We start from the raw sequence: 102,500 nt of genomic DNA, 5'->3' as shown, positions 1-102,500 counted from the left end.
GGGCCCCAAGGGCCGAGGATGGACGGCCTGGCCGGCGGGCAGGGCCTGGGCCCCGAGGGCCGAGGATGGACGGCCTGGCCGGCGGGCAGGGCCTGGGCCCCGAGGGCCGAGGATGGACGGCCTGGCCGGCGGGCAGGGCCTGGGCCTCAAGGGCCGAGGATGGACGGCCTGGCCGGCGGGCAGGGCCTGGGCCCCGAGGGCCGAGGATGGACGGCCTGGCCGGCAGGCGGCCCAGCAGCCTCTCAGGAAGGAGGAAGGAAGGTTCGGCCAGAACATGGATTCCTTTCCTCCTCCTCACACCTCAGGTCCTGGCGCGGCCGGGAGCAGAGCCAGGGACTTTTTGGGGAGGCGCGTGGGGGACGCTGGCAGCCCTCGGCCCCAGGGGGTGGGGGAGGAAGGCAGTTTCAGAACCTCCTGGTTCCCACACGGACGGCCCGGCCGTGCTGAGTCACTCCCAGTCGGGTTTCACAACCACCCGGAACCACTTCTGGGCAAAGGCGCTGTCCAGAGGGTTCCCCCCGCCCCTCCCCCCAGCAGCCACAGCAGGAGGGACCGGACGGCCCGGTGTCCCGCAGCCTCACGCGCAGCCCGCGAGTCTGAAGGTGCAGACCGGCCCAGCCCCAGCTCTCACTGCAGCCCTGGCCACGCACGGATCCCCGTCCCCGAACGGCGAGAAGTCGCCACCGCGTCAGCTCCTCGGGAGGCAGGGTGACATCAGTGGGGGGGTCAGGGTCCCGCTTGTGGGGCCACCCCTCTCTCTGTGTCCCCCGCCAGCACCAGGAGGGCCAGACAGACACACCCCCCGGGGTCCCGGGCTAACGGTCAAGGTCCTCACGGGAACACGGCGGGTCCCGATAAAGCCGGAGCTCCGAGTGCAGCTCCCTCCTGGGACCTCCCACCCGTGGCGGCCGCCGCAGGGGGCTCAGGGCCGCCCGATGCTGCCCGGGGCCGGCTCCCGCCTGAAGCTCCCCGGCCGGTGCCCCATACGCGGCTCTCTGCACTCTGGCCATTAAAACTGTCTTGGCCGTGGCCGGGTTGGCTCAGTGGATAGAGCATCAGCCTGCAGACCGAAGGGTTCCGGGTTCGATTCCGGTCAAGGGCACGTACCTCAGTGGCAGGCTCCTCCCCACCCAGCTCCTGGTTGGGGCTCGTGCAGGAGGCGACCCGTGGATGTGTGTCTCTCACATCGATGTCTCTGTCTCTCCCTCTCCCTCCCACCCTCCCTAAAATCAATGGGAAAACACCCCCGGGTGAGGAGTAACAACAAAACTGTCCTGTCCGGCTCCCCACACCCCAGGCCACGCTGGGCGGCCAGCGGACTGAACGTGACTTGGCCTCGTGGTCGCGGTTTGTCGGAAAGGCCGTGCGTGACCGGCTCGGTGGACGGCGGGCTGAGGCCGAGGGCGGGTCACGGGGGAGGAAGCGGATTCGCTGTGGCCACTGCCTCTCTCCTCTGTCTGTCGTGTCGTCCGTCCCGGGAAACAGGGCTGGGCCTCCACGGGGCCATTCCCCTCGGAATGACACACGAGCGCGGGCCCGGCGCCCTGCCTGCCACGTCCATTCTGGGAGGGCGGGGCCCTTGGCGCCGGAGAAGGGGCCGTCCCCGGGCGTCAGGCCAGCAGGCGGGTCTCCGAGGTTCTCCAGCTGTAAACCTGGTTCGTGACTCAGGCCGATTCTTTCTGCAAGAACCTGTGCCCACGTCCCGACGGGGGGTCCGTCCGGGAGGGGGTCCGTCCGGGAGGGGGTCCGTTGGGACTCAGTGCAATGAGCTGGGAAGGCACGAAAGACACGCGGACCCGAAGGGCACGTGACCAAGTGCAAGGCGCCTGAGGGGCCCCATGCGTGCGGTTCCAGCCACGAGACCAGGAAAGGCTAAGCCACGCAGACGTGGGAGGGTCGGGGACCAGGGCTGAGGGAGGGGGAGGGCCCATCGGTGAGCGCAGGATGTTTAGGGCAATGAGCCTGTTCTGTGTGATACTCTAACGGTGGACACACGGCAGCATACGTTGTTTTTTAATATATTTTTATTGATCTCAGAGAGGAAGGGAGAGGGAGAGAGAGAGAGATCAGTGATGAGAGAGAATCACTGATCGGCTGCCTCCTGCACGCCCCACACTGGGGATGGAGCCCGCAACCGGGCCTGTGCCCTGACCGGGAATCGAACCCTGACCTCCTGGTTCATAGGTCGACGCTCAACCACTGAGCCACGCGGCCGGGCTGGGACACTCACGTAGGTGACATCAACGGGAGTAGTGGGTCTCCTCCATGACGGCTCCTCCCTCTTGGCCTTTCACACCCCAAAGGCCCCCCCTCCTCACACCGTCACCTTTGGGGGTTCCGGTTTTAAAACACGAATGGGGGGGCACCAGCCCTCAGACCCGGCACGGGGCCCCCCACCTGGGTTCCTCGGCTGGTCCACCGAGATGCTCTCACCAAACCACCACCAGCACAGCGTTCCGTGGACGGTGCCTCTGGGCCACGGGTCCCGCCCGCTGGTGGACAATGCTTTCCTTCTGGAGCCCCTGGGCAGCTCCCACGCTGTGGCTGTGGGCAAAGACCTGCTCCCGAGGGGGGGCAGAGGGCAGGCTGTTAGGAAACCCGTCCTCGAGCCTGAACGGCCGGGAAACGCTCCGTTGACCGTGTCCAACTGGGGGGGGGGGGGACCCGCCATCAGCTCCGTGGCTCAGGGGCCTCGATGCGGCTGGCGTTTAACTCAAGATACTTTCTTTCCTGGCGAAACCCACACCCACCCACCCCCCCCCCCCCCGACTACCTGTCAGTAGAAACTTGTGCAGCCACAGCCACGGCTAGAACTTAGCTCCAAGCACTGTCCTGGAGGCACATCTTAGAGTCCACATAAAGGCGTGTAGGGTTCCCTTCTTAAAAAATGTATTTTTATTGACTTCAGAGAGGAAGGGAGAGGGAGAGAGAGGTAGAAGCATCCATGATGAGAGAGAATCATGGATTGGCTGCCTCCTGCAAGCCCCCTTCTGGGGATCGAGCCCGCAACCCAGGCGTGTGCCCTTGACCAGAATCGAACCCAGGACCCTTCAGTCCACAGGCCGAGACTCTATCCACTGAGCCACCCCGGCTGGGGCCAGGTGTCCTTTTCTTGAAGGCAGATGAGGACTCTGGGAAACAGACCCCTAAGAATGGCCAGGTGTCCTTTTCTGTCCTCAGACACGGGACGCGATTCCGGGTCACCACCCGTCACACGGACGGGAAAACCCATTGCTACAAGCAGCGCCCGTGGCCAGGGCACGGCCGGTGCCGAAGGCCGACCTCCCGATAACCGAGGTCTAAGGAGTCACTCTGCTGAGAAGAGGCCCTCGGCTGACCTTCTCCCTCTTCCTCCTCCGAGGCCAGAACCCCACACAGGCCGCGGCCCGGCCGCTGCGCAGAGGGACCCCACTGCGCGGCCCACGCCCCTGCTGGGGCCCCGAACCTCGGCCATTTCACAACGACTTCTGGGAAGAGAGTGGAATCCAGTCCATTGTCCTCGCCGCCCCCTTTGGAGAAATAACACAGTGCCCCCCCCCCCCCATTAATGCTCAGGTAAGAGGCCACTCCCTTTGTGCACAAACTCGCCAGCTGTTGCTACATGTTCCAGGTTCTTTTCCAGAAAAGGGTGTTTTTTCTTCTGTGCTTGTGAGTGTTTAGAGAACTGGCAAGAGCGGGGAGGGGGCCGCCCACACGTCGAGAGCGGTGAGTCAGTGTTGTGTGTGGGGAGGGTGTCAGGACCCCCCCACAGCAGATAAAGGGCTGGTGGCTGGGCCCCCCCACTCGGGAGCATTGAAAGTGAGCTCAGACCTCAGAGGAAGCCCTTTCTCTCAGCCCAGGTTTGGCACCATGAACCTGGAGCCCTGACCCGTTTGGATAGAGCGTCGGCCTGCGGACTCAAGGGTCCCGGGTTCGATTCCGGTCAAGGGCATGTACCTTGGTTGCGGGCACATCCCCGGTAGGGGGTGTGCAGGAGGCAGCTGGTCGATGTTTCTCTCTCATCAATGTTTCTAGCTCTCTATCCCTCTCCCTTCCTCTCTGTAAAAAATCAATAAAATATATTTTTTTAAAAATTTGAACCTGGAGGTTGACTGATTGGAGTGACAGCCACCAGCCTGTTTCTCAGATACTTTGGGGACCACATGGTGGGCGACCAAGGGGAGCGATCACCGCTCCGAAGTGACGCCTCAGGTCCTGGTCCCGGACCCACCGAGGACCCGAGAGTCTCCACGGGGTGGACACGCGTGTTTCTCCGGGAGCCCTGGGAGGAGCGTGTGGACACACGTGTTCCTCCGGGAGCCCTGGGAGGAGCGCGGGCTCGGCCCCCTTGCAGTACAGGGACCGCGGAAAGCCTGGCCGGCGGAAAGAGGGCCGAGGTCTGACCCGAGCGCCCCGGTGACGCTCCCCTCCCCCTCTCCCCGTCTGCTGCCCCGTGGGGAAGACACAGGGACAAGGACAGAGTCTGGGGATGCAGACGGTGACTGAGGCACAAGATGGAAGGAACCTGGGTCCCTGAGTGACAGCACGGAGTGCAGCCTCCCCTCTTCCAATGAGGCCAGATGGAGGCACGAGCAGGAGATAACCCTTTATCCCGTCATTCCTCCGGGGCGTGGGAGTGTTGGTTTCGGCAGTGGCCGACCTGGCCACGTGCGGCAGCAGGTTCCCGTGCTGAGCGGGAGGCGGGCCGGACTCGGCGGCGCACCAAAGGCCCACCACACACATCTCGCTGGTGTGTGGTGGGGGAGGTGGCATCACCTCATGCCTCCTTCGCGCCTCCTTCGCGCCTCCCTGGGGGAATCACTGCGTTAAGACATTGCTACTGAAGAGCTGTGATTGAAGTGAGTTCAATTACTAAGGAGATTAAAGGGATTAGGGAACTCCTTAATTAGCCCCCCCTTCCCCCCCGACTTTAAAAACTGCATCAGGGCAAGTGGAAGGCAGAGGCGGGTGGGCCCTGATGGGATGGCCCTCACGGGCGGCAGCTCCCGCTCACGGGCGAGTGTGGGGGAGGGGGTGGGACGGGGCGGCTGGGGTGGCTCGCGGGAGGTGCTGGCCCAGGATCAAAAGCGTCCGAGCACGCGGTGGCCGCCGGCTGTGACGTAGGGAACCCAGGCTCTGGAACCCCTCGGATCGGATGCGTGTTTGGACACGTTGAGTACAACCTCTTTGGACCTCAGTTTTCTCACCTGTGAAACGGGAGCCTCGGGCCTGCTTTACAGGGTTGATGGGCAGGAGGTAAGAAATAGCCTAATTGAACTCACTTCAATTACAGCTTCTTAATAGGGCACCTGGTCTGGGGGCAGGGCGGTCAAGTTCACTGCCGAGGAGAGCAGGGGAGGAGGAGAAGGAAGTGACGGGAGCCCCAACCTTGGAAGAAGGGCCCGGAAGAGGGCGAGGACCTGCTTCTCCTGGTTTGGCCTGAGGACAGGCGGCCGGCGAAACCGTGGGTGACGTTTGCTTTCACATCCCACAGCTGCCCCAGGAGAGGGCGCACCTCCGTGCTGGCGTGACGCCCCGTATCACGTGTCCCGGGTCCGAGGGCGCGCAGAAGCATTTTCACAGGAACGAGCGAGATGCCGTCTGCAGGGACCCGCCAGGGCCGCTCTGGACAGGGCTGCGGGCTCCTGGCACCCGCTCTCCAGCCCACAGACCCCCGGATCCCAGCGTCCGACCGATGGTTCTCAAGGAACTCGGCTCTTCTCTTTGACAGTCAAACTCCTTGGTTTTCTTCAAGGTTATGAACACCATTCCCAAGGGCGTTCCACAAAACCCACATGTCCACGCCCGCCGTTGTCTCAGGAGCGGGCGAAGGAAGCCCCGTGCCCAGCGGTAACATTCCTCGTCCACGTGGAGAAAGTGGCCCTGGACGTGGCTGCGGACCCTGGCGAGTGCTCACAGCCCGGCTCTGTGACTTCGGCCGGAGAGACGGGCGTTTGCCCTCGCCACCAGTGCTCACGGAGCTCTCTACAGGACTGTACTGCCCAGGTTTTATATTTTTATTTTTATTGATTTCAGAGAGCAAGGGAGAGGGAGAGAGAGAGATAGAAACATCAACGATGAGAGAGAATCACTGATCGGCTGCCTCCTGCACGCCCCACACTGGGGATGGAGCCCACACCCCGGGCCTGGGCCCTGACCGGGATGGAACCGTGACCTCCTGGTTCAGAGGTCGATGCTCAGCCCTGAGCCTTGCCGGCCGGCCAGGCTGTCTTGTCCACTTTTAAGATTTCCTGATGCCTCAACATCCCCACCACCAGGCTGTGAGCCGTGACCAGGGGGGCAGGGGGATGAGGGGGTCCCTGTGGCGAGGCCCCTTCCTGGGTTCCCCCGACTGTGACCCGGGGCCTCCAAAGGCACCGTCACCGTCTCATGCCTTTTGCTTGTGTAGGACCCCTGACCCCAAAACGGCACTGCCCAGGGTCCCCTCGCCCTGGAGGATAAACCCTTGCATCTCTGACGCCTCTCCAAGCGGCATTTCCGTGGCCACATGAGAGTGGAGCTTAAAGACCCCATGAAGAGGACTTACTCCTCCATTTACAACACGTGTAAACATACATGTGTGTATACACACATACACAGAGAGATCGATTAACGGATTAAAGACTAAACACTCTGTGTTGGACCCCAATGGCAATTTTTTTTTTATCCTCGCCCAAGGATATTTTTCCATTGATTTTTTTTGAATATATTTTATTGATTTTTTACCCCACCCCCACCCCCTTACTGGGGATCAAGCCTGCAACCCAGCACATGCCCTGACTGGGAATCGAACCGTGACCTCCCGGTTCCTAGGTCGGCGCTCAACCACGGAGCCACCCGGCCGGGCAGGTGTGCCTTGTTCCCTGAGCAGCTGACGGAGCAGGAATCTCTAAAGCGGGATCAGGCGAACAGCGGACCCAGAGGCCGGCTGGGAAACGGGCCGGTGACCCCATCTCCCTTCGGCCTCCTCGCGGGCTCAACGGAGGGTTTTGGGTGGAGGATCTGAGCGAAGCCTCGTTGGTTTCACTTTAAGAGCTGACAGCGTTCCCTCACAGGTGTGTGTGTGTTGGGGGCGGGGGGAGCGTAAAGCAATAATCACGGGCAATTAGGCTGGCCTGCCCCGTCTTCAATTCACCCTTCACTGAGCCCCTGGCCAGCGCTGCCCCAGGGCCTGGGTGGCCTCCCAGCGGGCTCGGCCTCACCCAGGCCCACCCTCCTCGCTCTGCTGTGGGCCCGTGTTCACCCCCACAGGTGAGCCTCGCCTGCCCTCACAGGCCTGCCTCTCCATCTGCTCCGTGTTCTCCCCGCCAGGTGCCAGGAGTGAGTCCCTCTCCCCCGGGCCCAGTGTGTCTCCTTTAACAGCCACCCCACACCGGGGCCGCTCCCTGGCTCCCGGCTCCGGCCCCGCTGGGCGGTGAAGCCAGGACAGCGTGACCTGGCGCCCTGGGAGGACAGCTGACCTCCTCCTGTTGGTTTGTTGTTGTTAATCCTCGCCAAGGGTGTTTTCCCGTGGATTTTTAGCGAGTGGGAGGGAGAGGGAGAGACCGAGAGAAACATCGATGTGAGAGAGACCGGGACCCGGGCCGGGGAGGAGCCTGCAACCCAGGAACGTGCCCTTGACAGGAATCGAACCCAGGACCCTTCACTCCGCAGGCTGATGCTCTGTCCACTGAGCCACACCGGCCAGGGCTGCAGCCGCACCTCTTTGAGCGCAGACTCCGTGTCTGCAGACTCGCCTGCTCGCTCACGTGTGATCCCCGAAAGCAAGCCGTGTGGGGCTGTCCTGGCCGTTCTGGACGGGCTCGGAGCGGAACATGAGCGCTCAGGGTCCCCGCTGGGGTCAGGAGGTGACCTCTGCCCCTCGTCCCGGCTCACCTGCCACGTGTCCTTTCCGTGGCCGATTTCACGGGCCACGTTTTCCACACGCCTGTGCTTCGTGGCAGTGACGGTGTCGTGCACAGCGTCCCATGTGGTGCGGAGGTGCCGTGGGGGCCCCGGAGCGCCAGGAGGCGGGCCCTGGAGCAAGTGCGGGCTAGGGCAGCTGGCGCGGGTGGTGATGGCGCTGCCGGCCTCGCTCCGGGCTAAGGTCAGCACTGCCTCGTCCACAGGGGCCTCCAGACCGGAACACGGAACCAGGTCTGCATTCCCGGGGCCGACGGGCGTATCCGGCCATTCGGAGCTGGAGAGCAGCGACCACGGAAACTCGTCCCCAGCAACCTGGACGGGGCTTCCCACGTGCGACAGAGCGGGACGCGCCCACACCGGGCGGCCTCCCTCAGGCCCTCCGTGTCACTGGGGCGGCAGCAGCGCCTCCTGGGCCTGCGGAGGCCCCGATGGGGCGGACTGTCTCCGACCTCACTGTGCGTGCGTGTGCGTGCGTGTGCGCTCGCTCCAGCCTCACAACAGGCCTCCCCCGCTCCTCCCCCCGCAGGGCTGCGGGCCAGGGAGACGTCCCAGGCAGCAAACAGCGCGGCGGGGAGGGGGCGGGAGCGCGGTGGGACGTGCGGGCGGCCAGCAGGTCGCCTGGCTGTGAAACACGCGCTGGAGCTGGCTCAGCGCAGCCCGAAGAGGAGCGGCAAGGCAACCCCCACTCCGCACGCGATGTGCGTGATTGTCTGAGATGCTGGCGAGCCGCCGGAGCACGCTCACCCGCTGTCACTGGGAAATGAAACTGAAAAGGAGGAGAGACCCTCCACCGGAACCTGTATGACCGGTTAACCGGAGTCACCCCATCCCTTTAACGGACAAGAGGGAGTCACGGGTGTGAGGGTCTAGTAACGCAGGAACCCGGGGCAGTGGGATCTGGGGGCTGAAAGGGCTTCCGAGCGGCAGCAGCAAAGCTCGCGCGTCTGAGACGGGGAGGCCCCTCCGATCTGAGATGAACAACCGGTCACAACAGCCTGGCTCCAAGCGGGTCGGGCTGGGCATCGTCCTACAGACACTGTCGGGGTGCCTTGGAAGTCAGCACCCCCTCCTCTTCCCCCAAAAAGGTGACGGGCTGCCAGGTGGCCAGCGTTTAGGGGAGCGCGGCCCTGTCCAGGGCGGAGGACTGGAGAGCACACTTGGAGGACCCGCCCTGCAGGCGACACAGCCCAGCCAAGCCACAGGCGACCATGCCCGCCGCCCTCCGGCCCGAACGCCGCTCCCGAGCTGTGCTGGCTCCATCCTGATCCCGCAGCGGGTCCCCAGCCAAAGCTCCGGCTCCAGACCCTCGTCCTCCCTCCTCTGCCCGAAGACCTGCTTCTCCGGCGCCCACGACCCTGACAGCTTCGCCAGGTAAGCTGCTCATTGAAGGGACCAGGTAAGCCGAAACCGGTGTGGCTCAGTGGATAGAGCGTCGGCCTGCAGACTGAAGGGTCCCGGGTTCGATTCCGGTCAAGGGCATGTACCTTGGTTGCGGGCACATCCCCAGTAGGGGATGTGCAGGAGGCAGCTGATCGATGTTTCTCTCTCATCGATGTTTCTAGCTCTCTATCCCTCTCCCTTCCTCTCCGTAAAAAATCAATAAAATACATTTTAAAAAATAAATAAAAATAAAAAATAAATGAAGTGACCAGTTAATCTGGGCGTGCGTGGCTGACGGCCACGCCTGTGACCTAAGAGCCTGCAGCCCTGGCCCGCGGCTCAGTGGTTAGAGCACCGGCCTTCCTACCGGAGGGTCTCGGGTTCCATTCCTGGTCCGGGGCACGTACCTCGGTTGCAGGTTTGACCCCCAGCCCTGGTCGGGGCACATGCGGGAGGCAGCCAATCGGTGTGTCCCTGTCACATCAATGTTTCTCTCTCTCCCCACTCCCTCCCTTCCACTCTTCTCGAAATCAGTGGGGGAATGTCCTCACTCCTGGGGTGAGGATTAAAATAAATAAATAGATAAACAAGCCAACAGCATCGGCGAGGCTCCCGAGTATAACGGGGCGAAGTGGCCTCAGTCCTCCCGGCTCCCAGGGCTCCCGGGGCGCCACGCGCACAGGGCACAGCGGGTCCTGCGCCAACGCCTAAGAACAGAACCGGGAGGAGCCCCCCAAACCCCAGCCGCGGGGCAGTCGGAGAAAGGACCGTCGGGCCGCCTTCAGACGGGCCGGGTCACGGAGGACAGACCCCGGAGCTGGTCCCGGTCTCGGACGGAGACCTGAGGACGGAGAACGGCGTGGGGCGCGGGGCAGGGCAGCCCGGGACCCGGTGACCCGGAGCGGGGTCCGTGGCTCAGAACACGGCATGTGCCGGGTAGCCTCGGATTTTGACGCTGCTCAGGGCGGTGTCAGCGTGTCCGTGTTCTTCGGGTCAGGACTGGAGGGCCGTTTGCAACTCAGAGGACACTGAAGCCGCGGCAGTGAAGGGAGCATCCGGGGAACCCGGGGGAGGGTGCAGGAGAAGTCTCTGTACCCTCCCTGCCCGGCCCGTGTCTGGGAAAACGGTAAATATTTACGAAGCACGCGGCGGGCGGAGGGGGTGCCATTTCCCAGCAGGCCTCCACCTGGCTGCCCGGTCCGTGCCCAGGCCCCGCCCGGAGGCTCCCCTCCGTCCACCGGCCCCGGGGGAGCGCAGACGTGGGCGCCCGGGAGGTTCCCGCCGGAGCCGGGGGGGGGGGGGGGGGCGGTGAGCAGCCAGGCAGCCCGGCTTGTCAGGCAAAGGACAGTTCTGGCCGGGCTCTCTGCCCTCCCACTGTCTCCTTTTTTAAATGTATTTTTATTGATTTCAGAGAGGAAGGGGGAGAGAGACAGAAACATCAGTGATGAGAGAGAACCATGGATCGGCTGCCTCCCGCACGCCCCACCCTGGGGATCGAGCCCACACCCCGGGCCTGTGCCCTGACCGGGAATCGAACCCTGACCTCCTGGTTCACAGGTCGACGCTCAGCCCCTGAGCCACGCCGCCGGGCGGCGTTTTTGGCGGCGGTGGGCCGCCTTCCCTGCCTTGAAGTCAGAAAGAAACACAGAAGTCTGCGGCACAGGCAGACCTTTCACCTCAAAACGCGGGTTTATGGCTTTCGGGAGCCATAAAGCTATTTTTAAATAATCCTGGGAAAATGCTGGGCACCTCGCTCAAAAACACAAGAAAAGGGACGTCAGGACTTGAGCTTGGGGTTTCAAGAGGCAAAACGGACCCCAGGTGTGCTCTGTGGCACTCTGCACCGCGTGCGGCCACCCATTCCCACGGGGTCCCGCAGCCCCGGCCCTGGGCCCCCCCTCCACCCCCCCTCCATCCCCCCATGCCGAGGCCGCGGGTGGCGGTGACCTGCCAGAGCGCCGGGCCTGTTGGCTCTGGAAGGTGTGTTCAGTCCCTCGGGCCTCCGAGAGGCAGGTGTTTCAAAAGGACCGTCGCGTCCCTCCCCTCGCGGCCGTATTGACAGAAAGGGGTGTGCCGGCCCGGCCTGGGGTCGGGCGCGGTGTTTCTCAGGGAACAGGGACTGGAGCGCCGTGCGCGTGCCTTACAGCCCAGCCTCACATGGGATCGGGCTTCCCGCTCCCCCGTCCCCCCGCAGGCGGAGAGGGAAGGGCTCGGGGCCGGTCCCCGCTCCTGGCTCTACGGGACGGTGATTTATGATCGCTGAGCCCGAGACCCTCGGGAGCTGCTTAGCATGAGAAGAGTGAAAAGTCCTCCACGTCGGGAGAAAGCGAGACGGAGGGGCGCACCGGCCCGTCTGGGACTGGAGGCTGCCGGGAGGCTGGGAGGCCTTGCAGACAGAGGGCTCCCCCCGATGATGCCCCACATGGCAGGGGAAGGCCCGTCTGTAGTCATCACAGGAATGCTGGCGGACTTGAAACGGGATCACCCTCTATTATGCTCCTCTGGACTCGAGATCAGTCTCACAGATTCTCCTTGGGTTTCTTCCTCCCTCTTCCCGCCCCGAACGAGGCGATTTGTATTCAGGGGACATCTGAGGCCGACGGGAAGTCAGACAGTTTGCAAACACCCGTGTCAGAGGCCGCGGCCTGCGTGGTGCGTCTCCGTGTGGCCTGGTTCTCGGTGCGCGGAGAACGTGGCCCTCCGCGCACTTGTGGTGCACCTGACACCAGGGTCCGGAACGCAGGTGCGGGGAGGTGACGCCCGGGCCTGGCACTGCCGCCTCGGAGGCCTGCGGACACACTCCCACCGCTCGGTGCGAAGCTCTGCGGTCCGGGCACACCCGCAGACGGGGCCTCCCAGGCGACCGGTCACGCCTCAAACCCTGGTTACCTGTGTGGCCACGAACCCACGGAGAAGGAAGTTCGCCCAGGACAGGGCTGGCTCTCAGAGGAGCCTCGGCTCACAGGGAGCACAGCCTCTGGTTCCCGACGCCTTGGCACGTCCCGCTCTTTCATACGATTCCCCACCGCGCCGTCCCCTGGGCACGGGGCCCAGCTGGGGGGGCGACAGGTGTCTCCGCGGGAGCTCGTCCGTCCGCGGAAGAGCGCCACGGAGCCAACCAACTGGCTCTTGCCCTGGCCGGTGTGGCTCAGTGGATAGAGCGACCGCCCACAGAGTGAAGGGTCTCGGGTTCGATTCCGGTCAAGGGCACATACCTGTTGCAGCCCCGTGCAGAAGGCAACCCATCGATGTGTCTCTCTCACATGTCTCTCTCTGTCTCTCCCCCTCCCTCCCACGCTCTCTAAAAATCAATGGGAAAATATCCTCGGGTGAGGGCTAACCAGAAAAAGGAACACAACCACACACACACACACATACACACACACATACACACACACACGCACACATACACACACACACACACACACACACACACACACACACACACACACACACCTGTCTCCGGGCTGTAGCTGCTGGAAGGACTGGACACCTTAGGGCGGCTCTCCAGGCCAGGAGGTGCAGAGGCGCTGGGGGAGGGGGGGGGCAGCAAGGACGTGGGTGCAGAGCACCCGAATTTGTACCATTTCTTTGCTCACATTTCTCTCCTTTGAGCCTCAGTCTTTCCTTCTAGACTCCGTGTCCTTCCTCATGAAGCGCACCCGTCAGCTCTCAGTGAGGGTCCGTCGTTGGTCAGCGCATCCCCTGCACACCCTCCCAACGAGCGTTTGCTGAGGGCCGTGGTCGGCAAACCGCGGCTCGCAAGCCACAGGTGGCTCTTTGGCCCCTTGAGTGTGGCTCTTCCACAAAATACCACGGCCTGGGCGAGTCTATGTTGAAGAAGTGGCGTTAGAAGTTTAAGTTTAAAAAACTTGGCTCTCAAAAGAAATGTCAATCGTTGTCCTGTTGATATTTGGCTCTGTGGACTGATGGGTTTGCCGACCACTGGGCTAGGGGTACAGCTCGGCATTGGTTGTTTTTTTGTTTTTTTCAGAACCTGGAAAATATTTCACTGGCTCCTGCGCTCGCTGCTGTTGCAAAGTCTTTATAGTCATATATTGTCCCCGCTCCTCAACTGTCTCAAGGCCACCACTTCGTTTTCAGGTTTTGTAGTATCGCTGTTACAGGCGTAAATGTCCTTACTTGCTCGGGATGCTGGAATCCAAACCCTTCGTTCGTTCTTGAGAACTGAGTCCCGGATCGTGTGCTCTGGGCGCTGCCCCGCCCTGGCTTCCCCTCATCCCGCGTCCTAGGATCGGGAGGACGCGGAGCGTTCCCTCCGTCCTCCACGTCTTATAAGCGTGGGCCATGTCTTCGCCTCTTCTGCTGCGTTCTGGGTACTGTTTCCCGCTTTATCCTCCAGTTCGCCATCTCTCTCTTCAGCCCAGTCTAACCCAGTGGTCGGCAAACCGCGGCTCGCGAGCCACATGCGGCTCTTTGGCCCCTTGAGTGTTCTAACGCCACTTCTTCAAAAGACTCGCCCAGGCCGAAAACCGACTTCTGCGCATGGGCCACGAAGTTTCCGTCGCACTGGACGTGCGCTCCCACACGTGGTATTTTGTGGAAGAGCCACACTCAAGGGGCCGAAGAGCCGCATGTGGCTCGCGAGGCGCGGTTTGCCCACCACGGGTCTAATCCATTGAGCTTTCAGCTCCACCACCGTCTTCACGAACACAGCGGTTTTAGTCAAGTCAGTAGATCTATTTGGCTTTTCCCAACATGCCCACTCTGTAGCCCTTCATCCCGTCTTCGTGCTTTAAACTCCCTCCGTCACGTGAGGACGCTGCTGATTTGACGCGACCGTTGCCCACAGGCTGTGGTTTGGACTGTGTGTTCCACGTCTCAGAGCCTCGTGGGGTTTGCGTTGCTGGTGTTGCTATGCGGGGAGTGTTCCAGGGTCTGGTTTTGCCAAGTGCCCCGGGCACCACCAGCCCGGGACAACGTGGCCCGTGTCTCAGCTCGGGCTTCCTGGCGAAGGTGACGTGGACGCAAAGCCCAGACTGAAAAGGCAGGCCTGTGGCCACGTGCTCCAGGGACCTTACCTGTCCTCCAGCCCCGGCCCAGGCCGAGCAGTGGTGACGGAGGGAGTGAAGGAAGGAGCCGGAAAAGGTCAGCCTGCTCCGTGGGTAGCTGACCCAGGGCTGGGCACCCCATGAACTTCCTAGAAAGGTCAGGCAGCTGTCCCTGCACTCAGCACCCACAAGGCCAAGGTCCAGCCTGGCCCCACATGGCCGTTTCCCTGCTGGGCTGTCCCGGGGGGTCGGGAACCTCTCCGTGGACCTGTGTCTGGTCACAGGCATCACTTCCTGCAGGGGCTGCGCCGGAGGCAGGAGGGCGCCGCTGAGTCCCGCCACCACGCACGGTCTTTCTCCGAGGCCTGGGGACCATCTGCACAGGGAGGGTCCCGCAGCCCCGGCCCCCCCCCCCGCCCCTTGGTCCTTGGTTCTCATCTGCTTCCCTCTTCTTCCCACACTCCTGGCTGCGCCCCAGGATCACGCCAAGTGTGTAAACATGCGGCCCGACCGCTCTGTCTGAAGGCAGGCGTTTCTGAGGAATCCACGTGGGAACGAGCACGGCTTCCCACCCTCTCCCGCTCCCCCACCCTCTCCACTAGCCCGTCCATCGCTCAGGCCTCGTGAGAAGGAGAAAGGACAGGAGAGTGAGCAGAAGCCGGGAGGGAGGACCCACCTGCCCTCAGCAGAGACGACGAGATTAAAACCATCAAAAAAAAAAAAATCCACCAAAAAACCCAGAACACAAACCGAACGGAGGACGCGAGCAGGGTGCAGACGCGCTGAAACATCGCCCTGGACGGCAAGACGCAGAGGCTCCCATGCTCCCTCCCCTCAGCCCTCCCGCCTCCATCTTGGAGCACAGATGCGGCTGATGGACGTTTCTGTGTTTTCTTTTCATCGGTGGGCAATGCCAACCTCACAGGCCGAGCCCGCAACTGAGGCACGCGGTCCAAGGAGCAGAACGCCGCCCGCAGGGGAGCGTGGCTGGGCGCCGGCGTCCACGTGTGGGCCCAGGGTCAGGGCCCTGATTCTGCAGGAGCCGCTCGGCCCCCCGGGATGGTGTCTAAGCTGGCGGCATCGCGTACCCTCGGGGCGAGGAGCAGGGGCTGGGAGGCCTTGCCCAGCATCGGGGCGGCGAGCAGGACTCACAAGGCACCGATGGCTCATTACAGGGAGATCCTGGCTGCGGTCCCCGGGGCCAAGGGGAAACCAGTGACCCGGACGCTGCCCCACTGACAGCCGGGCACAGGCTGCAGGAGGAGGTGCGGAGACGAGAGAGGCCTGAGGAACCCCGGACCCCGCACTGCTCCCCTCCTGTGCAGACACCGGCCGGACCCGGATGTCTCCCACGCGGACACACCGTCCTTCCTGCACCCCCTTCTTCGCACGGCGAGGGGTCCCCAGCTCCCTCCAGCCTCCCTGGGTTGGTTTCCGACGTTTCCCTCCGTTAGGAAAGCTGGTGCCTGCCTGTCCCAAGCCGCTCCCCGGTCCGTCTCCCAGGGGGCGGGCCGCCTTCCTAGCGCCCCCCAAGTTCCTACACGGGGACAGGGCTGCCCGTCCCCAGGAAAGCAGGCCTGGGGGGGAGGAGGGCTCTGAGGCCACGGGAGTGGCATGGGGGCATGGGCAGGTGGGGATTACACCGTCTGGACCCACTGCTTTGACTAAAATACTCCACTGCACACTCAGCCCGCCGCCTTCGGGGCTTAGGGAGTCTGCTCTACGCTGCCCATCACGTGGTTCGGGGTCCCTGGAGGTTCATCACGTTTCAAGTCAAATGAACCCACTTCGGAGGAGTCCCTGTTCTTGGGTCCGTGACGCCACAGCCTATAGGACTCAGACAGAAACCTGAGTGTGCCTGTGGTTTGGGGTGGGGGGAGGGATGTTTGTTTTATTTTCTTCTCCACAAAAGGCCCCCGACACTTTCTCCCTAGTCTTGGGATCCCCCCCGCCCCCCCCCCGACACTTTCTCCCTAGTCTTGGGATCCCCCCCCCTGACACTTTCTCCCTAGTCTTGGGATCCCACCCCCCCCAACACTTTCTCCCTAGTCTTGGGATCTCGGGAGGCCAGGCTGATGGGTGAGGCTGGCGGCCTCCCCGCGCTGGCTCGGGGCGTGTTCACCCCGACGCAGGCTCCCGCCCGGAGCAGGAAATGGCTTTTCTCACGCAGGCGGGCCGTTTAGAAGGACGGGCATCCCAGCGTGCACGCCCTCGGGGTACAGCCTCCTGTTGGGGCTCGGGTTCACCCTCTGGACAGTGGCCACACATGGACCAAGCCTGGGTGGTGACCCAGGCGGCTACAGTGTCCCTGACCCGCTCCATCTCCTGGTGACGCCGCCCCCCCCTCCCCCCCCCCCCCCCACAGCGGCTGCCTGGTGCCGCCGGGCCTGTGGCTCTCAGTCCCCCCAGCACAGGCGGCGCTGGGGCGGAGAGCTGCTCTCCCGCTGAACTCTGCTCGGCCAGGACCTTCCGAGCAGCCGGGAGTCCTTCCCAAAAAAGTCCATGGCGCTCCGAGAGCCTCGCCCCGCGCACCGCCTCACCCGGCTCGGGTTTTAAGGAGCGAGGTCTGCTTGCCAAATGGGCATATCTTGGCTTCCTCTGCCAGGTGGAAACCCGGCCCTGATATTAAATATTCAGAGAAAAGCACCTCTGACCGCGGGCTCTGGGCTAACAATGACCCGCTCTGTGAGGGACCAGAAACCCAACGCGCCTCTGGTTTCCAGGGCTCCCGCCGGCCTGGTCCTGGGCTCTCCCCTCGCCTGGATTTAACCACAGAAGCCCCTGCGGGCAGGCCCTCCAGGACCCAGACCTGGGCTTGCGGGAGATGCTGGAAAGGGGCGGGGCTCGGAGCTGCTTCCCGGCTGGGAGAGGGAGACCACACCGGCAGGAGGGTGGTTGCTCCAGGAAAGGACCGGGGCGCCAGTCCCTCCTCCACCCAGAAACTGCTCTCCCTGGGGTGCCAACCTCCAGCCCGGGAGGGGGCGGGGGGCGGGGGGGGGGGTCCTGCGAGCTCCTGGTCCCAGTCCCCGGATGGAGGAAGTCCTTATGTTCGAAGGAGACTGGGGAGGGAGGGGGTGCTGGTACCTTTAGGAGGTAGTCAGGCCCCGCCCCCACCCCACCCCCAGTCTCCTCTCTGTTCTGTAAGCTTCTGCTCGCCGCCCCGACCTTCCGATCCCTGGATCCCTGCGGTCCCCGCGCCCCTGGCGGGCAGACTTCGGGTCTCCCTGGATGCGCCCGGCCGGGCAGGTGGCGAGCCCAGTGCACGGGGCCCCGCACCTGCCTTTCCCGCGCTGGGAGTGAGGCTGAGTCCCGGGAGCCTCAGGCCCGCGCACCTCGGAGGGGTCGCCCACAGCGCGGCCCGCTCCACACGGTGACCCACCCTTCATGGGGGGCGCTCCCCGCCTCCGCCTCACCCGCAGCCACGACGAGCTGAAGGCTCCCCACAGGCAGGAACACTGGCAGTGAGCGCACCCCAACTTTCACCCAACTCCGCCGGCCGAGGGCTCACCTGGGCACCCGCCGGGGGCGCACGGGGCAGGGGGGGGGGCGCACGGGCGCGTCTTACCGGAGAAGTCGGCGAGCGCCGCGATCTCCCCGGAGCAGACCAGGACGGCGCAGAAGAGGCGCAGGAGCTGGCCCGGCGGCTCCACCTGCCTGCGGGGCCCGGGGTGCGGCGCGGGCGGGGGCGCGGGCGGGCGCGCGGGGCCCGGCGGGAGCATGGTGCGCGGCGGCGCGGGGCGCGGGGCGCTGCTGGGCGGAGGCCGGCGTCACATGGCGGGCGAGTGGGTGGCAGCGCTCCGGGGCCCCGGCCTCTCCCCCGGCACCGGCGGCCCAGCAGGGAGGGGGCGGAGGCCGGGGCGGAGGGCCGGGCGGGGCGGGGCGGGCCCCGGGAAGGAGCCGCGCAGCTTCCCCGGAGGAAATCTCGCCCGCCGCGCGGAGGAAGCGAGGGGGGCCGGGGAAGGGTCGCCTTCGCGCGCCCCGCGGCGGGGGGGCCGGAGCCTGGCGCGCTGCCCCAGCGAGGGTGCCCCCGCCGCGCGCCGAGGGCCGGGCCGCGGGAGCGTCTTCCCCGCCCGGTCCCCGCCCCGAGCCGGCCCGGCACCCCTGGCCCGGCGCCAGCCTCGCCCTGGCCTCCGAGGAGCCGGCCGGTGCCGTGACGCACTTCGGAGCCAGCGCCGCGCTGCGAGCCGGGGCGCCCGGGGCGGGGGGCGGGCCGAGGCGGGGGCCACGGAAGGCGGGGGCCTGGAGGTGCGACGCGGCCGCCCGGGACCCGCCCCTCTCCACGTGCAGGGCCCCCCGCACGCAGTTTCCCGGGTTCAGAGAGGAGACCCCGCCGCGCCCAGGTCCCCGCAGCCCGGACCGAGTGCGCCGCTGGGGGTGCGGGTCTCCAAACGGGCGCCCCCAGAGCTGGCTTCTTGGGGCTCCGACTCGCTCGCACTCCTCGGGCTGCGGGCCGTGCGCGGCGCCAGGACCCGCCGGACCCCCGCGCGCAGCGGGCCCTGAGGAGTGGGCTCGGCCCCTCCGGCCTCTGGGCTCCGCGGGCGAGGGGCGCGCTGAGGGGCCGGGCGGGGGGGGGGGGGACCAGGGACAAGTGAGGGGCTCGCGGCTGCGGGTACCTGGGCCCCAGGGACCAAGCCCGCGGGCGGGCGGCGCGGGGGAGGGCGGAGGCCCGTGGGCGGGGGCGGCACAGAGCGTTCCGGACGCCGCGGGAGGCCGGCCAGGCGCGGGGCCGACGCGGAAACGCAGATAATGAGCCGAGGGCGGCCCGGCGCTGCCTGAGACACCGGAGCGGGAACCGGGGAGACGCCCCCCCACCCCCCCCCCCGTGCGGCCTCCGCGAGGGGCGCGAGGACCGGGGCGGCGGTGGGTCCCGCCGGGAGGACGTGTCTGGAGGCGCAGGGGCGGTTAAACTCCACACTAAGTGCTGGGCCTTCTATTTACTTGTTTATCTATTGTTTTTTATCATTTACCTTTTGCTGTTAGTCCTCACCCGAGGGCATTTTTTCCATTGATTTTTTTCCCCACTTTTAAATATATTTTTATTGATTTTAGAGAAGAAGAGAGAGAATCGTCGGTCGGCTGCCTCCTGCACGCCCCCCACTGGGGATGGAGCCCACAACCCGGGATGGAACCCGGACCCGCAGGCCGAGCTCTACCCGCTGAGCCACACCGGCCAGGGCTGGACCCCGCAGTGCCCTCGGACCTGAGTCATTGGGGAAACTGAGGCTGGGTGGTGGGTAAGGGTGCCTAGCACCTGCCCCAAACTCAGGTCCTCGTGGGCCGTCCTCCACCCGTCCACTCACCACCCGGTTGAGATAGGAACCGGTGCCTCTGAGCGAGATCCTTGGCCCGGAAAGGGGCCACGCCCCTCCGTCCCGTGGGCACCCAGGCTCCCAGAGGCGCTGGGCACATCGCTCTTGGGCGGGCAGCCCGCTTCCTCCTGTGAGGCCCCAGTGAGCTGATCCAGGCGCCGGGCAGGAGGCCTGGCCCTTACCAGGGCCCGGTCAGTACCAGCCCCCTTACAGTGAGGGGGACAGACCCTGGACAGGCAATGCCAGGTGAGCCAGCGTCATCAATACAGGGGCCCCAGGGGCAGAAGAGGGGGCGCTGAGCCCGAGGGAGGGAGGGGTGAGGGACCTTTTCCAGGACGAGATGGATGGGAAGGATGGGAAGAAGGGGTCAAGCAGAAGCTAGGTGCTGGGGAAGGGTGACCATTTTAGGAAAAGGGGCCAGCATGCGGGAAATCCACAAGAGCGTGGCTCCCGAGAAGGATGGAGGGCCCGGCCGGCGTGGCTCAGTGGTTGAGCCTCGACCTATGAACCAGGAGGGCACGGTTCGATTCCTGGTCAGGGCACAGGCCTGGGGTGAGGGCTCCACCCCCAGTGTGGGGTGTGCAGGAGGCAGCGGATCCATGATTCTCTCTCATCATTGATGATTCTCATCATTGATGTTTCTCTCTCCCTCCTTCTCCCTTCCTCTCTGAAATCAATAAAAATATATATTAAAAAATCAAACCATAACAAGGACAGCGGGGGCCCAGGGAGGTGACTGAGTCCGAGTGGAGCCAGGAGGCTGTGGCTGTGTGTCCGGCTGGGGCTCTGCAGGCCCAGGGCGGACAGGAAGGTGCCAAGCGGGGGAGGTGTTTGTGGGGGGGGGGGTGTGGACAGCGCAGCGCGGTCGGTGGTAGAGGAGGCCTGGCTTCCCTCTGCCTTGCCCCCACCCCCTCCGCTGCTCTCCGTTAAACCAGGCTTTAGTCCTAATCTGATCTCTCAGGATTTCTAAACCACGTGAGAAAGTGAAGTAATTCCATTTATCTTCCTCTGGAGCCCTCCTTCCCCAGGGCCTGGTGCCTCCAGCCGAATGGAAACCAATTACCGCCCTCCCACTCTGTCTCTGATTATGATGCAACCAAATGCCCGGCCCCCGGCACCATAATCACCCAGGAGGGCGGGGTGGGGAGGGAGCCCACTTCAAAGCGGGAGGAACCCTGTGAACCCATCGGGCAGGGGGCAGCCTCCTCCGCAGGCGCTTCCCCTCGCGGTGGGACTCACCGCCGGTGGTGGTTCGGCACAGTTACCGGAGCTGGAACCTCAGCCGAATAAGGAAGTGCCCCCCAAACACCAACACCCCCCACAGCCCTTTGACCTGCGGGGTGCTGACGGGACCAGCCCCACCGTTGACTGCAGCTTGGCCGGAGCCCCTCGTTCACACGTGACGAGCAGTTCTGAGCTCCTGCGCCGGCCACATGCCCGGGAGGCTGGCGCCACCCCGGCTCCGTCCCCGACGGGACTGAGGCACAGAGACACGGACCACCTGCGTCAGGACTCCACACCCCCACAGCCGGCAAAAACACCGAAATTAGGGAGGGCCCCCGGGTGGGGTCACGTCACCGCGTTCCCTTCCGTGCGGTGGCCCCGCTGGGTGGCCCCGCCCCTCCTGCTCTGAGTTGGAGGCGCCTCTGTCCCCACTCCGTCCACTCCGTGTGCGCGAGGCGGGCTGCCTGCGGGAAGCCCAAAGGACAGTCCTTCGCGTATTTGAAGTTTTCTTTTCCGGTCTCCGGTCTCTGTTACCTGTGATCAATGGCAGTCTGACAAGATTGCATGGAAAAGTCCAGAAATAAACAATTAACAATTCATGAGTTCCCAGTTGTGTGCTGTTCTGAGTAGCATTGCGATGACATCGTGTGCCATCTGCTCCGTCCTCGGAGCTCGGCTGTGAGTCAGCTCTGCCCGGGTCTGCACGCCACGTGCCGATAAGCGAGACCACACTCACGTAACCTTCACTCCAGTGCATGCTCACGTTAGTTACTAGTAGCCCTGCCCACGAATCCATGTGCCAGTAGCTCACTGCCGCCCTCCAGTAGCTCTCTGCCCACTGCCCCGCCCTCCTGTAGCTCCCTCCACCCCTCCCCCCCTCATAGCTTGCTGCCCTGCGCCCTCCTGCAGCTCTCCGCCACCCGCTTGTAACTCACTGCCCCACCCTCCTGCTGATCTGTGATCTGGTTGTTATGTGGTGGGTCGTTACGCTTCATGGCATAACAACCATTTGCGTATCACATCTTTATTAGATAGGACTAGAGGCCCGGTGCATGAAATTCGTGCATGGTGGTGGAAGTGTGTGTCCCTCAGCCCAGCCTGCACCCTCTCCAATCTGAGACCCCTCGAGGGATGTCCAACTGCCTGTTTAGGCCCCTCGAGGGATCCTGGTAGGATCGGGCCTAAACGGGCAGTTGGACATCCCTCTCACAATCCAGGACTGTTGGCTCCCAACTGCTCACCTGCCTGCCTTCCTAATTGCCCCTAACCGCTTCTGCCTGCCAGCCTGATCACCTGCTAACCACTCCCCTGCCAGCCTGATTGATGCCTAACTGCTCCCCTGCCAGCCCAATTGCCCCTAACTGCCCTCTCCTGAAGGCCTGGTCACCCCTAACTGCCCTCCCCTGAAGGCCTGGTCACCCCTAACTGCTCTCCCCTGCAGGCCTGGGTCTCCCCAACTGCCCTTCCCTGCAGGCCCGGTCGTCCCCAACTTCCCTCCTCTGCCAGCCTAGTCACCCCCAACTGCCCTCCCTTGCAGGCCTGGTCCCTCCCAACTACCCTCCCCTGCTGGCCATCTTGTGTCCACATGGGGGCAGCTATCTTGTGTGTTGGAGTGATGGTCAATTTGAATTTGCATATTACTCTTTTATTAGATAGGATTGGTGTTCGTCTCATACTATGCCTAACTTATTAGTTAAGCTTTATTGTAGATGTATGTGTATAGGAAAGAACATCGTATGTATAGGGGCAGGTATTGTCTGTTGTTTTAGGCATCCATTGGGGTCTGGGAACTAATCCGTCACAGATAAGGAGGGATGACTATACATTTCCTATTTTCACGTCCTAATTCCTGCCTTTGGTTAATTTTTTAAAGATATTTTTATTGATTTCAGAGAGGAAGGGAGAGGAGAGAGAGAGAGAAACTTCAATGATGAGAGAGAATCACTGATTGGCTGCCTCCTGCACGCCGCCACTGGATCGAGCCCTAACCCTGCGCATGTGCCCTGACCAAGAATTGAACCCTGACCTCCTGGTTCATAGGTCAACGCTCAACCACGGAGCCAGGCCAGCGGGCTTCCTGCCTTTGTGTTTTCCTTCTGGAACAGCCCCGTGCCGTCCTCCCAGCTCTGCTCCCCCGGCCTCCTTCCAAGCCTCTCTGGGAGGTGCTGGACTGTGTGCGCCCTGACTCCCACCCGAGCCGCTCCCGCACCTGCCCTCCAGGTGGGCTGGCCGCGAGGAGGGCTGCGGCCCTTCTGGGGAGATAAAAACCTCCGCTTGTCAGCCGCCAAGAAGCCAACCTTTCAGCGGGGAGAGCGAGCTGAATGCGGTCCAGCGCTGGAAAGGCTTATTTTTAGAGGCAACAAACGGGGGTTTGTTTGTGGAGCTGGCACCGGGGCCGCGCAGCCAAGGGCCTGCTCGCTGCGCAGCAAGCTGGGCGGCTGGAGAGGCTGACTTCAAACGCCGCGGGGGGGCCTTCCAGGAATGCGAGGGGAACGGTGTCTGTCTGCGTGCGGTCCACCCAAGGTCAAAGGCCGCGAGTGCAGGAGACTGCGTTCTGCCGCGGCCGCCAGCTGCCCCCAGAGGCCTCCGAGCCCAGCCTCTCGCTTTGCGCGTCTGCAGAGTGAAGGGCCAGGCTCTGAAGTCCCTGTGGGCTCCCGAAGCCCCGTAACTGTTAAACCAGATGTGGGTTCAGAACATGGGTGACACCTGTGCTGATGCCTTGACATCCCTTCACTTTTTCTTACATGCACTTTTTCACTTGTTTATATATATATATATATATATTTTTTATTAAATATATTTTATTGATTTTTTACAGAGAGGAAGGGAGAGGGATAGAGAGTCAGGAACATCGATGAGAGAGAATCATCGATCAGCTGCCTCCTGCACACCCCCCACTGGGGATGTGCCCGCAACAAAGGCACATGCCCTTGACCGGAATCGAACCCGGGACCCTTCAGTCTGCAGGCCGACGCTCTATCCACGGAGCCAAACCGGTCAGGGATTAATATATATTTTTATTGATTTAATATATATTGATTTCAGAGAGGAAGGGAGGGGGAGAGAGAGGTAGAAACATCAGTGATGAGAGAGAATCGTGGATCGGCTGCCTCCTGCACGCCCCACACTGGGGATGGAGTCCACAGTCCGGGCCTGTGCCCTGACCGGGAACCGAACTGTGACCTCCTTGTTCATAGGTCGATGTTCAACCCCTGAGCCACCCCGGCCCGGCTCATTTTTTTTTAATATGCTCAGTTTGTTCCTATGATACTGACATTTTTCTCTGTGCAGAAGAAGAACGTGGCGCGCCGAAACCGGTTTGGCTCAGTGGATAGAGCGTCGGCCTGCGGACTGAAGGGTCCCGGGTTCGATTCTGGTCAAGGGCATGTACCTTGGTTGTGGGCACATCCCCAGTGGGGGGTGTGCAGGAGGCAGCTGATCGATGTTTCTCTCTCATCGATGTTTCTAGCTCTCTATCCCTCTCCCTTCCTCTCTGTAAAAAAATCAATAAAATATATTTTTAAAAAAGAACAAGAAGAAGAAGAACGTGGCGCAAACACACTCGGAGGTTCTGGGAGCACCGTGAGGGGCCGGGTTCTGACCCAGGGGACGCGCAGTTGGACTGTCCCCGCTGCACCCCTGTTCCGCGCTGTCTGCCGAGCTGGAGGACGGCAGGTGCCTCGTCGAGGGGCAGCCCACAGGCTGTCCTGCTGTGACTGGCTCTTCACCGGGCAGTGCCCTCAGGCTTCGCCCGGGGTCAGGACTTCCTCTTCTGAGCTGAGTGGCCCTCTGTGTGGAGAGCACATGGGGCGCCAGCGAGCGTCTCCCGGGAGGGAGGCAAGAGCAGGTGCTCCGTGGTGTGCAGTGGTCCTTCTTGGTGAACAACGTGAAACCCTCTGGCAGAGCCTCAGAGGCGAGGGCAGAGGCTGGAGGCCCCGGATGCTGCCCAGGTGCGGCGAGGGGAGACACCTGGGATTCAGGAGGTCAGCGTCCCCACAGCCAACCCGAATGCCGCTAGCCGCTGTCAATGGCGCCCTCTGTAGGTGAGAATCTGAACTTATGTCTTAGAAATGGTGATAGTACCCCATGACTCCCCCCCCCCCCCGCAAAACTTTTTTTTTTTTAAATATATTTTATTGATTTTTTACAGAGAGGAAGAGAGAGGGATAGAGAGTTAGAAACATCGATGAGAGAGAAACATCGATCAGCTGCCTCTTGCACAACCCCTACTGGGGATGTGCCCGCAACCAAGGTACATGCCCTTGACCGGAATCGAACCTGGGACCTTTGAGTCCGCAGGCCGACGCTCTATCCACTGAGCCAAACCAGTCAGGGCCCCGCAAAACTTTTTAAGGTGGTAAAATATATGTAACATAAAATTTACCATTTTAACCATTTTAGTGTTCAATTCACTGGCCATAAGGACATTCACAGTGTCGTGTGACCATGGCCACCACCCAAACAGAACTTTTTCATCTGGGAGAACTGAATTCTACCCCTGAGACCCTGGTCTCCCCCCCCCCCCCCCCGGGTCCCTGGCAGCCGCTGTCCCGTCTTCAGGACCTTGACCGCTCTGGGTGCCCCATACAAGTGGAACCATGCAGTCTGTGTCCTTCTGGGACCGGCTGTGCTCACTGACAGTGTCCTCACGTGTCACCCACATTGTGGCCGTTGTCAGCGTGTCCTCGCTTTTCACGGCTGGATAATATTCCACTGTGTGGACACGCTGCGCTTCGTTCCCCGTCCATCAGCCGACGGACACCGGGCTGCTCCGCCTCTTGGCTGTTGTGAATACACGCTGCCATGAACCCGGGCGCACAAAAATATTTAACATTTTTCATGATAATTTCCGAGGGAAAGCTTAAAGCTGCCACAAGGAAAACAAATCAACGTCCATTGGAAGGAATTCGGCATCAACAAAAGTGGGTTCTGGTGAAGGGTACAGAGCAGAGAGGCCAAGCTTTCTCAGCTCAGGGTGTCCTTGGTGTCCAGTGATTTTTACGGTGCCCTGGGCAAAAAGAAAACAAGACAGAAAAACAAAAAGCTGGAACTGTTATGTCCATTAAATAGTTAGATCCAAACAACTTAACAAGTACTGATGTTCTAACAATGAAACAGCTGTTTGACGTAAAACACATATACCTAGAGAGGAAAAGGATTTTATTTTATTCCTTAATAACCCAATTATTTACTAAGGGGGCGGTGAGCCCTGTTGGGCATGTTGCAATTTCTGCAACCGTAAATCAGATCGGCCAGCGCCACCTGCCTTTCCACAGCCGCCACCGAGAGCCCGGCTGTGTGACGCCGTGGCCTCATCGGAGAAAAGCAGCACCATCTGCTGCTGAGAGAGAAGGGGAGACTGGCAGTGCCCAGCGTGGTCACAGGGTCGACCAGCAGGCCAGCAGACGTCAGGCGAGGGAAGATAACAGCATCCTGGCACTGGGCACAGCGGCCTGTCCCAGGCCCACGGAGGAATCGCGCCCCGCCCAACTCGAGGACCCACAAAGTCACGGAGCTAACCCCCAGGCTGGAGGGGTTTATGGCCATACTGTGCCATCGGCCAAGCACCATCCATTTCCTATTGATTTTTGGCACCACTTTATTTTTTAATACATTTTTATTGATTTCAGAGAGGAAGGGAGAGGGAGGGAGAGAAACATCAGCGATGAGAGAGAATCATGGATCGGCTGCCTCCTGCACGCCCCCCACTGGGAATTGAGCCCACAACCCAGGCATGTGCCCTGACCGGGAATTGAACTGTGACCTCCTGCTTCATACGTCGACCCTCAACCACTGAGCCACACTGGCCGAGCAGTGCCATTTTATTTCCTCCTCATTAAACTTTGTTTCAATGGGCCTCAAAATTCCGCAACAGATTTTTTAAAAGTCAAGATGTTTCCATTAAATAGTATTCATTTTAAAAACTAACAACTTAAAACCTCTCTCTCTCTCTCTCTCACACTCTCACACACACACACACACACACACACACACAGGAATAGTCCATACAGTAGTCCGCAGACCACTGGTGGTCTGTGAGGTCCGAAAGGTTGGTGACCATTGGCAGAAAGCATTCTCCCTTCCTTCTGGAAGTTTTACGATGCATTATTGCCCGTAACCAGTCTTTTACTATCATACTTAAACTAGTGGCCCGTGCACATTGAAAGGAAATTAATTAGAAGACATATTTTAATATCACTATTCGCCTTTCTCTATAATAGAAGTGTCAACCAAATTCACGACAAAGACAAATCGAAACACACGTGTGCGATTGGCGCCAGTGAGAACTTTATATGTATCGTGCATGCGTGACTCAACGTTTATTTTTAAATTGCCAGTGCGCCTCATATGTACCGGCCGGTTGATCGGACGGCCGGTCACTTAGCCTTGTATGGATAGAGATGCCCACTTGAGACGAGCAGTTCTGAGACCTTTCTTCCACCGCTGGTAACACTTTATTTTGTGTTGTGTCCCAAATAACCAATTGTTTACTAAGGGGGGTGAGCCCTGTTGGGGGTTATGAGATTTTAAAAAGCCACGTATATCCTCTCATTATCGAGGTGTAACTTGCTGCGGGTCAGAGAACGAGGCCCAGAGTTCTGTGGGCCTTTCCCCAAACCAGAGGACAGCCCGGGAGAACTCGGAACCAAACTGCTCACCAAGGAGCAGGTGCATGATGCACCGGAACACGTGACCACGTGCTGGTGAACCGTTAGAAAGCGCCCGGGCCTGGCTTTCTGGTTCTTCAGCCTCCGTGTCATTCCAGAGCATTTAATGCGGCTTCAAAAGCACGTGCCTTTCTCCCGGTCCACGGGCCGGCTTCCTGTCCCACGGGAAGGGCGGGAACTTGACCTGGAGCCACCGCGCTGCCCGGGGACACTTCCCCAGACCTGCCGCCGGCTCCGCTCCTCCCTCCCGCACGCCCTGCCGCCTCCGTGCGGGGCACCGGGCGGAGGTCAGTCTGGTTCTGGCTGAGAGCAGCGCTAGGGTCAGGGTGAGGCCCTGGCACCGCCCTCCGCCCGCCTGGCACCCTCCGGCCAGCCCGCAGGGCCTCCCGCCGGCCCGGCGTCCGCTGCGGCCAGCAAGTTGCCCCAGGGCGCGTTCGCCGCGCTGACGGCTGGTGCCCCGTGGGAGCGGGGGATCCGGGTCCTTTCCCCCCTCCGCGCCCCCCGGACTCCAGAGAGCCTGGGCGGGGGTGTCGCGCAGGGTCCGCTCGCCCCGGCCGGGCCGCCCGCGAGCCAGCGGGGACGGCAGCGACTGCGGGACCGGCCAGCAGCCCGCCCTCCGCGCGCCCGCCCTTCCTTCCCACAGGCCCCGCCCCTCGACTGCCCCGCCCTCCAAGACTCCGCCCAATCTCCCCGCCCTCAGGCCCCGCCCCTCGACTGTCACGCCCCTCACGCCCCACCTCTAGTCCCGCCTCTTCCGCCTGTCCCGACCTAGGCCCGCCTCTTCCGCCGGCCTTGCTCCCTGAGGCCCCGCCCCTTCCGGCGCACGTGTAGACCGCTGTCTGCTGTTCCTGTCAGAGCATCCTGGAGCCTCGTCCGTAGGTGTGGGACCCGCTCGACCCCGCCCTCGCGGCATGGGGGTCCCCAAGAGGAAGGCCCGCGGCGGCCGGGACGGCGCGGCTTCCCCCGCGGGCGCGGCCAAGCGGGCCCGCACGGAAGAGCTCACGGGCGTGCGCTTCAAGGCTCAGCTGCGGGACCCGCAGGGCGCGGGGCCGGGTGAGTGCGGGGCGGCGCGGAGCACGTGCGTGCGGGGCGGCCTCGGGCCGGGTGTGGGGATGTCGCCGTGCACGCAGCCCCCCGTCCTTTCTGCGGCTTTGCCGTCACCGCGGGCCAACCTCCCTCCCTCCCCGCCGTTTGCAGAAGGGAAACCGAGGCCGGCGGCTGGGCTCCAGGGCCCGGGCGGCCCCAGCTCCGGCGCAGCGCTTCCTGGCCGGGCCGTCAGCGCCCCCGGAGGCCCGGCTGGTTGGCTGTGACAGCTCGGGGGGCAGCACCCTCCTGCCCGGGCAGCGAACTCTAAGTCGCTGCAGTTGCCAGGGGAGTAAACACGTGCAGACGTTCTCACAAGTCCCGGTCCGTCCCCACTGCGAGTCCGCTCGCCACTGCCCGCCGTCCCGGTGCGGTAGTCCTGCGTCCTCACCCAGCGCCGCCTCAGGGACTGGGGTGACGAAGATGGAACTGGAGACCGAGAGGGAGCCATTCTGTCATTTCACGTTTTTAGAAGCGTGATGCCCTTCACAGCGCCACGTAACCCGTGAGAATGTAGGTTATGGGGGAGGCACAGGTGCATGTGCTACTTGCGGAAACACCGGAACTGTGTCAGAATAAAACCGTGACGTTGTTTCTCCCAGTAAAGCAGTTACTAACCTCATAACTTAGGAGTATTCATTATTGCAGAACAGCCCCCGTTTCCAGTTTGTCTCCCACAGATTGTGTTTTTGCGTGGCTAGGCAGCCCTGGGAGATGATGCCTGCTTTAGCACAGTGATCCATGTCGTCCGTTCATCCCTTGCTCATTACTTACGAGTGGCTGTTACGTGCTAGGGTAGAGAGAAGATGGTGAGTGGAAGTCAGACCGGGCCCTGCCATTGTGAGCTGGCACATAGTCCAATGCAGGAGGCCGGTACCCATCAATAAAATCACACGGAACAGTTCTGGGGGATCCAGGAAGGCTCCCGGAGGAAGTGGCTTTCAGCGAGTGGTAGGATGGGGCCGGGCAGGAGCCGGGTGGCAGGAGAAAGCATGTTTGTTTAAAAGGTTGCATCCACGTATGCAGTCATGGTTTTGCTCAGAGAGCATCATGACAGTCAGGTGCAGCACGGAAACAGGTTTCGGATGGAACCCGGGTTGACAGGGTGGGTGCAGGTGAAATCGCTGGCAGGCGTGGCAGTGAGCGAAAGTGTGTATTTCCTGTGATGTGTGCCGGATTTGTGTTTGAATCTGGCCTCTGTCTCGGATTCTGTCTCCCTTTCCGTGTGTTCCCATAGCTTCCTGCGATCGGATCGCCTCACGGAGCGGCATGGGTAGATGTCAGGGAGCTTTGTTCTCACCCAGGCTCTGGGGAAGGCGTTGCTTCCGGCTTTACTGAGGCAGTGTTGACATACGTGTAAGCCTGAGGTGTACAGGGTGATGACTTGCTACATGCATGTTGTGTGAAATGACCACTTCAGGTGAGTGAACACTGCCGTGCCTTCACATCATCCCCTTTTTTGTGGGGATAATGTTTACAATCCACTCTCGTAACAGCTTTCAGTACATGACACAGTGCTGTTACTGCAGTCGCCACGCTGTACCCTACATCCGCAGAAAGTACTCATCTTACAGCTGCACATTTGTACCCCAACCAACATCTCCCCACGTCCTCCCACCCCCACCCCAGCAGCCTCCATTCTGTTTCTGTGAGTTCAGCTGTTCTGGGTTCCACATGAGTGAGATCTCACATCACTTGTCTTTCTGTGTCTGCCTGATGTCACTGAGTACCCTCGCGTCTATCCATGTTGCAAGAGGCAGGATTTCCTTGTTAAGGCTGAATAATACGCCATCGTGTGTGTGTGTGTGTGTGTGTGTGTGTGTGTGTATAGCTGTATGTAGGTAAACATAGGCATACCACATTTCCTATATTCGTTCTCTGATTGCACCCCCATCTTGTGGGGGTGGGAGGAAGAGCGCTGTGGGGTTGGGTGGGTAAAGACCAGGGTGCTCAGGATGGATCGGCGTGCGATCAGCGAGGACCCTGAGGGAGAAGGGTCTGCTGGGTGGACAGCCCCCAGGCCTCCCTGGCGACAGAGAGGAGGCCGTGCCATTACTGATCCCGCCTCCACGTGGCTGCTCTGCCCACCTCGCTCCAGCCGCCGGTGCTCCTGCCAGAACCCCCTCCGCCCCAGTCGCTGCTGCGATGGTTCCTGGGGGACCGTCCTTGTTGACGAGCACATGCCCCTTTCAGCCTTGGAAGCGTTCGTCGCTGCCGCCAAGCAGCTGCCGCGGGAGGGCGCGCACGACGTGGTGGAAGGCTACGTCACCATCTCCGTGGAGTGCGCGGAGCTGTTCCAGCTGCTGAGTGGGGAGCGGCCGCCCGAGAGCGAGGTACGTCTCCTGACGCCCGTGCAGCTGCTGTCGAGGGAGCGGGCTGCGGTTGGGGTTTCCCAGGCGCGCCCCGCTCTGCAGAGGGGCCTGGCCCGTGCTGGGGTCGCGTTCGCTTTCGCGTCATGACCTTAGGAAGCATTTAGGGGAAGCACGGCTGCTTGTGGGTGAATAGCAGCAGGAGGGGTCACAGGTTCTTCATCCAGGCGTGCTGGGTTTCGGGGGTTTGTTTTAACAGAAGGGAGATCGGTAGGAATTGTCTTCTGGTTCCCGGGGGCTCAGAACTGGGTGTTGAGGAACCCGCTGCGATCTTGGGGTGAGGGGGGAGGGCTTAGACCCAGCCTGCCCGATGCAGCGAGGCCCAGGCGTGGCTAGAAACTTCTCTCCTCCTGTCACCGGTGTGGTTGTAAGCAAGCAGTTCTCTGTGCAGCTCCACCGTGGGAATAGGGCTGACTCTGGGGCCTGGGAGGCCTCGTCCTGCGATGGCTGAGACGGACCTCCGTGGGGGAGAAGCGAGAAGGTTCAGGCGTGTCTCGCCCTCCTCGCAGGTGCTGTTGATATTTCAAGCTCTCGAGGCCATCTTGCTGCGGACAGCGAGCGACCTTTCCCATTTGCACGTCGTGGGGACCAACATCGTGAAGAAGCTGCTGAATAACCACATGAAGCTCATCTGCGAGGCCCTGTACGCCTCGGGGTACAGGTGAGGGGCCTCAGGGTACAGGTGGGGGGCCTCGGGGTACAGGTGAGGGCGCCTCGGGGTACAGGTGAGGGGCCTCGGGGCACAGGTGGGAGGCCTCGGGGTACAGGTGAGGGCGCCTCGGGGTACAGGTGAGGGGCCTCGGGGCACAGGTGGGGGGCCTCGGGGTACAGGTGGGGGGCCTCGGGGTACAGGTGAGGGGCCTCGGGGTACAGGTGGGGGGCCTCGGGGTACAGGTGGGGGGCCATGGGGTACAGGTGAGGGGCCTCGGGGCACAGGTGGGAGGCCTCGGGGTACAGGTGAGGGCGCCTCGGGGTACAGGTGGGGGGCCATGGGGTACAGGTGAGGGGCCTCGGGGTACAGGTGGGGGGCCTCGGGGTACAGGTGGGGGGCCTCGGGGAACAGGTGTGGGCCTCGGGGTACAGGTGGGGGGCCTCGGGGCACAGGTGGGGGGCCTCGGGGTACAGGTGGGGGGCCTCGGGGCACAGGTGGGGGGCCTCGGGGTACAGGTGGGGGGCCTCGGGGCACAGGTGAGGGGCCTCGGGGCACAGGTGGGGGGCCTCGGGGTACAGGTGTGGGCCTCGGGGTACAGGTGGGGGGCCTCGGGGTACAGGTGAGGGCGCCTCGGGGTACAGGTGAGGGGCCTCGGGGTACAGGTGAGGGGCCTCGGGGCACAGGTGGGGGGCCTCGGGGTACAGGTGAGGGGCCTCCGAGTGGCAGGACCAGCTCAGGCTGGCACTGTCCAGCTCCCCAGCAGGGCTCGTGGCCTTTTCTCCTCATGACGTGGAGCCTGTGGCCGAGGCTCTGCCCCTCCTGCTGGTGGCCGCCCCCCCCCCCCCCTCGACTCCTCCGACCGCGGTCCCTCTCACTCCCGCCTGCTCTCCTTGTGGCCCCGGGACGCTGACTTCCTCACGTGGCCTGGTCACGGGCTCCCTGCCTGTGCCTCGGGCTCTGCAGAGGCTCTCGGAGCCTTGGTGCCGTCCGCGTCCCTGTCGCCGTCTCCCTCCAGCCACGGAGCAAATTCCACTTGTGCGCGTATTTGCACAGCGGTGCCTCCACGCCTGTTCCCATCACTCTCTCTCCCGCCACCCGAGCGCAGGCTGCAGGCGGCGGGGCCTCGCTGCCTCACCCGTGCGTCTCCCCAGCACCCGCGTGGCCTGGTGCATGGTGGGTGCTCGGTAAACAGGCCCGGGCGCCTGTGCAGGGGCGATGGCACTGCGGGGGGTCCCCTGTGCCCGGGGAGGCCCTCTGCCCACGGAGGCAGGTGGGTGGCTCGCCCACCGTGAGGCCTCACTGCACAGAGAGGGGCTGTCCTTCTGGCTCACGTCGCGTATTCCTGGGTCCTCCTCAGACTCAGTTTTTTTCTTTTATTTGAAATGTTTGTTACGCTCTTTTTTTTAAAAAAAGAAATAAAGCACGTCCGCATATCTGCTTTTCCCCTCTCCTGGTTTGGGGGCAGCCACAGCCGGTGTGGGTGCTCCGTGCGTCTGATTTCCCCGGTGTCCCCGTGCAGGGTGGCCCGAGCCTGCCTCAGCCTGATGGCCGCCATGGTGACCCAGGGCCCCGAGGCCGCCAGGGACGTCTGCAGCCTTTTCGATCTGAACAAGAAGAGCTTGTACGCCCTGGTGACCAAGAGGGACTCCAAGGTGAGCCCTGCGTCTCCCGCCTCCCGCCTCCCGCGTGAGTCCTTTCCCCTCGGAGAGAGGGCGGGCGGTTTGTCCATCCCTCTCCGGTCTCCGTCCTCACGCACCTGGAGTCAGGCCTCTGTGTGGAGGGTCGTGCGCCTTGGCAGCCACTGGGCCCTGGGGGACGGGCAGGCCTGGCTCCTGGCTGCAGGGGGGCATGGGGGGCGGGCAGGCCTGGCTCCTGGCTGCAGGGGGGCATGGGGGGCGGGCAGGCCTGGCTGCAGGGGGGCATGGGGGGCGGGCAGGCCTGGATCCTGGCTGCAGGGAGGCATGGGGGGCGGGCAGGCCTGGCTGCAGGGGGATATGGGGGGCGGGCAGGCCTGGATCCTGGCTGCAGGGGGGGCATGGGGGATGGGCAGGCCTGGCTCCTGGCTGCAGGGGGGCATGGGGGGCGGGCAGGCCTGGCTCCTGGCTGCAGGGGGGCATGGGGGGCGGGCAGGCCTGGCTCCTGGCTGCAGGGGGGCATGGGGGGCAGGCAGGCCTGGCTCCTGGCCGCAGCGGGGCTTGCCACCTGCAGAGCAGAACGACGGGGCCTCTGAGGGCAGCTGCTGTGGGTGGAGCGTCATGGTCCTTCCTTCCGTGGGGTGACTTAGCTCGTGAGCAAATGACATCACCTCCGTGGCCTCGAGGCGTGGACCCTGTGGGACACTCCACTTGGGAGAAAGCCCTTGGAAGGTGAAGCAGTGAGGTTCTCAGAGACACGTCTGGCTTTTTTACGTTTCTGTGCCTCCCAAGTGCGTCTCGTAGCGAGAAGGGGCTGGATTCTTCCAGAGAGAATGGGAGCGCGGCTGGTGGGTGTCGGGGCTGTTGGTAGGCAGTCCCGGGAGGCCCCGCAGTGTCACCTGGGCTTGGGCGGTTCCGGAGGAGAAGGCACAGGTCTGCGGGCTCGGTGCGGAGGCGTCCTCCCGAGGCCTGTGCCCGCCGCAGGTCCGTCCCTCGAGTGACAGGTCCATGCTCCCTGCTGGCGCTCCAGAGCCTGGCAGCCAGGAGCGGGTTCCGCACCCCGTCCTGTGTGGGGAGCAGCCAGGAGCGGGTTCAGCACCCCGTCCTGTGTGGGGAGCAGCCAGGAGCGGGTTCTGCACCCCGTTCTGTGTGGGGAGCAGCCAGGAGCGGGTTCCGCACCCCGTCCTGTGTGGGGAGCAGCCAGGAGCGGGTTCCGCACCCCGTCCTGTGTGGGGAGCAGCCAGGAGCGGGTTCCGCACCCCGTCCTGTGTGGGGAGCAGCCAGGAGCGGGTTCCGCACCCCGTCCTGTGTGGGGAGCAGCCAGGAGCGGGTTCTGCACCCCGTTCTGTGTGGGGAGCAGCCAGGAGTGGGTTCTGCACCCCGTCCTGGTGGGGAGATGCCCAGGAGTTTCAGATGTGACCTTGGGCGGGAGGGGTGCGGGCGCTGCTTCCGGGGGTGTGGATGCTCACGTGACCTGTCCCCTGTCCCAGGGCGTGCACGACGTCCGGCTGGCCTACATCCAGTTCGCCCTGTCCTTCCTCATCGCCGGCGACGACAGCACCGTGGTGCAGGTGCTGGAGCTGAAAGGTGGGTGTGCCCTGCGCAGCGGCCCCTCTGCCCGGGAGGTTCCCCGCGAAGCACTGCTCCCGGGTTAGCGGGAGTCTGCGGCCCCGGCCCGCGGGACACGAGAGGAAGGTTGCGGTTTCCTGGCGGGGTCAGCGCGAACCCGGTGCTCCTGCTGCGCGGGCTGCGGGGTCACCACAGCGTCGGTGCTGGAGCTCCCGGGAGCCCCGCTGGCCGGTGGCTTCTCCCTCCGGGAGGCGGCGGCGTGTGGCTGTGTGAGGCCCTGCCTCAGAGGGGACTCAGCGGGACAGTGAGCGCAGCGCCTGGACCCACGGTCCTGGGCATGCTCAGTGCGGCCCCCGGGTGCAGCCCTGTCGGCGGTAGGCCATGCCTGTAGGGACGGTGCTGGGGTCCCATCAGTGCTGCGGGGTGCGGGTGCGGCAGGCATGCGCTCCAGTTCCTGCGGGCATTGGGCCGGGCGCAGCGCAGCCCTTAGCGTGTTCGGTGCAGCCCGGCCAGGGCCGCTCGCTTTCCTAAGGAGTAACGGGTGCGAGTGGAGGTGTGTTAGGAGCCGTCCTCCGTTAGCTGAGAGTTAGCCCTCGCCACCGGCAGGCGTTGGGGAGCACGGAGGACGGCGTGGGGGGAGCCGCTGCTGCAGTGAGGGGACATGACTCACATCAGGCTTCCTGACCGCCCGTGATGGGGACACGTTCCGTCATGAAACGGTACGTGTGACCCCATTTACTAAAAGTTAAACACACAGCCTGGACACGCCAGGAGGTTAGCAGGCAGCTGGGAGCCCCGAGGTCAGTAGAGTTGACCTTAACCTCTGGCTGCGGGGTTAACGCTGGATTCCATCTCTCATTCCTGCAGTGTGTCCGGTGTTTTCCCGGCTTTTCTTTCTCTGAGAAGAAGGGATCCGCTCTCACAGAACTGTGTGCCGGGAGGCATGTGCAGAGCGAGCGAGGCTGTAAATGCTCCGTGCCTGGCTGGCCCAGTCCCTGGGTCACAGGCACCCCAGCCTGTGCTGGCCCAGTCCCGGGGTCACAGGCACCCCAGGCTGTGCTGGCTGAGTCCCTGGGGGCACAGGCACCCCAAATTCTACCACCACTCGGTGAAATGACCACCATCACTCTAAAGACATCTCTGAGCAAGTCTAAGCACAGAGAATTGTGGGAAGCAGAGTCATAGCGTATATTGCCTTTGGAGAGGTGAATGAAGTTCATTTGCTGCAGTTAACGTGAGAAACGGGAAGCAGACAGGACTGGGCGCCGCCGAGGCTCTCGTGGTTCTGTCGGCAGAAGGGACCCTGCGGCACGGAGCGGCTGCTGCCTAACGAAAGGGCAGAACTTTCCAGAAGAAAGGGAGGCCTGGCTGCGGTGCCTTGAGGAGGTGCTGTCCTCTGGGGCCTGTCAGATGCAGGCTCAGTGCTCGCACTTTGCTTTCAGAGTTCCTCCCCTGCATCTTCGCCTCGGGCGTCAAGGAGGATCGGATCTCCACGGTCGAGATGCTGTTGTCCACGCTGCAGACGAAGGTGCGCGCCTGGTACCCACGCGTCTGCCCTGGGCGTCCGGTGTTTCACGGGCCTCGGGGGCCAGCCTCAGCTACCGAGGTGGCCGCGAGGGGGCGGGAGCTGTTTCCTAGGCAGAGCGTGTGGGGACGCAGCCCTGAGGGTCGGGCTGAGGGCGCGTAGACGGCGGAGCCGAGCGCGGGCACCGTGCCGGGAAGCAGGTCGCTGTGAGCCGTGACGGCACGGTGTTGCTTTGCGCCGTCTTGCATGTCTGTCTTTTGCAAGCATCTTGGGGGGATTGTAAAACCTGCCGCACGGACCCCTGTGACCCAGCAGCCCCTGAACGGTCCGTTAGAAAAGCCCTCTGACCCTCCCCACGTCGAAGTTGTCGGAGGCCGTGGACGGGGAGTCGGGGTAGAAACGGCGATTGGCACAGTGTGAACCCAGCACAGCGACCTCCCCTGACCTCCCCGGGCATCCGGCGTGTCTGAGGCGTGGTTGTCAGCACTGGGAACTGCAGCTGCGACCCGCGGTCGAGCGGGGGTGCTGCTCTTCACCCCCCGTCAGGCCGGGACGCCCGCGGCCGGCGTCGGGCCCCAGTGCCAGGTGCTGCGGTTGGGGTTCCTGGTTTAAAGCCGTGCGAGTGGAGCTGCCGGGGTCTCACCTGCTGGCTGAAGGCAAGCACACCAGATGCTGACGCTGGGTAGCGAGGGGTGGGGGTATTGGCGACTTCCGTTTTTTCTTCATATTTTTCTCTTTTAAAAAAAAATATATTTTTATTGATTTCAGAGAGGGAGGGCGGGAGAGGGAGACATCAATGATTCAATGATGAGAGAGAATCATAGATCAGCTGCCTTCTGCACGCCCCCGACTGGGGATTGAGCCTGCAAACTCTGACCTATGACCTGCTGCATGCGCACACCGGCCAGGCTTGGTCCCTTTCTTTTGGCCAAATATTTTGTCGTAGCCTACGTTCTTTTTATAACGACAAAAACAACGAACGCTCTTAAAACGGAATTCCTTGACGTTGCTTTGCTTCACTGTTTTCAGGTGGTTCACAATAAAAATGTCACAAAAACCCAGAAGGTTCGTTTCTTCACCGGGCAGCTGCTGACCCACATAGCGTCTCTCTACGGCTGGAACGGGGTTGTCGACGTGGACCTGGGGCCCACCGAGGTGCGTCGCTGCCGGTGGCCTCGCGGTCAGTGCGAGAGCCTCACGGCCCAGACACTGACGACGGAACACACACCTCCTTTATAACGTCTTTCCATCGGGCCGGTTCCTTTTGGCTTTTGCTTATATTAGTTTTCCACTTAGATTCAACATGATTTTTAAAGTTTTATTTTTACAGTAAGATTTTTTTTTCCTACTCTGTGGTATCATGATATTAAATTTTTTAAAAAAGACTTTTAGCCCTAGCCAATTTGGCTCAGTGGATAGAGCGTCGGCCTGCAGACTGAAGAGTCCCAGGTTTGATTCCGGTCAAGGGCACATGCCTGGGTTGTGGGCTGGATCCCCAGTAGGGGGCGTGCAGGAGGCAGCCGATCAATGATTCTCTCTCATCATTGATGTTTCTCTCTCTCTCCCTCTCCCTTCCTCTCTGAAATAAAAAATATATTTAAAAACATTTATTACTATTATTTTTAGAGAGAGTGAAAGGGAGAGAGAAACATCAGTGATGAGAGAGAATCATGGATCACCTGCCTCCTGCACGCCCCCCACTGGGGATGGAGCCCGCAACCCGGGCCTGTGCCCTGACCGGAATCGAACCCTGGCCTCCTGGTGCCTGGGACGATGTCCAACCACTGAGCCCCGCCGGCCGGGGCTGAACTTCATTTTTCTAACGAGAAAACTCCCCTCAGCTGAGTGGCACCTGAATGTCCCCGAGGCGCTTGCCCAGTAGAATTGTAGGGACGCACTGGCTCTGCCTCGGCTCTGCCTCCTCGCCTGCCTCTTCGTTCCCTTCCATTGTTTTCAAATCGGCTTTTGGAGCTCCAAGGCCGCTGCTGTGACTCAGACCCTCAGCGCCAGGGGAGCGCCGCCCTCTCCCCATGAGCACTTTGTTTGACGCGTCACCAACGGAGGCCAGTGTCTCTCGGGTCTCACCTGAAATCCCCGGGGGTGCTTGTGAACATGGACTTGGCCGAGTCACGAAGGCTGCGACTTCCTGGTGACTTAGTAATTACCCCAGAGCCCGGTTTCCTGCCTTTCATCTCCGACCCCCAGGGCCTCTGGCTGGGAGGTGTGTGCGCCTTCACGGAGCCTCAGCGCCATCCACACACTCCCAAGGGTGGAATTCTATTGAAAGGAGCAGGAGAAATGAAGTCATTCTGCAGTTTGTTTAAACACAGGTTTAAACGTGCCCTCTAGGAGTGTTTTTTCACGTTGATTGGTGTTTGTTTTCCATTATTTTTTTAATGGTGCAGAGTGTTTACTTTGAAGTGTTTTCTGAGCTGCCCTGGGCCTGGGCCCTGTCCTTCCCTCTGTAACTGTCCCTAAGCCTCTCCTGCGTTCTCGCCTCCCAGGCTCCTGCCGAGGACGCGGGGCGGGGCCTGGTGCGGGAGCGCGTCCACCGCTTCCTGACGGACCTCTGCTGCTCGCTCAGGCACGGCATCAACTTCCATGACGCGTCCTTGGGAACCTCTGGCAGGTGAGTGTCCCCCGGGGGCCCGTGTGTCCTCGGGCCACCACCAGGGACTGCGCAGCGCTGGGGGGCAGTCGTGCTGGGGGGGCTGGAAGGGAACCCTGCCTGACCCGGCTCCCCGTGAGCGTGAGAGCCCCGAGGCTTCCAGCCGGTGCCTCTGGGAACGGGTCTTGGGTCAGCAGGGAGCCTGCACCCCGAGAGGCACCTGTCACCTGCTTTCTTGGGGGCGGGGCCTGGGGTCAGGCGTGATTCGGCCTCCCACAGGCTGCCCCGGAGTGGTCCTCACCGCCCTCCCGAGGGTGGCATTGCTGCTCAGCTTAGCCGAGGGGCCAGGTGGTCCCGCTGTGAGTGGCAGGGCTCAGGTTTGACCCCGGATGTCGGTTCCACGGTCACCTTCATCGCCGCTCCCCAAAGACGGCCGCTGACCAGCTAGGGTTTCCTCCACTTCGCTCATGTTTCCTGATGGCAGCGTTTCACACCACAGGCCACAGCGGGCAGTTCCTTAGACTCTAGCTCTGTCGCTGCCAGGCAGCTCGTGTGGCTACTTCGTAGCAGCAAGTGGCCGCTGTTAGACACGCTGTCCTCCGCGGGCCCTCTGCTCGTTGACGGGAGTATCGGACACGTGGTCGCTGTGAAGGCTCCTGTCTCTCAGCCCCTGGGCGATCCTCACAGGGAGGAGGCTTGTGTGGTTTTGTTTACCCCTCAGGATGGGGTGACACGGTGGGGATTCCTTCCTGCTGTCCCTCGGGCCTCGTTTTGATTCTGAGATTGTTCGGATCGAACTTGCCACCGCGTTTCTTTCTCATCAGTCAGGACAGCTCGGTCTCCTCCCGTGTTGGAGGAAGGCTCATAGTCTGATGTAACACAGTCCGTGCTTACGTCACGCACGTGTCCCTGAGCAGATCCATAAGCTAGATCAGCGGTCGCCAACCCCTGGTGCGCAGACCACTGGTGGCCCGTGAGGTCCGGAGGTTGGCGACGGCTGGGCTGGGTGGCCCTTAAAGGAGCACGCTGAGTCAGCGTGTGGGCCGGTTCAGTAAGGGCTGGTTCACATGCGTTTAGAAGCCACGGCAAAAGGCTTGCCCTTCGGGAGCGGCAGGGAGTGTGGCGTGTGGGGGCCTTGTGGGAGCTTGAGGAGAGCTAAAGTGAGGAACCCACCAGCCCTCGGTTCCTGGGGTCTCCACGCCGGCGCCCCCCTCAGAGAGGCCTTCTCGGCTCCACCCCTGTCCTTCCCGGCTCTGCTCCTGGCCGGGACGGCCCGCCCGTGTGTTGGTTGACCGCTTGTCTGTTACCCGGTGGGTGAGGGTGAGGACAGGCCGCTCTGCAGAGCGGGGCGCGTAGCGGTGCCTGGAGACAGCGAGGGCCGCGGCGTGGGCAGGCCGGCAGGCTTGCGCTCTGGGGCCCGAGGGCCCGTGCTTTGGGTCTGGAGGGCCACACAGTCTGTGGGACCCGACCGCCCCGCTGAGCCCTTGCAACAGGGCAGCAGCAGGACGTGCGCACACGTTTACCTCGTCTCGTCTGTGGATCTCATTCCTTCATGTGACAGCACAGCACGCACTGTTTTCCTTAGGAAATTTGCATGGGTCAGTGGTCGCCGACCGGTGGTGCGCAGACCACTGGTGGCCCGTGAGGTCCGAAGGTTGGTGACGGCTGAGCTGGGTGGTTGAAGGTTTTAAGCCTTTACAAGGCTGGCTTTCTGATCAGCATCACATATTTTTACTGAATTTTTGGGAAACGTTCACTGCGTGCAAAGCTGCCCTGTGGCGTCTTAGGCGTGGTGGGTTCTTGAGGGACACCAGACAGGGCGGACACCTCCCGCTGACCCCTCCTCCGCTGCAGAGGAGGGAACCTGACGCTCCTGCACTTCCTGTTGGGCTTGAAAACGGCCCCAGACGACGAGCTGGTGGCCGAGCTGGTGGCGAGCATCCTCCGAGTGTGCCCGGACCTGCTGCACAAGTACTTCAAGGAGGTCACGCTCTCCTTCCTGCCCCGCGCCAAGGCCACGTGGGCCAACAACATCAAGCTGCTGCACAAGGTGAGGATGGGCCGGTCTCGGGTCGGCGGCGGGAGAGGGTGACCGTGACCCACTGAGTGGGATGTAGGTCACCCGGCGGCGGCCCTTCTCCGCGGGCTCAGCCTTGGAGGCCGGGGAGCCGGTTTCATCCTTTCCCCGGTTTTCACGCAGCGAGAGCCCGGGAGCTGGGGCCTGCTTCTCCCACGTGGGCTGGGGCTGCTCTGGAGCCTGGGGCCTGGGTCGCGTGCACTGTCACTGGCCCGGCTGCCCCGCCTCAGGAGTGACGCTGACCTCCGCCCCCACCTTTCTCCTGTCACAGATCTACGAGGCCCAGCCGGACGTCTCCCGGGCGTTTCAGACCCGAGAGTTCATCCCCCTGCCCCGGCTGCTGGCCATGGTGATGGTGACCACCGTGCCCCCGGTGTGCAACAAGATCATGTTCACCCAGGCACTGAATGTGAGTGCTTGCCTCGCTTCTAGAATGTTCTCCTGCTCTTCCGCTGGCCCTACAGGACGCGCTGGACTCTGACTCGTCAGGGAGCCTCAGAGGCTTTCCGTGTGTCCACCCCCCGGGGAGGGGCATTCCTGCCAGGGCCAGGCGATGGCTGCCCAGCCCCTGCTCGAGCGGAAGTCTGCCCAGTGCAGCCCCGGCTGGGAGGCCTGTGCCCGGTGCAGCCCGGGCTGGGAGGCCTGTGCCCGGTGCAGCCCGGGCTTGGGGGTCAGTGCCCGGAGCAGCCCCGGCTGGGAGGTCTGTGCCCGGTGCAGCCCCGGCTGGGAGGTCTGTGCCCGCCATGCCGCCCCCGGCTGGGAGGCCTGTGCCCGCCATGTAGCCCCCGGCTGGGAGGTCTGTGCCCGGTGCAGCCCGGGCTGGGAGGCCTGTGCCCGGTGCAGCCCGGGCTGGGAGGCCTGTGCCCGGTGCAGCCCGGACTGGGAGGCCTGTGCCCGGTGCAGCCCGGACTGGGAGGCCTGTGCCCGGTGCAGCCTAAGGACCTTGTGGGTTTGACTCCTTCCCAGTTGGACAGCAAGTCGGTGCGGCACACGGCCCTGGCCCTGCTCCTGTTCATTCTGAAGCGAGCTCTGAAGACCATCGACTTCTGCCTGAGCAGCGAGGCCTGGCAGGGGCCCGGCGTGTACACGGCCGCGATGATGGAGGACTTTGCGCGGCTCTTCCGCGAGGCCCTGAGCAAGGTACGCCTGCGGCCGGCGTGGACGGCATGTCCGGGCCTTCTGTGGGATGCCCAGGTTAGCGCCCACTGCGAGGCCGTCTCGGGAGCTCAGGTGGGTGTGAGGCGCAGGGGTCCGTGGCCCTCGGGCCCGAGTTCCTCCAGGAGCCGGCGTGCCCGCCCTCCCCCAGGCTGCGTGCACACGGGGCCGGGGCTGCACGCACACGGGGCCGGGCTGCGGGGCTGCACGCACACGGGTCGGGGCCCCTCTCGCTCCCTCCTCCCCGCGGGTCAGGAAGGACGTGGCCGGAGCCTGGCCGCTGCCTGAGCCGAGGTCGCCCTGGGCAGGTCCCCGAGGTCACGGACATGTGTGTTCCCAGGGCCTCGCTCGGGAAACTGAGCCGTAAGGGGCTGCGGGGCCAGTACTTGTGTTTCACCGAGTCCTGGTGCGCGGTTCGGGCGTCGTGCCTCAGGGCGGGGCGGCCGAGGCGGCCGAGGCTGGGGTGCGATGGCTCCCACCCCGTTTTGTGCGTCTCGTCGGACTCAGTCCACGCGTCTCTCTCAGGGCCCCCCTCTCCGTTCCCCTTCTAGGTCTTCCCCGACCTGAACACCGTCGTGTGGGTCTGGCAGTCCCTCAGGAAGCAGGACACCGGAGAGGGGGCCGAGCAGGGACCGAAGCGGGACAGCGGGGCTCCGGCCGGCGAGGCGGCCCCGGGCGGTGAGGGCTCGCAGGGTCGCTGCCTGCAAACGGACGGCGGGGAGGGCTCGTGTCCTCGCTCAGAGGGCAGGGTTAGAGGGCATCATGCGTGGACTCTGACGTGTGTCACGCTGTGCCCTCTACACGCTCGGTCTGAGGACCTGGGCACGGGGGCGGTGGCCGGGGCTGGGCTGTCCGTGGGGGCGGCGCCTCGTGCTGTGCAGGGGAGGTGGCCGCGTGGACCGGGGGTGAGGTTGTTTGACTCGGCCTGTTAGCCGGGCGCTGGGCTCTGCGTCTCACGTCTGTCCTGTGAACCCAGGGCGGCCCCACTGCTGTGTCCCCGCCCCCCCTCCCCCCATGCACAAGGCACCGGAGCTCAGACACAGCGCTCTGACCTGTCCAGGGAAATGGGGGTAAACCCGGCTGTTTGAGCAGCTTGACCTTTACCACGGGGTCCTTCAGTCGCATCTGTGGGTCTGTCCGCCGCGGGCTCAGTGCTCAGCCCGCAGTTGACGGAGGTGGGTCGATGGTGTCTCCTAACGAAGCTTTCGTTCTGCTCAGACGACGCGGAGACCATCCTTCTGAAGGCCGTCCTGCTGCAGGTCATCTGCCTCTACCAGAGGGTGGTCCCGCACGTGGTCACCCAGTACAACTTCGACTTCAGCAAGCTCCTGAGGGGTGCGTCTCACACCCCTCCCCCCCGCCCATCCCCCCCCCCCCCCGTGCCTGCCAGTCTCACACCCCGCCCCCCACTGTGTCTGCCAGTCTCACACACACACACACACCCCCCGCTGTGCCTGCCAGTCTCACACACACACCCCCGCCCCCCACTGTGTCTGCCAGTCTCACACACACACACACACACACACCCCGCTGTGCCTGCCAGTCTCTCACACACACACACACACACCCGCCCCCCGCTGTGTCTGCCAGTCTCACACACACACACCCGCCCCCCGCTGTGCCTGCCAGTCTCTCACACACACACACACACCCCCCGCTGTGCCTGCCAGCCTCACACATACACACACACACACACACACACACACGCCCCCCGCTGTGCCTGCCAGCCTCACACCCCTCCCCTGTCCCCACTGTGTCTGCGCACACGGGGGCTCGGGTAAAACAAGCGGGGCCAGAGCAGGGAAGGCCGGGCCGGCGCGTGTGAGGGTGTGACTCCCGGGGCTGCTGCTCTCACCGGATAACACTGCTCCGTGGCCGGGGTCCTCGGGTCAGTGCTTGGTGAGCAGCCGCAGCGAGAGGCGGGGAGACGCAGCCTGCGTGGCCATGGGGCGCTCACGACAGCCTCTTGGAGGGGGCGGGCCCTGGGAGGGCGCCTTCCCGCCCGGCCTCTGACATCATTGCTCGCCCCCCACCGGTGCGGCGGCGCACACCACCCGTGAGCGGGACTCACCGTCGGGTCGCGTTTCCTCGAGGGGAAGTGTGAAATCGCCGTGTCAGGAGCCTCTAGGACGAGCGTGTCGAACGCGCTCTGGGAAGGCTCGGGAGCAGCGTCCTGGGTGTGAGCGGTGGGGCGCCTGCCGTGGTGGGAGGGAGAGGTTCCCGTTGATGGGAGCACAGAACAGGCTCGGAACGTGGCCGTCAGTGTAGTGGCTGTGTCCTTCCTGGGAACCAGTCAGGGGCCGGGAGCAGTCTCGGTGGCCGCCGTCTGCTCACAAAATGCTTGCAGCCGGGAGCAAGGCCTGTGCCCACGCCCGGGCTGGCATTAGCGGAGGCCCCTGGAGGGCGGCGTGGCGGCAGCACTGAGCCGCCGGAGGCCTCAGCGGCCCAGGCAGCGTGTTGAGGGTTTGGGCCTCGGGCGGGGACGTCAGGTGAGGTGTGGCCGAGCAGGGCACAGCCTGTGTGAGGGCGACCCCAGGTCGGGGCGGAACCCTGCGTCCGCCCTTTCATCTGGACACGGCGCCTTCGTCCGGTCCCTGGGCCAGGACAGCAGCCGCTGGGCGCAGCCCCCGCGTGACGCGACTTCTCTCCGCCAGGTGTCATCTCGGAGCAGGCCCTGCGGGAGCAGGTGCCCCCCGTCCTGCAGCACCACCTCCTGCAGGTGGCCCTGGAGCTGCCCGCCTGCAAGTTCTCCTGGCTGAAGGCTCAGGTAGGAGCGGGCGCCCTCCGCCCTCGCACGCCTGCGGGCTCGCTGGGGACTTCCAGCCGGGCAGGACCCGGCAGGCGGGGCCCGGAGGGCGACAGGCAGGTCCCGTGGTCCCGTCTGAGGGAGACGTGGAGCCGGGAAGCCTGCACTCTCGGTTGGAAATAAGGGGCTTACCTGAGAGCCTCGCCTGCTGGGCCCTGGAGCTTCTGCACTTTTTACCTGGACTGTTTGCTCTTTTGTTTAAAGCCTTTGGGAAGTAGCCCCAGCCGGCTGAGCTCAGTGGGGAGAGTGTCAGCCTGCAGAATAAAGGGAGCCAGGGGGAGCGCTGGCGTTCTCTGACCAGCGTGGCTGCTGGGGCTCCCTGAAGACGCCATGTGAAGTCGTGAGGGGCTCACGATGCAGCAGGTCCTGTGCTGACACACGGGCCTTATCGTGTCTGTCGGGAAGGGGGAAACCAGGCAGTTAGCGTCGTCTGCGTGTTTCTCAGTAGCTCAGGTGACTTCTGTTTTTTTAAATATATTTCTTTATCGATTTCAGAGAGGAACGGAGAGGGGGAGAGAGAGAGAGAAACATCAATAATGAGAGAGAATCATCGCTTGGCTGCCTCCTGCACGCCCCCTACTGGGGATTGAGCCCACAACCCGGGCCTGTGCCCCTGGCCAGAATCGAACCCGGGACCCTTCAGTAAGACTTGAAACTTAACTTAAGATCTCGTGGGATCTGTAGCGTGCAAGCGGGTGTTTACATCTTTACACGTGGCATTTCCAGAAAGGGGTGGGACGCTGTGGCCCTGGGGTCACTGTATTTCTCCCCCTTTTCACCCCCAAGTCCTCTCTCTCAGGTTCCCCTGCATCTTGGTTGGGGTGTTCCGCTGGAGGACTTCCTGTGTGCCAGCTTCCACCCATGTGCTCTGGACGGCTCGCTGGCCGCTCCACACGTGTGCTCTGGACGGCTCGCTGGCCGCTCCACACGTGTGCTCTGGACGGCTCGCTGGCCGCTCCACACGTGTGCTCTGGACGGCTCGCTGGCCGCTCCACACGTGTGCTCTGTCGCGGCTCGCTGGCCGCTCCACACGTGTGCTCTGTCACGGCTCACTGGCCGCTCCACACGTGTGCTCTGTCACGGCTCGCTGGCCGCTCCACACGTGTGCTCTGTCGCGGCTCGCTGGCCGCTCCACACGTGTGCTCTGTCGCGGCTCGCTGGCCGCTCCACACGTGTGCTCTGTCGCGGCTCGCTGGCCGCTCCACACGTGTGCTCTGTCGCGGCTCGCTGGCCGCTCCACACGTGTGCTCTGTCGCGGCTCGCTGGACACATCTTGGAGACGAGGTGCTGGGCACGAGGTCACAGCCACGAGTGGCGGGCCCAGTCCTGGAGGCGGGGAGCCCGTTGACGCCGCGGTCCCCCTCCAGGAGGGCCCGGAGGCGGAGCTCCTCGGCGGTGAGCGGTCCGTGTTCTACCTGCTGATGAAGATGTTCGTGGCCAGCACCCACTCCCAGCTCAAGTCGTCCACCAAGCGCCTCATCATGAAGGTGAGCGCGCCCACGCCCTCTCTCGGCTCCGCGGCGCTGAGCAGTCCGCACAGTAGGTGCTTTGTCAGGCTTGCTGAATCGAGGTTCTCAATCTCATCATTTAAGCCTGGAGGCCCTGTGGCCGTTCCAGGGGCGGCGTCTTAGACGTGCCGTGTCCGAGAGGCGGCGTGCCGTGGGGCGTGTGAGCTCCTCGGTTTGGGTCCTGGTCCTGCTTCCTGGCGGCCTTGTCACTGACTCGCCCCAGGTTCACCTCAAACCGTCCTCGTGGACATGGGGGTGCACCTCGCCCGCCGGAGTCCCCAGGGCCCGAGAGGCTCGGGCATCGGGCAGGCTGGGGGTGCGCAGCTGTGAGGGCCGTGTCGCACACGTGTGCCTGGGACTGTGCGGGTCTGGGGGAGTCCGGGCCGCCTAGAGCCGGGCGTTTCCTGTGGGGGGAGGAGCTGAGGGAAGGCGAGCAGCAGCGGGACAGTCCTCCCTGCCGGGCACACGTGCTCTCTCCTGTCCCCTCCGTGGGGGCAGAGAGCACAGCATGTAGTGAGACTGTAGGGGAATCCCGGGCCCTTGGGCTCCCTGGGCTCCGCGTCCCGTGGGGCCCGCCACCCGGCCAGGCCCACAGAGCCAGGTCCTGCTGACGTGCCGGCCGTCTGCTCGCACAGATCCTGCGGGACACGGGCGTGTTCGAGCACACGTGGAGGGAGCTGGAGCTGTGGCTGGAGCACCTGCACGACCCCGCGGAGCGCCGCCGGGAGGCCGTCCTCCAGTTTCTGGAACGCGTGAGCGCTGCCCGTGTACAGAGCGTGCCTGGGGGGTCCCACCGAGGGGTCGGGGCCACGGCAGGCGTTTCCGATGCCCCAGCCCAGAGGCCGCCTGGCTCCCCTCCTGCTTCCTGCCGCCGCTCCGTCTGAGACAGGAGGAGACTCGGTGCTGCTGACTGTCCTTTAAGGACCTGCTTTTGCACAGAACGGGGGTAACTAAGTGACGGTAAAAGCAACGACAGACACACGGAGAGGAGATCTTTAAAATCCTGCAAAACGCTTTAAAACTGCAGAAAAGCTCTCGTTCTCGTGGAGCCCGTGAGCGCTGTTGCCCGCCCTGTTCTACCGGGATGTCTGGGACACTTTCCCCGTTTCCTTTGCGACCTTCCGACGGCTTTCCTCTCGGCCTCTCGTGCCAGGTGTTGCTGACGTTGGTGGCAAACCCCTACGTGTACACAGACAAGGCCTCCGACTTCGTCCAGGAAGCCAGCACGCTGCAGGCCGCGGCCAGGCAGGACGCCGACGACGCCAGCATCCCCATCTCCCACATCGACGGTCAGTACGCTCCCTGACCCTGGTTCTGGGCTCAGCCGCCGTGGCCCGTTAGACACAGAACGGGAATCGCGTTCAAGGTTGTGGAGCGCAAACCTGGTCGAAGCCCAGCCCACGTGGACACGAAACCGCCCTGTCCTCTTACGTGGCGGAGGAGCGTGCTGGCTGTGCTGGTGGCTGCGCAGCACCTGCCTCACGCAGGGCTGATCTGAGCTCACAGGCCCCACGTCCCAACCTCACAGTTCGTGGGCCGCTGTCAGCCTCGCGCCGGCACTCCGTCGGGATGGGCACCGGTGCCGCCCGCTCTGTGCTCTGGTGCTGCCGGGGGTGGCGGGGGGGCCTCAGTGTCCAGGGGAAGCTTCCCCTGAGGGGACTCTCGCCCGTTGTCCCTGAGCGGGCGGGTCCTCCTCTGCTTAGAGTCAGACTGTGTGTTAGGCCTTTCCCCCGGGAAGCGGAGTGCTTACTCTCCTTTCGCCCACATTCTCCTGCTCCCCTGCCCCCGGCTCACCCTGCGCAACCCCCCCCCCCCCCAGACGTGCTGGACATGGTGGACGTGCTGGTGGAGGGCAGCGAGGGCCTGGACGAGGAGATCGGGTGCTCGCTGAGCGAAGACACGGCCCTGCTCACGTTCCCGTTCAGCCCCGTGGCCCCCGCCGCCCTGGAGGCCAGGAACAAGCTGCTCCTCGGGACGGAGCGTGAAGCAGGTGCCTGCGTGGGCGGACATGGGGCGTCACGCCAGCTGGGTTCGTGTGGGGTGGGAGGCGGGGCTCCAGGGGCCTGGGAGTAATCGCTGAAAACCCACCAAAGTGAGAGCTGCCAGCGGCGGGGCTCGGCGGGCGGGGCTCGGCGGGCGGGGTAGGGGCTAGAGGCCGCCGGGCCGCTGGGGAGGGGCCATGGGAGGATGAATCTGACGTCCTGTGTGTGCATGCCTGCACAGACCCTGCTGTAACACCCATCTTTCCACTGCTTTTTTTTCTTTTTAAATGTATTTTTATTGGTTTCTGAGAGGAAGGGAGAGGGAGAGAGAGATAGTAACATCAAATAATGAGAAGTAATCATTGATTGGCTGCCTCCTGCACGCCCCCCACTGGGGCACACAACCCGGGCATGTGCCCTTGACCAGAATCGAACCTGGGACCCTTTAGTCCGCAGGCCGACGCTCTATCCACTGAGCCAAACTGGCTAAGGCGTGTTTCTCGATTGCTTGACGCTAAAGCACGGGTTCTTCGTATTTGCCGGGTGTTCAGGCAGCTTAGACTCAAGGAAGTGCCCCAGATCACAGTGTGATGGGTGAGGTCGCTCAGACGTTGCCGCAGTAACCAACAAGCCCCAGCGAGTCACTGGCTTAGCCAGTCAGGGTCTGTTTCTTGACCTGGTGATGGGCCCGGCCCGGCCAGGCCATTCTAGTGGCCGTCCCCCAGGGGCGAGGGCAGCTGACGCCCAGGAGGTGGGCCACGCCTCTCCCATGCCGGGTGCCCTCTGGCCTCAGGACCTGGAGCCTCTGGGGCCTGTGCCAGTGGCATCTGCCCCCAGCGTGGTCATGTGACCCTGGTGGAGTTGGCGTGGATTTCCCTGCTCTGAACACTGAGTGGGTGTGTGGATGGGTCACCGGCGGCCAGTCCCTGAGCCCTGCCGCCCGCCTCCTTCTCCGCAGGGGACAGCGTCGTGGCGTACCTGACGGCCGTGCTCACAGACCTCCTGCACAGCCAGCGGGACCCGCTGGCGCTGTGTCTGCTGCTCCAGGCCTACGACACGCTGGCGCCTCCGCTCCCACAGGGCTGCCTGCCGCCGGGCTGTTTCAGCAGCTACTACCGCCTCTGGATCCCGGAGCCCGCCCGGGAGGCCGCGGTGAGTGGGTGCCCCGCCCCAGCGCTCCCCCGGGGACCAGCCTGTCCCGGGAAACCGAGCGTTCTTCCCGCGGCCCAGCTGTGTCACTTTGCAGGGCGACATTTCCTAACCTCGCTTCCCTGCGTCGGAGGGCGCTGAAGGGACGGACACGGCTGGTGGGGAGCCATGCGCCCCTCTGGCTGCTGGGTAACTAGGCAGCTGCTGGGGTCGGCTTTGGGGGGTGCCTTTTCCTCCCCCTGAGCAAGCTGCACTCTTGCTGTGCCGTCCTCCAGGGTCCTCCATGGCCCTTGGCACCCAGGGCTTCTTGAGCTCAGTTGTCAGACTCCACCCCCCCCCCCCAATCCCCCACGCTCTTCACCAGCGGCCCCGTGCCCACCCACGCAACAGGCCGGGCTAGGCCTTGGTGATGGCCGGGCTAGGCCTGTGTGGAGTGAGGCCGCTTCGGGCTGCACTCCTGGGTGGGTGCTTGGAGCATGAGCATCTGCCCTGCAGAGGGCACAGGGCTTCTCCCCTTTGAGGGCCTCGGAACCCCTGCAGCTGCACCCCAGGGAGGAGGGCCCCCCCTTTCGCTGCTGGGAGCATGGCTTCCCTGCCCGGGGGCGTGGTTTCCCTGCCTGGGGTAGTGGCTTTCCTGGGGGGTGGGCGGAGAGATACAGCCACATGGGGTCGAGGCGGCAGCTGGGAGTGAGAGACTGAGTGACTCCGGGGCTGTGCTTTGCACCTGCCCTCTCTCCTGACGAGCTTCTCTAAGGGGTGGGCAGGGGTGGCTGTGGAAGGCTCGCCCTCGAGGAGCCGGTGCCCTGCCTACGGGTGACTGCCTGTCCCAGAGGTCATCACAGCGGCTGCGGGTGCAGGCGTCTGTCCTCAGGCTGTGAGACACCTGCCAGCTCAGGCCTCGCGATCGTGCGCTGTGAGGGAGGCTGTGCCTGACAGCCAGGAGCGCGCTTACCTAACGTGCCGCGTGGTCACGTGTTTCCCCGTGGGCGTCCGGGTTGCTATGGGACGTCCCCTGTTGGGGGTGTGGCCTGGACCTGCCTCCCAGGCTGTGCGCCTTCCTCTGGGGTGACTGTCCTCTTCCTCAGCCTCCGCAGGTGCCGCCCAGCCCTGCCCCCCAGGACCCCCCGGCCCGCTCCTTCGGTGCCCTGCTGCAGGCGGCCTTCCGGAGCGAGGGCGAGGCCGCGCTGCTGGACGAGGCGGTGCAGGCGCAGCTGCGAGATGCCGTCCCACATCTGCCCATGCACCGCGTCCTGCTGTCCGTGAAGCACGTGCTGCTGTACTTGCGGACCACCGTGGAGCGCTTCCGCCAGGTGAGCGCCTTCTCCGCACGGGCCACACGCCACCCGGCAGCTAATTCGGTGCCCTGTGCCCGCGGCCTCCTCCCTGGGACAGGCACCCAGGGGGTGGGCACCGTGTTCTCCAGGCCTCACTCGCCAGCCCAGGGAGCCCCTCGCTGCACACGGGCCACGTGCTGCTGGGCCTGGTCGCTGGGCAGCTGCTGGCGGGACGGGGCCCTCCCCCGCGGTGGCACCGAGGCACGGCCAGGTCCCTCCTTGGTGCGTTGTCAGGCGGTGGCTCAGCAGTGAGCGCTCTGTCCGTCCGGTGTGGCTCACGGAGCGTGGGGGCAGGGCTGGAGCTGGGCCTGCTCTCGTCTGGTCAGAACAGCCTGTGCATTGGGTGCAGGAGGCCACGTCCTACTGGGAGACGACTCTGAGGCTAACGGCATTTTCCAGGCACTTGCCAGCCTGGCCTCGGGCCTTGTTACAGGTGGCTCGCACCCGGTCAGGGAGGGACCGCACTGCCTGGGACTGGCAGCCCGCCCTGGCCTGAGGTTGCCTGGCTCTCCCCACAGCTGGGCAGGGGCGCGGGGCCCCCCCTCCTGCAGCTGCTCCTGGACCTGCTCCGGCGCCTGGTCCTGCACTGCGCGCAGCTGGACGCCCAGAACCGGGAGAAGTGCGAGGCCGCGCGGGCCGAGGCCGACCTCTTCCTGGACGCGGAGTCCGCGGCCTCGCTGGAGCTGGCCGGCGACACGGTACCGGGGCTCTGCGTGGCCGTCCTCACTGAGGGACGGGCGGTTTGCTGCAGTGAATTCAGGCTGAATCCTGGGACCTGCAGGCTGAGGGGCACTGCCCAGGTCACGGTCCAGCCCTCGGGGTCGTGCTGGGAGATGCGTGACCGGAAGGCGGGTCTAGCTTTGCCCAGGCCCCGGGGGGTGCTGGGCTCCCCTGAGAGGGGCTTCCATCCTATTCCGCACGGTGAAGACTGGCACAGCGGCTGCCGGCCCCCCGCTGGCCCCGGGCCCCTGAGCGTGTGCCGTCTCTGTCTTCCAGACGCTGGAGGAGGTGCTGGTGGCCACACTCCGCCACCCCACGCTGGAGGGCTGGTTCCTGGCCCTGGAGCGGCAGGCCCTGCCCCCGCACACGCTCAGCCCCGTCCTCGCGAAGCTCCTGGGCGCCCACCTCAGTGCGGGGGTCCTGCCGCTGCTGACGGCGAGCGCCCCGATTCTCCACAGCCGCGGGCAGCTGGGCCTCCTGGCCAGGTACTCGGAGGCCGTCGCCCAGAGCGTGCTGAGGGAGCTGCGGGACCGGAAGGCGGGCCCGGCCACCGCGCCCAAGGCCCTCCCGCAGCTCGAGGCCCTGCAGGCGCTGCACGCGTACATGGAGGGCGCCCAGCTCCGGGAGGTCACGCTGGCCCTGCTGAGCCTGCCCGAGGCCCACCTGGTGGCCCAGCGGCCCGCGACGTCGGCCGGGAAGGAGCGGCGCCTGAGCGCGCTCGGCAAGACCCTGGTCCAGCTGCTGACCGGCGGCCCCCAGGGCCAGCTGCCGAGCGGCGAGCTGCTGTGGGCCGCGGAGTACGTGAGAGGCCTGGGGGCGCTGCTGCCCACGCTGGCCGTGGACGAGCTGGACGCCGTGTTCCTGCGCTCCCTGCAGAGGGAGCCCGAGCTGGCCGCCGCGGTGGGGGTCGGCCTGCTGGACTACTGCCTGGCACGGCGCACGCCGGCGGCCCTGGGCATCGCCACGCTCCTGGTGCAGCGGAGCTGGCCCCACCTGCTGCGGTTCGAGCTGTGGTGCCGGCGGCCGGGCGCGGGGCCCCGCCTGCAGGAGGGCCTGGAGGACGTCCTGCCCCTGGTGCACGGCTACCTCCAGCGCCGGACCCAGGGGCGCCGCACGCGCCCCGCAGCAGGTACGGGGCGGCGGCGAGAAGTCGGGCGGCGGGTCACTTGTTAGCTCTGGGTCTCCGTGGGCTGGGGGTGGTCAGCTCCCTTCTCCAGCGTCTGCCCAGCTCTGGATGGAGGAAGATGAGAAATTCTCACTCAGCAGCCCCCCCCCCGCCGACCTTAAGGCCTGAGGGGTCACCCCTACACACCTCCCATCAACTCTCGAGTTACCCCGTGAAGCAGGGCCACCGAGGAGGACCAGTGCCAGGCCCCCGTGTGGCCGCCGCCTCCCGAGAGCCCTAGAACTCCACGGGCTCCGTGAGCTCGTCCGCGCGGCTCCCGCCCTCGCGTGTGACCGCCTCCCCGTGTCCCCCAGCGCCCTCCGCTGTCGTCCCGGTCCTGAGGAAGGCCCTGTGGCGGCGGCTGCAGACCCGGCTCCTCGGTGCTGACGGGCCCCCGGAGGCGGGGCTGCACGCCGAGATCCTGGCCCAGCTGGTCCCGTTCGCAAGAGCCAAGGACCTGGGTGTCCTCAAGGACCGTTTGCCCAGCGCGCTTCAGACTCCGGACGGCCACCAGAGGTGCGAAGGCTGGGGGGCTGCTCCTGGGGCAGCGCGAGCCGGTGAGACCCGCGGTGCTGGTGCCGTTCCGGGAAGCCCTTTCCTGACGAACCTTCCGGCCATCCTGCTGGCGGCTCTGACCCCTCCGCACCGGCTCTCCACCCGGGACGGGCGACGTCTGACGTGTCATCACAACACGGGGGGGGCGGGGGAGCCAGAGGGTGGAAGCCATGGGTGCTGCTGAATGTCCCATGATGCCTAGGACGGCCCCGCGCCCCCCGCCCTCCGTCCCCCGCAACAAGGAATGACCTGGCTGGAAGCTCCGGTGCCGGGAGGTCGGACAGCCTGCCTTGGACCAAGTCGGGACAGGGTGCCCTCTGGTTGCCCTGCGGCTCCCTCTGTGCAGGCGCTGGCCGTCCTCCATGGCAGAGGAGGGGGGAGCGGCTGCGGTCCCTGAGCCTGGGTAGCACAGGGCGCGGGACTCCGGGTTGTACTTAAAGCTGGAGGGTGTAGGCGCCGCCTCTGACCCTGAGACCTTGCCTTCTGCTGCAGTTGGATCGTGGCCGACGCTGTCTCGGCCGCCCTGGAGGGGGCGGCGGCAGAGCTGCGCGCCTGGAGAGAGAGCCTGCTGGCGTCCTGTGTGACGTGGCTGGTCGGGGCGTTCGGCGGCCGGGAGCAAGGCCGAGACGGAGCCCGGGGGCAGGAGGCGCAGATGCTGCTGAGGTTCAACCAGCTGCTGGTAGGTGCCCTGCTTTCCTGAGCATCCCGGTCGGATTCCAGGGACAGGAAGGTCGGCCAGGGGTCACAGCACACACCACGCCGGGCATGAACGGGGCTGGTGAGGGTGAGGGGCCCTGTCTGGGAGGCCAGGTGGCAGGTGCAGCCCCTGACGTGAGGAGCCGGCGGGGGGGGGTGACTTCAGCAGGCATCGGTGCATCTTCTGAGATGACCTGGCTCTTCCTCTGCGTAGTCTGTCAGAAAGTGGGTCCTGTTGACCTTGGAGTATGAAACCAGCCTTGGCCTCCGGGCTGTGGGCAGCACTGTTTTAGACACGGGTTCGCTGCGCTCGTGTTTTAGAAGAACTTCTGCATCTGTGTGCGTGCGGGTGGCTGTGACTCTGACTTCACGCCGTGTCCTTGTTTGGCTTTGGGATCAGGTAGCACGCCCTCAGCCTGGGCTGAGAAGAGTCTCGATGGGTGTAAAACCCTAGGTTTTCTGTTTTCCTTAAACATTTAACGGGGTTGCTGTGCTGTCCTCTGCGTGCGTTGTCTCCGAGGAGATGGCTGTCAATCTTGTTTTTGTTCCTCGTAAAGTGCACCCCTTTTCTCTGGCTGCTTTTAGGCTTTTAGGTTTTTCTTCACGTCAGTCAAAGCAACCGGATTATGATGTGCCTTAGAGTAGGTCTCTTCCGGTTTCCTGTGCTTTGGGTTCAGTGCGCTTGTCTCTATAAAATTTGGAAATATTCAGCTATTTTTGGCCATTATGCTTTCTGTTGAAGTGTGGTTTTTTTTAACGTTTTTATACACAGAGATAATGAGCATTCTGAAAGCTGATGTGAGTTATTCCTCAGGGCACAGTGGAAGTTCTTTTAAACTTTAGTCCCACAGACGCTGTGACTTGTGTTGATAAACATGAAGGCTAAGTGAGTGGTAACACTCGGAGGTCACAGACCGAGCAGTGTGTCTGCGTCTCGGGCCTGGGACTCACCACCTGCATGTCAGCCTTGATCGTGTGTGATGGCTGTGGGCGTCGGGCCGGCTCACAGGCCCCGATGGCAGGACCAGGGGAGAGGAGGAGCGTCTCGCGAGTCAGGGAGATGGAGTGCGAGGAGCGGGCGGGCCACGGCCGCGGCCACCGTGGGCGTCCCTGCGCGGCCACCGTCCGCCCAGCAGGCTGGCTTGGTGACTGAGTGACAGGCTCTGCTCTCAGGGATTTGAGCCCTCAAGGCCTGCTTCCTCCTCCTTTGTAATAGACCTTTGTACTTCCCAGAGCAGTTTTAGATTCACAGTGAGACTGAGTGAGAAGTACAGAGGTCCCCTCGGCCCCCCAACACACACAGCCTCCCCCACCGTCAACACCCATCCGAGCCCTTTTCTTGTAATTGAAACGCATTTTCTTCGTTTAAAATCGGTTTTGGAGAGACAGGCAGACGTCGGTTTGTTGTCCCACTTACACACACACTCACTGGTTCTCGTGTGCGCCCTGACGGGACCCAACACGCACCGTGGCGGATTGGACGACGCTCTGACCAGCGGCACCACCCGTGGGGCCTGGAGCACGTTCTCGTGTCGTGAGACGGAAGCTCTGAGGCGCACAGTCGTGTCGACACACACGTCCCTGTGCCCACACTCCCGCCTGATCCCGTCCTCCCCGGAAGTCCGTCTGTGCTGCCGGGCCCCTCCCGCAGAGCAGCCACCCCTCTGGTGTTTCCTCCACGCGGTGGCTGGGACCCGCCCCGGCCCTGCGGGTGGAGGCGTGGTCCTCCGGGCGGGTGCTGTCACGTGTGTAAACAGGACGCGGTTCCCGGGTGCTTCCTGTCTGTCTCTCCCGCAGGACGCGGTTGGGGACGTGGACCCCGGAGATTGGCAGCGGTTCGTGAAGACGGGACTCAGGTAAGGGGAGGGCTGTTTTCTTCTCATCCTCACCCGCGGAGTTCTCATTGATTTTGGAGAGGGAGGGAGGGACAGGGAGAGAGAAGCATCAGTGGTTGCTTTCCGGGCGGGCAGTCGAACCTCTGGCCCTTCGGCGCTTGAGACGACGCTCCGCCCGCTGAGCCGCCCCGGCGGGTGGCTCGTGTCTCGGTGTGGTGTCTGGTGGTGCCGGCAGCCGCTGGTCCGGCTCAGGGACACGGTGTGGAGCCAGGTCGCAGCCTGCCCCGCAGCGAGCTGTGCGATGGCGAGAGCAGCCTCCGGACCGGGGATGCTGTAGAGGCAGAAGCGGGCGAGACCCGCACAGCGCGCCACGCGGCACCGCTGACCGGTCCGTGCTTCTCTCCCCGCCCTGGCCAAGGGCGGTGTCCGCTGAGGCTGAGCCTGGCGTGGCCACGCGTGTGTTCATACTTGGCATGTCACTGTGTCCCTAAACGATAGTGCCCGTGTGCGTGTCCTTCCTGTTAACTCGATGTCCGAGTCACCCGTGTGGACACGGGCTCTCACCCACCCACGGCTCCTGCTGGGGTCCCCGTGTCTCGGTGCGCCAGTTACTGTTCGAGGTGGACAGCACCTCCCGCCCTCCCCGCGTGGGTGCTGCTGCCTCTCGTGCCCACGCGCCAGCTTTCCCCGGGGACGGGCGCGCCGGCGGCCGGTGTGGGCACCGCTTCAGCCCGTGCCCAGGGCTGGGCTGGCTGAACGGGGGTGGGGAGCTCACCCTTCCCCACATCCACGTCCTCGCTGCACGTGACCGACGGGCTCTGGTCCTGGCCACCGGGCGCCCGGAGCCGTGCCGTTCGGCTGCAGCCCTCGCCTCCCTGGCTGTTCCCCTTGACGCGGACACGCCTTCCCACGGGCAGAGGAGCGCGGGGCCGGTCACGGCAAGAGACCTCCGGGCGCCAGCACGCACTGGCGGCGTCTCTGTCCGGCTGTGGTTGGCGTGTTTCTAGAACGCCCACTGCGTGTCACGTGACTCGGTGTTCCCGTGAGCAGACCTCCCTCTCCCGGAGCAGGAGGCCTCGGGTGTGGGAGACTCAGTGGAAGGCCGAGGAAGGGTGTCTTCACTGCCTCCTGTGAAGTAAGATCCCCTCAGGAAGCTGTTCCCTCGATGCTCCCCTCCTAGGTCTCGGTATCAGGACCCCGCGTTTCTGAGGGCGCTCCACGCCGCCACGCAGCTCCTGTACCGGCCCGAGAGCCCCGTGCGCGCGAGGCTGGTCCCGCTCCCCGTGGTGCACGTGATGCTGGCCCAGCACTCCCTGTTCCTGCCCACCCTGCTGGCGTCCGGGGAGGAGGGCGCCCCCGACGGCCAGGTGAAAGGTGAGGAGACGTCCCCCTCCTCCCGAGGCAGGTCCCCGACTCACCTGCTGCTGGGCTCTGCGGAGGGAGAGGGCGCTTGTCAGGTCCAGGCCCACGCGAGGTGACGCCAGGCAGCGGCAGGCCCTCCCCACAGCCCGGAGCCGCTCCGCCCACGGAGTTGAGTCCTGGTCTTGGGGCTGTGCCGTGGGCACCGAGGTCAGACCTGGGACAGGGAGTCGCCGAGAGGAACTGTGTGGCTGCATGAAACGTCCGATGGGAGGACGGGAGCCTCGGTGAGGGCCGGGCCCTGCGGGGACTCAGAGAGCCAGGCTCAGCGCCATCCGTCCGGGCCAGTGTGTTCACCTTAGCGCCCGAGAGCCCACCTGGTGCGGGCCGGGGACACGCAGGGAGATGCCTGAGGGCCTGCCCTCCCGCAGCCACACAGTCGACACCCCCAAACCGTTAGGAGTCCCCGAGGTCGCACACGGCACAGTGCAGAGAGCCTCACCGCGTCAGTGGGCAGGAAGCAGGCAGGCTGCGCCCTCTGCTCGGGCGGGGGAGGAGCGCAGGGCTGGTGACGGGCGGGGGGAGTTGGGGGTCGTGGGCTGAGATCGGCCTGTCAGAGCCAGGGGAGAGGGGGCGGTGAGCTGCACCCCAAGCCCAGGCTCGCTCGGAGGAGGTTTCATGCTCTCAGTTTCCCTGGGATGCGTCCTCCTCTCATTCCAACCGTGCGTGCCCGTGCGTGCGCACACACATGCACTCACACACACTCACGCACACACACACTCACACACACACCTACACTCACACACACACGCAACTCACACACGCAACTCACACACATACGCGCACACTCATGCACATGCACACACGCGCACACGCACACAACTCAGTCACGCGTGCACACATACTCACACATGCACACACACTCACACATGCACGCACACACACTCACACATGCACACACACGCACACATGCACACACACACTCACACATGCACACACACACTCACACATGCACACACACGCACACTCACACTCACGCTGCTGCTTCTCCCAGAGGCGCTGGTGGACCTGCTGGCGGGGCTCGTGCGGCTGTGCCCGTCCGTCTGCGAGAGCAGCCACTTCGCCGTGCTCCTCGGGGCCTACGGCGCCTCCCTCAGCGTCCTGGGTGAGGGGGACCGTCCTGGGGGAGGGGGCGGGGAGGGGGACAAGGATTCGCCTCTCTAACTTGACCTTCAACTGCCCTCCAGACCAGAAGATCCTACTCCTCCTCCGGGCGTACGAACAGAACAGCCTCAGCCTCGTCAGCTTCAGGTGAGCGCGGGCTGAGGGGCGAGTGGCAGGCCCCGAGGGCGCCACCCGAGACGGGCTCAGTGGGCCCAGCAGCCCAGATCTCCTCGTTCCTGTGTGGTTCTCGGGAGGGGGTGGTGTGGCTCCCCGGCTCCCCTGCTGGCGGAGGCCGCCTGCTGGCTGAGCTGTGGGGATCCGGGGAACTAGGACAGCGCGAGGGCTCAGAACAGTGCCTGGCGCATCGCGCGCTCCAGTTAGGTGTCCTCTGTCGTCATCGCCGACACCGTCCCACCCTCCTCACGCCAGCATCACTCTCACCCCACCGTCCCCCCAAGTTATGTTGGGGATGAAGTGATAGGACCCGTGTGCTGTGCTCAGAACGGCCAGCTGCTCCACACAGCTGCTGCGATGGTCCTTCCATCGTCCGTTCTGCTCCCGCGGGGCCCCTGACCCCGTGCTCTCCTCCCCCCCCCCCCCCCGCCCAGGGTGCTGCTGTGGGGCCCTGACCCCGTGCTCTCCTCCCCCCACCCCCCTCCCCCCCCCCCCCCCCCCCCCCGCCCAGGGTGCTGCTGTGGGGCCCTGACCCCGTGCTCTCCTCCCCCCCCCCGCCCAGGGTGCTGCTGTGGGGCCCGGCGGCCGTGGAGCACCACAAGACGAGCCGCAGCCTGGGCAAGTCCCTGTGGCAGCAGCCGAGCGTCGGGGACACCCTCCGCCTGCTGGACCGCGACCAGATGATGAAGACCATCCTCCACTTCCCCCAGAACCGGAGGCTGCTGCCCCCTGAGGTGCGGGAGGCCGGGGGGGGGCACCCCTCCGAGGGCTCCACTGTACCCTCAGCTGGACAGGCTGTTTCCTGCTAACTTCTTACTGGGTCACACGTCAGCCACATACACAGGCCGCCTAAACCCACCGGGGCCCCTTATACCCACACAGGACCCCCTATATCCACCCGAGGCCCCTTATGCCCACACAGGACCCCCTATATCCACCCGGAGCCCCTTATACCCACACAGGACCCCCTATATCCATCTGAGGCCCCTTATGCCCACACAGGACCCCCTATATCCACCCGGGGCCCCTTATATCCACACAGGACCCCCTATAACCATCTGAGGCCCCTTATGCCCACACAGGACCCCCTGTAATCACCCAGAGCCCCTTATACCCACACAGGACCCCCTATATCCACCCGGGGCCCCTTATACCCACACAGGACCCCCTATAACCATCTGAGGCCCCTTATGCCCACACAGGACCCCCTATAACCACCCGGGGCCCCTTATACCCACACAGGACCCCCTATAACCACCCGGGGCCCCTTATACCCACACAGGACCCCCTATAACCATCTGAGGCCCCTTATGCCCACACAGGACCCCCTATAACCACCCGAGGCCCCTTATACCCACACAGGACCCCCTATATCCACCCAGAGCCCCTTATACCCACACAGAACCCCCTATAACCATCTGAGGCCCCTTATGCCCACACAGGACCCCCTATAACCATCTGAGGCCCCTTATTACCCACACAGGACCCCCTATAACCACCCGGGGCCCCTTATACCCACACAGGACCCTCTATAACCACCCAGAGTCCCTTATTACCCACACAGGACCCCCTATATCCACGGAGCCCCTTATGCTCACACAGGGCCTGTATACCCACCACAGTTACCAGCACTTGTTTCGTTTATAACTTGTCCCCCAAAGATCATATTATTCCGGATACAAGCACTAGTTTGTACAGAATCATTTTTAATGCCCTCGGATATTCCAGGCTCTTTGGACTCTCGATAGTGGGTGAGCATCCCCGCTGTTACAGGTGGGAGGTGGGCAGGATGCACACCTGTTTTGGGCTCTCACAGGACACACAGGACCCGATATTCAGAGACGGGAGCCCCGCGGACCTCGATGGCCTGTACGACCCCTGCTTTCTTCTGCACCTCTTCAGCGAGCTGACCAGGCCAGGTAACCACAGCTGGGGTGGGGGGGCCTGGGGGCCCAGGGGCTGGGGTGGGGGGGCCTGGGGGCCCAGGTGAGGGTTCTCACCGCAGCTGTCCCTGTACAGCTGGTTAGGAAGCTCTCCGGCGCCTTCTCACCTTTCTCCCGCTGAGTTTCAGCAAAGCGACAGCTGGTGTTTCAGATACACAGGGACTTTATTTCAGAGAGGAAGGGAAGGGAGAGGGAGAGGGAGAGAGAAACATTAATGAGCGAGAATCAGTGATCAGCTGCCTCCTGCATGCCCCCCATTGGGATGGAGCCCGCAATCCAGGCATGTGCCCTGACCAGGAATCGAGCTGTGACCTCCTGGTTCATAGATGGACGCCCAACCACTAGTCCACGCTGGCTGGGCTACAGTGATTTGAAAAACAAAAAAACACAGCCCTAGCTGGTGTGGCTCAGTGGATAGAGCATCGGCCTGCGGGCTGAAAGGTCCCGGGTTCGATTCTGGCCAAGGGCACATGCCTGGGTTGCGGGCTCGTTCCCTAGTGGGGGGCGTGCAGGAGGCAGCTAATCAATGATTCTCTCATCATGGAAACAGTGAGATCAGGCATGTTTTTCTCAGAGTCGTGCCTGTTGCCTTTTCTGGGCCGGGGACAGGGCCCGGGGCCTTCTGGGGGTGGTGACCGGTGAGTGGTCTCGATGGGAATCTTCGTACAGCCCTGCAGGGGGCGCTGCAGAGCATCTGCGGAGGGGTTCGCAGCGGCTTAAGGTGCCAGCCCCACGCACCCTCTCACGCTGGAGGGGAGACTTGTCACAGCACGGAGGTGGATAGACAGAAGCAGAAATATAAAAACTTTAAAAGGAAAAGGAAACTACGCTTGTTAAGTGTTGCTGTGGGCTACCTGTCGTCCGGAACGAAGATGGGAGCTCGGTGTGGTGAAGAAAGGCCTGGTGGGAGGAAGCAGGCTGCCGGGGAGGGAAACAGCAGGGAGATGTGACGCTGGACAGACAGACGCCGGCACAGCACAGTGGCCAGGCCGGCGCGGCTCACGTGGCGGCGGGAAGGCCTGGCCTGTTCTCACGTGAAGAGCGCGCTGCCCCTTGGGGGTCGCCCTGGTGAAGAAGGCAGCATGGGCAGGTGTGAGCGAGTGTTCATGGAGCGAGGCGCTGGAATCTTCCATGGCTCGTGTGTGTGTGTGTGTCTGTGTGTGTGTGTGTGTGTGTGTCTGTGTCTCTGTGTGTGTGTGTGTCTGTGTGTGTGTGTGTGGCTAGCGTCAGGGTGGAAACACCGCTGGACCCAGGACGTACGTGCTCTCGGCCCCCGGGCTTCCTGGGCGTCCCTCCCAGCAGAGACCCGCGCCTGGAGCTGAGCCCGCGCCCACCCCGTTTCCCCATCGCGTGCGAGGCTCGGCCGGCCGGTGCACCCGCCACTCCCCCGTGCGCCGGTTAGTGTTTGCGCTCTGTCCGTCTTCAGAGGAACAGTCAGCCGCACCCGCCTCCACCGAAGGCGGCACCCACTCTCTCATCGCCCCCCTTGGCGGCCGTGGCTGCGGAGCGGGCAGCCGGCTGTTGGCGTGGCAGGGACAGAGGCTTTTCCACGGCCAGTGCTGCCCCCACGGAGCGGGCCGGAACCTTCAGCTCGATTCACACGGAGCGGCCTGGACGCCGTGCCAGCCTGGCCGCAGCCTCGCCGCCAGGCCGCCGCCCAGGAGACGGTCAGAGGCGTGAGGAGCGGTCTTCCCGCCGCAGCCAAAGCCCATACAGCGGTGCTGCTGATTGGATCGCGGCGCGTCCTGGCTGAGCCTGTCATCTGAGCATCGGGGACCAGGCCCGAACGCTGTGTGCGAGCGAGACCCCTGGAGCGGCGCCGTCACTGCTGCGGACGGACGGACGGACGGACGGCCTGTGGGCTCAGCAGCCAGGGCCCCTCCTTGGCACACAGCCCCGGCTTCAGGGACAGGGACGAGCACAGAGCGCGGCACCGCCTCCCTCACGGGCACGTGGGACCACCGCCTCCCTCACGGGCACGTGGGACCACCACCTCCCTCACGGGCACGTGGGACCACCACCTCCCTCACGGGCACGTGGGACCACCACCTCCCTCACGGGCACGTGGGACCACCGCCTCCCTCACGGGCACGTGGGACCACCGCCTTGGGAAGGTCGTGACCCCCGAAGAGCCCGCCGGCTGGCATTGTTTCTGTGACCGTGGCGTGAAGTGCCCCGGCTGTTCCTTCCCGAGGGGCTCCATCCGCGTGTCGGCGGCCGAGGTCGTCGTGCACCTTGGACGCTCCCCGAGCACCGCCACCCACTCCAGCCGGTGCTTCGTGGGCTTTGGGTTTGTCGTCCTCCCCCTCCCCCCCCGCCCCCCTCGCGAGAAGAGGCGCTTGTTACGGGAGAACGCACGTCCGTGCCCTGCCCGCTGGAGCCAGGGGCTCTGCGCGTCCTTCGTCCTTTCGCTCTCCACCTGCTCCTCGGCGTTGGCGTGGTCCCTGTGGACGGACAGACGCACTTGGCTTTGCTTGTTTATCTCATCTGCCTCTTACTGGAACGTACACGTCACTGACACTTAACGTGATTGTTGACACGATTGTGTTTTCTTCGGCTTTTAGCTACAGCGTGTGCGTGTGTGCGTGCGTGTGTGTGCGTGCGTGTGTGTGTGTGTGTGTTGCTTTAGGGTTTATACGACTAATCAGTTTATGGCAGTTTATGGCACACGTACTGATGTTGGTGAAATGCAAAGGAACTTCACTTCGCCGTGGCACAGCATCGTGGGGTCGTGTGCCTGCGGTTGTGGTTAACGCCACGTTTCACCTCCCACAGAACTCGTGGTGGATTGTCGGAAGTTTGTGGATTCCAACGCTCTGGGCCTGACCGCCGCGGCCCTCAGCAGCTACGACCCCCAGATGCGAGCCGCCGCCTACTCCGTGCTGGCGGCCTACTACTCGCACGTGGAGGGCGCCCGGTTCCGAGAGCAGCCCCAGGTGAGGGCCCAGGCTGCGCTCCGCCGGTCTGCAGGCTGAGTTGCCGGGAGACCTCGTCCCTCCTGGGGGCACGCGGGGGCGGTGGAGCGGGGTCGCCTCTCGTGTCGGGGGGGGGGCAACGCGGTTCCGTTTCCTCTGGCTCTTTCTTTGGTCTAAGCTCAGAGCTTAAGGCGCTGCTGTCCGGCCTCGGTGCCCGGGAGCAGGTCGGATCGTCCGGCCTGGAGGCAGGGCTCTCTGCCCTCGGCCGCACGCGACCCTGGGGCGTGGGGAGCAGGCGCCCACCCCGCTGGGCTGTGCGGAGGCTGAGTGGGGCGAGGCCGGTCACAGGCCCGAAGATGCTCTCCTGCTCTCAGGTCCTTTACCTGCTGGACGTCGTCCGGAACGGGGTCCGCACGCAGAACATGAGGCTCACCTTCACCTTGGCGCTCTTCGTGGCCAAAGCCGCCCTGCAGATTCTGAAACCAGGTGCCACTGACGGGGGAGGGTGTGGGGGAGGGGGAGGGTGCGGGGGAGGGTGGGGGTGAAGGGGAGGGTGTGGGTGGGGGTGCGGGGGAGGGGGTGGGGGTGGAGGTATGGGGGTGTGGGGGAGGGTGCGGGTGGGGGTGGGGGTGCGGTGGGACCGGAATGCGGAGGCTGAGCAGGCGGGGTCCGCCACGAGGGAGGGAGGACGGGCTAGAGCACCCGGGGGCCTCGGGGCCGACAGGAAGAGCTGGTGGCTGCGAGGAGGCGCGTTAGGGCCCCCGTGGGACCTGATCCGGGAAGGCTGAGGGAGAGGCCGGGGCAGGGTGCCCACATCAGACCTCCCGCGGTCACTGGGTCGCTGCGGGCGAGTCTGCCCCGAGGGAGGGAAGTGGCAGGGAGGAGGCGTCTGCCCGCATCGCCGCTGCCTCTGGACCAGTGGCCCCTTCACTGGGAGCCGGTGGGTGCTGGCCCCGCACTGATGGGACCGGGTCGCTCCGCCCAGGCTGGGGGCATTTCTGCGGGAACTGCGGGCGGCGGGGGTAAGGCCCCTGCAGTGGTTTCTGAGCCCCGAGGAGCTGTGTGCGGGGTAGACCCAGCGTCTGCTGCACTCGGTGCTCGAGGGAGAGCCAGTCGCCTGGATGCGAGGGCAGCGCCCGCAGGGGGTCCGTGTCTGCCCACCTGCGTGCCCGCTGTGAGCGCCTCCGCCCTGTCCCAGAGGAGCACATGTACCTGAGGATCAGCCAGTTCCTGCTGTCGCACGAGGACCTGAACATGAGCAAGGTGCCCGGCTTCTTCCAGTTCTTCTACAGCGCGGGCTTCCAGGTGAGCCGCCTCCCGCCGCGCCCGGCCGTGTGCCGTCTCCGTGGGCCGGGGCGGCGCGGTCACGTGGGCCTGCGTGTGGGAGGGCGGCGTCCGTGGCTCATCTCTGGGAGCCTGTCTGCGCCTCGTGGCGCTCCCGTCACTGTGCCTTCCCGTGTCTCGGGGTAAAGGTCACGCGCGTTCACGGGGCCCCCGCCTGAGCCAGCGCCGCTCAGCGCTGGGCGGGACCTGCCCCGTCCTCCGAGGCGAAGGTGATGGGAGGGTCCAGTCAGGAGCGGAGGCCGCTGCCGGGGTGCCGGGTGCCGCCTGTCCACGCAAGTGGAGGTGCCGCCGCGGCTCTGACCGGCTCTGTCTCCGGCCGCAGCACAGCGCCGAGCGGGAGTGGCTGTTCGGGCTCCTGCGGGAGGGCATGCGCGACAAGCACTGCTACGACCTGTACGCCCGGCGCGGCGTCTTCCCCGTGGTGCTCTCCTTCTTCAGCAGCCCGCTGTGCGGCCCCGCGGCCCAGGTGGGCGCCCGCCGACCGCGCATCTGCCCCCAGGCCCATGCGCCCGCCCCGCCCCCCATGCGCCCGCCCCGCCCCCCGGTCCACGGACCCTGGAAGGTCTCGGCTCTTCCTCTGGTTTTTCCTGGAAGGAAGCCCTGTAAATCCTCACCCGGGTGGGCCTGGCCTCACCCTGGCGCTCGAGGAGGGTCCACAGTGGGTGTGGCTGCGTGGGGCGGGGGGCGGGGTGCAGGTCGACACTCAGCTGCTGGGAGTTAGAAACACGTCACCCGCCGGCGAGGCGGTCTCAGGCCGCGCCCGGAGCCCGGGTCCACGGGGCGGCCCTCAGCGCCGGCTGGCTCTGTCCGGTTCCAGGGCTGGGTTCTGGAGATCCTGCAGAAGGCCGCCCGCGACGCCCGGGCCGCCCACGCGCTCCTGCGGGACTGCAGCCTCCTGACGTGGGTCCTGCACGCGCTGGAGGGCAGGTGAGCCGGCGCGGGCGGCTCTGGGGAGACTCTGTTCTGGGCTTGCAGAGGGCGTGGGGGCTCAGCAGTCTCCTCCTGTCAGCCGGGCACGAACCCCCCCGCGGGCCCCACCCCACGACTCATCTGAGCCCACCCGCCTCCCGGCCCCGCGTGGGGCTAGGGCTTCCACAGGAATGGGGGGAGGACTCTGTCAGTCCGAGCTGATCGGATTCCTGGCGTCTCCTGGATTGGAGGCCGGCAGCCGTCTCAGACAGCACTTCCTGCGAGGAAGTCCGGCACACCGTGCCCGAATAGACGCGCCCGGCGGCCGCCCTGTGGTCCTCGGAGCATCTTCACTCTGAGAGGAGGGTGCCGGCCTCTGGGTGCGTCCGGGCGCCGGGGCTGCTGGCTGCCGGGAAAGGAGTTCTCATGAAGCCGGCAGCGGCCGCGGGGCTGCTCTGCTGGGCGGGTGGTCGTGGGTGAGGAGGCGGCCGCGCTGTGTGACGTCGGGGTGTGGCCGGCACCGCTCCTCCTTGGACCCCGTGCCCGTGCGGAGCTGAGCCGCCCGGAGGGACTGCCGCCGCCTCGCAGGTGCCGGGAGGGGGGTGACAGCGGGTGTGTTCGTCCAGGTTCCTGGAGACGCCGCTGCTGTCCAGCATCATCGACCTGCTGCACACTCTGTGGGTGACCAACCTGGGGGGCCGGGGGGCGGAGGCGGGCAGCCCGCCGCCAGGCCAGCCCGGAACCCAGGAGCCCCCGAAGCTGCCGGCCCTGCACCTGGTCAGCGAGTTCCTGTACGTCCTGCTTGCGCTGGCGAAGCACCTGAGGTACGTACGCCCGCCGCCCGGCCACGGCCGCCCCTCACTGCCGCGGACGCCAGGAAACCCCTGTCCTCGCTGTCCCTCTCCCACGTCAGCCCCGCGGGCTCCTCGCGGGCCTGGGAACTAACCCTGCTGTCCAGGTCCCTGGGCAGGAGCCGTCCCCCCCGACATCCGCGTCCGGCCTCGGTGTTCTGAAGGAAGAACGTGACCTGTGACCTTGACCTAAGAAAGTGCAGGTCTTCCCGACCTGCCTCCGCCGCCCGCTGCCCAGGCTCCTTGTCCAGGCACCTCCTTGGGAGCGGCAGCATTTCACACACCCCCACCCCGCCCCCCGCCCCGGGTCGGGGAGAGCTCCATCCTCGGGTCCTGGGCGGGACATCGCTCTGCGCACGCGCCCTGAGCGGGGACAGGTGCTGGGTGGGCCCAGAAGGTCAGCCGCGAGCCGACTGTGGCCTCAGCACCGAGACGTGCTGGTCACGAGCAGGCCTTCGGCTTATGTCTGAGCCCGTGAGGCAGTGCAGGTCGCACGCCTCTGCCCGGGGCCGCAGGGCGCACCGGTCTCCAGGGCAGTGAGCGTGCCCGGGGGACCCCTGACCCTCGGGCTCTCTGCCCAGCTGTCCATCAGCCGTGGTTTCCGCAGACGTTGCGGCCCTTCCTGCCCCCACCCGCCCCCAGCCGCCCCCCGTGCGGTCCGGTGTCTGCTGTAAAGGGCGCGGCTGGTGGGCGGCCCGTGCGCACCTCGCTCGGGGGCGGGGACCGGCCACCGTCCGGGCCGCGGACGAGGCAGCGGTGCTCAGCGCGTCCTCCCCACAGGCCCTCCCTGGCCTCCGCGCAGCTGACCAGCTTCTTCGGGGCCCTGGACGCGGTGCTGCGGTGCCGGGCCTCCGTGCTGCGGGCCTTCCGGGCCGCGGGCCGCCTCACCGTGAACGAGACGGTGCTGTCCACCGCGGACGCGCTGCTCCTGCTGCACAAGTGGAGCCTCATCGCGCGGGACGGCGAGCTGCAGGGGGCGCTGCGGGCCGCCGCCGAGAAGCTCCGCGCCCGGGACCTGCTGAGTGCGTGCGGCCGTGCCGTCTCGTCCCCCACCCCCACCCCGAGCAGCCCCATCCCCACTCTGAGCAGCTTTCCCTTAGCGGGTGAGGCGTAGAGACCCGGGTCCTCGTGGTCGCCCAGAGGGGACACAGGGTTTTGTGCTCCACCAGGGAGCCCCGACCACAGCAGCGGTGCCCACCCCAGTCCAGGGCCAGGCGCTCGCTGTGCCCGGGCCGCGTGGCCTCTGAGCGGCCCCTCTGCCCGCCCCTCCACTGCGCCAGCCCGGCCTGCAGGGGCGTCTCACCGTCCTCTCTCTCTGACAGAAATGCTCAAGGACGGGAGCAAGCCCACGGCGCCCGCCCGCGCCCGAGGCCCTCGGGGCCGGAGGAGGCGGCCTGGGGAGGCGGAGGAGGCGGCCAGCCCCGAGCTGCAGCCGTCCAGCTTGGAGACGTGCAGGGGCCTCCTGCGGTCCATTCTGACCCACTGGGGGCCTGTGTTCCCCGGCCCGGCGCCCACTCGGGGGCCCTCGGACCCGGCCACCCCCCACAGCCCCGGGTGCACCGTCGCCGCCCTGGTGGTCAGCTGGGTGCTGCGCACGGCGACCGAGTGCCCGCTCGGCGGGGCTGAGGCTGCGGGCCTCCTGCGCTGGCTGCGGGCCCACGTGGAGCGGCAGCCGGAGGCCGTGGCCCAGCTCCTCGGGGACGGCGCGGCGAGGAGCGGCCTGTTCCGGCTGTACAGCCGGCTCTGCGCGGAGGGGCTGGCGGGCCCCGAGCTCAACGCGCTGATGCTGCCGCTGGCGGCGGCCCTGAGCCCCTCGGGGACCCCCCACCCCCCCGCTGTGGAGACCCTCCACCTGGCTTCCCTGGACGACAAGGAGGAAGCCACGCGAGGTGATTCTGGGGGTGCCGTGGCGGGTGGGGAGTGGGAGCAGCCTCAGCACGGGCTGGGGACCGTGGGGGGCTGGGCCTTTGCCTGCGGGAAAGCCTTTGGTGACGCTCACCACAGCGGGGGTGCTCGCCCAGAACCTCCATTCCCCCGGGACCGTCCCTCCCCTCCCTGCAGGCCAGGGACTTTCCTAAGTGTCCGCCGTTTCCCAAACGGAACTACATTCCACATGGTGGCCAGGTGCGTGTGTGTGCGCACACGCATGTACATGCATGCACACAAGTACAGACACACACAGTTGCCATGTTTGGCGTTCGGCAGCTGCCTAGGAGAGGTTTGCACGTGCGAGTGAGGGAATGGAGGCGTTGAAGCCGGGAGGAGGGCACGCGGGGCCGTGGCACCTGCACGTGGTCCCTCTGCCTGGAGGCTGGGCCCCTTCCCAGGACGCGGGGAGCAGGGAGGGATGGGCAGCCCGCGGGTGGGCTCACCTGGGAGCGGTGACGGTCCTCGTCCGGCCGCAGTTGGGGACGGAGCTCTGCTTGTCTGGGCCGGGGGGCGGGGGAGGCGGGGAGACCATCACCGAAGACAGACAGACAGACAGACAGACGGGTTCCTCGGGGAGCAGGGACGATGAGCCAGCGGTTAAGCAAAGGCAGGATGGGTTTGCTTTATAACTTGCCCACTCGGTGGCCGCAGGCGGGGCCCGGTCCATCGGGCTCTCGGGAGGCCGTGCCCGCGAGGGTGGGTGACGGGCTCTCTGCTGCGTAGATCCGCGTCCTGACGGCCCCGTGTCCTCCTCCCCAGCCTCCGCCGCCTTCCTGCTGTCCCTGTACATCCAGGACGTCTGGCTGGGGGCCCAGCGGCCAGACACCCTCCTCGCCCACGTCCAGATGGTCCGCGAGGCCGCGGAGGACGCGCCCGGCGCTGCCCAGGAGCCCATCGTCGGGCTCTGCGAGGACATCGCCGCCCTGGCCCCGGACGCGTGACGCCCTCGCAGGCTCCGGGAGTCCAGGGGGCGGGCGGGGCTGTGTGCAGTGACGGGCTCCTGGAGGAAAAGCTCGCTTTATTTATTGGACCGGTGAACAGACGAGGGACTGCGAGGGGGGCCCTTTTCTCGTTCCTCACTCTTAGAGGAAATTCCTCGCAGCGAGTGGCACTGAGCACGCGAGGGTTCCCGTGTAAAGTTAAAGCTACACGTGCGCAGACGTGTCACATACAGTAAAAGGCACGAACGGAGATGGCAGGGCTGTCTGTAGGCACCGGACACGGGTCAGCTCCTGCCGCAGGTTAACGTTCGTTAAACGCACGGGGGCTCTCAGACCCTATGGGTGCAGTCGCCTTGGCCTCTGCTCAGGGAAGACAGCCTGTATTTTAACTGATAATAAATGTCTATTTTTGTTAAGTTTCTGTGTTTTGCTTAATGGACGTTAAAAGCTGTTTTTAGTCCACAGAGACCTGCAGGTTTGAGGTCAGGGTCTGACTTCTAAGACCCTCATTGATGGGTGACTCACGTGGAATGTGGACAAGGCAGCTTCCCGTGTAGGAGTTTAGCCTGTCCCTCAGCTCCGCGTGCCCCGCACCCCGCACCCCCCACGCCAGGGCTCCCGGCTCTCGGCCTCGTCCCGTCAGCCGTGGCCTCCCTGCCCATCCCCTGGGAGCTGCTGCCGTTTGCCGTGTGACACCCCGAGAGGCTCGGCTGCCGCTCTGGTTCCCACGCCCAGGGTCCCTGAGCCGCCTGCTTCTCCAGAACAAGGTTTAGCCCAGACGGGAGCGAGCTGGTCGGCACAGTCCCCTCACCGCAAAGCAGGCTCCTCTCCCCCGCAGCCCCGCAGCGGGTCCTCCCCCCGCAGTCCATCCTGCACGCAGGGTCCTCGCCCCCGTCTGCATCCCTGGAGCTCTGGCCCCTCGCCTTCCCTCCGCCCCACGGCCCCAGTCTGGGGAGGCCCCGCCCTGGGAACGTGAAAGCTACAGGTCATCCGGGAACTCGAGGTCGATACAGCGTTGCCGCAGTGATAGTGGAGCCTAGGAAGTGGCCGGAAAGACCAGTGAGTGGCTATTTTAATCTTTATTTCTGTGTGTTCTGTTCCTACGCTTCCCAAGTGAGCACAGGAGTGAGTGAGCGGCTGCCATGTGGGGTGCTCCCGCCAGGCGGCTGGTGCGGCGGGACCCGTGCGGGTCACACGCCCACGTCGGCGCTCCTTGTGGTCGTCCTTGGCGGGCTGCGCTCCTGCTTTCGGGAGGCACGGTCCGGTTTGAGTCCCTCGGGGTGGCCGTCGCTCGCTGGTGCAGAGCCGTCTCCAGTGGGAGGCCGGCTGGGGTGTGGCCGACATCAGCTGATGCCGTGGGGGTCCCCATCCAGGGCCTGTTCCCACAGGAGAGCAGGGTGGGCCTGGGGGGTGGTGGGGGGCGAGGCGGAGAGCCCGGATGCCCCGCTGCCTGGCTCCCTGGCTGAGCTGGGCGGGGCCCCCTGGGGGGCGCTGTGGAGCAGCGGGTGTCTCCGGATGCAGAAGGGGAGGCTGACGTGGAGGCTCCAGGGGCACGCAGGGCGGTGCGGGGCGTGGCTCCTGTGGACAGAGACGGGAGGCGGGCGTCAGGGCTGCGAGGACAGGCCCTGCCCTGCTCTGTCGGGTTAACGGCTTAAGTGAGATACATTTACAACGTAAACCCATGAGCTATAGCATAGTCATTGAATTTTGCAGCCATCACCACACTCTATTTTCTTATTTTTAAATATTTTTGTATTGATTTCAGAGAGGAAGAGAGAGGGGAGAGGGAGAGAAACATCAATGATGAGAGAGAACCATTGACCGGCTGCCCCTTGCACGCCCCACACTGGGGAGTGAGTCCACAACCTGGGCCTGTGCCCTCACCGGGACTCGAACCCTGACCTCCTGGTTCATAGGTCGATGCTCATCCACTGAGCCACGCCAGCCGGGCACCAGCTCTCGGCCTCTGAAAATAGTCTGTTTCAGAATATTTTTATCCCCAAAGATGGGACCGTTAGCAACAGCCAGTCTTTCTGCCCCTAGAGCTGCCTCTTCTGGAAACTCCCCACCAGTGGCATCCCTGAGCCTCAGGTCCTCGGCTCACCCACGGGGCGGGCGTCAGGGCCTCGTTCCTCCCGCGGCAGTGCCACTTGTGACGTGCAGCTCTTCACCACCCAGCCCTGAGACCCCCTCGCTGCCGCCCGCACCCACCCGGCCCGCACCCACCCGGCCCGCACACACCCACCCGGCCCGCACCCACCCGGCCCGCACACACCCACCCGGCCTGCACACACCCACCCGGCCCGCACACACCCACCCGGCCCGCACACACCCACCCGGCCGCACACACCCACCGGGCCCGCACGCACCCGGCCCGCACACACCAGGCCCGCACACACCCGGCCCGCACACACCCGGCCCGCACGCACCCGGCCCGCACACACCCACCCGGCCCGCACGCACCCGGCCCGCACACACCAGGCCCGCACGCACCCGGCCCGCACACACCCGGCCCACACGCACCCGGCCCACACGCACCCACCCAGCCTGCACACACCCACCCGGCCCGCACACACCCGGCCCGCACCCACCCGGCCCGCACACACCCACCCAGCCTGCACACATCCACCCGGCCCGCACACACCCACCCGGCCCGCACACACACACCCGGCCCGCACACACCCACCCGGCCCGCACACATCCACCCGGCCGCACACACCCACCGGGCCCGCACGCACCCGGCCCGCACACACCAGGCCCGCACACACCCGGCCCGCACACACCCGGCCCGCACCCACCCGGCCCGCACACACCCACCCGGCCCGCACCCACCAGGCCCGCACACACCCGGCCCGCACACACCCAGCCGCACACACCCGGCCCGCACACACCCGGCCCGCACACACCCAGCCGCACACACCCGGCCCGCACACACCCGGCCCGCACACACCCACCCGGCCCGCACGCACCCGGCCCGCACACACCCGGCCCGCACACACCCGGCCCGCACGCACCCGGCCCGCACACACCCGGCCCGCACACATCCACCCGGCCCGCACCCACCCGGCCCGCACACACCCGGCCCGCACACACCCACCCGGCCCGCACCCACCCGGCCCGCACACACCCACCCGGCCCGCACCCACCCGGCCCGCACACACCCACCCGGCCCGCACACACCCGGCCCGCACACACCAGGCCCGCACGCACCCGGCCCGCACACACCCGGCCCGCACCCACCCGGCCCGCACACACCCACCCGGCCGCACACACCCGGCCCGCACACACCCAGCCGCACACACCAGGCCCGCACACACCCACCCGGCCCGCACACACCAGGCCTGCACACACCCACCCGGCCCGCACACACCCGGCCCACACCCACCAGGGCCGCACACACCCGGCCGCACACACCTGGCCGCGGGAGCCGGGCGGGACATGGAGAGCAGGACGAGGAAGAGGAGCACCACGAAGGCGGCCAGGCTCGCCCAGAAGGCGATCACCACCGAGTCTGCGGGAGAGACAGGTGCGGGTGTGACCCACGGACACTGCCCGGCAGGGGGTAGGGAGGCGGGGCTGGGGAACGGCGAGGGCGGACGTCCATTCTCTGCTGGCCTCTGGGCTGTGGGCCGTGAGGGCGGGAAGTGGCTTCGCCCAGAGCCCTGGCCACTGGGTGGTGCAGGGCCGTCTGTCGAGGGGAAGCGGAATGAATCAGCAGTGCGGATGGATGCACTCTCTTAGCTGCTGCTGCTGCTCAGAAGGTGGGTCTCTCACCCGCCAAGGTGGCTCGGTGGTTGAGCATCGACCTGTGAACCAGGAGGTCAGGGTTCGATTCCCGGTCAGGGCACAGGCCCGGGGTGTGGGCTCGATCCCCAGTGTGGGGCGTGCAGGAGGCAGCCGGTCGATATTTCTCTCTCCCTCTCCTCTCCCCTCTCACTAAAATCAATAAAAACACATTTTTAAAAAAGAAGAAGCCGGGTTTCCCCTGCTCCCTTGCTCCTTGGGAGGGAGAAGAAAGGGCCGGCAGCTCCTGTGACAGGCGGCCTCCCCTCCCACGAGGCCAGCGGGGCCTGGTGAGCACCGAGCCCAGGAGACGGCGCCGAGCACCTGCCGGGCAGAGCGCTCCTTCCCCGCGGCCTCCCTGGCCACCTGCTCCGGGAGGGACCGGAGAGGGAAGCAGAGACGAGAGAGGGGCCCTCCCTGTCGGCTGGGCAGAGAGCGGGGCAACAGCAGGAGGAAAAGGCCCGTGTGCAGTGACACCGGCTGTGTTTGTGGCCGAGGCTAAAGCGGGGACACCCAGGAGACGCCCTGGACCCGCCTGGGAGAACCGGCAGGTCGGGTGCCGTCCACCAGCTCAGGGACCTCAGCCCGTGGAAGGGAGCCGCTGCGAGGTGGCGGGGCCGCTGGGCGTCTTCGGTTAAATGGCCACAGGGGAGAGCCCGGCCGGCGGGCTCAGGGGCTGAGCATCGACCCAGGAACCAGGAGCTCACGGTTCCACTCCCGTCAGGGCACAGGCCCGGGGTGTGGCCTCAGTCCCTAGTAGGGGGCGTGCAGGAGGCAGCCGGTCCATGGTTCTTTCTCTTCATTGATGGTTCTCTCTCTCACTCTCCCTTCCTCTCTGAGATCAATAAAAACATATTCTTGAGCACCTAGGTCCGTTCTGTCAGCACCTCTAAGGAAGCAGCTTCAAACCTTGGCAGTTGGGCACTCTCCCTCCCCCTCCCCCTCCCCCTGCCCAGCCTTCCCTCCCCCTCCCTCTTCCCCAGCCTTCCCTCCCCCACCCCCACGGGCTCTCAGTCTTCTGCCCCTGCCCTGGGTCAGTGTCCTCACCCACCCACCCACCCACCAGCAGGACACGTGACATTGAAGCTGCCGGACCCTCAGGCACAGGAGCTGTCCCTGTGAAGTCCTCTCATCGTGTTCCGCTGCAAAAGGCAGCCCAGGAAAGAGGGTTCACTCCCCCTGGGGAGGCCCCCGGCTCCGGGAGGACGTCTTGTCCCCGGCAAAGCCCTCGCCGCGCTGGGAGTTCAGCACGAGGGCTTGTTTTCACAGGGAGACCTGGCTGGGCAATGGAAGGCCCAGCCCCGCCCCAACGTCCCCTCTCTCCACGCCCCCCTTCCTTCTCTCCCTCCCTCCCGTCTCCTCCCCCACCCTGCCCCGTTCCTCCCTTCCTTTCTGGGGCGACACTGGCTGGACTGGGAGTGAGGGGGAGTGAGGCGGCCACAGTGGTTGGCAAGAGAAGGCTCTGGGGGGCGGGGCGGGCCGTGGCTTGTTGGGGGCTTTCTCATCCGAACTCGGAGGCAGCAAATCCATTCCATTAAAACACTTCCTGTCCACAGGAGGCCCCTGAGTTTTGTTGAGGGAAAACGGCTAAGCCCCCAAATGCACTCCCATTCGAGTCCCAGGTCCTGGCAGATCAGCTCCAGGATGTCCCCCTTCTCTGGGACGAGCGCGGGGTCACGGCCCGAGGCTCCGGCCCTGAGTTCTAATTCTGACTGCCGTTTTCTAGCTACCTGATCTCAGACAATCTGGGGTTTTCACATCTCTAAATCCGTTTTCTCTTCTGTTAAATGGGATGATGGTGTGTGTTATACAGACTGCCACACAGATGAAATAAGATCACATGTGTGTGCAATGCACATGGCACAGTTCCTCATTCCCTGGCCGTGCAGCCATCTGTAAACAGAAGGCATTGTTCTGTGAAGAGGGTTTGTGGCAAGTGATATCGCTGCATCCTTCTAGCTCGCGAGAATATAAGCTGTGCCTTGGCCGGTGAGGCTCAGTGGTTGGAGCGTCAGCCCGCACAGCCAAGGGTCGAGGGTTCAATACCTGGGTTGCATGTTTGCTCCCCACCCCGGTTGGGGTGGTGCAGGAGGCAACCAGTCATGTGCCTCTCACATCAATGTTTCTCTCCCGCCCTCTGCTCCCTCCTTCCCTTCCTCTCTGAAAAGCAATGGAAGAAATATCCTCATGTGAGGATTAACAACAAAAAAAGGAAGATGTGAGGAACAGCAGCATAGATTGCTGGTTGTCAGGCCTACTGCCCTCCCCCCTCGCATTTCCCTCGAAACAGAACCCCTGCTGATGGCTGGGCACATGGCCGTCTGGGAGAAAGACTACAGTTCCCAGCCTCCCTTGCAGCTAGGTGTGGCATGTGACAAGGTGTTGGCCAATGAGGTGTGAGTGGGATTTTCCTGGACAGTTTCTTGCAATCTTCCTGCAGGGACTGCGGGCTTCTGCTCCCTGGGTCCCTTCTTACTCTCCTGCCACCTTTTCTGCCCAGAGCACGGCGGTGACGCGGAGCCTGGCGTGGGGCGTGGGGGCGAGGCCATGGCCCGCGAGGGCAGAGGAGGAACCGGGAGGCTGGTTCCTGAGGGTTCCGTGGGGCCAGCCCCGCACCCGCCCACAGACGACACCGGGGAGAGAGCACCTTCTGTCTCACCTGGTGCTCCGTTCATCGCGACCAGTTTCCTGTGTGGAATCAGTAAAAAACCTGACTTTTTAAGTAAAAGTCCTCAAACTTACAAATCCAAATGAAACTGACCTTCAGAACAGCCCTCCTCTCGACCACAGAAGCGTGTCCATGTCCCTAACACGCATGTCCTGACCAAACACTGGGAACACCTGCCAGCTCTTTTTTTGGGGTTACCTTCGGGGCAGCACCAGCTGTGCTGCTAGGAGATGGTGAGACGGTTGTTTACTTTTGACACCCGGGTTGGACCAATCGGCCTGATCTCATTCACCCGATGGCTCCTTCATGGTTCTTAACTGTTTCCCCAAAGCAACTAACTCCACCCTTAAAGGACATACTTGGGCCCGGACGGCGTGGCTCAGTGGTTGGGCGTCGAACTGTGAACCAGGAGGTCCCGGTTCGATTCCTGGTCAGGGCACAGGCCCGGGTTGTGGGCTGGGTCCCCAGCAGGAGGCAGCCGGTTCATGATTCTCTCTCATCATTGATGTTTCTCTCTCTCTCTCTCCCTCTCCCTTCCTCTCTAAAATGAATAACTTTTTTTTTTTTAAATAAGGACATGGAACGATTTCCGTCGTGAGCTGGTGGGCAGGAGCCCACCTCCCTCCTCATGTGAGTCTCCGGTCCTTGGCGATGCGTCTGCCTTGGACAGCCGTGTGTGACTCGTTCCTGAAACCCCCGCGGACCCCGGGACCTGGGGAGGGCGGGGCTGGGTCCCCGGGGCCGGGCCTTTGTTTTGTTTTTCTTGCTCATGTATTTCCTCGGCTAACTAGTTCTCCTGCCTGAGACGCTGGAAGGATCTCCAGGGATTTGCTGACAAAGCCCCGAGTTACCCAAGAGATGGAGGCTGGGCGGGCGGGAGCTGAGCCGAGGCGTCCGTCCTGCGGCAGGAAGCTGACCTCGAGGGCATTTCCTAGAACCATCGAGTCAGACCGCTCAGGGGACAGCAAGCTAGCTCTCCCCGAGTCTGCACACAGACAGGGGAGCCCCGAAGCCTGCAATGTGAGGGCATTCACCTCGTCACCGGAACCCCGCGCCCACGGCCCTCTGTCTAGAAATCTGTATAACCGCACGGGTGCCCCAGCGCGTCCGCGTTTCTCAGGCGAGTCCCGAACTTTCTAAGGACGATGACGGACACTGTCCCCGCTCCCTGATCCCTCCCAGCGCGGGCGGTCCCGGCGCCCCCTGAGCTGTCCGGTGGGTGGACAGAGAGCCGAGGGCCCAGCCCCGCCCCCCGGCCCCCCGCGCCCCCCCCCCCCCCGCGGGCAGGACTCACACTTGTGGGCTCCCAGCTGCTTCTCGTCCACGGGCAGGAGGTCCAGGTAGTCCAGGTAGTACTCGTAGCCGTAGGAGGGCGCCGAGGCGTTGCTGCTGTTGGCCATGGCCGTGCCGTGCCGCTGGGTGTCCGGCGCTGCGCAGGCCGCGGCGCAGATTGGCCAACGGCCTCGGGGGAGCGTCCAAGTGTGTCTGTGGGTCTCGGGCCCAAGGCCGCCCCGGCCGGAGCCATTGGCTGGAGAAAGGGGGGGAGGGCCGCCTGCCGGACGCACGGGGCTCCGCGGCCCGTTCCTGGCACGGCTCCAAGGCAAACAGCCGGGCGGAGGGCCGCGGCCCCGGTGCCCAGGGGGCAGGACGCAGACCCCGGGCCGGGAAGACGAGGGGCCGAGCGCTGGGCGGCGTCCCTGTTCGGCCGTAAGTGTGTGAACCGCTTACCCAGCGGGGCCTGGCGCTGCCCTTGGCACACGAGGCGGCGCCGGGCCGTTGAGCAACCACCGCCACCGGCTCAGATTCGTCATCCGAGGCGGAGACGGCGATGCGGGCCCTGAACTGTGACCCGCTCACGTCCACGCCGCCGTTCATTAGCCAGAGCGCCCCCCACCCCGTGCCCCCCGTTTATCTGGGCCCCCGAGACCCTGGGCTCCGACGATGGACGAGGTGCTGTCTGGGCCGCGGCCCCACACGGGGGGTCGAGCTCTGGGACACAGCCCGCAGGTCACCAGCCGGCTGAGGGCGGGGGAGCGTGCTGGGGGCCGCAGGGCCGCCGCCCTCGGAGGCGCACGGTCAGGGGGGTCCCCAGGGCTGAGAGGAGCAGGGCGACAGGCGGAGGGGCCCTGGCTCAGCCTCCGAGAGCCGGGTCACCGCGGAGGGCGCCGCACGGACGGTGTGGACGGCAGCCGGGCTGTCAGAGGGTGGGTCGTGTGCCTTAAGCCACCAAGTGTGTGGTGACCTGATGGCAGCGCTGGGCACTGAGCCCAGCACGGAGGCCGCCCCACCTGCCCGCACCCCAGCTTTCCGCCTGGAAATTGGGGCTGCCAGCCCCGAGGCAGAGGACTGTGCGAGCTGCTGAGGTCCTGTCCCCACGCGCCCCTGTCCTCCCTGTCCATGTCTCCTCCCACCTGGGCCCTGTGCTCCACCGGCCGGCAGTCACCCCGGCCAAGCAGCACCCCATTCCTGTGAAAGAAGCCCCGGGACGCAGCTTCCCCGTCAGCCGCGGTTAGAACTCCGGGCGGAGGACAGGGCTTCGGGCCGGGCTCCGAGCGGTCTGCCCCCCCCCCCGAGTGCCATCCGCGGCCTCGGGGAGCAGCCGCGCTTCCCGGTGTCAAGTAAGTCTTCCAGTCCCGCTCCCACCAGGGCTGCTCCTGGCATCTTAAGGTCAAGATCATCATCAGACCAAGTCCATTGTCACAATCGGCGTTTTGTCACCTGGAAGTGAAAACTCCAAGAAAATGGAATTAAAGTATGTCCCATTGGATGCCCTGGCTGGTTTGGCTCAGTGGATAGAGCGTCGGCCTGCGGACTGAAGGGTTCCAAGTTCGATTCCGGTCAAGGGCATGTGCCTTGGTTGCAGGCACATCCCCAGTAGAAAGTGTGCAGGAGGCAGCTGATCGATGTTTCTCTCTCTTCGATGTTTCTAACTCTCTATCCCTCTCCCTTCCTCTCTGTAAAAAATCAATAAAATATAATTTTTTTAAAAAATAAAGTATGTCCCATTGGAAAATGTAGCAAGGGAGGAGGGCTGAAAGAGGGAGGAAAGGAGGGAGGGGGAGGGCTGAGGGAGGGAGGGAGGGAGGGGGAGGGCTGGGGGAGGGCTGAGGGAGGGAGGGAGGGAGGGAGGGAGGGCTGAGGGAGGGAGGGAGGGAGGGAGGGCGGGAGGGAGGGCTGAGGGAGGGAGGGAGGGAGGGAGGGAGGGCTGGGGGAGGGAGGGAGGGAGGGAGGCGGGACCATAGTGTATGGCTTTATCTTTAATCCTGCGTCAGAGGTACAGACAGGAACTTGCACAGACGCGTGGTGAGGTCGGGGTTTGCTCCACGGGACCGGCATCAGCCAGCGTCCCCGTCCCGTCGTGTCTCCCGTTTCCTCTAATCCATTCGCTCGGATAGGGGGCCCGCGGGGCAGCTGTTATGGCTGCAGCTGTTCACGGAGGGGGCTCCCTGCTTCCTGACCGCGTGGGTCTCACTGTCCCCCCTTTCACATCTCCTCGTTGTCATTCTGTTCTGCTCCGTGAATGTCGGTGAACTGCACGGCCAGCCCGTCCGCAGGATGCAGCTCCTCCTCGCCGTGCTGAGGACACGTCACCGGCTCGCTGACCCCCGCCCCCGTGTCATCCACCGTCAGGGTCACCGCGCCCCGCACGGCCTGTGCCGCGTGCAGAGAACGCCCTCCGGATGAGGGGGTTTCCGGGTGTTCCCTACAGGGGTTCACACTGGGCCGCCTCACTGCAGCCTTCCTGGGCTGGAGTCCGGGACACGGGAAGAATGGGGGCGCAGAGGGTGCCGGGGAAGAAAGCGGGGGGGGGGGTGTGTGTGTGTGTGGCCTGGAAACACGCTTTCCCTTACATGACATGGTCCTCCCCGTGAGCCCCCTGAAAGACGACCTGCGGACGACCAGGCGCCGCAGGCGTGGCTGCCTCAGTGTGGCGCAGTGCGGGGACAGTGCGTCGGGCCAGGCCCGGTTCCAGACGGAGGGCTGGGTTGGTCAGGACCGTGGAGTGACGGGACCCCGATGCCCACTGGGTGCCCGGGCAATGCCGAGGGCGTCACGGGGGGGGGGGGCAGTGGAAATGGAGCCTGGCTTCTCTCTGAGGGGCCGTGTGAGGCCAGGCCGCCCCCGCGGGGGACATGGCCCAGGGCAGCCCTGGGGTCAGGACTCCCTCACCCAGAGGGAGGGGTGAGCCAGGACCCTCCCTCCAGCTACGGCATAGAGCGCTCCAGGGACGGACCTGGGCGGCCTCGCTCCAACCCCTGTTCCTGGAACCTAGAGGTGAGGCCTCTGGGTGGGGCAGGGGGTGCAGACCTTCGAGATGGGAGGCCCACCACAGCCACTGGAGGGTGTGGGGTAGGGGTTGGGGGGCCCTTTTCCCAAGACGCGGGGACGGGTGCTGGGCCTGCAACAGCCCAGGTCCACTCATCCCTGCCGCTAACGGCCCGTGATGTCTGCACCCACAGGGTCTCGTGGACCCAGCATCTCGGTGACCCTCTCCCAGCTCAAACGCGTTCTGGTTTCCTGAAAACCACATGCCCTTCTCCTTCTCTGTAACTTTAAGAAAAACGTATCCCTGCTGCTCAGCCAGCGTGGCTCAGTGGTTGAGCATTGACCTATGAACCAGGAGGTCACAGTTCAATTCCTGGTCAGGGCACAGGCCCAGGTTGCAGGCTCGACCCCCCAGTGGGGGGGCGTGCAGGTGGCAGCCGATCAGTGATTCTCATCATTGATGTTTCTGTCTCTTCCTTCCTCTCTGAAACATATATATGTACAGACAGTCCTGGGGTTACGTCGGACTCGACATACGTCGTTTTGTGGTTACGTCGCCATCTCCCATTTATTTATAAAAAAATTCCATCATTTCGAGGTATGTACATACGTATGTGCTTTATGTTTTTTATTATTAATTTACCACAAGTAAAGGTCAGGAATTGTTATCTTTCTTTTAATTTTTTTTTACTGTTTCACTGCATTACTGCTGTGTCTGTGCTCCATGTGAGTGACGTAGGTGCTTATGCAGATGGGTTCCAACTTCCGGCAAAAATCACGTTACGTCTCACTGTAGGAACGGATCTCCGAGGTAACCCGAGGACCTACTGTATATATACACTGAGTGGCCAGATTATGATGATCTCTGAACGCATAATAATCTGGCCACTCAGTGTATATCCTTTCTTCCTATATAATAAAAGGCTAATATGCAAATTGTCCCCTTGACCAGGAGTTCGACCAGCAGGCAGGCCGGCCAACCGCCCATGTCCCCTCCCCCTGGCCAGGCTGGCCGGACCCCACCCATGCACGAATTCATGCACCAGGCCTCTAATTTACATATATATATATATATATATATATATATATATATGAGGCCTGTTGCATGATATTCGTGCAATAGGCCCCTGGCTTCACTCCCCGCCGCCTGGGAGCCGGCAAGTCCCCGCTTCTGTCTGGAGCACCACTCCAGTAGCTCCCTCCGCCGCCCCCCTTCCCCTCATAGCAGGCTTCACACAGCTCTGCGCCTGCATATGCAAATTAACCTCCATCTTTGTTGGGTTAATTTGCATACTCACTCTGATTGGCTGTGGGCATAGCAGAGTGATGGTTAATTTGCATTTTCTCTTTTATTAGGTAAGATACACACACACACACACACACACACACACACACTGAGTGACCAGGTTATTATGTGTTCAGAGAGCATCATAGTCTGGCCACTCAGTGTATATTCAATGGGAAACAAAAACTTCATGTCACTTGCTTTATTGTGATATTCACTTTATTGTGTGGTCTGTAACCAAACTCTCACTATCTCTCAGGTATACCTGTATTGTGATTGTATTTTTTAAACATCTTAGTGATATATATGAAATGATATGATGTCTTGGATTTGCTTCAAAATACCCCATGGTGTGTGGGAAAGGTATAGGTAGAGAAGGTTTCTTGATAATTCTTAAAGCTTATTAATGTATTCATGGTAAGAACATTCTGCAAGGCATCTAGCAATATGGACTATTGGACTTTTAAGAAATGTGCACAAAGCTTTGACTTGGGAATTTCTGTTAATTTATCATGAAATAATCAGACTAGGCAGAAAGCTCTATGTATAAGAATGTTCATCTTAGCATTATTTATTTTTTTTTTTTTTTTTTTTTTTGTTTTTTTTTTTTTTTTTTTTTTTTTTTTTCAATCATCTTAGCATTATTTATTTTCAGACGTTTATCACCCATGCATCCTGTAAGAAAAACAACGTTACTTTAACAAAATGAAATGGGAATCTCAGATGGATGAGAACATGAGATACAAACAAAACAAAATGGTGGCAGCTGAAGGGTGAAAACAGCTCAAAGGCCTCTTTCCTATTTGTGGTGCACTTCAGTGGAACAGCTGGGAGTCACCCCAATTCCCAATCTCTTCATTTCTGAATGGGGAATGAGAGTTCTGACTAGGCCACCTGATCCAAATATGCACCCGGTGCCCAGATTATTATGATCTCTGAGCGCATAATCACCTGGGCACTCAGTGTATATACTGTATATATATATATATGTGTGTATGTATATTTATATGTATATGTATATGTATTTATATGTATATGTATATTATACATATACTAGAGGCCCAGTGCACGGATTCGTGCACCATTGGGGTCCCTGGCTTGGCCTGCGCCCCCTCGCAAGCCCGGGCCCAGGCTGACCTGCCGCTGCCCTGGAAGCCCGAGAGGCTCCCCCCAGCTGCTCGGCAGCCTGACCGCTCCCGGGTGCCACAGCTGGCGGCACACAGAGCCACCGGGTGTTGTTTGTAAAGCGAACGCCATGGAAGCCCGGGAATCCCAGGAGCATCAGCCCGTGTTTCACACGCACAGACACCCACGTGCTCTTCCCGCGCACATTTTGCCCCCTCAGCCCCCCTCCCCGCCCCGCTCAGCCCCCCAACCCCCTGCCCCCTCCCCGCCCCGCCAGGCTCCGCAGCCGGCGCCGCAAACGCTCCGGGGGACAGACTCCGGGCGACCCTCCATCACCGCCCGGTGCGGCGGGTGTGAGGCAGCGCGGGCGGTTCAAGTCCAGGCCGTGCCCTCAGCCATTAACCCCGTGGCCCCGCGGGCCGGGCGTTCTCCCGGCAAAGGGGTCTCACATTTCTTCTCCCGGTTCCTGTGCCTTCCCCGCCCGCTGGACCGCACCTGGGACGGCGGCTGGCAGCTCGCGCCGTAAGCCGCCTCCGGGGCGGCCCCGGGGAGGAGCAGCCGACAGTCCGGGCGCGGAACGCTCTGACACCGCCTGCGGGGCCCGCAGCTGCACGCCCTGCGGGGGAGGCATGGCCGCCGCCCCGCCCGCAGCCTCCGCGCCCGGCGGCGGAACCTCACGCACGCGCAGCGAGCATGCGCACTAGCGGGCTGCTCGCCGTCCCGCCTCCGCCAGGCCCCGCCCCTGACGCCGCGGCCCCGGCTGGACGTCGGCCGCCTGGCCCCGCCCCGCGCACGCGCACAGGCGACTTCGTGTCCCGTGGTGCTCCGCGGCCGTCCGGTTCGTAGAGATGGCGGGAGTCCCCGCGCAGGGACGTTGCAGAGGATGCACCTCCCCCGGCTGCGCGTGCGGCGACCAGGGCACGTGGACCGAGCCCTCGCTCCTCAGCCAGCGGCTGTCGGAAGGCTCGCCCGGCCACGAGCTGCTGGAGAAGTGGACGAGCACGTGGGGCTCCCTGAGCGGGGCCGCGGCGGGGGCGGAGCGGACGCGGAGCGGGGAGGCGGCGGCCGCGCGGGACGAGGACCGGCCGCTCGTGTTCCTGTGCGCCGGCTGCCGGCGGCCGCTGGGCGACTCGCTGAGCTGGGTGGCCGGGCCGGAGGCCAGCTGCATCCTGCTGCGCAGTCAGTAGCGGGCCCTCCCCGGGGGCGCGCGGGGCGGCGGGGGGGCGCGCGGGGCGGCGGGTGCTCCGGGGCCGGTAAGAGCAGGGCGCCCAGGAGGGTGCGCTGCCCCGCCCCGTGCGCTCACGAGGGACAGTCCCTTCCTGTGGCCTCCCGGCCCGTCGTCCGTGCATCGGTCGCGGTTGAGTCAGCATCGTTGTGAGCATTCGTTAAAAACAAAAACAAACAAAAAACGAGATTCTCAGCATTTCGGTGTAGCCGCTCTGAGTCACTCCCCGCGGAAACCTGCGCGCCGTTCATTGGTACCGAGTCTGGCCGGCAGGTCTCTGGGACCTGGAGCCCTTCCGCTGCCCGCTGCCCGCTGCCTATGGGGGCGGTGGGGGGTCAGTGCCCGCTGACCTCCCGGGTGCATCCGCGGGCGCGGCCTCCGGTGTCGGACCACAGAGCGGACAGCACACAACGCCACCAGGGCTTGTTGTTTGTAAGCGAACTCGCAATGAAGCCCCGGGAATCCCGGGAGCATTGGGCCGTTAGAAGGCGTTCCCTGGTCTGGTTGCTTTCATAGTCTGTATTTAGGGGAGTGGTTCTGAATTGGTGTAAAAATGGCTATTCTTGGGCTTGTGGGCTTCAAGTTGAAGTTTCCTTCCTGGAGTAAAATACTGGGAAGAAGGAGGACACCAGGGCCCACAGTCACCGGAGCTTTCCGATGCCCGCGGTTGCCCGTAAGGACGCGGCAGGTCATTAACTGATTGCCAGTCCGGCCCTTTGCTCAGGGGCTGAGCATCGACCTAGGAACCAGGAGGTCAGGGCCCAGGCCCAGGCTGCGGGCTAGATCCCCAGTCGGGGGCGTGCAGGAGGCGGATCAAGGATGCTTTCTCATGGCTGATGTTTCTGTTTCTCTCTTCCTCTCTGAAATCAGTAAAAATATATTTTTTAAAAGGAACAGTAATTGCTGCGTCCCTTTTAGTTGTTAGACATAAGCCTAAGAACAGGCGTTTCCCATGGTCATTTATCGGGATCAGCCCTTTGATGGTTGAAATCGCATAGTGCAGAGCAGGCGTCCTCAAACCACGGCCCGCGGGCCACATGCGGGTGTTTTTGCCGTTTTGTTTTTTTACTTCAAAATAAGAAATGTGCAGTGTGCATAGGAATTTGTTCATAGTTTTTTTTTTTAAACTATAGTCCGGCCCTCCAACGGTCTGAGGGACAGTGAACTGGCCCCCTGTTTAAAACGTCTGAGGACCCCTGGTGCAGAGGGTGAAAGGAGAGGACTTACTCCTGACCCCGACACTGATGTAGCCCCCGATTTGTTCTCATCTAGACTTCCCTGGTAGCCCCAAACTGTTAAAAACACACCGGAGGTTATATTAACGTACATGTTAAGCATGTAGTTTTTTGGTCCACACACATGTTCTGAATATTCTTCCATATTGGTGTACACAGATATACTTCATGATTTCAGCAGATGCTGTATCCTTGCTGACAGCAGTTCAGCGTGGCAATGGCCCCTCGACTGTTGGGGTTTGAATCCTGGCCTGCTTCCTCGCTGTGTCTCCTTGGGCAAGTTACTTAGCCTCGCTGCCTCAGTTTTCTCCTCTGTAAAATGGGGATTTTACAAATTGATGTAATACCCCCCCCCCATGAAAGATAAAATGAACTCTTGGATTAACTTTCATTCCCTCCTGCCCCAGTGTGAGCAAGTTGAATTATTTTTACTTTGTCAGGATTTGTAGAGTGTGCATACTGTTCTGTAGCTGTAGCATCATCATTTAGCTTTTAAAAGAAATACTGATCGGAGGGAGGGAGGGAGGGAGAACATGGACTTGTTCTTTGCTTATTGGTGCGCTCATCGGTTGATTCTCTTCCAGGTGCCCTGACTGTGGGTGGAACCCACACCGTGTGGTGTCGGACGATGCTCTGACAGCCGAGCTGGGCCAGGGCGTCGCTGAGCTTTAATGTAGCGTTTATGTGAACTCGTTCCTCCAGTCCGGGACTCGCTCAATAGCAGGCGTGTGAACCGGGTCTGGCTCCTGAGTGTGGGTTTGGTCACAGGGCCCCACTTGCTCCTCCTCCTGAGGGACCTCCGGGCTGGCTGCTTGAAGTGTCTGTCGTCTCTGTGCGCGTCTCTGTGCGCGACGGCAGCCCGGCCGCGGGCAAGTCGGGGTCGTGCTTGCTGCTGTTGCGGGCCTGGGGCCGCGAGGACAGGCCCGGGGCCGGTGTGGCGAGGAGTGGAGTAAAGATCGGACTTGAGGAGGAAGGAAGGGGCCGACAGTCCAGCCGTGGGCTGTTGTTCGGAATCAGGATCTCCCGTCAGTGAGGCGTGTAAGCCGGCGCGGCGTGACCTAGATTTTAATGTGGAGGAAGCGATGGCGGGAGGCCTGAGCGTGGGAGTGGGGTGGGTCAGGGGCGCAGTGGTCCAGGAGGAGAGGAGGTTGGGGGCTGCAGGGAGAGCTGTGAGGTGCGATTGACAGGACTTGTCAGCATCGTGGATGTGGGGAGCAGGATGAGGACAAAGAATCAAGGATGACACCCCAGTTCTGGTTTGAGCGACTGGATGGATGGAGGTGGAATGCAGACTAGGAGGAGGTGAAACCAAGACTGTTTTGGCTCTTGTAGGTCGATATCCCCTCTTCACCTCCCACCCCTCCCCCACTCCCACTGGAGTGCCTGGACCTGGGTCCGCTGGGACCCCTGCGCAGTCACGGCCTCAGAGATTGTGGCCGGCGCCCTGAGGACACGCGGTGACGTGCAGAGGAACGGCCTGGGGATGGACGCCGTGGCGTCAGCATCTCCCTGGTTTTGATCCCAGTTTCACCGTGTCTGGCAGGTTCTCGGTCTTTGCATTGAGGTTCTAATTGTTCCATGTTTTACTGTCCATTGAGTTTTCCCTCTGACTTGATTCATTTTGTTCATTTGAGTGGTTTTCTGGAGAGGGAAGGAAATAACCCTTATTCTGCCATCCTCTTCCAAAAACCCAGGACATTGTTTTAAACCACCCGCCTGTGTGTGTGTGTGAGAGAGAGAGAGAGAGAGAGGGAGAGAGGGACTTGAGCTCTCATTTTTTCTGGTCCTCTGAGCTCTAACATAAAAGCTGAGTTAGAAGTTTCCTAAGTGTCTGTATCTGTTACAACAAACCACGTGAACGAGTCACTTCTTTTTCCTAGGTGTGTCCAGCAATGTCTCTGTGGATGCGGAGCAGGTACTGTCCAAACGGGAGAACGAGAATGGCTGGTGAGTGAGGCTGTTCCACGTGAATGTGGGGGTTAGAGAAGCCTTTGCTTCTCCAATAGGAATCCCTGATTATCACCAGTAAGATCGCCCTCCCCAGGGGTCGGTGTTAGTCGTAGGAATCCCTGATTGTCACCAGTACGATCGCCTGGGCCCTCCCCAGGGGTCGGTGTGAGTCTAGTGACCATTGGTTCTGGGTGACAGCGAGCTCCTTCGCTTTGCGGGGAGAGTGTTGTGTCTGAGGCACACGGGACGCTCCCTTTCCGGGTTGTGGGGCGGGTGCTGAGGAAATAGAAAATCAACACAGAGAAGATACCTGCATCCTGAGATCTCAGAGCCACGGCGCCTCAGCAGCGCCACCCACCTTTCCACGTTGGGGCACCCACGGAAGGTGCTACTGTCCCAGGGACACACACGCACACACGGACACACACACGCACACACGAGACACATGCACGCACACAGGCCTGTGGCAGGAAATAGACAAGGCTACGTGGGGCCAGAAATGACAGCACGGGGCCTCCTCCCCCGGAAGGGACCTGCGTCTCGGCACCCCCCCCCCCCCGCTGTGAGTGGCACCCTCAGCAAACCGCAGGGGCAGCCCTGCCTGTGTCAGGGTTTGCCGGAGCCTGTCCTGGTGTGTGTGAGAACATTAGGTGGCACGCAAGCCGTTAAACACGCTCACCGTCGTGTGTATTGTCAGTGCGTTTTAAAACACTGGTCTTTCATTTTTAGTAACGCTAGACTGTTGTAGCCAAATCCAGTACCCTTCGACTAAAGGTTATTGAAGGAGAATGAGATTCCCAGTGCAGGTGGCATATGGCTGCAACGAAAACATGTGCTCTGCTCGCAGGTGGTTAGACGTGGGAAGCCAGCCTGGGGTTCTCTCTCCTCCTGTATTCGGAGGAAGGCAGGCCTGGGGGGGAGGCAGGCCTGGGGGGAAGGCAGGCCTGGGGGGGAGGCAGGCCTGGGGGGGAGGCAGGCCTGGGGGGGAGGCAGGCCTGGGGTGGGGGGGGAAGGCAGGCCTGGGGTGGGTGGGGGAGGCAGGCCTGGGGGGAAGGCAGGCCTGGGGAGGTTGGGGCTTGGCTGAGGCCACAGGTCCCCTTGGTCACAGAGCCGGACGGTGCGCACACCCCTTCCTCTCCCTGCAGAGCCGCCCTCCTCTGCCCCCTCCCCACCCCCCCACGGGCCATGGTGCTGTTCCCTCCATTTCTGCCTCCTGTGCTCCAGCTGTGCTGCCAGGGTTTACTGTTGGTCATTGATGGACTCAGAGCCTTTATGTTCTGCCAGATGTGCCATTTGCTGTGAGCAGACAGTACCTGAGGGTAGCCACAGCGACAACACGTGCGATGAGCCGTGGGCGTGGCTCAGCTGGTTCTAGTCCTGGTCAGGGCACATGCCCAGCTTGTAGCTTTGACACCTGCTCAGGGTGTACTGCTTCCCTCCCCCTCCCCCTCTCCCTCTCCTTCTCTCTCCTTCTCTCTCTCTCTCTTTCTCTCTCTCTCTGCCTCCCTCTCCCTCTCCCTCCTCTCTCTCTAAAATCAGCTTTAGAAAACGTTAGTCCCTCTGGCTGAGGTCCGACTGCCTGGCTGGTTCTAGGCTGAGGGGCGTGTGCCCTTGTTGCCAGGAGCCTGGGGATGAGTGTCCTCCTCGAACACCTCCCGGGGGCTCCGCTGGGGGTGAGGCCTAGGCGGGGTCACTCAGCAGCCTCAGTGTCTCCATGTCTGGGTGTGAGCGGGGCTTCTGGGGCGGAGCCGCCTGGTCTGAGCGTCTCTCCCGCAGCGTCCTGGAGACCCTGCGCTGTGCGGGCTGCGCGCTGCCCCTCGGCCACGTCTACCGCTGCACGCCCGGCCACCTGGACTACAAGAGGGACCTGTTCTGCCTCGGCGTGGGCGCCACGGAGAGGTGGGTGCATGGCCACTGCCTGGCGAGGGCTCAGCGGCTCGTGAGCAGGCGGCGGCGAGCACCAGAGCCTCCACCTGTGGGGCGTGTGTCCCCGTCCCAGTTTCTGGCAGCGAAGCCGGGGACGGCGGGGGGGCTGAGGATCTGACGTGGATCTGTGCTGAGGGAGGGAGGGAGGGAGGACGAGGACGGCTGGGAAGGAGGGGGCTCTGGCCATGGGCTGGGCAGGATCGAGGAAGGGAAGCGTCCGTGGAAGGACGTGAGGGGCGGCCTCTGCACGGATCCCAGCGCGGACGCTGCTCTGGGCGGAACTTTAAGGCCGAGGAACCCGGTGTGTTCCAGAAGTGGGCGCCCTCTGTCGGGCACTTACCGCTTTGTGCATTCCTCAGGGCCACTCACCTGTCTGCCTCCCAGCAGCGGCTTAATGCCTCCTGCAGCCCCCGCCCTCCGTGCTGTTTTTAGACATTTTAGCAGCAGGGCTTCCAAGACCAGGCCGCCCTGATCCGATTGGAGGAGTGACAGGGAGGTTCCTGCAGGTGGTGACAGACTTCACTGCCTAAACCAGTGACGGGCAACCTTTTGAGCTCGGTGTGTCAAACTTCGCCAAAAAACTGAGCATAACTCGGGTAGTGTGTCACTTGGAGGAAAAAACATTATTTCGCAAACGTTTCATCCTCAGGAGCAGCAAATGTTTCATCCTCGGCATGCGGCCGCCTCAGCAGCTGCGTGTCATCAGAAATGGCTACGCGTGTCAGTGCTGACATATGTGTCATAGGTTCGCCATCACTGGCCTAAATGCCTCGGAGCCCGTGTTCTGGGAGCTCCTAGCCGCCCCCCTCACTGCTGAGAGCTTGTGGGGTTCCCAGCGCTGCTGCGGCTCCCGCTGGGCCAGCCCTGCTCTCAGCTTCTCTGGCCCAGGGAGCAGGTGGGGGCGGGGGTGGGGGCGGGGGGTCTGTGGGAGTTGCCAGGTTTGGGTCTCTAGCTTGACTCCACGGGTTACTATTCACTACGAGGCAGCGTGAGGGCACGCGCTCCCGGGGTCACACAGAGACTCGGCGACGGGTTTGAACTTAGTGTTCATGTTCTGCCGCCCAGTGGTTCCCATGGCGAAGGACGGCATGCTGGGATGTTCAGGAATGTCTGGGCCACTGCGTGGAGGACACGTGGTGGTGTGTAGGACAGCGTTCGGCATGGGGGCTGGTAACAAAAAAGCAGTGTGTTTACGTGGGACTGACGTGTAGGGTAACATACGTGGAATTTGAACATGGTTGGCTCACTCTAACGCCGCGTGTGCAGTTACGTCTTAGGGTCCTCTGAGAAGCGGATCGTGTCGGAAGACAAGGCGTTCGGTCTTGAGAGCAGAACTGAGATAGAGAACTCGCTGAGGCAGGTGAGTGCTCGCTCTCCGGACGCCGGTCGCAGGAGCCCCCCTCGGCGCGGCCTCTGCTCCAGGCGCCAGGAGGCTGCGTTCTGGGGACAGATTAAGCCAAAGCTCAAGCAAAAGAATAAGAAGGAAGCGGACTCGTGCCGAAGCCCGAGCAGCGGAGGTTCCGGGCGACCACGCTGTAGCACGCGTGCTCTGAGCCAGACGCGCTTCCAGGGCTCGGTGCTCGTGGCCGAGCAGCCACTTCTGCACGTGAACATCTCGGGGCCGGAGGCTAAGAGCTGCCGAGCCGCCCGTGTGGCTCGGGTTGATCACTGACCTCTGAACCAGGAGGTCACGGTTCGATTCCCGGTCAGGACACAGGCCCAGGTTGCAGGCTCAATCCCCATTGGGGGGCGTGCAGGAGGCAGCCGATTGATGTTTCTCTCCCTCTCCTTTTCTCTAAAAATAAGTAAAAGCATATTTTAAACAAAAGAAACCTTTAAAGAGCTGTCAAGAGGTTGAGAACTGTTAATAGGCTTATGTGTTATTTAAATAACATTTAGTTTAAATAATTTCATTAAATACACATGGACTATCCGTGTAATGCAAACCTTCAGCAGTTGCATTACTGACGTATGTTTTAGTCACTGAGCCGTGTCTGATTGTAACCGCATCGCGTGTGGTTTTAACTCTCCTCTCTCACTGCGATAGATGGAGGACGTTTTGAAAATCTTGCAGACGAAGCTGCGGGACGTGGAGACGAAGTTGTCCTTCGCCAGTTCCAAGTCCGAGCTGTGTCCCTAGTGCCCTGCGGCTCCCGGCCGGCCGAGGCGGCCGTTCCCGCTGCCACTTCCTGGACGGAGGGGTCCTCGCACGGGCACCGGAGAGTCCCTGTGGCTTGCTGTACGGCTCTGTCCGATGTGAAGAGATGACCGCTTCCCATCTTGTGTTGCTCGCTGGAAATAGAACCTGGGAGCTTTTGTTCTGATGAGAAACCGCCATGATTTCCGAACTGTTTTCTCCTTTGCATCAAGTCCATCTTCACTTTGTACTTAACGGCCTTTCCCCGTCGGCGCCGTGAGGAACACTGAGTATGGCGGGGCTTTCCGGCCGCCGCGCGCCGAGTCCTCTCTGAAACCCGCCCGAGCTCCGAGGAGCCGGCAGGACTGGAAACTGCCCGTGAGCCGAGCAGCACGTGCTCATTCGGAACCCTGTGCCCCTGCCCCTGCCCCCGGCCGCTTCCCGGAGGGAAGTGGTGTCTCCGAGGCCGGGTCGGGCGGTTCGTGTCCCCTTTTCCGGGATGTGAGACTTACAGGGAGCACGCGTGGCTGTCCGTCAGGAAGAGAAGAGAGATGAGAGCCTCGCTTCGGGAGGGATCGTGACGGAACTGGATGGTGGTGTGTGAGCTCAGACCCTGGGGCCATCCCTCCACTCCCTGCGCGTGGCGTGTGCTTGGCCTGCTCGGGGGTGAAGGTCACCCTCTGTCTGGGGGTTCGGGTGTGGGAACTCACCTCAGCTGCCCAGCAGCTCCCTGATGGTTTCCGAGACCACGTCAAGCTGTCACAAAAGTCCCAAGTGGGACGGGCCGGCCACTCACCGCTCCCGCTTCCTGCTGACCGTGGTCCGTAGCCTCAGGGTGTGAAGTGAGCGGGCCCTCTGCCCTCACATGTCTCGGGCGCTGGTGGCACCTGCGCGGAAGTGCGTCTGACGGGGGGAGAGCATCTCACAGCAAGACCGGCCTGCTTCCCGGGCGGGGCCGCCGCTCCCGCAGTCCCTTCCTGGCCGTCCCGAGAGGCACGCTCCCTTCCTCGGTGTTCACGTGTGACCACGGCCACTTGAGGGTGATGCCTTGTCTCCGTTCCTCGTGACTGCGTGTGGGGCCTGTCCCCGGCCACCAGGCCCGGCACCCCCTGCCCGTGAGTCCGCGTCCCCAGGACCCGCTGGAGCGAGACGGGAGGTGCTCCCTGCGCTCCGGGGAGAGGCTGGGAGGCCGAGCAGCCAGTGCGTGGCCTCGGCTGTAAGTGCGTGTGAAGACGTCCACGCTCTTGTCCACGAGTGGGTTCTGCCTCCTCCACAAACTTCATAAGTTTCCACGCTCAGGTGCCGCGTGGGCATTGCTCTGCCGTCCGTGGGCACGCACCAGCGGGCACCAGGTGGGCAGCACGGGGCCTCCTTGTGGGGGGGGGGCAGGCGGGCCGTGTGACTTGGGAGAGGGAGCCACGGGAGAAGCGCCCTCAGCCTGGTTCTCGGGCAGGAGCCCAGCTCCCGGCCTGATGCCCCACGTGGCCTTGGGCAGGTCACTGCACCCCTGGAGCCTGTCCTTCCCGGGGGGCAGGGTGTGGCCTCCGGCCCAGGCCCAGGGGATTGGATGATGCTTCCGACGCAGCTGCAGCCCCTCTTGTCGACCGTTTCCCTTTCCAGGGTTTCGGTTAACCTGGGTCCGAAAGTATTAAATGGAAAATTCCAGAAATAAACCATCTATACGTTTAACTTGCCTGCTGTCTGAGCAGCGTGATGGAGTCTCGTCCTGCCCGGACGTGACCCGTCTCCACACTGGACGCCCGGCCCGTCGGTCACTCGGTGGCCATCTCGGTGACCAGTCGGGCTCTCGGGGTGTCGCCGTGCTTGTGTCCCAGGCACCCTCGTTCCACCGAAGAACGAGCCCAGTACAAGGGCGGTGATGCTGCGCCCCGACGCACCCGAGGAGCTGGGCGGTGTGTGCTTGGCTCGTACCCTCAGCGTAAAACATCGGAAGCGCTTCTGCGTCGGCCATTTCTGTAACCTGGCGGTCAGGGACTGCCTTGGGCGAAATATCTATTGAAAACCGGTCACGGGACGATGTGTGAGGCTCACAGGTCAGTGGCTGACAGCTGTTTTCTCGTCAGAAGTTCAGGCAGGAGAGGTCTCGCCACTCGCTCCGCCGCTGCCGGTGTGCGGCGCTGAGGGCCGGGGGCGCGTTGTCGGGCGCTGAGGGCCGGTTGGTGGTTGGTAGCTTCCCGTTCGCCGTGAGGAGCGTTTACACCAGAGGAAGCAGCAGCTACGGCAGGACTCCCCGCAGCCCCGCCGCTCATGGCTCTGTGCCGCACCCCCCTCCACACGCCTCCAACACCCAGCGTACCACGTCCTAACCTCATCGGATCCAAAGCAGCAAGCCGTGTCTTAGCTTCAGTGATGCAGCCACGATCTGTTCCTCCTCTGGGGGGAGCACAGCACTGCGGCTGGCCCTCGGGATCCGCGGGGGCTTGTTGGGGGGAGCCCTCGCTATCTGCAGGGGCTGGTTGGGGGGAGCCCTTGCTATCTGCAGGGGCTGGTTGTGGGGAGCCCTTGGGATCCGCGGGGGCTTGTTGGGGGGAGCCCTCGGAATCCGCAGGGGCTGGTTGGGGGGAGCCCTCGGGATCCGCGGGGCTGGTTCCGGGGAGCCCTCGCTATCCGCGGGGGCTGGTTCCGGGGAGCCCTCGCTATCCATGGGGGCTGGTTGGGGGCGCCCGTTCAGCTGTGCGCAGGGAGGCTGGGCAGTGCGTGGCGTGAGCTGATTCCGTGGTCGGGAAGCCACGAAAGGAATGAGGGGCGCGGGGAAGCAGGAAGCAGCTCCGTCCTGGGACTGAGGTCCTGATGGACGGGAGGAGGCGGGAGGCGGGCGTCTCTCGGGGCCCTTTCCTGGGGGAGGCCCTCAGGCCAAGGAGACTCAGTTCTCAGGTCCCCGGCGCCTGGGTGGGAAGGAAGGCACCCGGCCCTGGGGAATGGGGATCTGACGGGGCGGCCGGCCACCCACAGGGCGGGGCCCGCCTTCAGCCCCAGGGGACCCCCAGGTGGGCATGGGGGGGCGGTAGGGACCCAGGCCCCGCCCGCAGGCTGAGTCACCAACACCCCCAGGTGGTCCCCGGGGGGCGGTCTCCTGGGAGAGGCTGGTGTGGGGGCAGACACACCCCTGGGCTCATTCCTCCCACTCGTCCTCGGCGCCTGACCCCGCACGGGTGCTGTCGGGCCCTGAGCTGGGTGCTTCCTCTCAGTCCACAAGGGGCCGCGACTCACCAGGGAACACGGGCCAGCAGCTGCCTCACCTCAGCTGGAGTCTGTCCCCTCCTCTGTGACCAAGCTCCTTCATTAAAGTGACGGCCAAGGCCGCCCGCACCCCCGCCAGGTGACCTGCACCCCCCTCAGGGCTGCCCACACCCCCCCTCCCCCCGCCCCCCTCCCGCCAGGCTTCCGCACCATGAGAGAGGCTCGGCGGGAAGCACCGCCCACATTCGCTGCTGCCGAACGGCCGGTGGCAGGGGCCGGGGGTGGCTCTGAGCACACGCGTGCGTTCCTGTCGCTGCTCCCGTCGCCTCGCTCTGTGGCCTCTCAGCTGTCCCCCGCGCCGTTCCCCGCGCAGCAGCCCTGAGCAAAGCCCTGGCCGCCAGCGCTCTGTCCATCCTCAGGGCGAGCAGCGGCCCGTGATGCCAGTTTCCAAGGCAACCGCCGCGGTCTCCACGAGAAGGGAAACCTGGGAGAATCTCCCGACCTGGCGCACCCACCGTGAGCGAGGAGCCGCGGGTCAGCCCGGCTGCTGCCTCCTCTGAGGACACGTCTTCGCCGTTCGTTTCTCCGCTGGGACACGGGGTTTGAGCGGAGCGGCTCGTGGCCAGTTAACAGCCGTTCCAACGCACACAGCGCCGGTCTGCGAACGCCGATGACCTCGCACTGATGAAGGATTAAGAGTCACGCCCGGCCGGAGGGGCTCAGGGGTTGAGCATCGACCTATGAACCAGGAGATCGGGGTTGGATTCCCGGTCAGGGCACAGGTCTGGGTTGCGGGCTCGATCCCGTGTGGGGCGTGCAGGAGGCAGCTGAGCAATGTCTCTCTCCTCACTGATGTTTCTCTCTCTCTCTCCCCCTCCCTCTCCCTTCTCTCTGCTGCCAGACACAATGACTGTCAGACAACAATGGCTTTGGGAAGGGAGTCTGGGGAAATACTTCCATCAAGAATTCTGCAGCCGGAATGAACCCGGCACAACCCCCCCCCCCCCCCCCCCAGAACCTGTCACCGTGCGTCACCCGTCCGCCCAGGAAGCCAGGACCAAGCAGCGCTCAGCACCCGGGAGGGCCTGGGCCTTCCTCCCTGCGGAGCTCGCTCTCTGGCCACGGGTCCGGCCACAGCGCACATCCCTGCTGGTCGTGGTGGGCGGGCCCTCCTCCTGCTGGAGACGCCCCAAGGGCGGGCCTCCCCTCTGCCCGGGGGGCACCTGTGAGTGGGTGCTCACCGCGTGGGGTGGCTGTGCTGCGTGGCTGACGGACAGGTCGCCGCGGGGGCTGACCGTGTTGTGAGGACTGTGGCCTTGGATGAAGTTTGGCCTCAGGGCGTGATTCTCCCAGCTTGATGCGATGTGATCGGACTTGATGCGGTGTGATCGGACTTGATGCGATGTGATCGGACTTGATGCGGTGTGATCGGACTTGATGCGGGGGTGGGGAGGGGGGCTGCCTGGACGCTGGGCCGTTGTCTGCCTGGTGGCTCCTCAGGCCCTGAATGCTGAGACTGGTAATGACCTCTGACCTCTGGCTGCCGGGTGCGTGACAGGTGACTGCTCCCTCCTTCCAAGGGGCGCCCTCTGAGGGGACTCTGGGAGTTTGCAGGATTGGAGGCCTGAGATGGGGACGAGGGCGGTGGGATTGGGGGAGGGGAGAAGGGCCCCCCTCTCCCCATAATGGATGGCTTGACCCCTCTCCAGGGGTGGGGGGGGCAGGAGGCCAAGGGGGTGATCAGGGACCCGGAGGCCGCAGCAGGTCCCGGTAAGGGTGGAGGCTGGTCTCTGCCCTTCGCCCTGGGCCCCAGCAGGACCGGCTACGCTCTGAGTTGGGGTGCGGAGCCGACATGAAGGAGGCCCCGTGCGGGGACCCGAGGGGAGTTGTCCCCGGCGGAGGCAACACCGGGAGATGCAGGCCTGGGCAGGGGCGGGGGCGGCCACAGCCTCTCGGACGGTGAGCAGGCCGGGTGTGCAGGGGGGCGGGGAGGGGGACAGGAGGCCATCGCACACGGGGGGCATCCCTGGCCCCCACGACCTGGCAACTGGAATCCAAAGGAGCGTCACCCCCTCCCACAGCCTCTGAGGGCGCCACGGCAGCCAGCGCCCCGGGACGGAGGCCCGCACTGACACGGGAAGGAGGGTTATCGCCGGGGAACGGGCTCGGGGGCACGCGGGGGCCAGGGGAGCCCGTGGGGATTCAGGTCCAAGTGCGGAGGCCCGAGCCCAGGAGCTCGGTGTCGGGGAGACGGTGGGCGCCCCAGCTCCGCGGGGACAGGACGGCCCCTCCGCCGTCCGGTAAGGCCCTCGCCGACCCAGGGCGCCTGCCAGCATCAGGGAGGTTCACCTCACTCCGGCTCCCGATTGGAAGGTTCCAGAGACACCTTAGCAGACACCCCGAAATGGCGCCAGGAAGCTGTGCCCGCGCTTGGCACGTGTGGCGAAGGCGTTGGCCGTGTCGCGTTGCCCGGGGGCGGGGCGCTGGCTCTGAGCAGCACAGACCCGCAGGCCGGGCACGGGGGGGAGGGGGGGTAGAGGGGCAGGCAGCGGGGCTGTGGGGAGGCAGCGGGAAGCCAGGTGCTGGGTGGGCGGCTGGGACCAGTTCCCTCCCCACGCGCCGGTGACTGGCCCGGGACAGCGGCTTCTCAGGGAGACCTGAGGGCCCCCATGCCCGACGGCTGCTCCCCAAGAGCTCGTGTGAAAGGGACCCGTCGCCCTGGAGGTGGTTGTCGGGGGGAAGGGGAGGATAATCCTGCGGAGTACGGTTTGGATTCCACCGGCTGGGAAGTGCGGGGTGAGCAGGTGCCCGGGGCTGGGAAGACCCCTGAGGCAGCTCCGCCCCGAACCCGTCCCCCTGCCGGCACCTGGCAAAGGCTTCGGCTTCAGATCCTTGCTTTCAGGGGATCTGACCTTTTGTTTTGTTTGTTTTTAAATATATTTTTATTGATTTTAGGGAGGGAGAGAGAAATAGAAACATCAGTGATGAGAATCATGGATCGGCTGCCTCCTGCACACCCCACACAGGGATCGAGCCCACAACCCGGGCCTGTGCCCTGACCGGGAATCGCACCCGGGACCCTTCAGTCCACAGGCCGACGCTCTATCCACTGAGCCACACCAGCCGGGGCAAGAGGACCTGATCTTTTGTACCAAGAAGCCTCATCTTCCGGGGTCGGGAAGGCGGGGCTCCTGACGGGCACAAACGTGCAACTTTGCCCACCGCTCTGCCTCTTCCAAAGGCAGTCGACACGGGTGCCTGCCCGTCCCTAGAATCGCGACAAAACCGGATGGGACGTTGGGGCCCGTGACCTGAGAGACGGCGGCCCGGTCTCTGGGAAGGCAGCGTGAGGGCGCCCGCGGGTGCGGGAAGGCGGGCTCGGACCGGCTGTGCCCAGGCACCGTGTTCCGGATCCCCTCCCTCTGCTCTCGGCCAGCTCTGCCTACGAGGAGCCGCCGGGGCTCGCCCCGCCGCAGGGCCGGTGCGGTGAGCGGGGCACAGGGAGACTCCTGAGACAGAGGAGGAGGCAGGGCCGGCTCAGCGTCCCAGGAGCCGCGTGCAGTCGGCGTCGCTTACAGCTCGGCCCTTTGGGGTCTGCCTGCAGGCCTCTCTGAGCCTCCACACGGGAGCTCGCTCCAGGGGCATTTCCTGCCGGATGGTGTGAAATCGGCCGGGGGCTGGGCGCTTGGCACGCCTGCTGCCTCACCCCGTCCTGGGCCGGGCACACATCGCCAGCCGATCTCAGCGGCTGCTCCTTTCAGCCGCCCCCTCGGACCTGCACCACAGGTCAGCTCTGCCCGCCGATCAGAGTGGAGCCGGCCCCGGCCCGGCGTGGCCGCTGCTCCAGCCGCTAGTCACGGGCTCAGCGAGCGTTTGTAGTTCGTGTTTCTGGGAAATGTCACACGGCGGCGCTCGTGCTGATGGAAAGTGACAGCTGGCTTTCACCCAGGCCTCGCTCTGCACCAGGCCCTGGCGAAGCGCCTCACGGATGTTCTCTTACTTTTCACGACAACCTTGCACGGATGCACAGATGTTCTCACCTTACGGCGAGGGCGGGGGAGGTTAGGGACGGGCCTGAGAGCTCCCGCCCCGGCCACCTACCTTCTGATCGCTCTGCCTTAATCTCTCTGCCTGGCCTCCTGTTACTTGTTGTTGTTTATATTTTTTATTGATTTCAGAGAAGAAGGGAGAGGAAGAGAGAAACATCAGTGATGAGACAGAATCACTGATCAGATGCCTCCTGCACGCCCCCCACTGGGGATGGAGCCCACAACCCGGGCCTGTGCCCTGACGGGGAATCGAACCCTGACCTCCTGGTTCATAGGTCGACGCTCAACCCCTGAGCCACGCCGGGCGGGGAAAATGCCTTTATTTCTGTCTCATAAAAGTGAGAAAGACTCTGGGGTGGATTTCTGTGTCGGCATTTGTTTTCTTAGCACTCGGACGTCACGTTGGCCTGTCTGCTCCGGTGCCATAACCGAATATCGCCGACCGGTGGCTTGGGCGTTCCTCCTGGTTCTGAGGCTGGAGCCTGAGCTCGAGGCGCCGGCCATTCCAGGCCGGGGCTCCCCTCCTCCCGCTGTGCCCTCGCCTGGCAGAACCGGCTCCCAGCCTGTCTTCTCTCTAAGGGCTCTGGCCACCTGTGGGGGCTGCACCCCGGGAACTAGTCCTCCGTAGGTCCCTCCCAGCACCCACACCGGATCGGGGCTGGAGCCTGTGAACCGGGGCCGGGACCATCCACTCAGCCGCGGCCCGTGGCCTCTGTCTCCCTGCTTTTTGCTGAGATGTTCGGGTTTTGTGTGTGTTTTTCTTTGCTCCTTGAAAGGTAATGTGTTCCCCTCAGGCCGTTTGAGAGACTTTCGGCCTTGCCCTCGCTTCAGCGAATGAACGCGAGGTGCCGAGGTGCGACGCTCCTTCCGTCGGTTCCTCCTGGGGTTCGTGGCGCTTCTGGATCTGCGGTTGGATGTCTTTAATTCATTCCCCCACGTCCCCAGCCATGTACTGTGCAAGTGCATGTACATTCGCTCTTGTACCACGTGCCACATAACACATATATTATGTTCGATCCTTTGTGCTCTGTGCAAAGTCAGGGTGCGTTCTCCTGACCTGCCGTTTAGCTCCCCAGCCTCAGCGGAGCGCTGTCCACCAGCGACAGAACTCATCACAGTGTTCCCACGTGGCGGCCTGTTCCCTCCGTCGCGGAAAGACGGCCTCTTTTGAGCCTCTAGGTTTTAATCTAGAAACGTTCCCTCTTAAAAGTCTCGAAATGCTTTGCCACCTAACCTTCCCTGCGCCCAACGGTGGCCTCAAACGCCTTTGGGCGGCCATGGGCGCGCCTCTCTGGGCCGTGCGGGCGGCGGGCGCCACGGGGAGGAAGGAGGCCGTCCTTCAGCGTCCCCCTGTGCGCCTGACCCGGGGGGGACCTCCGCTCCCTGGCTCCTGGGACGCAGGGTGGGCGGAGCAGCCACGTGTGGGTGCGGATAAGGAAAGGAAGGCAAGGTCACAACCTCGGCGGATTGACCTGCTGGACTCGAGGCCGCCAGGGTCCTGGTGGAACCGGGCGCGAGGGTCAGTGTCCCGGTGCTGTGAGCATCCTCTTCCTCTCGGTGGTTTCCAAGGCGACGGGGAGGAGCCGGGCGGGAGGATGGACGATGTGAGTCAGAGAGGAGGGTCCAGCAGGGAAACGGGCGACTTGCTGGTCAGAGGACCTGTCGCCTCGGGGCTCTGTCCTCGCAGCGGAGAAGGGGAGCGGGAACCTGGCGTGGCCTCACTCCACTGCAGCCAGCTGGTGGCCGGCCCGGTCTCCACGCCGCTCCGCGCGGAGCTGCTCAGAGGGGCAAAGGGCACGGGGGTGAATGTGCGTCTGCTGAGCTGACAGCTGGCCGCGCCTCTGAGGGACCTTCCCATGAGGCTGCGCTTGCATCTTGTTTGCAAAATGTCCGGCGGGCTTGGCTGGGCTTCTGGCCCATTAACTGACCCAGAGACTGAGATCCGGCCGCGCTTCGCTCGCTTCCAGACATCCTCAGCCGTGGGTCCAACAAGGTGCGTCACCAGCAGGAAGACACGTCCAGGAGGGCTGGCCCTGCGCCTGGCCTCGCCGAGGAGTGAGAGGAGGCCACGTTTTCAGTCCCCCTTGGAGATTAACACGTGCCTTTCCATGTTCATTCATTCACTCATTCATTCATTCATTCATTCCTTATTATTAAATACTAGTGACCCGGTGCATGGATTCGTGCACATTGAAAGGAAATTAATTAGAAGGTGGCCCGTGCGGTGGGATTGGGCAGGATGGGCCAGGCATGCCCTGGAGCCAACCTCCCGTGGTTCCTTCCCGGCCGGCCGCACCTGGGGCGGCGCCAGGGCTCAAAGGGCGTCTGCGGAGTGAGTGGGGTCCCTCCGGCAGGGGGGTCCCTCGGCCTGGCCTGAGGGAATCGGGCTGAAACTGGCTCTCCGACATCCCCCGAGGGGTCCCGGAGTGAGAGAGGGCACTCTGCAAAGTTGCCGTCGTACAGGGTGTGGAACACAAGCACAAGTGTGCAGTGACCAGATTCGGGCCGACAGCGCCCCAGCAGCAACATCACCCACGGCCGAAGGTGGAATCACGTGGCCCTGCAAGGAATCGGGCTCCCTCCTCTCTGGTTCCGGTTGTGTCACCTGAGAGCCACTGCCAAGTCACCGCAGCTCGGCAGCTCCTGCGTTGAGTGTCTGCCCCCTGGTGGTCAGTGCACGTCATAGCAATCAGTCAGATGGACATGTAGCATGTGAGCCTTTTATATGTAGAGATGGGTAATCGCCAGGCACTGCACCAGGTGTGGCAGACACAGTGAATGAGGCATTGACAGTCTGGCTGGAGAGTGGGCGGGAAGTAGCGTTACCATGGTGACCAGTGCATCATAGAGCGTGCCTGGTGCAGAGTGGGAGGGTGGATTCTCCCGAATGGGCCAGAGAGGCCTGTTTCAGAGTCGGGGTGAAGCTGGGGGAGCCTACAGCAGACCCCTCTCCGCCCGGCGCTGCTGCCCGGAGCAGAGCGGTGTTCTGAGCACAGAGACAGCACCCGTGAACACACGTGAAGCAGTGTGTGCCGGAGGCAGCCGGCGGATGCCCACTCTCTCACATTGATGTCCCTGTCTCTCCCTCTCCCTTCCTCTCTCTCAAAAACTCAATACAAATGTGTTTTAAAAAACGGGAGCTGTTTCCTAGGCATGGAAATGGGCTGCGGAAGGACTTCCCGGTGTGGGGGAGGGACGGCTCGAGCCGTGGGGCGTGTGTGGGGCGTGTTTGGAGGAACAGTCATCGTGGGGGGAGGGGAGAATGAGTGACGGCAAGTCCAGGGCAGCGCAGGGAGCGGCCGGAGGGCCGTGTCAGCCCACGGAGCTGGCCGGGAGCCCCGAGGCCACGGGGTCACGTGTGGCACTGAGCACACACGCGTGGCTCTCTCCAGGCCGCTTCTCATCACACCCGTCCTGCGTCCCCAGGGCAGGACCCTGCAGCCCACGCGGCTGGTTCAGGACAAAGCTCACGTCGGGGCGGGCGCGGGCCGGGCTGCAGGGCTGCCCGTGAGGAGGGGCCGGGGCCCGGGCTCCCTCAGCTGCCTCCCTGCAGCGCCGACGCTGACCCTCACGCTCCATGTGTTTGCCACGTGGCCATGGGGATGCCCACGGGCCCAGGGCAGGGGCGGGCGGGCGTGAGGGCTGCTGGGGAGCCGTGGCTTCCTCTCTCCTCTGCCTCTCGGGGCCTGTGCTTTCTGGAAGGTCTGGGGTGGAACAGGGACAGTGATGAGCTCCAGACGCCTGTGTCTTCCTCCTCCTGGAACTGGAAACCCAGGCCCCGCGTGGCTTTCAGTGGGAGGTGCCAGCGAGGGCTGGGCTGCAGGTGAGGGCAGCGGGAGGCCGTGGCCGTGGTCACGACGCCGCTCCCTCACGGCTCCCGCAGGCCCGGCTCCCACCCGCTCAAGGCTCCCGCAGGCCGGCTCCGCGCTCTCGGGCCTGAGCGGCTCCGCTGTGAGCCCTGTTTTAAGAAACTCGAATCCACGAAACCCAAATGCGCGAAGCGGAGGACGGGGCGGAGGGCGCTGCCGCTCAAAGGCTGATTGTCCCGCAGAAGCGGGGCTGGGCCTCCGGAGCCCGCACGTCCCACCTCATTGACCGCCGCCGAGGACGGGACCTCCCGCCACGTGCTCCCCGCGAAGGTCCAGGGAAAAGCGGGAGGGGGACCCGTCTTCAGCAGAAGAGACGCGGGAAGAAGGGAGGCTCGGTGCCGGGCCGCCCCGCG

General features: G+C 63.8%; 4 protein-coding genes across 6 annotated transcripts in view; 2 read left to right on the top strand and 2 right to left on the bottom strand.

The window, feature by feature from the left end:
• EVA1C (eva-1 homolog C) overlaps positions 1-18,407 on the bottom strand; it is a 37,236-nt gene extending 18,829 nt beyond the window's left edge. For all 3 annotated transcript variants that reach the window (XM_054713411.1, XM_054713416.1, XM_008145811.3), the window contains exon 1: positions 17,842-18,407. In XM_054713411.1, coding sequence (XP_054569386.1) covers positions 17,842-17,995 — 154 coding nt within the window. In that variant the 5' untranslated portion in view covers positions 17,996-18,407. The remainder of the gene's footprint in view (positions 1-17,841) is intronic.
• A 9,902-nt stretch (positions 18,408-28,309) lies between these two features.
• Positions 28,310-69,838, top strand: URB1 (URB1 ribosome biogenesis homolog). Its single transcript, XM_054713437.1, has 39 exons — positions 28,310-28,530; positions 30,754-30,893; positions 31,439-31,590; positions 33,101-33,233; positions 34,706-34,802; positions 36,227-36,312; positions 37,339-37,464; positions 38,814-38,938; positions 40,772-40,967; positions 41,266-41,403; positions 41,961-42,134; positions 42,701-42,827; positions 43,368-43,484; positions 44,804-44,916; positions 46,323-46,442; positions 47,099-47,215; positions 47,617-47,752; positions 48,283-48,453; positions 49,404-49,597; positions 50,680-50,904; positions 51,447-51,626; positions 51,925-52,777; positions 53,128-53,329; positions 53,861-54,047; positions 55,862-55,920; positions 57,080-57,273; positions 58,313-58,423; positions 58,506-58,569; positions 59,159-59,330; positions 60,413-60,515; positions 63,315-63,475; positions 63,829-63,940; positions 64,653-64,759; positions 65,121-65,264; positions 65,616-65,725; positions 66,334-66,531; positions 67,339-67,580; positions 67,881-68,447; positions 69,247-69,838. The coding sequence occupies exons 1-39, from the start codon at positions 28,389-28,391 to the stop codon at positions 69,426-69,428; spliced, it is 6,777 nt and encodes a 2,258-aa protein (XP_054569412.1). The 5' UTR covers positions 28,310-28,388; the 3' UTR covers positions 69,429-69,838.
• Positions 69,839-70,499: 661 nt separating this feature from the next.
• Positions 70,500-77,404, bottom strand: MRAP (melanocortin 2 receptor accessory protein). Its single transcript, XM_054713436.1, has 3 exons — positions 77,174-77,404; positions 72,843-72,939; positions 70,500-71,006 (listed from the first exon to the last, which is right to left on the bottom strand). The coding sequence occupies exons 1-3, from the start codon at positions 77,277-77,279 to the stop codon at positions 70,772-70,774; spliced, it is 438 nt and encodes a 145-aa protein (XP_054569411.1). The 5' UTR covers positions 77,280-77,404; the 3' UTR covers positions 70,500-70,771.
• A 5,999-nt stretch (positions 77,405-83,403) lies between these two features.
• Positions 83,404-91,458, top strand: MIS18A (MIS18 kinetochore protein A). Its single transcript, XM_054713386.1, has 5 exons — positions 83,404-83,734; positions 86,896-86,962; positions 88,742-88,864; positions 90,158-90,251; positions 90,939-91,458. Exons 1-5 carry the CDS (start codon positions 83,404-83,406, stop codon positions 91,029-91,031), a joined length of 708 nt encoding a protein of 235 aa, XP_054569361.1. The 3' UTR covers positions 91,032-91,458.
• Positions 91,459-102,500: the final 11,042 nt, after the last annotated feature.

This window comes from Eptesicus fuscus, chromosome 3 (assembly GCF_027574615.1).
Source record: "Eptesicus fuscus isolate TK198812 chromosome 3, DD_ASM_mEF_20220401, whole genome shotgun sequence".
In the NCBI taxonomy this organism is placed as follows: domain Eukaryota; kingdom Metazoa; phylum Chordata; class Mammalia; order Chiroptera; family Vespertilionidae; genus Eptesicus; species Eptesicus fuscus.
The sequence above is the reverse complement of the archived record's forward strand: the minus strand, read 5'-3'. Positions and strand labels throughout refer to the sequence as shown.

Coding starts and splice junctions, on each gene's coding strand:
- URB1 (XM_054713437.1), top strand. CDS start 28,389: ATGGGGGTCCCCAAGAGGAAGGCCCGCGGCGGCCGGGACGGCGCGGCT. Junction 50,905..51,446: donor CCGTGGAGCGCTTCCGCCAG/GTGAGCGCCTTC, acceptor CTCTCCCCACAG/CTGGGCAGGGGCGCGGGGCC. Junction 57,274..58,312: donor CCCCGACGGCCAGGTGAAAG/GTGAGGAGACGT, acceptor TGCTTCTCCCAG/AGGCGCTGGTGGACCTGCTG.
- MRAP (XM_054713436.1), bottom strand. CDS start 77,279: ATGGCCAACAGCAGCAACGCCTCGGCGCCCTCCTACGGCTACGAGTAC. Junction 72,940..77,173: donor GCAGCTGGGAGCCCACAAGT/GTGAGTCCTGCC, acceptor TCTCTCCCGCAG/ACTCGGTGGTGATCGCCTTC. Junction 71,007..72,842: donor CGCCCGGCTCCCGCGGCCAG/GTGTGTGCGGCC, acceptor CTCTGTCCACAG/GAGCCACGCCCCGCACCGCC.
- MIS18A (XM_054713386.1), top strand. CDS start 83,404: ATGGCGGGAGTCCCCGCGCAGGGACGTTGCAGAGGATGCACCTCCCCC. Junction 83,735..86,895: donor CAGCTGCATCCTGCTGCGCA/GTCAGTAGCGGG, acceptor TCTTTTTCCTAG/GTGTGTCCAGCAATGTCTCT. Junction 86,963..88,741: donor CGGGAGAACGAGAATGGCTG/GTGAGTGAGGCT, acceptor TCTCTCCCGCAG/CGTCCTGGAGACCCTGCGCT.